The following is a 117,861-nucleotide window of genomic DNA, read 5'->3' on the forward strand; positions in this document are numbered from 1 at the left end:
TGTAGTCTCAGCTACTTGCTAGGCAGCTGAGGTGGGAGGATGGCTTGAGTCTGGGAAGTGGAGATTGCAGTGAGCCCAGATCACAATATTGCAGTCCAGCCTGGGCGATGGAGCCAGATCCTGTCTCAAAAAAAAAAAAAAAAAAAAAGACAGGGGTTTTGGCTGGGCGTGGTGGCTCACACCTGTAATCCCAGCACTTTGGGAGGCTGAGGAGGGTGGATCACCTGACGTCGGGAGTGCAAGACCAGCCTGACCAACATGGAGAAACCCCGTCTCTACTAAAAATACAAAATTAGCTGGGAGTGGTGGCGCATACCTGTAATCCCAGCTACTCAGGAGGCTGAGGCAAGAGAATAGCTTGACCTCGGGAGGCGGAGGTTGTGGTGAGCCGAGATCGTGCCATTGCACTCCAGTCTGGGTGACAACAATGAAACTCCATCTCAAAAAAAAAAAGGGTTTTAAGGAGGGGAGAAATAGGCCCAGCGCGCCAGCCACGGTGATTCACGCCTATAACCCCAGCACTTTGGGAGGCCGAGTTGGGCAGATCATCTGAGGTCAGGAGTTCAAGACCAGCCTGGCTAACATAATGAAATCCCGTCTCTACTAAAAATAGAAAAATTAGCCAGGCATGGTGGCAGGCACCTGTAATCCTAGCTACTCGGGAGGCTGAGGCAGGAGAATCGCTTGAACCCAGGAGGTGGAGGTTGCAGTGAGCCGAGATTGCACCACTGCACTCTAGCCTGGGCAACAAAAGCGAAACTCCGTCTCAAAAATAAAAATAAAAAAGGAGGGGAGAAACAGGATCATATTGTGTGTTTTAGGAAATGTGTTCTAGCTGCAGTGCAGACAGTGTGGAGACACAGCCGCCCAAGGGAATGACCCACAGGAGGCTAGTGCAGTTGTCTAGTGGCTGTAGGGTGGGGGGATGTGGAGGGGGATGGGGCTGGCCACATGGGGTGAAGGAAGAAGGAGCTGGTCCTCGGATCCTGGCCAGTGTGACTGTGTCAGCTGGTGGCTCTGCTAATGGCACAGAGAACACAGGAGTAGGCAAGCTGCTGCATGAGCAGAGCTTCAGATGACTTCCTGAAAGGCAGTTCTAGATTCTGATTTGTAGCTCAGGACAGTTTTAGGTTGGAGATAAAGATGGACAAGTCTTGAGCAAGGAGGCAGTCCAGAGAGTGAGGCTACCCGGCAAGAGCAGGCAGGTGGGAAAGAGGGTCCAGGACTGAGTCCTGGTATCCGGACATTTCAGGAAAAGCCAAGAAAAAGGAGCTGGCAGTGCCATAGCCCCAAAGAGAGTGTCCTGGCAGAGGCCCGAGCTTAGTATGTTGGACATTAGGACATCACTGCTTACCTTTGTCTGAGCTGTTAAAGAGAGTGATGAGGGCATTGGGAATAAATTCAAAGGAAGTAAACAGCAACTTGGAACGTTCCTTCAAGCTTAAAAGGAGGGAGTAATGGTGGTAGCTAATGACAGATGCTGGTCGGCTTTTGGTTGTCTTTTTTGTCTTTTGAGACAGGGTCTTTACTCTGTCGCCCAGACTGGAGTGCAACGGCGTCACCATGGCTCACTGTAGCCCCGACCTCCCAGGCTCAGGTGATCCTCCCACCTCAGCCTCCTGAGTAGCTGGACTACAGATATGTGCCACCATGCCCATTTATTTTTTTTTTTACATTTTTTGTAGAGTCAGGGTCTCCCTATGTTGCCCAGGCTGGTCTTCAACTCCTGAGCTCAAGTGATCCTCCTGCCTCAGCTTCCCAAAGTGCTAGGATTACAGGTGTCAGCCACTGTGCCCAGCCTGGTTGTCATTTAACAACAAAGCAAATAAAAGCCATTTAGGACTTGGAAGAAAAAGAGGAGGAAGGTTTCAGAGACAAGATAATTGGAACAAAAACCAAAGTGGAAAGGCTAGCATGGAAGAGGGGACCCATCTCCTCTGGGTGGGGGAAGGAGGTCAAAGTGGATTAAGTCTGTGGAGAACTTAATAGCTTTGATTTGTTTGGATGACTAGGAGGCAAGTACAAGTGTGGAGGATGGGATGGGAGGCTTGTCTGTGCCACCTGCCTGTAGGGTCCTAGCCTTACCTAAGGCCAAGTGGGAGAATTTCCAGGCATCAGCATCTTTGATCAGCTCCCCAGGGGTCCCACAGCACCTGCTGCTACACAGCGTCTAGTCTGGACCATGGAGTGAGCAACTCGGGCTCCTTCAAAGGAGCCTGAAAGGGAATGGGGAATGAGGGCTGGACTCAGGAGGGTGTTTGCTTCCCAGGCATCTTCCGTGGGCACTGGGGGAGCTCTTGGCACTCTCACCCCAGACCCAACTTTCTTCCTCCTGGAAGAGGAGCAGATTGGGGACTGGGCAGAAATAAACAAGACACGGGACAGGACAGGCCAGGCACAGTGGCTCACGCCTGTAATCCCAGCACTTTAGGAGGCCGAGGAGGGCAGATCACTTGAGGTCAGAGTTCGGGACCAGCCTGGCTAACATGGTGAAACCTCGTCTCTAATAAAAATATAAAAATTAGCCAGGCGTGGTGGTGGGCACCTGTAACCCCAGCTACTTGGGAGGCTGAGGCAGGAGAATCGCTTGAACCTGGGAGGCAGAGGTTGCAGTGAGCTGAGATCACGCCACTGGACTCCAGCCTGGGTGACAGAGCAAGACTCCTACTCAAAGAAAAAAAAAGTGTGTGGGGCAGTGATCTACCATGGGGCGAATGGGGGGAAGCAGGGCTAGGAGCGCCTGGACAAAGGGACAACCCCAGTGATGCAGCTCACCGGAGACCTGGCCTTACCTTCGGCTCTGCCTTTGACTCAGTAAAAGAAACACAGTCCATGAACAGGCAGAAACTCTTTAATCAGGCTTTTTTTCCAACTCTAAAACAAAATCCCATTTTTTCCTTAAATTTAGTTCCTCAGGAACAGAGAAGTTTGCAATGATGATCTCAACTCCGCATCATCTGGTGACCCCTGATTCTGCAGGACTAAGACATTTCCCAAGAGTTCTGCTGCATCAGCCAGTGAGGACAAGAGTTCTTCAGTGCGGTTTGGCTCAAGGACACCTAGGCTTCCCTGGCAAGGGGGCTTGCTTGCAGGTCTGACAAAGCACAGAGCATTGAGCAGATGGCCTGGGACTCTCAGGACTGGCAGAGGGTTTCATTAGGGCCTGCCTGGCCTGCACCGTTTCATCCAAGTACCCTGACCCAGCACTCATCTTCCCTGGCATTCTCTGTTATCCACCAGCTCCTCTGCACACCTCAGCGTCTACTTCCACGAACTTCTAAACATCAAAAGGTACAACGGCCAGGGGTGCGGCGGGAGAGTTGGGGCCAGGGCAGCCTTCAAATCCACACTATTGAATCCACAGGATTGAAAGAAGAGAAAGATGGAAATTCTCTGGAGATCATGAGATGCATCCAGGCAGTGTTCTCATGTGAGAGGATAGGGAGGCCAAAAACTAAAATTGCTATCAGCCCCTGCCGCTATCTGGTACGTGAGGAAACTTTCCGAGGACTTTACAAGCATAGTCGCAAAATGCTAGTAGGACTGGGACTCTTCAACTTTTTCTTCTAGGGCCAAGTAGACTCTGTGTAACTTATTTTGTAAGAAATGGGTGTGGGTGACAAGAGGGGCCACCTTCCACCCCTGCAGCAGAGTGGTAAGACTCCAGCGTGGGCCCCGTGCAAGGGACCAGCCCAGAGGCCGTGAGCCACAGAAACGCACAGCACCTGGTGGCCACACCCTGAAATGCACCGTTTGCTCCAAGCAGCCAGCGCCCTATCAACCTGGCATTTACCAAACATCTCGACAGCAGACTAGAACTAGAAAACACAGCTTCTGTGTAGTACACACTTATAGTCTGAGACCCAACTAAGGCTCCCCACATCCTTCAAAACTCAGACTCCACAGGCTGAATGTCCAGCTTTTTCCTCCAAGACAGAATTGCCCTCAGCCCATGAATTCTCTCTGGGACTATTTACAGAATCGAAGCGGAAATCCACGGAACCGAAAACCTTTTTACACAGGTGGGTTCAGGAAGAAAGCCACCAACAGAAGGCAACTCAGGAGGGAGAGGCCGAGGCTGGCAGAGCCCCTGGGCCTATTTCCAAGCAGCCACTCTTCCCAAGAAGAGCAGAGGTGCCCCTCACCTCAACCCTCAGCCCTTTAACTTCTGGCTGGGCCACTGATTCTCCTCCCTAGTCTGCAGCCCATCTGGAAACTGGCTGTGGTACTTTGGGGAGATAGGAAGGACAGGACAACAAGAGACAGGACACCAGTGAGCGACTGGGCCAGGCGGCCCCATTTCCTAAAACCAAGATGGCTGCTGCTGCTGCCCAAGCCCTCAAAGCAGACAGGCCTCATGCGCAGCACCAGCACACACACACACACAGGTAACAAGACCAGGGGAGGGGACCCTAAGTGTCCTCTCCACAGGGAGGGGCTATGTACAGGACAGGAGGGAGAGTCTGGCCAGGTGCACCCCCAACTGCATCTCATTCAACCAGGAGATCAAACTGCTCAGCAGCTTCAAACTCGGCATTCATGGCTGCAGCCCACTCATCCAGCTCCGTTTTCTGAGGGAAGAGAAATGGGGAGCAGGTGAGTGAGAAGGGAAGATGGTGGCTGGAGCATCTCACCACACCCTGCAGGTGCTGCCTATCCCCCAAAAGAGCCAGAGCCCCAGCCCTGCACGTCTCCCAGAGCACATGGCAGAGAAAAACCCCTGCCTCTCACTCACCAAGATCTCTGGCATCTTCTTCTTCTTACGTTTCTGTTTCTCGGGTGGTGGGGAGATTCCAGGGAGAGTCATGTCTGGGGCCCAGGGCTTTGCACAGACCCTGGGGACCTCAGTGAATTTGGAGGACACCACTGGCGAGACTCCGGACAATTCTTCTGCCCCCAGCAGCCCCTCGAAGCCAAAGCAGGACCGGCGGCCTGGGGTGGAGGTAGAGGCAGAGCCCAGGGTCTCCAGCCGGCTGTAGGAACGCCTGACTTTCTTAGACATTTCCAAGTCTCTGGCGTCCAGCTCTCCTTCCTTGGAGCTGGACTCGGCCTCAGGGTTCGGCACAGGAGTGCTGGTGGGGGTGGCAGGGACGCTGTGTGTCTTGAAAAGGTCCTCCTTAGTAAGCTCCCTGCCAGGGGGCTCGTTTTCTTTCTCCAAGAAAAAGGAAATCTGCACCAGGACAGAAGAGAGGATGCCCTCAATACTTAGCTGGACTGCTTACTTTCAGAAAAGCCCGAGAAGATTCAGGGTGGAAAGACCCAAAAGACACACACTTTTTTTTTTTTTTTTGACATGGAGTCTCGCTCTGTCACCCAGGCTGGAGTGCTCACTGCAAGCTCCGCCTCCCGGATTCACGCCATTCTCCTGCCTCAGCCTTCCGAGTAGCTGGGACTACAGGCGCCCACCACCACGCCCGGCTGATTTTTTATAGTTTTAGTAGAGGTGGGGTTTCACCGTGTTAGCCAGGATGGTCTTCGATCTCCTGACCTCGGGATCTGCCCGTCTCGGCCTCCCAAAGTGCTGGAATTACAGGCGTGAGCCACCGCGCCCGGCCCCAGGACACACACTTTTTTTTTTTTTTTTTTGAGACAGAGTTTCGCTCTGTCGCCCAGGCTGGAGTGCAGTGGCGCCATCTCGGCTCACTGCAGGCTCCGCCCCCCGGGGTTCAAGCCATTCTCCTGCCTCAGCCTCCCAAGTAGCTGGGACTACAGGTGCCGGCCACCTCGCCCGACTAATTTTTTTGTATTTTTAGTAGAGACGGGGTTTCACCATGTTAGCCAGGATGGTCTCAATCTCCTGACCTTGTGATCCGCCCGTCTCGGCCTCCCAAAGTGCTGGGATTACAGGCGTGAGCCACCGTGCCCGGCCGACACACACTTTTTTTAAGGAAGAGACAAATCAGACCCTGAAAGAGACATGGGGAGAAGAAAACAACCCACCATTGCTTCCGAGGAGTCTGCTTTTGTGACACAAGTGGACTTGCCCCCATCTGCTGGTGCTGTCGCTTGTTTCCAAAATGTGCCCAGCATCCAGCTTCCCCTCTGACCAGCTCAAGCCCTCACTAGGTGTTTTCTAGACCAGCTCAGCAACCTTTTTTATTTTGTTTTGTTTCTGGATATAGGGTCTCAACTCTGTTGCCCAGGCTGGAGTGCAGTGGCACGATCATGGCTCACTGAAGCCTCAGCCTCCAGGGCTCATGCAATCCTCCTACCTCAGCCTCTGAGTAGCCGGGACTACAGGCATGTGCCACTCTGGCTGGCTGATTTTTTTTTTAGTTTCTTTGTAGAGTAGGGGGGGTCTCCCTATGTTGCCCAGGCTGGTCCCAGCGACCTTCTGATTTCTCTCTCCGTTTCCGCCCTTGCCTGCTGTGGTCCATCTGCCACACAGCTGAAGAGGACTGTCCTAAATGTCCACTCAGTCCATAAGTATTTATCGGTCACCTGTCCTGTGCCAGGCACTGGGAATACAGCAGGGAATAAAACAGAGAAAACCCCTGCCCCATTCTAAGAGAAAAACAGATAAGAAAATTCAGTATTATGTCAGCAGTATCAAGCACTACAGGAAAACACAGAACAGGAGAGAGTGCTTGGGGCAGGTTAGAACTGCAAAAAGATAAAGGTCAATATATGCCTCACTGAGGTGACATTCAAGCTTCAACTTGAAGGAGGTGTGGGAGTGACTCATGGCCAAGTGTTCTAGGCAGTGGGAACAGAAGGTGCAAAAACCCTGAGGCCACAGCGTACTAGTCAGGGTCAAACAACAAGGAGGCCAGTATGGCTGAAGTGAAGGAAAGACGAAGAAACTGAAGATGAAGTTCAAGAGATAATGGGTGGCCAGACATGGTGGTTCACGCCTATAATCCCAGCACTTTGGGAGGCTGAGGTGGGTGGATCACCTGAGGTCAGGAGTTTGAGACCAGCCTGGCCAACATAGTGAAACCCCGTCTCTACTGAAAATACAAAAAAAATTAGCCAGGTGTGGTGGCAGGTGCCTGTAAGCCCAGCTACTCGGGAGACTGAGGCAGGAGAATCAGTTGAACCTGGGAGGCGGAGGTTGCAGTGAGCCGAGATTGCACCACCGCATCCAGCCTGGGTGACAGTGCGAGACTCCATCTCAAAAAAAACAAAAAACAGAAAACAAAAACACAGGGAAGCTGAACAAATTGGTGGTCACCGCTGACTACCACTTCCTCATCCTCTATAGCCAAGCAGTCACCCAGGTCCTGGCAACTTTATCCTGCTCGATGTACCATGAATCTCAGTCAATCAACAAGAATGAGTGGCTACTAGGAAAGGCAGAAGTCCCTACCCTCAAGGTGCTTATGTTCTTAGAGGGGAGAGAAAGACATCAAACATGCAAGAAAATACACTATAAGAACTGATAAGGACCAGGCATAGTGGCTCATGCCTGTAATCCCAACACTTTAGGAGGCCAAGGTGGGAGGATCACTTGAGCCCAGGAGTTCAAGACCAGCCTGGGCAACATAGTGAACCCTCATCTCTATAAAACAAATTAGAGAAAACATCAAAAAATTAGCCAGGCATGGTGGCATGCGACTGTAGTCCCAGCTACTTGAGAGGTTGAGGAGGGAGGATCTGCAGTGAGCCGAAATCTCGCCACCGCGCTCCAGCCTGCGTGGCAGAACAAGACCCTGTCTTTAGAACTGGTAAGGCCTAAGAGAATTACATAGAGAAATGTGACAGCAATAGGGTAAGGGTGGCCAGGGAAGACCTCTGGGGGGTGATTCCCTCTGAACCGAGTACTGTGTATCATCCTGGCTTTAGCTCACGCCCTTGGCTTCATGCTTCGGAATTCCTGGACTTCACGTCATTCCACTGGTCTTGGAGCCCCAGAGTAGCCCTTCTTAAAACCATTCTCCCGGCCAGGCGCGGTGGCTCAAGCCTGTAATCCCAGCACTTTGGGAGGCTGAGACGGGTGGATCATGAGGTCAGGAGATCGAGACCATCCTGGCTAACACGGTGAAACCCCGTCTCTACTAAAAATACAAAAAAATTAGCCGGGTGTGGTGGCGGGCGCCTGTAGTCCCAGCTACTTTGGAGGCTGAGGCAGGAGAATGGTGTGAACCCAGGAGGCGGAGCTTGCAGTGAGCCGAGATTGAGCCACTGCACTCCAGCCTGGGCGACAGAGCGAGACTCCGTCTCAAAAAAAAAAAAAAAAAACCATTCTCCCTACAGCCCCCAGAGGGGTCTTTCTTAAAACACTCAAACTTGACTCAGTCACTCCCTTACCCAGAACTCTCCAAAGGCTGCCCACAGACCCAAGAATGATGCCCAAGCCATGAGTGTGGCTTTTGTGCCTCATCAGGATCTGCTCTGCCTTAGGGTGCTCCCTCCCCTGCTGAGGTCTGCTGCAGACACTGAACAAATTGCTATTCCCCGAACCTTGTGATTTTTCTTTAAATTCCCAATCTCTGCAAACATGGCTTCTTTGGCCTGGAACACCCCCACTTGTCTTTTTTTTTTTTTTTTTTGAGATGGAGTCTTGCTTTGTCACCCAGGCTGGAGTGCAGGGGCGTGATCTTGGCCCACTGCAACCTCCGCCTCCTGGGTTTAAGCGATTCTCCTGCCTCAGCCTCCTGAGTAGCTGGGACTACAGGCATGTGCCACCATGCCTGGCTAATTTTTGTATTTTTAGTAGACACAGGGTTTCACCATGTTGGCCAGGCTGGTCTTAAACTCTTGACCTCAAGTGATCTGCCCGCCTCAGCCTCCCAAAATGCTAGGATTACAAGCGTGAGCCACTGCACCTGGCCTCTACTTGTCTTTAAAGACTCAGTTTAAATGTTTCTTCTTCCATGAAACATTCCCTGAGCCACATGGTCTGGGTTAGCTACCATCATAGCATCTAGTATTCCTTATCGCAGTCCCAGTACACAGCGTTGCCATCACTTGTCATTGGTCTTTCTCCCAATTGACTCTAAGCCCTATCAGCTCTTCAAAGGAGTTCACACTTCTCAGTCAGTATGTCCTCAGATTGTCTATTAATGAAACATCCTTTGATAATAACTTCTGCTAAAACTGTAAAAATGTCATACACATGACTCATCTCAGAACACCCATAAATGAAAGCTGAAAGCAAAATAGATTAGAAAGGCAGTACGTGGAGTTAAGACATAGCTCAGTTTTTAAAGGAAGTTCCAGGAAAATGGTAGAAATACACAAGGCATAAAAAGTTAAGTGTGTTAAGTCTTCAGGGAGTAATCAAGACTGGCAATTTATGCAGGTGCCCACTGGCAAACTGTTTTTGCAGTACTGCAAAACAGCTCCCTGGGCAGATGTGAGCAGCCAATGTGTGCTGTCCAGCTCTAGAGTGACCCAGATTCTACTTAATTAAGTAGATGAAAGTGAACTCACCCTAGGGCTCCTGCGAGGTGATTGGACAGCTGGGACCTGCGGGGGACAATACCAATTGATCACATAGCTGGTCCCCAGTTTTGCCCACCTACCCACCCACAACACTCTCCTTAGCCTTTACCTCTACAGCATGGGCCACGATCCTCTTTAAGACGACGGGCTTTCTGATTGCAGCTGCACTGGGTGTCTGGAGAACAGGGATGAACGTGAGCTCAACATTAGGTGAGGGGCCACAAGGGGAGGAAGTGAGAAATCTGGGGCTCACCTTCGGCCAGATTTCAGGGAGGATGCTCGGGAGTTCAGAGCCTGATTTCCGCTGGGACCTCCGCAGAGGCTTAGTAGGAGATGGGGCCCTTGGCCCTGGAAAGAGAAAAAAGTTAAGTGGTAGAGGAGGACTCTAGACCTTAAGAGTCCAGAGAACAGGTTCTACGGACAGCGAGAAGATTCCCAAACAAGCCCCTTTAAGGGCGCCTCGTCCGGCGGCGGCAGTGGGAGGGAAGGGTCATCTTTCACGGGACTGCGTCCCCCAAACGGCTCGACCTCACGTCTCCCGCGCGCCCTCCGCTCACCGGAGCGCTGAGCGGCTCCTCCGGACCGCGTTCGCCTCCCAGACATAACTAGGCTCCTTCTCGAGCTCCTCCAGTGCCGCCGCCCCGGGCGCGCGCCAACCGGGAAGGCCACTCACTGCAAAAACCGTTCGAATTACCCGCCCTGCAGGAAAGGAAGCGGAAGTGACGTAGCGCTAGAGGTCCGCGGCGCTCGGACCCCCAAGTCTTTTCCACCCGTCTTCCCGTCTGGCGGCAGCGAAGGCGTGGCCCAGGGGCGAGATGGCGTCATCAGCGCGCGCCGCACCCGGAAGAGACGTGGCAGCGGAGGGATAATCGGGGCGGCCGGGGCTGAAGTGAGTGGAGCAGGAGACCTGGGGAGCGTGGTCCCTGCCCTTCCGCGCCTCTAACCATCGCTACCGCTCTTCGGAACCGGTGCAGCGGCCGATCAGTAAACACAGAGACTGGGGTCTGTAGAGAAGGGGCGGGGCTTGGAGGGGGTGGGGCTCAGGAGAGGTCTTGGGGGCGGGGCCGGTGGTATCGGGGAGCCTCTGATGGAGGGGCCTGGCCGGGGGCGGGATCCAGAAGGATTGAGGGGTCGCCGGAGGCGGGATTTATGCAGGGGGTGTTTCTCCGCATAAGGAGGGACAGTGGGCAGGAATCTGGGATCGGGGCGAGTATGAGAGGTGTCTGAGGGAGTTAAGAGGGGAAACTGGGCTGGTGAGAGCGTAGTGGTGGCCACCAGAACCTGACTTCCTACCAACTCAGGCTCCTTTCCCAGGATCGATCATGGGGCTTTGTAAGTGCCCCAAGAGAAAGGTGACCAACCTGTTCTGCTTCGAACATCGGGTCAACGTCTGCGAGCACTGCCTGGTAGCCAATCACGCCAAGGTGGGGCCTTCAGGGGAGCGACTGAGCAGGGCACTGGGTGGGCAAGGCGGTATTGGCTTCCTCCAAATCCATGAGGGGCTCCGCGCTAGAATGTAAGCCCCACAAGGGCAAGGACTTGATTTGTTTTGTTCACTGATATATCCCCCGCCCCCAAGAGAGAGTCTGGCGCACAGTATGTGCTCAATAAATATTTATTGGTTGAACAAACGAAAGGATGAGTCTCCTCTGTGACTAGAGAAAAAGAGACAGTCGGACCTTGGGGTGATAGGCCGAGCAGCCCCAGCACCAGTTGTGACATCTCTCTCCCACTCCAGTGCATCGTCCAGTCCTACCTGCAATGGCTCCAAGATAGCGACTACAACCCCAATTGCCGCCTGTGCAACATACCCCTGGCCAGCCGAGAGACGACCCGCCTTGTCTGCTATGGTGAGGCCTTGGCACCTCGGGGGGATCAGGCCAGCCTCAGGGGCCAGCTTGTTGACTGGTTTCCAGGCCCTCCTCAAGCAGCAGGACAGTGAGTCCCCCGAGTCTCAGAGCCCAGATTCTAGTCCTGTTAAAGTTCCTTACCTGCTGTGTAAGTTCGGGCAAGTTATTCTTCCTTTCTAGGCCTCACTGTCTTTCCTAAAAATTAAAGCTGCTAGTTCCTCTTTCCTAAAAATTAAGCCCTGACAATCTGGAGGTTTGAGCGAGAACCAGTCAAGCTTACAGGTATGCTGGTGGCTGTAACTATTAGCTAGCCAGACCGGCATGTCGCTTTCAGATATTCAGGATCCACCACTGATTCCAAGGCTAAACAGAGAGGAAGTGAGTTTCCCACATTAAAGTTAGCTAAAAGAAGTCAGCAGACATATGTGTCATGACTTTGACCTGAATCTGGGGTAAGAGCCTTAGCTCCAGTTTTTGAAGGAGCTCATGCAAGAGGCAGCTCCCTATGTGTTTCTCCTTGTGAGTGCATGTGTGTACTTGCAGGCACTTAATGTACATTGTGTGTTTAAATGAGTGTTAGTGTGTTGATTAGTGCTTGGGGTGAATGAATGGGTAAATGTATGTACGTGAACATATGAACACAGGTGTGTTGTGGGAGTGCAAGAGAATGCATGGTTGAGGGTGCCTGTTAGCAAACCTGTGAGTGTATAGATGTGTATGTGTGAGGGCTTCTGTGCCCATAGTGTAGATATAGGGAATGCCACTTGTGTTTGATTATGTGCTTATAAGCACATGTACATTTGTGCCCAGGGATGTGTACATGCATATGTGTGCCTGTGTGTATATCGAGGAACCTTTTCTGAAACTGTTCATTATTAGCCATTAGCCCAAAGAGTATGATGAGTGCAGGCCCAGAGAGGACTCACTGAAAGGGGAGGTGGCGTTTTCTTCCTACCCAAAGTTACCCCTGTGAGCTGGACAGCTTGGTAGCACCTGCCTGGACTTAGATGGTGGTAGCCAAGAAGACTGACATTTTAGGGAACAGGACGGGGAGGAGAAGGCTCTGGCACACACATATGTGTCCATATGTCCTGCAATGGTCTGGGGGCTATTGTTAGGCTAGGAGCCCTAAGTGTCTTCTTCCTCATGTCTCTTCTCCCCTGTCTCATGGGCCCTAAGATCTCTTTCACTGGGCCTGCCTCAATGAACGTGCTGCCCAGCTACCCCGAAACACGGCACCTGCCGGCTACCAGTGCCCCAGCTGCAATGGTCCCATCTTCCCCCCAACTAACCTGGCTGGCCCCGTGGCCTCTGCACTGAGAGAGAAGCTGGCCACAGTCAACTGGGCCCGGGCAGGACTGGGCCTCCCTCTGGTGAGAGTCCCTCTGTCTGTCTGACCATCCATCTGCCCTGGGCCCCACCTGAGCCAGATGGGTGGGTGGGGACAGTACTAGGCAGCCTGGTGACCCAGATTCCTTCCTCCAGATCGATGAGGTGGTGAGCCCAGAGCCCGAGCCCCTCAACACGTCTGACTTCTCTGACTGGTCTAGCTTTAATGGTAAGTGGTGGCTTCCACCGACTATTTGGGCTTTAGCCTCCCTGCTCTGCTGACAGCTCCCTTGGTCTGCAGTCACATGCTCTACCCCTGAGCTCTACCCACTGCTTCTGCTGATGGCTGTCTTTCCGCCCACAGCCAGCAGTACCCCTGGACCAGAGGAGGTAGACAGCGCCTCTGCTGCCCCAGCCTTCTACAGCCAGGCCCCCCGGCCCCCGGCCTCCCCAGGCCGGCCCGAGCAGCACACAGTGATCCACATGGGCAATCCTGAGCCCTTGACTCACGGTGAGCCTGGGAGTTACCCAGGCCGCAGAAGGATAGAAAGAGGGTGGAGTGGTTTGTGTAGGGGGAGCTTGAGGATCCAGAGACCCACCTGGAGGAACCTTTCCTTAATCTAGGCACAGCCACTACCTCCTCACAATTCTGAGATGTTCTGTCAGAGTGAGGAGAGCAGGTGATCCCGCAGCCCTCCCCAAAGCGGCCAGTTTTCCTGAGTCTATTGATGCTAGTGGCTCCACTCTGTAGCCCCTAGGAAGGTGTATGATACGCGGGATGATGACCGGACACCAGGCCTCCATGGAGACTGTGACGATGACAAGTACCGACGTCGGCCTGCCTTGGGTTGGCTGGCCCAGCTGCTAAGGTACACAGGGTCAGGGAGGGCGGAATGCCAGGAAGGGGTGGAGAGGGAGTGGGAGCCAGAGGCCCTGGGAGGGACGGTTTCATGACAAAAGGGGCTTGTTGTGGGGAGTAACAATATCTGGTGCTGGGGCTGTGCGGAGAGGCCTTGGCTGTGCAGCAGAAGCTGTGTTTTGCTTCTCTCTGGGGCTGTCTCTGTGCCTCCTACACAGGAGGCTAGGACTTAGGTTCTTTGAGGCCCCTTCCCGATCTGACACCCCCTAATCTTTGTAACTCTCCCTGACGCCTGGCACACCGTGGTTTCCAGAATACAGTCGTGTGCCTCAGCTGGTTTGAGCTGCACAATAACGCCCTATGGTGGCAGGTGCAGGAGTGATCATCCCTGAGGCACAGACGAGGAGATGGAGGCTCAGGAATGGGTGGTGACCAGGGCTTCTCTCCAGCCGTGGGGGCCACCAGGGACTGGGGCCTGACCTGACTTTCCCCTCATCCCCCCAGGAGCCGGGCCGGGTCTCGGAAGCGGCCGCTGACCCTGCTCCAGCGGGCGGGGCTGCTGCTACTCTTGGGACTGCTGGGCTTCCTGGCCCTCCTTGCCCTCATGTCTCGCCTAGGCCGGGCCGCAGCTGACAGCGATCCCAACCTGGACCCACTCATGAACCCTCACATCCGCGTGGGCCCCTCCTGAGCCCCCTTGCTTGTGGCTAGGCCAGCCTAGGACTTGGGTCCTGTGGAGGAGAGGCGGGGTAATGGGGAGGCTGAGGGCACTTCTTCACTGCCCCTCTCCCTCAAGCCTAAGACACTAAGACCCCAGACCCAAAGCCAAGTCCACCAGAGTGGCTGCAGGCCAGGCCTGGAGTCCCTGTGGGTCAAGCATTTGTCTTGACTTGCCTTCCTCCCGGGTCTCCAGCCTCCGACCCCTCGCCCCATGAAGGAGCTGGCAGGTGGAAATAAACAACAACTTTATTAAAACACCCGAGGCAGCCTTTTCCTCCCCCCTCCTCAGCCCTGTTCCAACTCCCCAGGCCTCAGTGGTGCTCCTCCCGGTACTCGATGGCCAGAAACTCCAAGGACAGGCGGTTGAAGAACATGGCTCCGTTGAGCACTGGGCGGGGGAGAGAGCCCCCCATGAGCCCCAGTACCCTTCCCTGGCTACTCCTTGCCACATATCAGGGTTCCAAAGCTCCCTGCTCCCTCTTGCTCCCTCCCCCTCCCACCACTCACTCAGGATGGTCATGGCAGAGCAGCGGATGTACTTGTTTTCTGCCATCTCAGCGTAGAGTGACCCCATGGCGGCCCAGCAGATGCTGATCACCTGGGAGAACTGTAGGCCCATCCAGTGGGAGAGTGGCCCCCTCGCACAACAGTGGGGTTTCCATCAGCCCCTCGGGTCTCCCGCGGCCAGCCCTTGCGTCCCTGCCCTGAGCCTACCATCAGGACGACCGTGTAGTGAAAGCTCATGTGGTCATAGTGGCAGGTGATGCAGAAGTTGTGCACGTCGCTGATGAAGATGCCCAGGTGTAAGAAGAAGAGCATCAGCGCAGCCGTGGTGAGCATCATGCCTTTTGGGAAGAAGAACATGGCGATGCGGTCTCGCAGCCGCATCTTGCCCACAGCGTAGATGCAAGTCAGACTTGAGAGGTGGAGCAAGCAGGCCCTGCCCAGGAAAAGCAGCAGAGTCTCTGGTTCTAGAGTGCCTGGTATGGAATAGCAGTGGGATTCTAGAACCAGGAGGACAGTGGAGGGGACAAGATTCTAGAACACAGGCTGATTCCAGCCAACACAGGAGTGCCTCACGGGTGGTAGGGGTGCTTTGAATTGTGAGATCAGTTGGGGCCCATGGCAATGGCGAAGGGGCAGCAGCCCTGGTTATCCCGTACTCACTCTAGACGCTTTTGTGCACATCTCAATTTTCCCACAACGGAGGCAGTGTGAACACAGTCTACAGATGAAGAACTGGGGCTCAGAAAAGTTGAGGGGCATGGTCTAGATTTACAGCAAGTCTTAGGCAGATGAGAGATTAGGACCCAGCTGCATAGCTGAAAGGCATTCTCAGGTGAGGGGAGGCCTGGGGTGGATCCCAGGTTCCAAGTATTTGCTCTACCCTCTGGTGGAGAGGAATTACGAGAAGGGAAGGATCAACAGATTCTTCAGAGCTGTCCCGGGACCTTCCCTGTGCCCTTCCCAGGTGTGGCCCAGAGGGCACCTGGCTTTTCCATTCTCTGCCCAGATGTTCCTACAGGACCTGATGCTGGTCAGCTTTCCGCTCCGCCACCTTCAGGTGCTTGGAGCATTTTCACCTCCGTCAGTCCAAGAGTCCCATGAGACAGCTGCGGCTGGTGGCATAAGTCCTATTTGACGCTTGAGTCTGAGGCAGAGGGAGGATGGTCTTCCTCAAGCTGTTATAGCCAATGAGGGAGGGAGTCAGTACTGAAACGAAGATCCGATGCTACCTGAGGCTGTGCTGAGTGAGCAGGGTCAGATGCAAGCCAGGAGGAAGAAATTTCCTCCATGCATGTGAGAGATGAGGACTAGGCTGGGTGCCGTAGCTCACACCTGCAACCCAGCACTTTCAGAGGCCCAGGTGGGAGGATTGTCTTGGGCCAGGAGTTCAAGACCAGCTTGGGAGACAGCAAGACCCCATCTCTCTCTTTTTTTGAGATGGAGTTTCCCTCTTGTTGCCCAGGCTGGAGTGCGATGGCGTGATCTCTGCTCACCGCAACCTCCGCCGCCTGGATTCAAGCGATTCTCCTGCCTCAGCCTCCCAAGTAGGATTACAGGCATGTGCCACCGTGCCCAGCTAATTTTGTATTTTTAGTAGAGACAGGGTTTCTCCATGTTGGTCAGGCTGGTCTTGAACTCCCAACCTCAGGTGATCCGCCTGCCTTGGCCTCCCAAAGTGCTGGGATTACAGGCGTGAGCCACTGCTCCTGGCCAGCAAGACCCCATCTCTAAAAAAAAAAAAAGAAAAATTGCTGAGTGTGGTGGTGTGTGCCTTTAGTCCCAGCTACTCAGGAGGCTGAGATAGGAGGATTGCTGGATCCCAGGAGTCCCAGGCTGCAGTGAACTATGGTCATGCCACTGTACTCCAACCTGGGTGACAGAGAAAAAAAGAAAAGAAAAAAAAAAAGGTGAGAACTCCAGGGCCGTCAACAAAATATGCCAATAAAACAGCCAGAAATGGTGTGGAGTGACATGAAAGCTCCCAGGGACTGAAGCAGGAGAAGAGGACAGAGGAGGAGAGGACTTGTTTTCAAACTCAGCCACCCCACTGCCTCCTGCCCAACTGTTTGCCCCAAAAGTTAGGTCCCAGGTCAGCCCAAGACCCACAGGCTGCCTCCCAGCAGTGGGATTAGAGCCTGCACCCACCATCTGTGCTTGCTGCCCAGTCTCCAGACAAGCACAATAGTGCTTCAGAGCCCCATCCTACCCACATGAAAGGGGTGATGCCCCAAGGCCCAGCTGTGGTCCCACTGTTGAAACAATTGTTTGGACCTCAGTCCTCATTTGAATGCAAATGAACTTTTATACATTAAAGTTCTTAGCTCCTAATTTTATTTTATTTTTGAGAAAGAGTCTCACTCTATCGCGCAGACTGGAGTGCAGTGGCATGATCTTGGCTCACTGCAACCTCAGCCTCCCGAGTTCAAGTGATTCTCATGCCTCAGTCTCCCAAGTAGCCGGGATTACAGGCTCCCGCCACCACACCCAGCTAATTTTTGTATTTTCAGTAGAGACGGTATTTCACTATGTTGGCCAGGCTGCTCTTGAACTCCTGACCTCAGGTGATCCACTCTCTTTGGCCTCCTAAAGTACTGGGATTAGAGGTGTGAGCCACTGTGCCCACCCCTAGCTCCTAATTTAAAAAAATTATATACATGTAATATATGAATATGGGCTGGGCGCGGTGGCTCACACCTGTAATCCCAGCACTTTGGGAGGCTGAGGCGGGCAAATGACCCGAGGACAGGAGTTTGAGACCAGTCTGAACAACATGGAGAAACCCTGTCTCTACTAAAAATACAAAATTAAGCTGGGCGCAGTGGCTCACACCTGTAATCCCAGCACTTTGGCAGGCTGAGGCAGGCGGATCACGAGGTTGGGAGTTTGAGACCAGCCTGACCAACATGGTGAAACCCCGTCTCTACTAAAATACAAAAATTAGCTGGGTATGGTGGTGCATGCCTGTAATCCCAGCTACTCGGGAGGCTGAGGCAGGAGAATCGCTTGAACCTAGGAGGTGGAGGTTGTGGTGAGCCGAGATTGCGCCATTGCACTCCAGCCTGGGCAATAAGAGCAAAACTCCATCTCAAGAAAAAAAAAAAAAAAATATATATATATATATACACACACACATATGTATGTATGTATATATGAATGTGTTCTTGTAAAATATTTTCACAATACACAAGCATACAGTGGAAAATGTAACAGGCTCCCTGCTGCATCCCCACCACTGAAGTACCCCCTTCCCCAGTTTGGTGACTTGGCATCTTTTAGGTCACTTCTTTGTGTAACGGTAACTTCATACATCTAGATGTACATATACATGCATAAGTTTAAAGCATTTTTAAAAATCATATGTTTTGTCAAAGTGTACTTTTCAAAAAGTTAAAACCTACGTCTAAATATAGAATCAACACATAACTAAGATTTATTAGGCCGGGTGCAGTGGCTCACGCCTGTAATCTCAGCACTTTGGGAGGCTGAAGTGAGAGGATCACTTGAGCTCAGGAGTTTGAGACCAGCCTGGGCAACATAGGGAGACCTCCTCTTTACTAAAAATTAAAAAAAATGAAATTAGCTGGTTGTGGTGGCCCATGCCTGTAGTACCCCCTACTTGGGTGGTTGAGGTGGGAGGGTCATTTGAGCCCAGGAATTCGAGCCCTGCTTGCATCATTGCAGTCCAGCCTGGGGGCATAGTGAGACCTTGTCTCAGAAAAAAAAAAAGATCTTTAACTCATCAGTGAGGGGATTCCCACCTGGTAAGGTGGTAATGCACATGAGGAGCTGGACAGGACAAGCATTTAAAGAGGAACGTTAGGCCAGGCGCAGTGGCTCATGCCTGTAATCCTAGCACTTTGGGAGGCCGAGGTGGGCGGATCACCTGAGGTCAGGAGTTTGAGACCAGCCTGGCTAACATAGTGAAACCCTGTCTCTACTAAAAATACAAAAAAACTAGCTGGGCATGGTGGTGTGCACCTGTAATCTCAGCTACTCGGGAGGCTGAGGCAGGAGAATCACTTGAACCTGGGAGGCAGAGGTTGCAGTGAGCTGAGATCGCGCCATTGTACTTCAGCCTGGGTGACAGAGCAAGTCTCAAATAAAATAAAATAAAGAAGAATGTTAGCATATGATTACTAGGTTAGATGCAAAATGCAATGGATGTCCTACATGACAAAAATTGTACCCTTTGAGGTTAGTTTTTCTACTGGATATACATGTTTTTCATCTCTCCTGGACAATATCTCCTTGTAATTTCAGTCTATTTACCTTACTAGTGAATAGCAAAATCAAACAACTGTGTATTCTTGTGGGTAAATAATCCTTGGGAGGGCTTCTGAAACGATGCCCCAGTGTGACAATGAAAGGACCCACTACACTCTTGGACTTCCAATTTTTGAATTTTTCCTTTTTTTTTTTTTTTTGAGACGGAGTTTTGCTCTTGTTGCCCAGACTGGAGTGCAGTGGTGCAATCTCAGTTCACCGCAACCTCGGCCTCCCAGGTTCAAGCGATTCTCCTGCCTCAGCCTCCTGAGTAGCTGGGATTACAGGCACGCACCACCAAGCCCAGCTAATCTTGTATTTTTAGTAGAGATGGGGTTTCTCCATGTTGGTCAGGCTGGTCTTGAACTCCTGACCTCAGGTGATCCGCCCACCTTGGCTTCCCAAAGTGCTGGGATTACAGGCGTGAGCCACTGCACCCAGCCTAATTTTGTATTTTTAGTAGAGACTGGGTTTCTCCATGTTGGTCAGACTGGTCTCAAACTCCCAACCTCAGGTGATATGCCCACCTCGGCCTCCCAAATTGCTGAGATGATAGGCATGAGCCACCACGCCCTGCCTGGATGATTTTTCTTAACACTCTTCTCCAACTTTTAAAAATGTTCATAGACTTCTTGGAGTAGACCTCAATCTATACCCTTTTTCATTTTCTTAAGATTATAGCTTCATAGGCTGAAATCAAGTATTTTAAATGGTTTCTAGACATCCTATTGATTCAGAAGTCAGCAAACTTTTTCTGTAAAATAGTAAATATTTTAGGTTTGGAGGACCATGCAGTCTCTGTGGTAGCTACTCAACTCTGCTCTGTGTTTTTTTTTGTTGTTGTTTGGGGGCTTTTTTATGTTTTTTTTTTAGATGGAGTTTTGCTCTTGTCACCCAGGCTGGAGTGCAATGGCGTGATCTCGACTCACTGCAACCTCTGCCTCCTGGGTTCAAGCGATTCTCCCACCTCAGCCTCCCAAGTAGCTGGGACTACAGGCACCCGCCACCACGCCCGGCTAAGTTTTTGTATTTTTAGTAGAGATGGGGTTTCACCATCTTAGCCAGGCTGGTCTCGAACTCCTGACCTCAGGTGATCTGCCTGCTTTGGCCTCCCAAAGTGCTGGGATTACAGGCATGAGCCACCGTGCCTAGCCTCAACTCTGCTCTTATAGAGCAAAAGCAGCCATAGATCATATGTTAAAAAAAATGGGTGTCACTGTGTTCCAATAAGAGTTACAGGAAATGGGATAAGCATTGCATATGATTTTCAGGTGTCATGAAATGTTATTTTTTTTCCCAACCATTTACAAATAAGAAAAGCATTCTAGCTCACAGACCATATGAAAACAGGTGGTGAGCTGTGTTTGGCCTACAGGATCCCTGGCAAAGAACAAGTAAACCAGTGAGTTTTTCCATTCCAACCTTCCTCCAACAGCCCTTCATAAGTAATGTTTCAAGGGCCACTTTGATGAAGAAAGTCTTTTTGTCTTTTTCCTCCATTCCACCTCTGTGTCCTAATCTGAACTCCAGATCGTTCCCTGTCTTCATGAGCTCTTCACCTTTGTGCACAGCTGCACTTTTGTTCAAGTCAGAACCCTGGGAGAGCAGCTCAAGAGGCTGAGGTGGGAGGGGAGGTCAAGGCTGGAGTGAGCCAAAGATAGCACCACTGCACTCCAGCCTGGATGACAGAGCAAAACCCCGTCTCAAAAATAAAAAATTAAAAAAAAAAAAAAAGGAAACGAGAACTCTGAGAGTTATCCTTCACATTTCCACCCAACCCTTCACTCAGCACATTACATCAGTCACTTAAGCTCTGCTGAGTCTGTCCTTTTTTTTTTTTTTCCAATAATAGAGAGGGGGCGGGTCTCACTACGTTGTCCAGGCCGGTATTGACCTCCTGGGCTCAATCAAGTCTCCCACCTCCGCCTTCCAAAGTGCTGGGATTACTGGCGTGAGCCACTGTGCCTGGCCTTAGGGGTTATTAAATGTGAGTGTGTATCAGAACTACTTGGGAACTTTCTAAAAAGAAGCTAGATCTGGGAGAATCCCAGAGTCCTTTTTTTTTTTTTTCTTGCTGTCGCCCAGGCTGAAGTGCAGTGTGGCACCATCACAGCTCAAGCAATTCCCCCACCTCAGCCTCCCAAGTAGCTGGGACCACAGGCGTGCGCCATCATCCTGGCTAATTTTTGTTTTGTTTTTTTGAGACAGAGTCTCGCTCTGTCACCCAGGCTGGAGTGCAGTGGCGAGATCTAGGCTCACTGCAACCTCTGCCTACCGGGTTCAAGCGATTCTTCTGCCTCAGTGTCCGAGTAGCTGGGATTACAGGCGCGCACCACCACTCCCGGCTAATTTTTGTATTTTTAATAGGGGGGTTTCACCATATTGGCCAGGCTGGTCTCAAACTCCTGACCTTGTGATCCGCCCACCTCGGCCTCCCTAAGTGCTGGGATTACAGGCATGTGCCACCGCGCCCGGCCTGTATTTTTTTTTTTTTTTTAAATAGAGACGGAGTTTCGCCATTTTGCCCAGGCTGATCTCGAACTCCTGGGCTCAAGCGATCCACCCGCCTCGGCCTCCCCAAGTGCTGGGATTACGGGAGTGCCTGGCGCAGCTCAGCGCAGAGACTTATAATGCGCCACAGATAGTCCTGAAGGCAATTCTGATGCACGTCAGAGGACCAGGCCCTAAGAATAACTGCGTTAGAGGCATGGTACAGAATAGTGTACATGCATTTAATCCTCATAGCCCCCCTGTGAAGTATGTACCCCAATTTTAGGAATGGGATAAACTGAGCCACTGCCCAGGTCTCGAGACAGTGGCAGGATCCCAGGAACACTCTACTCTGGCCTCACGTCCCGCATACGTCCATTGCATCTGGGCACATATTCCGTGGGCCGCTTGCCTGCGGGAGTGCAGGTTGGGGAGCCACTACCCATCCCCCTTCTGGGACAGCAGCAACCCCAGGCAGTTCCACAAAATGCTTCCACCCAGGAAACTGGGGGAATTCAGGGCTCTCCCGGAACCTTTGCACCCGGGGAAGATAGGTGCGGGGGAAGTCTAGTCTCGAAAGGACCTAGGGCTGCAGGGGGACGTTTCATCTGAAGGACTGCCTCGTTTCAACAACAACTTTATGGCTCCCGGAAGTGCCTCCTCCCCGCCCCCTTCCTTCCCAGCCTCACGCCCGTGGGCTGCAGTTGGAACGATGGCGGCGGCAGCTGCCGCTGGGCCAAGCCCGGGGTCTGGACCTGGGGACTCCCCAGAAGGGCCTGACGGGGAGGCTCCGGAGCGTCGGCGGAAGGCGCATGGGATGCTGAAGCTTTACTACGGCCTCTCGGAAGGGGAGGCAGCGGGACGCCCCGCGGGGCCCGACCCCCTGGACCCGATTGATCTGAACGGGGCGCACTTCGACCCGGAAGTTTACCTAGACAAGGTGTGTGTGCGGGGGGTGGGGGGTGCGGTGAGGGGGGAAGGGAACCAGGCCCCTGCTATATTGCTCCCCCAGATCATGCCTCCGACTTTTTGTGAGGTTGAGGGGAGCAGGGGTTCATAAGAGGACGAGCCTCGGCCAGGGAGTACGAGCAGCTCAGGCGTCTGAGGGGATGTGAGTAGGACTGGACTGGCCTAAGGTGATGCGGCATCTGAGGTCTCCTGGGCTGATGTGATAGGCCCGGGATTGGGGGCGTGGCCCAAGCGTTGACAGGCGCGGGGCTGGGCATAGGCCGAGCCCCAGGATTTCAAATGCTGACAAACACTAAACAGGGTTGAACCTAGTAACCCCTGAGCTAGGCCACTTAGGGCCCCATGCCTGGGATTCCTGACAGCCGGCGGGGATTTGCGGGGTGGGTGGGGATCAGAGATGTCTTTCACTGAAAGCCTATCAGCTGCAGGCAAGGCTGGGGGACATGAATGCCTCCTGACCGGAACACTAACCACCCAACTTCTTCAGCTGCGTAGAGAGTGCCCTCTGGCCCAGCTGATGGACAGTGAGACGGACATGGTGCGGCAGATCCGGGCTCTAGACAGCGACATGCAGACCCTGGTCTATGAGAACTACAACAAGTTCATCTCAGCCACAGGTGATCCCCACGGGGACACACCCTCCAAAGTCTCACAGCCCCCATTCTCCCACCTGTGTTGGGAAAACCAGCAAGGGATTTAGAGGGGGGAGACTCAGATTCCAGTCTTGCCCTGACATTATTCCATTCTCACCTCCTTTCCTTTGAGCCTTCATTGTCAGACTACTATAGAGATAATAGCTGCCCTCAGAGGGTTGTCTTAAGTACCAAAGGAGAGAAAAGACAAAAGAAGATTATTTGTTTATTTTTTAGAGGCAATGTCTTGTTCTGTCTCCCAGGCTGGAGGGCAGTAGCATGATCATGGCTCACTGCAGCCTCGACATCCCAGGCTCATGTGATCCTTCTGGATCCTCCCAGAGCACTGGGATTACGGGTGTGAGTCCCTGGCCCAGCCCAAAATGAAATTTTAAAATGAAATGTATTTATCTGAAGCACTTAAAAGGCCAGGTATGGTGGCTCATGCCTGTAATCCCAGCACTTTGGGAGGCTGAAGTGGGAGGATCACTTGAGCCTAAGAGTTTAAGATAGACCTGGGAAATATAGTGGGACTCCATCTCTACAAAAAAATAAAAAATAAAAATTAGCCGGACATGATGGCATATGCCTGTAGTCCCAGCTACTCAGGAGACTGAGGAGGGAGGATCACATGAGCCTGGGAGGTGGAGGCTGCAGTGAGCTGTGCTTGTACCACTCCACTTCAACTTGGGCAACAGAGCAAGACAAGACCCTGTCTCAAAAAAAAGAAAGTATCTGTCTGAAGAATAATCTCTGACAGTAGGCTGGGCGCAGTGGCTCATGCCTGTAATCCCAGCACTTTGGGAGGCCGAGGCAGGTGGATCACCTGAGGTCAGGAGTTTGAGACCAGCCTGGCCAATATGGTGAAACCCTCTGTCTACTAAAAATAAAAAAATTAGCTGGGTGTGATGGCAGGCACCTGTAATCCCAGCTACTCGGGAGGCTGAGGTGGGAGAATCGCTTGAACCTGGGAGGCGGAGGCTGCGGTGAGCCAAGATCACATCACTGCACTCCAGCCTAGGCAGCAGAGCAAGACTGTCTGAAAAAAAAAAAATAATAATAATAATAAGAATCCCTGACACCAAGGAAACCTCAGTAAGGTGTAGTTTCTCTTATTATTGATAGCTTTCTTTTCTGCTCCAGAGAAGAAAAGGTGGTCTTGTCCCTCCCTTTCTTTCTCCCTTCCCTCCTTAACTAAGCAAAGAGAGAAGATGTATGATATTAAGGGGCACAAAGATCATGTCGAGGCTTTTTTTTTCTTCTGTCCTCTTTATTTTCCAGTGCCAGGCAGTGTTCCGCTGTTTTCCACACTAGCTTCTGTGCTGTTCTGAGGAGATGTACTACTCAGACTTTTGTAGTAATTGTACACCCATGTGTAGTAAGTCCAGGAGCCAGATCCAAAGGGTTTACCTGCAGCCTGTGGAATGTTCTGGGAGCATATGTGGGGTTGCATTCTGATGTCTGTTACTCTCATGTCACAGTGGTGGGTGTGGTAACCTATACACATTGTTCTTTTATCTGATTTGAAGCAGATTCCATGAGTAGGCACCCTTCTGTTAGCTAATACGAGCATCAAAATGGCAAGAAATCATAGTTTCTCTGCTGGGATATTTCTCACAGGAATTTAGTAAGATTACATTTTCCATTTGTTGGAATGTGTATAATAATATTTTGAGACTTAGCTCTTTTTGTACATCTCACAAAAGGAACAAACATTTGGAAAAGTGCGAGGATAACCATGAGCATTGATGTCTTAGAAGCTTAAGTGATGGGCCAGGCATGGGGTTCTCACCCGTGATCCCAGCACTTTGGGAGGCTGAGGCGGGTGGATCACTTGAGGCTAGGAGTTCAAGACCAGCCTGGCCAACATGGTGAAACCCTGTCTCTACTAAAAATACAAAAATTAGCTGGGCAAGGTGGCGCGTGCCTGTAGTCCAAGCTACTTGTGAGGCTGAGGCAGGAGAATCGCTTGAACCCAGGAGGTGGAGGTTGCGTGAGGAAGGCGGTTCAAGACATGGATTTGATAGACTTGGGCGAGACACTCAGGAAAGTAATGTAGCATGGAGTGTGTGTTGACTGGGCAAGAGAGAGAGAGAAAAATGAGAAAGGAACTAGGTCCTCAGGAAGGAGGGGGGAGGGTGGAACAGAGCAGGGATGGAGGCATCGGCCTCAGCAAAGGGCCGGGAGCTCATCTGTGGTAGCAGGAGGGGAAGCAGGATGTGGGCAGAGCCAGGCAGGTAGTAGATGTGCAGTTTAACTAGAAACCTTCCAGAACGTGTTAGGGATTTGGCTTTTATCCACAGAGAGCTAAAACAAATGAGTGATGTGCTCAGATTTCTGGTTTGAATAGATTCCTCCAGCTGCACTGGCAGGAATGGATGGGGCTGAACCCAGTGGCTCATGCCTGTAATCCCTGCAGTTTGGAAGGCTGAGGTGGGAGGATCACTTGAGCCCAGGAGTTTGAGACTAGCCTGGGCAACATAGTGAGACCCGATATCTAGAAAAAAGAAAATAGCTGGGTATGGTGGCACACACTTGTTAGATTAAACCCAGCTACTTGGGGAGGCTAAAGTGGGTGGATCACATGAGCCCAGGAGTTGGAGATTGCAGTGAGCTATAATCTCACCATTGCACTCTAGCCTGGGTGACAGAGCAAGACCTGGTCTCAAAAGAAAAAAAAAATAAAGGCCAGGTGTGTGGCTCATGCCTATAATCCTAGCACTCTGGGAGGCCGAGATGGGTGGATCACCTAAAGTCAGGCGTTTGAGACAGGGCTGGCCAACATGGTGAAACCCCATCTCTACTAAAAATACAACAAATTAGCCAGGTGTAGTGGCAGACACCTGTAATCCCAGCTACTTGGGAGGCTGAGGCAGGAGAATTGCTTGAACCCAGGAGGCGGAGGTTGCAGTGAGCCGAGATTGTGACATTGCACTCCAGCCCGGGCAACAAGAGTGAAATTCCATCTCAAAAAAAAAAAAAAGGGCGGGGGGGCCGGGCACGGTGGCTCACGCCTGTAATCCCAGCACTTTGGGAGGCCGAGGCGGGTGGATCACGAGGTCAGGAGATCGAGACCATCCTGGCTAACATGGTAAAACCTTGTCTCTACTAAAAATACAAAAAATTAGCTGGGCGTGGTGGCGGGCGCCTGTAGTCCCAGCTACCCAGGAGGCTGAGGCAGGAGAATGGCGTGAAACTGGGAGGCGGAGCTTGCAGTGAGCCGAGATCGGGCCACTGCACTCCAACCTGGGTGACACAGCGAGACACTGTCTCAAAAAAAAAAAAGGAATGCGTTGGAGAGGTGGCAGGAGCGAGGCTATCATATCAATAGTTGGGCCAGAGATTCTGAGATTTGACACCAAGATGGTAATGGTGAAATTGGACAGTGATAAGCAGACTGGGATATGGACACCTCTGGTATTGAGGAACTCTGGATGTAAAGAATGACCCCTGGCTTTCAGCTTAAGCACTGAATGGTGGATATGGCAGCAAACAAGACAACATTAAGCTGTCACAGAACATACATTCTAGAGAAAGAGACGGTTAATAAACAGACTCATGAAACAACCTATGCCGAGGCCCTGGGAAAGCTCTCCTGTGCAGGAAGAACAGGAACGTTGGGAATGAAGTGAGCGGGGCTAGACCATAAACCAAGGGTTGTCAAACTTTTTTTCTGAAAAGGACAAAAAAGTATTTTAGGCTTTATGGACTATCTGGTCTCTTGCAGCTACTCGCCTCTGCCATTGTAGCCTGAAAGCATCATAGCCAGTATGCAAATGAAAGAGATGGGTTTTCACCTTGTTGGCCAGGCTGGTCTTGAACTCCTGACCTCAGGTGATCCACCGCCTCGGCCTCCCAAAGTGCTAGGATTACAGGTGTGAGCCACTGCCCCCAGCCTAATTTTTTTCATTGCTTTTATGGAGGATAAAAATATTTAATGTATTTACTCCAGCATTTTTGCTGATGTCACTCCAGAACCTCACCGCCCTTATTCCAGTAAGATTTCATTTACAAATGTGGGCGGTGAGGTTCTGGAGTGACATCAGCAAAAATGCTGGAGTAAATACATTAAATATTTTTATCCTCCATAAAAGCAATGAAAAAAATTAGGCTGGGGGCAGTGGCTCACACCTGTAATCCTAGCACTTTGGGAGGCCGAGGCGGTGGATCACCTGAGGTCAGGAGTTCAAGACCAGCCTGGCCAACAAGGTGAAAACCCATCTCTACTAAAAATACAAAAATTAGCCAGGCATGGTGGCGGGTGCCTGTAGTCCCAGGTACTCAGGGAGGCTGAGGCAGGAGAATTGCTTGAACCTGGGAAGCAGAGGTTACAGTGAGCCAAGATCGAGCCACTACACTCCAGCCTGGGTGACAGAGGGAGACTCCATCTCAAAAACAAAAGACAAACAAAAAAATAGCCGGTTGTGGTGGTGGGCACCTGTAATCCCGGCTACTCGGGAGACTGAGGCAGGAGAGAATCGCTTGAACCTGGGAGGTGGAGATTGCAGTGAACTAAGATCACACCATTGTACTCCAGCCTGGGTGACAGAGTGAGACTCATTCTCAAAAGAAAAAAAAAAAAGCCATGAAAAATCTAGTCAGAAACAACTTTTTCCGAACTCCAGAAATTAACCAAGGTTTGCAGCAAGCAATCCAGGGAACATTTATTTAAGAAAAACTGCTGAATCTTGGTAAGAATAGTGAACCCTGTGGTGTTTGAACTTGCCCTAGCCCCACTGCTTGCTCTCCAACTCAGCTGTAGCCTTAAAAAATAACAGGTCAGGCCAGGTGTGGTGGCTCATGCCTGTAATCCCAGCACTTTGGGAGGCCAAGGTGGGCAGATCATGAGGTCAGCAGTTCGAGACCAGCCTGACCAACATTGTGAAACCCCGTCTCTACTAAAAATACAAAAATTAGTTGGGCGTGGTGGCAGGTGCCTGTAACCCCAGCTCCTCAGGAGGCCAAGGCAGGATAATTGCTTGAACCCAAGAGGCAGAGGTTGCAGTGAGCCGAGATCACACCACTGCCCTCCAGCCTGGGCGACAGAGCGAGACTCCGTCTCAGTAAAGAAAATAAATAAATAAAGAAAATACAGCTCATGGCTGGGTGCGGTGGCTCACGCCTTGTAATCCCAGCACTTTGGGAGGCCGAGTCGGGCAGATCACTTGAGGTCAGGAGTTCGAGACTGGCCTGGCCAATATGGTGAAACCCTGTCTCTACTAAAAATGCAAAAATTAGTCGGGCGTGGTGATGGATGCCTGTAATCCCAGCTACTCGGGAGGCTGAGGCAAAGAATTGCTTGAACCCAGGAGGCGAAGGTTGCAGTAAGCTGAGATCGCGCCACTGCACTCCAGCCTGGGCGACAGAGCGAGACTCCATCTCAAAAAACAAACAAACACAGCACATATTGCTGGTACTGGGTGGAATAGAGCAGAGCAAGGGCTCTTTCAAAGACTCATGCCCAAAGATGTTCATCATTTGACCTGTCCAGTGGTTTTTTGAGATATTCCACACCACAGACTTGTCTTTATTTGACTGACTTAGAGGATACCCTATGCTAAAAGCCTTTCACGGGGGCTTTTTGTTTGTTTTTGAGACAGGGTCTTGGTCTGTCACCCAGGCTGGAGTGCAGTGCTGCGATCATGGGTCACTGCAGGCTCAACCTTCTGGGCTGAAGCCATCCCCCCACCTCAGCCTCCTGAGTAGCTGGGACCACAGGGCACGCCACTACGCCCGGCTAATTTCGTTTGTTTATTTTTAGAGAAGAAGTCTCACTATGTTGCTCAGGCTGGTCTTGAACTCCTGGGCTCAAGCAGTTCTCCCACCTCAGCCTCCCAAAGTGCTGGGATTATAGGTGTGAGCCACCATGCCTGGCCACCAGGGCTTTTTAATTGTCAAAATAATCATAGGCCAATGTTGTGACTGCCCCAGTTGCTGGACAATAGTTGGTACAGACGTAGACTAACCAAAAAGCCTTAATGGAAAGCCGAGGAATGAGATACCCACAGTGGCTCTGACAAGCTCTGACGTATTCCCGGGAATCTTGAAGGCCACATGCATTTGTAGGGCTGTATGTTTGCTCAGGAAAGACCTGAGAATGCCCTAAGCTCTCATGCCTGGCTCATCTTGAGGCATTTCTGCACAAGCAGGTAGTGAAGGCTAAGGCCAAGTTAGAAACTGTCTGGCTGAGTGTTTTAGGTGTACCAAAACACGCACACAGAGCTCCTCAGCAAAGACAGAATTATTGGTTCCAGGCATTTAATTTTTAATTTTAATTAATTAATTTATTTTTGAGACGGAGTTTTGCTCTTGTCTTCCAGGCTGGAGTGCAGTGGTGCGATCTCGGCTCGCTGCAACCTCTGCCCTCTGGGTTCAAGTGATTCTCCTGCCTCAGCCTCCCAAGTAGCCAGGATTACAGTGCACACCACCATACCTGGCCGGTTCCAGGCATTTAAGGAAATTGCTGCTCAATTATTAGCTGACCACCAAGCTGGCCAAGTAAAGATTTTAGTGACTATATACAACAAAGAGCACAAACTATAGCCAGGCGCGGTGGCTTATGCCTGTAATCCCAGCACTTTGGGAGGCTGAGTCGGGCGGATCACGAGGTCAGGAGATCGAGACCATCCTGGCTAACACGGTGAAACCCTGTCTCTACTAAAAATACAAAAAATTAGCCGGGCGTAGTGGTGGACACCTGTAGTCCCAGATACTTGGGTGGCTGAGGCAGGAGAATGGCCTGAACGAGGGAGGCGGAGCTTGCAGTAAGGGGAAATCGCACTACTGCACTCCAGCCTGGACGACAGAACGAGACTCTGTCTCAAAAAAAAAGAACACAAACTATATAGTATTTGCTCAGCAACTAATTAGTTCAGGCTTAGTAACTCAGAAAACTCAATAAACAAACAGCAACTACAACAAGCAGCAACAATGAACCCGAGGAGGGAAGATAATCTGATTTCCAGAGTTTCCATAATATATTTTATTTTATTTTGTTATTTTATGTTATTTTATTTTATTTATTTTTTTGAGATGAAGTCTTGCACTGTTGCCCGGGCTGGTGTGCAGTGGCACGATCTTGGCCCACTGCAACCTCCACCTCCCAGGTTCAAGCGATTTTCCTGCCTCAGCCTCCCAAGTAGCTAGGATTATAGGCACCCACCACCACGCCTGGCTAATTTTTTTTTTATTTTTTTATTTTTAGTAGAGATGGGGTTTTACTATGTTGGCCAGGCTGGTCTCAAACTGCTGACCTTGTGATCCGCCTGCCTCAGCCTCCCAAAGTGGTGGGATTACAGGTGTGAGCCACCGCACCCAGCCAGTATATTTTATATGGTTAGTTTTGAACAAAAATTGATGAGACATGCAAAGAGACAAGAAAGCATGGTCCATTCACAGGAAAAATACCCCAGTAATCAATAGAATTGGGTTTACTGCTCAAAGGCTTAAATCTGTTATTTTAAGTATGTTCACAGAGCTAAAGGAAACGATGTCTAAAGAACTAAATGAGGCCAGGCACAGTGGCTCATGCGTGTAATCCCAGCACTTTGAGAGGCTAAGGTGGGAGGACTGCTTGAGCCCAGGAGTTCAAGACCAGCCTGGGTAACATAATAAGACCCCCATCTCTACAAAAAATCTTTTTTTTTTTTTTTTTTTGAGACAGGGTCTTGCTCTGTTGCCCAGGCGCGATCTCTGCACACTGCAACATCTGCCTCCCGGGCTCAAGTGATTCTCCTGGCTCAGCCTCCTGAGTAGCTGAGACTAAAGGCATGTGCTACCAGGACCAGCTAATTTTTGTATTTTTAGTAGAGATGGGATTTCACCACGTTTGGCCAGGCTGGTCTTGAACTCCTGACCTCAAGTGATCTGCCCACCTTAGCCTCCCAAAGTGCTGGGATTATAGATGTGAGCCATTGCGCCTGGCCTCTACAAAAAAAAAATCTTTAAAAATTAGCTTGTGTGGTGGCATGCACCTGTGGTCCTAGCTACCTAGGAGTCTGAGGTGGGAGGATTGCTTGCTTGAGTCCAGGAGGTTAGATTGCCGTGAGATGTGATCATGCCACTGCACTCCAGCCTGGGGTGACAGAGTGAGACCCTGTCTCAAAAAAAAAAAAAAAAAAAAAGAAACTAAGAAAACAGTTCCATTTACAGTAATATCAAGAATAAAATATTTAGGAATATATTTAATAAAAGAAGTAAAGGTATTTTCGGTATTTTGTATACTGAAAGCTATAAAACATTACTGAAAGAAGTTAAAGGAAGCTGGGCGTGGTGGCTCACACCTGTAATCCCAGCACTTTGGGAGGCCGAGGCAGATGGATCACGAGGTCAGGAGATCGAGACCATCCTGGCTAACATGGTGAAAACCAGTCTCTACTAAAAATACAAAAAATTAGCCAGGTGTCGTGGTGGGCACCTGTAGTCCCAGCTACTCAGGAGGCTGAGGCAGGAGAATGGCGTGAACCCAGGAGGCAGAGCTTGCAATGAGCTAAGATCGCGCCACTGCAGTCCAGCTTGGGCGACACAGCAAGACTCCATCTCAAAAAAAAAAAAAAAAAAAAGAAGTTAAAGGAGACCTAAATAAATGAAGACATTCCATGTTCATTGATCAGAGAACTTTATGTTTTAACTTACTATTTAAGATGGCAGTATTTCCCAAATTGATTCAATGTCTTCCCTATCACTTTTCCAACTGACTTTTTTTTTTTTTTTTTTGCAGAAATTGACAAACAGCATAAAATTGTATGAGGAATTGCAGGAGACCCAGAATTTCCCAAATAACCTTGTAAAAGAAAAACAAAGTTGGAAGACTCACACTTCCAAGTTTTTTGTTTTTTTGTGTTTTTTTTGGAGATGGAGTCTGTTCTCATTTTGTGGCCCAGGCTAGAATGCAGTGGCATGATCACAGTTCACTGTAATCTTGGCCTTCCAGGCTCATGATCCTCCCACCTCAGCCTCCTGAATAGCTGGGACCACAGGTGTGTGTCACTGCACCTGACTAATTAAAAAAAATTTTTTTGGGCTAGGCATGGTGGCTCATTCCTGTAATCCCAGCACTTTGGGAGGCTGAGGTGGGTGGATCACTTGAGGTCAGGAGTTCGGGACCAGCCTTGCCAACATGGTGAAACCTCATCTCTACTAAAAATACAAAAATTAGCTGGGTGTGATGGCACACGCCTGTAATTCCAGCTACTTGGGAGGCTGAGGCATGAGAATCGCTTGAACCAGGGAGGCAGAGTTTGCAGTTAGCTGAGATTGTGCCACTGCACTCCAGCCTGGGTAATGGAGTGAGACTCTGTCTCAAAAAAAAAAAAAAAAAAAAAAAAAATTTGTAGAGACAGGATCTCCCTTTGTTGCCCGGGTTGGTCTTGAACTCCTGGGCTCAAGTGATCCTCCTGCTTTGGTTTCCCAAAGTGCTGGGATTATAGGTGTGAGCCACTGTACCTAGCCACACTTCCAAGCTTTAAAACTTAGTATAAATCTACAATAACTAAAGTGGTGTAATATTGGCATAGGATAGATATCTAGATCAACTGAATAGAATTGAGAGTCCAGAACAAACCCATGTATATGTAGTCAACTGATTTTTTTCCTGCAAGCTCATCCTTAAGGTCAACTGATTTTTAATAAGGATGCCAAGGTCATTGAATGGGGAGAATAATCTTTTCAACACATGGTGGAGTGCTGGGACAACTGGATATCCCCAGGCAAAAGAATGAAGTTGAAGGCGGGGTACAGCGGCTCATGCTTGTAATCCCAGTGCTTTGGGAGGCCGAGGTGAGAGGATCACTTGAGTTCAGGGAGTTCACGACCAGCCTGGGCAACATAGTGAATCCTCAATCTCTACAAACAATTTTTAAAAAAAGTTAGCCCTATAGTCCCATCTACTCGAGTGGCTGAGGTGGGAGGATTGCTTGAACCCGAGAGGTTAAGGCTGCAGCTGCATTACAGCCTGGGTGAGAGAGCAAAACTCTGTCTCAAGCAAACCACAAAAACAAAAAAATAAGAGTGAAGTTGGATCCCTACCTCACATCACATACAAAAATTAATTCAAAATGAATCATAGACCTACACATAAGAGCTAAAATTATAAAACTTTTTTTTTTTTTTGAGATGGAGTTTTGCTCTTGTTGCCCAGGCTTAAGTGCAATGGCGCGATCTCTGCTCACCGTAACCTCCGCCTCCTGGGTTCAAGCAATTCTCCTGCCTTAGCCTCCCAAGTAGCTAGGATTATAGGTATGCACCACCATGCCCGGCTAATTTTGTATTTTTAGTAGAGACAGAATTTCTCCATGTTGGTCAGGCTGGTCTCGAACTCCAGACCTTAAGTGATCTGCCCACCTTGGCCTCCCAAAGTGCTGGGATTACAGGCATGAGCCACCACGCCTGGCCTATACAACTCTTAGAAGAAAACATAGGTGTAAATTTTTATGACCTTGGATTATGCAGCAGTTTCTTAGGGATGACACCCAAAGTACAAATAACCAAAGATAAAAATAGATATATTGGACTTCAACAAAATTTAAGTCTTGTTCTGTAAGGACCCTATCAAGAAAGTAAAAGGATCCTGGGCAACATGGCAAAACCTCATCTCTACCAAAAATACAAAAAATAGCCAGGGATGGTGGTGTACACCTGTAGTCCCAGCTACTTGGGAGGCTGAGGTGGGAAGATTACTTGAGCCCAGGAGGTTGATGCTGCAGTGAACTGAGATTGTGCCACTGCACTCCAGCCTTAGTGGCAGAGCGAGACCCTATTTCAAAAAATAACAATAAAAAAAATAAGGCCAGGCCCGGTGGCTCCTGCCTATAATCCCAGCACTTTGGGAGCCTGAGGCAGGCAGATCACCTGAGGTCAGGAGTTCAAGACCAGCCTGGCCAATATGGTGAAACCCCATCTCTACTAAAAATACAAAAATTAGTCAGGCGTGGTGGCAGGCATCTGTAGTCCCAGCTACTCAGGAGGCTGAGGCAGGAGAATCACTTGAACCCAGGAGGCAGAGGTTGCAGTGAGTCGAGATCATGCCACTGCACTCCAGCCTGGGCAACAGAGCGAGACTCCGTCTCAAAAATAATAATAATAAAATAAAAAATAATAAAAGGACAGCCCACAGAATGGGAGAAAATATTTGCAAGTTATTTATCTAATAAAAATCTAGTGTTCAGAACACATAAAGAGCGTTTTTTAGCTCAGGGCTAAAAAGACAACCTTAATTTAAAATGGGCAAAGGATTTGAATAGACACTTCTCCAGAGAATACAAGTGGCCAAAAAGCACATATAAATATGCTCAACATCATTAGGTCTTAGGGAAATGCAAATCCAAACCACAAAATGCTGCACCCAGTGTGGAAGACAGTTTGACCATTCTTGAAAACCACATACAAGGTTACCATATGATCTGGCAATTTTACTCCTAGGAATATACCAAAGAGAATTGAAAACATGTTCACACAAAAACATGTACACAAGTGTTCATAGCAGCGTTTTTTTTTTGTTGTTGTTTTTTTTTGAGATGGAGTCTAGCTCTGTCACCCAGGCTAGAGTGCAGTGGTGCCATCTTGGCTCACTGTAACCTCTGCCTCCCCAGTTCAAGCCATTCTCCTGCGTCAGCCTCCTGAGTAGCTGGGATTATAGGTGTGCACCACCACACTCACCTAATTTTTTTTTTTTTTGGTATATTTACTAGAGATGGGATTTCACCTGTTGCCCAGGCTGATCTTTGAACTCCTCACCTCAAGTGATCCGCTTGCCTCGGCCTCCCAAAATACTGGGATTACAGGCATGAGCCACCATGCCTGGCCAATAGCAGCACTTTTTATAATAGCCACAAAGTGGAAGCAATCCAAATGGCCATCAATTGATGAATGAATATAAATAAATAACCACACAGTGGAATATTATTCAGCCATAAAAATAGATATGACATACTGACACAGGCTACAACATAGATTAACCTTGGAAACATGCTAATGTTTCGTGTGCCTATGATTCCATTTCTGTTAAATGTATTCTGTAGAGAATAGACAAATCCATACAGACAGAAACTAGATTAATGGTTGCCAAGTTCTAGGAGTGGGGGAATAAGGAATGACTGCCAAGGGTTACAGGGTTTCTTTAGGGGATGATGAAATGTTCTGGAATTACATAGTGAGGTTGTTTGTACAACCTTGTGAATATATTAAACAAAAACCACTAAATTGGTATGTCAATTATATCCCAATTAAAAAGAAAACCAGGCATTGAGCCAGATTTGGCCCGCAGGCTGTAGTTTGCCAACCTCTCACCTAGACCTTGAGTTTCATTATGTAATAATGCATTTACTTGTGTCAAAATTAGAAAGATCTCAAACATTATACAGGGAAAAGCCTCTTCTAATTCTTTTCTCCAGGCAAAGACAAAGCAGTCTTTGACAGTACATTTCACTGAAAATTAACAGAGGCCAGGTGTGGTGGCTCATGCCTGTAATCCCAGTGCTTGTGAGGCAGAGGCAGGCAGATTGCTTGAGCTCGGGAGTTCGAGACCATCCTGGCCAACAGGTTATATCTGTCTCTACAAAAAATACAAACATTAGCTGGGTGTGGTATCGTGTCCCTGTAGTCCCAGCTGCTCAGGAAGCTGAGGTGGAAGGCTTGTACCTGGGAGGCAGAGGTTGCAGTGAGCCAAGATTGTGTCACTGCACTCCAGCCTGGGTGACAGAGCCAGACCCTGTCTCAAAAAAAAAAAAAAAAAAATTATCAGACATACAGAAAAGTGCACATAAGTGGACAGCTCCATGGATTTCACAAAGGGAACACAGTCACATAATCAGCATCCAGGTCGGGAAACAGCATAACCAGCAAAGCCCCCTGAGCCTCCTACCAGTTACCACCCAGTCTGCTCCCAAGGTAGCCAACATCCTCGCATCCAGATGGTTTTCACTCTCCCTGGTTGCAAACTGCTTTTCTTAACAAGCTTTTTTTTTTTTTTTTTTTTTTTTTTTTTTTTTTGAGACACAGTCTTGCTCTGTCACCCAGGCTGGAGTGCGGTGGCCCAATCTCAGCTCACTGCAACCTCCGCCTCCAGGGTTCAAGTGATTCGCCTAAGGGCGCCCAAGTACCTGGGATTACAGGCACCTGCCACCACACTTGGCTAATTATTGTATTTTTAGTAGAGACGGGATTTCACCATGTTGGCCAGGCTGGTGACCTCAGGTGAGCCACCTGCCTTGGCCTCCCAAAGTGCTGGGGTTACAGGCGTGAGCCGCCGTGCCCAGTCTGCTTTTCTTAACAAGCTTGAAATGCAAACATAAACAGTGTAGTCTTTATGACTGAATGGTATGGATGCTTTTCACTGTTGTTTTTAGATACGGTACAACTTTTATCTCCAGATTAATGGCTCCATGGCTAGGAAGGCAGCGACAATGACGGCACACAGCAGTGTTGGGTTTTCTTTTACTCTATTTTCCTAACAACTTAGTGTCTGGATTTTACCCTTTAGAAATTGCATTCAAGCTTCCTTCTTGAGGTAGCCCCTAAGTGTCATGGGCTCAAACACCCACTACCAAAAGAGTCTGCTCTTTTCATGGTAGCTTTTGGCAGACCTGGAAGGAGATTTTGTCATATGGCCTGTAAACAAAACCAGTAATTCACTGGGTGAAAACCAAATGCCTCATCAACTGCCAAGCCTCTGTCTGTCTCCTTTAGATCAATAGCCCATGATCCCTTTACAAACCTCAGCCTCGGCTCTGCTTTTATTGTTTTTCACTGCATAGCGCTGCCTTTGCTATGTGTCCTTTAGTTCACCATCTATGAATTGGCAAGAAAAATTTTCCTGTCAGGCACAGTGGCTCACTCCTGTGCTCCCAGCACTTTGGGAGGCTGAAGTGGGAGCATTGCATGAGCCCAGAAGTTTGAGACCAGCCTGGGCAACATAGAGAGACCCCATCTCTACACAAAATTTAAACAAAAATTAAAAAATTAGCCGGGTGTGATGGCACTTGTGTGTAGTCCCAGCTACTTCAGAAGCTAAGGTACGAGGATCGCGTGAGCCCCAGAGTTCAAGGCTGCAGTAAACTGTTTGCACCACTACATGCCATCTTGGCTCACTGTAACCGCCTCCCCAGTTCAGGTGATTCTCCTGCCTTAGCCTCCTGAGTAGCTGGGATTATAAGTGTGCACCACCATGCCTGTAGACAGAGCAAGACCCTATCTCAAGCAAAGGAACCCCAAAAAATTATGATTTCCCAACAAAATGCAGGCAATGGTCCCTATGGTCCCAAAAGTAATATAGATGTTTCATATCATGTGATTTTATTCCTTAGTAACCTTCCTTTCTATGAAATCGTCTCTAAGAGGGCTAAATGATCCTTTCTTGTGGACTGTGTTGTTAAAATGAAAAGTCCATTTTGCTGATACATGATCTACTTTCCCATGCAATTTTTAAAACAATCCCTTAATAGCTCTACAGATGTGAGCCCTGTAGATTCTTTGTCTCAGGCAGTTCTTTCTCTTGGATTTTCTCTAGTATTTTTTTCCTGCATTTTTTGTGTCTGTTTGTTCCTTGTCAAATTGACATCAATGCTTTTCTCCTTACTCACCCTTCCAGCTGTCTCCCCAAGTGGGGTAGATTCCCAGTGTTGCTTGGAGAACATTCCCACAATCCCAGAGCCACACACAGACCAGGTGTGGGTGTGTGAAGGCTCACAAGTGATTGTAGTTAGATATTTCCAGATTCTTCTTTATAAATGCTGATCAGTTTGCATAACCACCAGCAAAGAAGAGAATACCTCTTTCAATCTTTGACAATCTGAGAAGTGAAAAGTGGTATCTCTTATTGTTTATAGTAACGTTTACAGGTGGTTTTTTTTTTAGGGCTTTCTATTTATTCAATTATTATTATTTGAGACAGAGTCTTGCTCTATCACCCAGGTTAGAGTGCAGTGGCACAATCTCAGCTCACTGGAACTTCTGCCTCCAGGGTTCAAGTGATTCTCCTGCCTCAGCCTTCCCAGTGGCTAGGATTACAGGCACCTGCCACCATGCCCAACTACTTTTTGTATTTTTAGTAGAGATGCGGTTTTACCATGTTGGCCAGGCTGGTCTCAAACTCCTGACCTCAAGTGATCTGCCTGCCTCGGCCTCCCAAAGTGCTGAGATAACAAGCATGAGCCACCGCGGCCGGCCTATTTATTTGATTATGTCATCTGCAATTAGTGATACTTTTCCCTCCTTTCCAATTTGTATATCTCCATAATACATCTCGTGACTCTAGCTGAGTTGGCTAATGCCCCAGAACAATGCAGATAACATTGGCAATCAAGGTTGTCCTTGCTATGTTTTGACTTTAATTGGAGTGCTTCTAGCACTGCCTCGGTAAACATGATACTGAGTTTTGGAGCTTAGGGAAATATTTAGCTGCTCATATGTTATTGAGAGTTTTTTAAAAATCAAGAATAGATGTTGAAATATCTCATCTATTTTTTTTTTTTTTGAGACGGAGTCTTTCTCTGTCCCCCAGGCTGGAGTGCAGTGGCGCGACCTCGGCTCACTGCACGCTCCGCCTCCCAGGTTCACGCCATTCTCCTGCCTCAGCCTCCTGAGTAGCTGGGACTACAGGCACCTGCCACCACGCCCGGCTAACTTTTTGTATTTTTAGTAGAGACGGGGTTTCACCGTGTTAGCCAGGATGGTCTTGATCTCCTGACCTCGTGATCCACCTGCCTTGGCCTCCCAAAGTGCTGGGATTACAGGCTTGAGCCACCGCGCCCGGCCGAAATATCTCATCTGTTAACATGGCAAATTATTATGAGATCCTCTAATTTTGAGTCATCCTGGCATTCATGAAACAAAAATCCCTTTGTGTTTATCAATTATTATTTTAATATGCTGCTGGATTTTGTTTGCTTATTTATCTTTGCATCTCCATTTGTTTATTTAATTCATCCTTGCATCTCCATTCATAAGAGATGAATGTGTATATGTGAGGTATTTCTGTTATGTTTTCATAACAGTGTTACGTATGTTCCATCAAGTTTGTGTAAGAGCTGTTCTCGTTTCTCTGCTGGGGAAGTGTTTACACAGAGAATTGGAAGGCGCTGTCCTTCAAGGCGCTGCAACACCCCTGGACATCTGGGCCAGATGCCTTTGTGTGGAGGGGAAAGGGGAGGAGGACCTTTCTTTCACAACATTCTCTATTTTTTCTGTTTCTGTTTTCTTGTTTTTTGCAATCTATTTTGGTAAATCCTATTTTTGTAGCAAATTATCCATTTCTTCCATAGAATTCACCAAGCCCTTACCAATTTAGTGTTTTCTTGGTATTTTACCCATGCTGCAATTTCAGTTTTGATTTCCTTTTCTGACCTCATAATTGGTTAACAACAAGGTTTTTTCGGCTGGGCACGGTGGCTCGCGCCTGTAATCCCAGCACTTTGGGAGGCTGAGGCGGGTGGATCACTTGAGGTCAGAGACCAGTCTGGCCAACACGGTGAAACCCTCTCTAAAAGTACAAAAATTAGCTGGGCATGGTGGCGTGCGCCTGTAATCCCAGCTACTCGGGCTGAGGCAGGAGAATCGCTTGAACCCAGGAGGTGGAGGTTGCAGTGAGCTGAGATCATGCCACTGCACTGCAGCCTGGGCGACAGAGGGAGACCCTGTCTCAAAAAAAAAGAATGAGGTTTTTTTCTTTGTGACCTACCACATGGAAAGGTTTGTATATATTTTATGGCATTGTTTGGGAAAAATGCAAACTGTGTGCTTCCTATGCTCTCACATCACCACAATCATGACCTCAGGAAGTTCTGTGACCAAATGTGTTGGGTTTCTTCCCCACACACCAAGCAGCAGACACCTGCTGGGTGTCCTCTGATTTAACGCCAACACTATTTACCCAGAGATAGCATCAGATTCCATGAGTTGAGGGCTCAGTCCCCAAGTCTGCCTCCCCGCTTTCAGGCACTAGCTGCAGGTCAGGGCCTCAGGCCTCCAGAATTTCTGACCAACTGGCTCCAGGTAGGGGTTTCCGTAACTCCCTCTTTGGGCTCAGTTTGCTGGAGCGGCTCACAGAGCTCAGGATAACACATTTACCAGTTTATTACAAAGGATGTTACAAAGGGTACAGATGAAGAGGTGCATAGGGCGAGGCGTAGGAGAAGGAGCATGGAGTTTCCATGCCCTCCCCGGGCATGCCACCCTCCAGGAGCCTCCAGAGCTGAGATCGTGCCACTGCACTCCAGCCTGGGCGGCAGAGTGAGACTCTTTCTCAAATAAAACAAAACAAAAATATCTCCTGTTACAGATACACATTTCTGTCTTATCCTCTTCACCTTTCTTTATGAACATTGTTGGTATGTTCAATGGAATTAGGGAAATTAGTTGGGAAATGTTGGCAGTTGTTGGACAAGAGATGATAGTGGCTTAGAAAGAAAATGTTGCAGGTAGACTTTCCATGACTTGGTAATGGATTGATTACTAGGTATATTAATCCGGGTTCATACTGCTATAAAGAACTGCCCGAGACTGGGTAACTTATAAAGGAAAGAGGTTTAATTGACTCACAGTTCACAGCATGGCTGGGGAGGCCTCGGGAAACTTACAATCATAGCAGAAGGTGAAAGAGAAGCAAGGCGTCTTCTTCACAAGGCAGCAGGAAGGAGAAGTGCCAAGCGAAGCAGGGAGAGCCCCTTATAAAACCATCAGATCTCGCCAGGCGCGGTGGCTCACGCCTGTAATCCCAGCACTTTGTGAGGCCAAGGTGGGCGGATCATGAGGTCAGGAGATTGAGACCATCTTGTCTAACACGGTGAAACCCCGTCTCTACTGAAAATACAAAAAATTAGCTGGGTGTGGTGGCGGGTGCCTGTAGTCGCAGCTACTCAGGAGGCTGAGGCAGGAGAATGGTGTGAACCTGGGAGGCGGAGCTTGCAGTGAGCAGAGATTGCGCCACTGCACTCCAGCCTGGGCGACAAAGCGAGACTCTGTCTCAAAAAAAAATAAAAAAAAAAAAACATCAGATCTCGTGAGAACTCACTATCATGAGAACAGCATGGGGGAACCGCCCCCGTAATTCAATTACCTGGTCTCTCCCTTGACACATGGGGATTATGGGGATTACAATTCAAGATGAAATTTGGTTGGGGACACAAAGCTTAACCATATCACTAGGTGAAAGATGGATAAGAATCAAAGATGACTTCCGAAAGGCCAAGAGTTTTGTTTTGGAGGTGTTACATGTAAGCTCTTTGTGCACTGTCCCCATCAAGGTGTTAAATAGGTCATTAGGCAGCGCTGTGGTCAGGACAGGAGTCAGAAGTGTCTCAGTCACCACAGCTGCAGGATTGGATGAGACTTCTCAGGAGAGGGAGAGCAGAAGTCATAGACTGTGCACAGAAGTCTGTTTGCTTTGCAGATTTAGAGGGAGTTGATGTTTGCTTTTATTTTCTCCATGAAGTACGTGTATGAAGCAGGGTCCCAGTTGAGAGTTAGTGAGCATGTATTGGAAGTTTTGTTGGTTTTTGTTTGTTTTTGAGATAGAGTCTTGCTCTGTTATCCAGGCTGGAGTGCAGTGGGACGATCTCAGCTCACTGCAACCTCCGCCTCCCAGGTTCAAGTGATTCTCCTGCTTCAGCCACCCGAGTAGCTGGGATTACAGGCACACCATGACGCCTGGCTAATTTTTTATTTTTAGTAGAGTTGGGGTTTCACCATGTTGGCCAGGCTGGTCTCAAACTCCTGACCTCAAGTGATCCACCTGCCTCAGCCTCCCAAAGTGCTGGGATTACAGGCATGAGCCACCGAGCCCAGCCTTGTATTGGAGTTTTGAGGGCTGAGGAGAAAATGTTACTTTGGAAAATGGGAAAATAGACCCACTAGAAGGTTTGGAAGGATGGCTGAGCAGTGTGGAGTGCCACTTTGGGACTTGAGGTCATAAAGTTTAAAGGGATACCAGTTGGGGTGATTGGTTCAGGTGCCAGGGGTAAGTGGCTCATTGGGCTTAACCTCCACTAGGGTTTTGTCTGACAAGTAATGGAGGTGGGTGGGGCAGGAGAGGCAAGGGGGCTTGCAAACGTGTGATGATGCTGATGGAGGACCCCAAATTCTGAGAGGAGTGAGGAGGGAAGGAAATGAAGCCAGGAGGGGCATTGTGAACAGGGACCAAGTGCTGGGGTCAGTGTGTCCAGACTTCCTGCAGAGGCCAACGGATTGTCAGAGAGGGCAGAAAGGGTGAGTGTCCCGAATTACAAAGGCAGCGTGGCTTGAGGCTGGGATTTTAGAGGGGGCAGTTCTTGGTGATGGCAAGGAGAGGGTGGATCAGAAAAGGCAAACGCAAGAATAGGTGGAATTGGCCGGGCACGGTAGCTCATGCCTGTAATCCCAGCACTTTGGGAGGCCAAGGCAGGCGGACTACAAGGTCAGGAGATCGAGACCATCCTGGCTAACACGGTGAAATCCCGTCTCTACTAAAAATACAAAAAATTAGCCGGGCGTGGTGGCGGGTGCCTGTAGTCCTAGCTACTCGAGAGGCTGAGGCAGGAGAATGGCGTGAACCCGGGAGGCGGAGCTTGCAGTGAGCCGAGATGGCGCCATTGCACTCTAGCCTGGGTGACAGAGCCATACTCAGTCTCAAAAAAAAAAAAAAAAAAAAAAGAATAGGTGGAATTGAGGCGGTCACTGAACAGTCAGGAACGTTGGAAGGCTCATCCACGTGGATGTGCACAAGGAGGTGACAGGAGGAGGACAAGAGGCAGTGATCAGGAACTGAGAGGAGTGTCAGAGGACAGTAGAGACAGCAAAGAGGAGTGTTGTGGCTTTGATGGCATGGTCTTCCGAGAAGCCGGGGTTTTGAAGAGAGGAGGTCTAGGCATGATTTAGAAGCATGAAGGGACCAGGCTCCCAGGCACCTGGTGTGTGAAAGGAAGAACAGCCTCCCTAGGCAGGATTCTATCAGGACCAAAGGGAAAGGGCCCTTTAGAGAAGACGGCCCATGTTCCGGAAAGCACGTGAAAGGCTTTGGGAGGTCTGGAAAGGAGATGAGGGTGAACAAGAATGTATTGCCTCCTCCGGGCAGTGCTCTGGGCACGCAGATGCGCCTGGGAGCCAGCAGTCCCTGCCTTGGCTGCTTGTGGTCTGATGGAGCAATTGAGGCACAGTGGTGGCAGCTGGCTAAGCACCTGCGGCTTGCTTCAGATCTGGACTAATTCTGAGGGCCGGCTCTCCTGGGCACCAGGGCTAGGGGGTCACGGGGGGGTATGTGAGTGACGCCTGCTTTGGGAACATAAACCCCCACCCCCGCCCCCATGTGCACTGTGACCCGCGCCCTCGCAGTCCTTTCTCTCGAATCATCTATGCGCCCCTGGAGCAAGCTGGGGCGTCTGTGAAGGGGTGGGTGAGAACGAGCTGAGGTAGCGCCTGCCCTGCAGTCACCTGCTCTCCCGTTTTCCCCGCCCCTGCCCTCCTAGACACCATCCGGAAGATGAAGAACGATTTCCGGAAGATGGAGGATGAGATGGACCGGCTGGCCACCAACATGGCAGTGATCACTGACTTCAGCGCGCGCATCAGCGCCACGCTGCAGGACCGCCACGAGCGCATCACCAAGCTGGCAGGTGGGCGCCGCCGGGCAGGGCCTGCAGTGGGCCTTTCCTGGAGCTCTGGGGCTAACGTCACCCTCCGTCCCCCAGGGGTCCACGCGCTGCTGCGGAAGCTGCAGTTCCTCTTTGAGCTGCCCTCGCGCCTCACCAAGTGTGTGGAACTGGGCGCCTACGGGCAGGCGGTGCGCTACCAGGGCCGCGCGCAGGCCGTGCTGCAGCAGTACCAACACCTGCCCTCGTTCCGCGCCATCCAGGACGACTGCCAGGTCATCACGGCCCGTCTGGCCCAGCAGCTGCGGCAGCGCTTCAGGTGTGGCCCCTCTGCCCTGACCCCAGCGCTCCCGCCAGCCCCGAGCCCCATTTGTGCCCAGCTCCTGGGCCCTCCTGGAGCTGTCGCCCTGCCCTGTGTGTGCTTTGCTTTCCTGCTCCTGCCCCATCCACCGGCAGACCCGGCCCTGCCCTTCACTACCTCTCCCTCGTGCAGGGAGGGCAGCTCAGGCGCCCCGGAGCAGGCAGAGTGCGTGGAGCTGCTGCTGGCCCTGGGCGAGCCTGCGGAGGAGCTGTGCGAGGAGTTCCTGGCGCACGCCCGCGGCCGGCTGGAGAAGGAGCTGAGAAGCCTGGAGGCCGAGCTGGGGCCCTCGCCTCCGGCTCCCGACGTGTTAGAGTTCACCGACCATGGAGGCAGTGGCTTCGTGGGCGGCCTCTGCCAGGTGGCGGCGGCCTACCAGGAGCTGTTTGCGGCCCAGGGCCCAGCAGGTGCCGAGAAGCTGGCGGCCTTCGCCCGGGAGCTGGGTAGCCGCTATTTTGCGCTGGTGGAGCGGCGGCTGGCGCAGGAGCAGGGTGGTGGTGACAACTCACTGCTGGTGCGGGCGCTGGACCGCTTCCACCGGCGCTTGCGGGCTCCCGGGGCCCTGCTGGCCTCTGCCGGGCTCGCAGACGCTGCCACGGAGATCGTGGAACGAGTGGCCCGCGAGCGCCTGGGCCACCACCTGCAGGGTCTCCGGGCGGCCTTCCTGGGCTGCCTGACTGACGTCCGCCAGGCGCTGGCAGCGCCTCGCGTGGCTGGGAAGGAGGGCCCTGGCCTGGCCGAGTTGCTGGCCAATGTGGCCAGCTCCATCCTGAGCCACATTAAGGCCTCTCTGGCAGCAGTGCACCTTTTCACCGCCAAAGAGGTGTCCTTCTCCAACAAGCCCTACTTCCGGGTACGCCTCCTCTTGGGTGTTCCTTGTTCAACCTGCTGGTTGACCCTCCAAAACCTTTTATACTAGTGCTTGGGAAACTGGGGAAACCAGGCACTCTGGGTGTGGTTTCAGGTTCTTATGCACGGTCTGGGGGGTGGGGAAGGCTTGGGGCATCTGCAGCTGGGCTGAGAAGCAGGGCATGGTGGGGTCCCCAGTGTTGGCTTTCTCTGCCCCCACTCAGGGAAGCTGCTCCGGGGTACTTAGAATGCAGGATGATGCTGTCCCTTGCAGAGGGGGCTGGGGCACTTAGAGCCCCAGCAGAGGGTCATTAACAGCCCTACCTGGAAGAGGGGACCTGCTGTGGACCTGGGCACCTTCTCCTTGCAGGGTGAGTTCTGCAGTCAGGGTGTCCGTGAGGGCCTCATCGTGGGCTTCATCCGCTCTATGTGCCAGACGGCTCAGAGCTTCTGCGACAGCCCTGGGGAGAAGGGGGGTGCCACACCACCTGCCCTGCTCCTGCTGCTCTCCCGCCTCTGCCTGGACTACGAGACGGCCACCATCTCCTACATTCTTACTCTCACTGATGAACAGTTTCTGGTGCAGGTGAAGCACTGGCTCCTAGCGGGGCAGGGAATGGTGTTGCTGGGAATGCAGGTGGCTGGACAGTGCCCTCATGGCCAGACCCCAGACCAGCTGCCTGTGTGTACCCCAGCCTCCACCTTGCCCAATCTGTGCCCAGCTCCTGGTTGGCAGTGGCCCCTGAGCTGCCCCCCCATACCCACTCCCTCTGTCCTCTGCCTCGGCTCAGGATCAGTTCCCAGTGACGCCCGTGAGCACACTGTGTGCAGAGGCCAGGGAAACGGCGCGGCGGCTGCTGACCCACTACGTGAAGGTGCAGGGCCTGGTCATATCACAGATGCTGCGCAAGAGCGTGGAGACTCGCGACTGGCTCAGCACTCTGGAGCCCCGGAATGTGCGGGCCGTCATGAAGCGGGTGGTGGAGGATACCACCGCCATCGACGTGCAGGTGCTGCCCAGGCTGGCCGGGGGAGCCCTGACGCAGGCTGGGGGTGCTGTCCCTTCAAGAGGGGCTGGGCAGCAGAGGATCACTAGCAGTCCCTACCTGGAGGAGGGGACGTGCGTATCTGGGCTTCTCAGGGGGCCAGTTCTGTAGCCAGGGCGTCCGTGAGGGAACCCCAGGGGAACAAGTCTCCAAGGATGAAGACGAAAGGGGCTGGGCAGTGCCTGTGTCCACGGTCTTGTTCCTCCTCAGCCCAGGATTATGACATCTTCGCCCCTATTTTACCTGTGGAGAAGCAGAGGCTCAGGGTTACCCAGGAAGTCAGGGCAGGGTTGGTGCTGGTGCTGAAGATTAGGCCTCAGACCAACTCTTGTATCCTGCCTTTGCCCCACTCCACTGGTTCTATAAATAGCGACCATGTACCTACTAAATAGCAGGCCCCGCGGTGATTACTCTGTGATCCTTGTAATGCTTGAGTAGCTGACTTAGGGCATCCTCAGCACCGATGGGCTTGGTGGTTTCCCCTGACTCGGGCCTCCTTGCAGTACCCCTTTTTACCACCAGGTGGGGCTCCTGTACGAAGAGGGTGTTCGCAAGGCCCAGAGCAGCGACTCCAGCAAGAGGACCTTCTCCGTGTACAGCAGCTCTCGGCAGCAGGGCCGCTACGCCCCCAGCTATACCCCCAGGTCTGGCTGGTCAGGGGAGCCCTAGGGGGAAGGGACAAAAGAGGGCGAAGGTGCAGGGCGGGCTCTGATTCCTTGTCTTCCCCAATCCAGTGCCCCGATGGACACCAACCTCTTGAGCAATATCCAGAAGCTATTCTCTGAACGTATTGATGTGTTCAGCCCTGTGGAGTTCAACAAGGTCCGACTTCCAACGTGACTCAGACTTCCAGGGAGCCCGGGGAGGGTTGGCTGGAGCAGCCCCACACCTGCCCAGGGAGCCCCAGGACTCTGTGACCAACTGGGGGTGACCCTGACCCTCCGGTCTCTGTCTCTAGGGCTGTTTTTAGGTAGTACAGAGTGCCCTGCCCCCAAATCCCACAGCTCTTGTCCCAATCTTGGTGTGTGCCCAGCCTGAGTCTGGGTGCTGACCTGGGATTACTCTTTGCCCTTGTCCTTATCCCCACAGTAGTCTTGGGTCCTCCCCAGGGTTTTCTGTTCACCCATGGTCCCTGCCCCACCTCACCCCAAGCTCAGGGATGCCTCTGATTGCTGGGCCCTACCGGTCCCCTGCCCTCCAGATGACGGCGCCAACATTGTATCCCTCCTCCCCTCTTATCTGGCCCCGGAGACTTTCTGCCTCATCCCAGCTACTTCCATCCTATGTCTCCCGGGCCCCTGCTTGGAACTTGGGTGCCCCCCCCCAACACCTGCTGTCCCCAAGCTGCCTCCCTGTGTCCCTGCCTGCAGGTGTCGGTGCTGACTGGCATCATCAAGATCAGCCTGAAGACGCTGCTGGAGTGTGTGCGGCTGCGCACCTTTGGGCGCTTCGGGCTGCAGCAGGTGCAAGTGGACTGCCACTTTCTGCAGCTCTACCTGTGGCGTTTTGTGGCCGACGAAGAACTCGTGCACCTGCTGCTAGACGAAGTGGTGGCCTCGGCTGCCCTGCGCTGCCCAGACCCTGTGCCCATGGAGCCCAGTGTGGTCGAGGTCATCTGCGAGCGCGGCTAGGCGCAGCCGCTGCCATGCACCGGCCTGTCCCGGGACCCTATGGCACCCAGGCTCTGGTCTCGGTGGTCCTTCCCCGCAGGCAGGTGTCAGGACCCGCCTAATAAAAACATGTGTGGCCTCCTCCTCTCGCTTGCTGGGCGGGCCTTTCCGGGGGCGGGGTTTTGAAGCTGAGGCTTCTAAGGCGCCCGCGTCGGGTCCGCCTCCGAGCGCCGATTGGCTGGTGTGCTGGGCTCAGCATGGGCAGGGGGCGGTTCCACTTAAAAACCTTGGGACAAGAGCGGTCCTTGTCTGCGTTGGATGTCCAGGCAGGTGCAGGCGCCGCAGGGCCGGATCCTCCGCGCGGCCGAGTCCATCTCCTGGGAAATGGGGCGGACTGTGTTTCCTTGACCGACTATTGTGAGCGCCCTCTCTCTCCGGCGGAGCCAAGACCATGGCCCCCACTCAGGGCCCCCGGGCCCCGCTGGAATTCGGAGGGCCCCTGGGTAATGGGGCAGAGAGAGGGGACCTGGGGCAAAGGCTGAGCGAAGGAGAGCTGGAGCGGGTGAACTAAGAGCGGGGGCGAGATCTGAGAATAGGAGGCTTTGGGGGTGTCGGAGGCAGAGGGACCCGGGGGTTTGCAGCGAAGGGTGTCTGGAGAGGGAGAGCTGAGGAGGGGCCGGTTCTGGGGGCTGCAGAACGGGGATTTATGGTGTCGACTGAGAGCAGGAGGAGGGTCTTCGAGGGGACCTGGGGGCGGGGGACCAAGATGGACGCCTGGGAAGGGAACTGGGAGGCAGCGGGGTGCTTGGGGGCCGAGGGCTGAGGACGGGGTGCGGAGGCGCACTCTGGGAATGCCGAGAGTGTCCCGCAGAGACGTCAGGGCGCCCGTGGGGGCCGGCGGGGAGCTGGGGGGCTAGGGGCGGACGCCCGACGTGATGGCCCTTCCGGCAGGCGCCGCGGCTCTGCTGCTGCTGCTGCCGGCCACCATGTTCCACCTGCTCCTGGCAGCCCGTTCGGGCCCCGCGCGCCTGCTAGGTCCACCCGCGTCCCTGCCCGGATTGGAGGCGCTGTGGAGCCCACGGGCGCTGCTGCTGTGGCTCGCCTGGCTCGGCCTGCAGGCGGCGCTGTACCTACTGCCGGCGCGCAAGGTGCGGGCCCCGCTCGCGGACGCTCGGGGGAGGGAGGCGAAGGGGCTCGGCGAGGGAGAGGACGCCCCGGGCCTTATCAGAGCCCCCTTGGACCCGCAGGTGGCCGAGGGGCAGGAATTGAAGGACAAGAGTCGCCTGCGCTATCCTATTAATGGTGCCTAGGGGACGGGCCCTCGCGCTGGAGTTAAGCGGCCGGGGGTGGAGCTCCAGGCCTAGCGGGGAGGTCCACGGAGATTGGCCTCCACCCCAGGCTCCTTTGTGTGCCTCTGTTACGCCCAGGACAGACGCCGGGGGCTCTCCCTAAGCCCCTCGTCCCCACACCCTTACCCCATTTACTGCTACTCTGTGCACCGCAGCAGTGGCTGGGGTGATCCTCTGAAGGCCAGGGTGGCAACCTAATGCTTGGGGCAGGGTCTGTGGCCCCCCAGAGTTTTGGGCTCTGTGTGTGTTTGCGGGGTGGGGATGTGGAGGCGCGCAGCCCCAGGGCTCACTTTGCGCTGTGGTTCAGGCTTCCAGGCCCTGGTGCTGACAGCCCTGTTGGTAGGGCTGGGGATGTCAGCGGGGTTGCCTCTGGGGGCGCTCCCGGAAATGCTCCTGCCCTTGGCGTTTGTCGCCACCCTCACCGCTTTCATCTTCAGCCTCTTTCTCTACATGAAGGCGCAGGTAGCCCCAGTTTCGGCCCTGGCACCTGGGGGGAACTCAGGTGAGAGGGGTCCTGGGGTGGAGATGGAGGCAGATCGGGGCGTCTGCCTGTACATTCACTCTCCAATATTCTCCAGGCAATCCGATTTATGACTTTTTTCTGGGACGGGAGCTCAACCCTCGTATCTGTTTCTTCGACTTCAAATATTTCTGTGAACTGCGACCTGGCCTCATCGGCTGGGTATGTTGGGCTTGACTGAGCTGGCCTCAGGCCAGGGGGAGGGTTAGGGTGGGTGAGCAGCGCTTGGGCAGGGCAGGGCCAAAACTGTGCAGATGGGAATCATTAATCATTCATATTCCACAAACATTTGTTAAATCCACCTGTGCCCTAGGCACTGCTCTGGGTACTGGGAGACAAAAATAAAGTTAGAGGCAAGAAAAACATCTTTGCCGCAGACAGCCTACATTCTGGTGGGAAAGACAGACAAAAAATAAGTAAAATATATACAGCATGTCAGGGATGACGTTAGGAGAGCACGTGCAATTCTCAAAAGCAGTCAAGCACAGAATCTATTTCCAGGGAGTGACTGCATGCTGCTTGATGGTCAGGGCAGTGCAGAACCTGAAATTGATCGCTGGGTTTAGCAACCTACCCGTCACTAGTGGCCTTGACAACATTCCAACTGTAATCTCTGGTTCTGTGGCCAAGATTACCCGAAGAAACTCTTGGGCAAGGCCTCTCCTGTCGCCCTGGAAATTATCTTACCTGAGGCAGGAGTGCCAGGTGCCCACCCTGGATCTGGGTCCTGGCCTGATGACGGGCACATCTGAGGCCACTTCCCCATCTGTGAAATGGGATAAAATTAAAGCTTTCTCCTAAGATTACTGGGAAGATTAGAAAAGGTAATCTTTATGATAGAACAGAGCGCAGTGTCAAATGCAGGCACCCATCTCAGGCTTGCTCCGGCTAGCCACCACTGAGCACGTACCACTTGCCACGGACGCCATGGAGGGCTTCAAACACGATGATGCCATTGAGTCATGACAGGCCCATGATTATCCCCATTTTTCACACGGGTGGGGGAAAGTAGGCTGTGGAGAGCGCAAGCAACCTGCCCAAGTGATGACGCTGAGATTTGAAAACAGGTCTGTTTGAGCTCTGAAGCTTCAGCCCGCAAGGGCTTAGGACACACAAGGCAAGAAGAAACAGGCTGCGGGCACCTCCCTGTCCACAGTCTCTGTCCTTGGGTCCAGAGCCTGGATCCACTTAACAAAGAGCTGGAGTGTAACTGACAGCTGAGAAGGGCAGAGGCTGGCCACTGCTCTGCCCAGGGCTGCCACTTCTGTGGAGATGATTGCCTTGTTCCCCCTCCCCCAGGTCCTCATCAACCTGGCCCTGTTGATGAAGGAGGCAGAGCTTCGGGGCAGTCCCTCACTGGCCATGTGGCTGGTCAATGGCTTCCAGTTACTCTACGTGGGTGATGCCCTCTGGCACGAGGTGAGGCTGGACTGGACGAGGGTAGGTGTCTGAGGGCCGCATGGGGACTAAGCCAGTGTGTCTGGGTCTTGTCCCTGCAGGAGGCCATCCTCACCACCATGGATATCACACATGACGGTTTTGGCTTCATGCTGGCGTTTGGGGACATAGCCTGGGTGCCCTTCACCTACAGCCTGCAGGCCCAGTTCCTGCTGCACCACCCGCAGCCCCTGGAGTTGCCCATGGCCTCCGTCATCTGCCTCATCAATGGTCAGTCAGGAAGGGGCAGCAGGCTGGGCCCATCTTCCCCCTCTCCCTTTGATTCATGTTCTGTTTACATGTACCACCACATAGGTGCTAACCCCCAGGGTTCTCTAAAGCCAGGGCAGGGTCCTGGGTGTCCAGGCAGAGTCTGGGCTGCAGACAAGTTGGGCAGATGGTCGGGGTCAGGCAGGAGGTTGCAACCCTTGACCTTGACCACCGGTTCACACTCTCTCACCAGCTATTGGTTACTACATCTTCCGTGGGGCGAATTCCCAGAAAAACACTTTCCGAAAGAATCCTTCTGACCCCAGAGTGGCTGGTGAGCTGGGTCTCTAGGGCCATGGGTGAGGTGGGCCAGCTGGGCTTCCTGGGAACTCCCCACCCTGCTATCTTTCCCCAGGGCTTGAGACCATCTCTACAGCCACAGGGCGGAAACTGCTGGTGTCTGGGTGGTGGGGTATGGTCCGCCATCCCAACTACCTTGGAGACCTCATCATGGCTCTGGCTTGGTCCTTGCCCTGCGGTGAGTGGCCCATGTGGATATGGGTAGGGACTTGTGAGGGGAAGAGGTGGCTCAGCGACCACAGGATGCCTACTTTGGGTATGCACCAGTGAGAGTAGTCAGAGAGCTGAGGATGGACCCAGTGTGTGGCTGGGGGACACCTCTGTGCCAACCTAGTACCGCGTGCTTTGCTGCAGACCCTGGAGCTTTTGCTGCTGAGCCCTGATGCCCACATGAGCCATGAGGTGTGGAAACGTTTGTGAACTGAGGGGTGGAAGGGGCTGGCAGGGTGGTCACAGAGCCTCCTTCTCTACAGGGGTGTCACACCTGCTGCCCTACTTCTACCTCCTCTACTTCACCGCGCTGCTGGTGCACCGTGAGGCCCGGGATGAGCGGCAGTGCCTGCAGAAGTACGGCCTGGCCTGGCAGGAGTACTGCCGGCGTGTGCCTTACCGCATCATGCCCTACATCTACTGAAGCGGCTCCACCACCCCAGGTGGGGGCATGTGCCCACTCACCCACCAGCACACCCAGGACTAGGAGCCTGGACACACTTGGGACTCAAGGGCTTGCACCCCACCCAGCCCTGATGATGAACAGCCTCAGAGAAGAGGTGGTTTAGAGCAAGAAAAAAAATGAAACCAGTGACCAAAATCGGAGATGGTGTTCCTCCTTTGGATAAACATTGGGAACCCTTGGTGCACTTCTCTCCCCTAGGACTGGCTGGGTCAGCACTGATCAGGGAGAAGCTAAGCAGTGGCTTGTGGGCCCAGGAATCTGGGGTGTGGTGGGACAATAGCTATCTTTCAGAAACAGGCAACAGGGCTACCAGTCACAGCTTTATTAACGACCAGGGTAACCTGTTCAGCCAGGGAGCTCCTCAATGAGAGTTCTTGGGGCAGGTGGCACGGGGCCTCCCCAAAGCCGCTCCAGCTCCCCAGTGAGGGCGGCCACCTCCTCGGCTGCCACAGCATGGGCTTGGTGAGCCCTGAAGCAGTCTAGAGCCAGGGGTGTGAGGGCCGCCTCATTTTCATTGGTCCAGGCCAGGAGGAACTGGCACTTTTTCCGGGCCCGGTAAAGATGATCTCGCTCTTCTCTAGCCACGGCCTGTTTCCGGGCACGGCCCAGGGTCTGTGCCAGGTCCCCCAGTGCTGCCAGCGTGTAGCCTTTCTGGTTGGTCGGGCCCTCGCCCAGCAGGATGCGGGCGACCTCGTGCACAGCCCCTCGTGTGCCCAGGGGCCCCGGCGGGTGCTCGCCTGCTTCCAGCACGTGGGCTGCGGCCTGCAAGGCTTCTTCCGCAGAGGCGAAGACTTGCTGGGCACCCAGGGCTCCGGAAACGCCGAGCAGTGTGGCACAGAAGTCAGAGAGCAGCGCGTCGTCACCGCCATGATACAGGGTGAGAGTATGCGCGTAGGCGAACAGCACATTGGGCAGCTGGAAGCGCACAAGCGGTGAGACTGGGCCGCGGCTCAGGCTGACTAGCGCGGGGATGCGGGTGGGTACGACGGGCGTGCAGGCCCCCGGGACATCTCCAAGAACCCGCTCGGCGGCCGCGGGCTCCGTGGCGGAGGCATCTTTCACAGCTTCCGACGGGATCCTCGCAGGGGTAGGCTCCAGCTCCGCGGCGTCACTACCCGGGGCATTATCCAGCTCCTCCAGAAGCCGCGGTCCGGCTCCGCGGTTCCACCACCACGGCCGCCATGGAGGCAGCAGCCGCCCGGCCTCACCGCGGCTCAGCAGCCGCTCGAAGGCAGCTTTTTCGCCCGGCGCCAGCCGCTCCCAGAGTCCCGACAGGCCGCCGGACGCCGGGCCGGGGCTGAGGCCTGCTTCCCCAGGCTCGTCCTCGGTCTCGCGTTGCTGACGCAGCCGGCGTAGGGCGCTTGCTAGGCGGCTGGGCGAGGCGCTGCGGCCGCGGAGCTCTCCCAGCACCTGGTCACGGTAGAAATTTTCTGCGCAGGTGCCATGCGTCCGGTAGCAGCGCAGCGAGCAGTAGGGCGCATTACAGCGAGGGCAGGTGTAATGCGCTGGCTGGGCCTCCCCCGCCGGGCAGAAGCCACAGGGCCCGACCGGCTCCATGACAACCGGCACTGCGATCTACCTGCGAGCGCACGCCGGCGGTAGTTCGAAACTTCCGGGGCTTCTTCGATTACTTCCGGTTCGCCGCGGGGCCGACGGCGCGCTGTCTTTTCGCAAAGCTCCCGAGGGTTCTCGGCAATTTCCGCCCACGCCCGAAAGCCGAGCGCCACCCCTTTCCTTAGTAGGGCGAGAGCAGGCCCAGAAGCCGGGCGTCAGGTACGAGCCCCGCCCTGTGCGATGACGCAAGGAGCGGAAAAATGGGTCTGGTGAGCGCTCCGCCGGTGCCACGTCTCCCCCTAGTGGTCACACCAAAACGTGGCCCGATCATCTAAAGAGAAAAAAAACCCTCTCTTTTTAGCACTATAATGTGCTGTGGCAGAAATCCATCTTTACTAGGCACCTACCCTGGGCCACTAATTGTGCCAAGCCTACGGGAGGCAATGCATCCCTGCGCTGGACACAGACAAATAAAATGACAGTTGGGGCCAGGTACGGTGGCTCACGCCGGTAATCCCAGCACTTTGGGAGGCCGAGGCGGGCAGATTACCTGAGGTCAGGAGTTTTGAGACCAGCCTGACCAACATGGAGAAACCCCGTCTCTACTAAGAATACAAAATTAGCCGGGCGTGGGGGACGGGTGCTTGTAGTCCCAGCTACTCTGGAGGCTGAGGCAGGCGAATCGCTTGAACCCGGGAGGTGGAGGTTGCAGTGAGCCGAGATCGCGCCACCGCTCTCCAGCCTGGGAGCCTGGGCCACAGAGAGAAACTCCACCTCAAAAAGATAAATAAAAAGCAGTATATAAGAAATATCTGAGCTCCTATTTGATTTTTTTCCTCCAAAACTGCCTCTTCTTAAGTATCTTCTCATTAAATACCACTATTCATCCATCTTATTAAGTGCAGGCCCCATTCTAGGTGCCAAGAACACAATGCATATCAAAGGGAGCCGGGGGTCCCTGTTCTAATAGAGCTCACTCTTGTGGTGGAGTGGGGGGGTGTGATGAACCAAACTGTGAGTGTTCTTTGCATCCCTACTACTACTGGTGGTCTAAGCTTCCTGACCCCTCATGTGGATGACAACACAAAGTTTTTCCTAACTTTCTTGCCAGCCCTCCAGAAAAACCTGCCAGGGAAATTAGATCACAAGTCAGATGAGATCCATCTCTTACTCAAAACCCTTCTGCAACCCTTCACTGCACTTGGACTCAAACCCAAACTCCTCTCCATGGCTGACAAGGCCTTGCAGCATCTGCCCCTATCCCTAGACATCACCTCTTCCCCATCTTCATACAGTCCTCTTGGCTTGAAATATTCCCCTACCTGATCACTTGACTGGTTCATCTCAGGTCTCACACATGTCATTTAAACAGGCCCTCTCGGCTGGGCACAGTGGCTGACGCCTGTAATCTCAGCACTTTGGGAGGCCAAGGTGGGCGGATCACTTGAGCCCAGTTCAAGACCAGCCTGGACAACACAGCAAAACCCTGTCTCTACAAAAAAGTACAAAAAATTAGTCAGGTGTGGTGGTGCATGCCTGTAGTCCTTAGCTACTTGGGAGGCTGAGTAGGAACACCTGGGCCCAGGAGTTGGCGGCTGCAGTGAGCCATGACTGTGTAACTGCACTCCAGCCTGGATGACAGAGAGACCTTGTCTGAAAAAGAAAGAAGAAAAGGCCGGGCACTGTGGCTCACGCCTGTAATCCCAGCACTTTGGGAGGCAGAGGTGGGCGATCACGAGGTCAAGAGATCCAGACCATCCTGGCCAACATGGGGAAACCCCATGTCTACTAAAAATACAAAAATTAGTTGGGCGTGGTGGCACATGCCTGTAGTCCCAGTTACTCAGGGGGCTAAGGCAGAATGGTGTGAACCCGGGAGGCTGAGATTGCAGTGAGCTGGGATTGTGCCACTGCACTCCAGCCTGGCGACAGTGCGAGACTCTGTCTCAATAAAATAAAATAAAGAAAAAAGACAAAAAAAGAGGCCCTCTCTGGGATGCTATTGTATCTGTCCACATCCTCCCCCTTTCTAAACTGCTAGAAGGCACAAAGCATGTCTTTAACACCACAGAGACAAAAATAGCCAAGATTCACACTTACTGTAAGCCAGATGTTGATCTACATCCTTTAACACTCACAGCAGCTCTGGAGATAGCAGAGATTAAATTAGTAGTTAGTTCAAAGGCCAGCCACCCAGTAATTGGAGTACAAAGAAAAAGAAGGTCCAAACTCAGGCAGTCAAAGTCCACAGCCCAGGGGCTTTACCCTGTTGGATGCTATTTCTCAAGAACTGGCAGGTCCAGAAACTTTAGCTGAATGAGTAAGTGGGGTTCAGAAGTGCTGGCAGGCTCAGCTGCTAGAAGGGAACCCTGTATCAGCCCCAGAGGTAATCCAACTTTTGGGAACACCGAAACCTCACTATATCCAATCACAGATGTGATTAGGTTACCAAGTCCAGCCAGACAATCACAGAGGTACAAACGAGGCCATGCTCCCAACATAGTATTTATTCCTAAAGCCGAGGCAGACCAGATGCCTGCCCTGGTCTCTAAGGCCACAGCTGGTACCAAGTTCAGGGAATGGCCAGGTTCACCTTCTCTACAAACTTCTTCCCCCACCCATCCCTTCCATTGCTGCCTCCGTAACAAACCTCTCACCACAATGATTCCTGCTACCTTCTCTGTTTAGAAGATGAAAAAGAATGACTTGGGGGGACTGATCAAGTTACTTAGGATAGGGAATAACCCCAATTTTACATCTGGAGCCCTAGGATCTGTACCTACTGTTTCTTCACAGGAAATTTCTCTTGTAGTTTACCATTTCTTCCTCCCATACCAAGGGCTTCTGCCTTTTCTGCCTCACTGTTCTCCTAGGGGACATACACCAACCCGAGAAGCCACACCTCTCCCTGAGGCCTTGCAAATAAAGATGGAACAATGAGATAACTGAACTAAGTGGCTTTTTTTATTAGAGAAAGCCAGAATTACAAAGGACTTAAGAGTTGGCATTGGGGCCCTTCTTCTTGCCAAAGGTGGGCACAACGTTGACAAAGCGCCGGTTGTACTGCATTCGCCGCTTAGCCCGACCTGTCTTCTTCTTCTTCTTCTCCTGTTTGGCCACCTGGAGAAGGGAGGGTTAATCAGGCCCTGGTTCCTGTCTTCCACACCTAGCATCCCTTCCCTCAGGTTCATCTCCAGGGAGGGAGAAGGCAAACCGGGTAAGAGCCCAGGGACTTGGTTTAGCTGTGACAGGAAAAGACAAAGTCCAAACACCATGACCACTAATATCTCACTCACCTTAGGAGTCTGACCTCTCACTTTTCCAGCACGGGCCAGGGAACCATGGACTTTACCTGTAGTGGGAAAGGAAGGCACCAGCAGGTAAGAGCAAGAAGGTGCCACCCAGCAGAACCCCTTTTCTCAATTCAAGCCTTTAAAGAGAAGCTGGGTCCAATAGGTAACTGGAAGCCCAATAGGTAATAGAAGCTGGCCCAATAGGTAATAGAACAAAGTTGCAGATATTTGACCTTGAAATCTTAAAAGTTTCATTTCAGGATCTTCCAGCTTCTAACTTTATAGAGCACTTTGGGGGCCCCGGTCTGACCTAATTTTAGTGTGGAAGCTGATAACCAGACTAGGATCTCGTGATGTGACCGAAATACAACTACACTCTGGCTCAGTCTCCCATGGATGTCTGTGTTCAACATGAGGGATGTAAACAGGAAGAATCACTCTGAACTGAGGACAGTGAGAAGTACTCTATTACCATAGGTGTTAACACTCAGCTGTCAGGACTATGCACCCCACACCCACCAGACGCTTACCGGTAGTTCAAAGAACATTCCTCTCTCACTCACCTCCAAGCATGCGGCCTGCGACTTCCAGGGTAGTCAGGGCCTCCACTCCGCACTGGCCCAGAGTGGCCTCATCCTCCAGGGGCGCGCCTGCCAGGAGCACGACTTGATCTTCCGGGGCAATGCCCTCCAGTGAGGCTACATGAGCCTACAGGGAAAGATAAGGCTCGTAAGGGTTCCCTCGGGCCGCGAGAGTGAAGAGCACAAGAAAATGGAACCCAGGGCGCACCAAGCAGCCTTACCTTGATCTGGGCGACCGTTTCCTGGCCGGTCACCTCAAGGGTGTGTAGCTCCTGGGCGCGGACAAAGAGCTGCATATTGGCGACTGAGTAAAGAAAAGACGGCTTGTAAGAGAAGCCAAGAAATGCTCTGGGATAAAGGAGGTTTGGGAATGGAAAGCGGTCCAGAAACGATCGCGACGGGATGGAGGTGGTCGCGGTGGCTCACGTGGGGAAGGCCAGGCCTCCCAAGGAGTTCGGATAGGGACTGGAGCAGGGCCACAGAGCAGGCCCCGTTCTTCAGTTCCCCCCGCGCCTTCTGACCCCGCAGCCAACCTGCTACAAGCCCTTCGGATCCAACCAAGGCCCCATTCTTACCTGAACCGCGGTCCCAGCTGCCGCTACCACGAAGATGGAGTCGAGAAAGAGGAAGATGCGAGGGCACGTCCGTCCAGACCGCGGGCTGCGTGTCACGTCACTGTTGAGCGACCGCGCGGGTCCCTGATATTTGTACCGCCCAAGGCAGTCCTAGCTCCGCCCCTTTACGCTCGCACTGGCGAACCTGCCTGGGCAGGCAGCTCGCGCAGGAGGGGGCGGGACCAGACAGTTGCGCGCACAGAAGGCTGGCGTAGCAGGTAAAGATGGCAGCTACCATGTTCCGGGCTACGCTGCGGGGATGGAGAACCGGTGTCCAGCGGGGCTGCGGGCTACGGCTGTTGGTGAGAGCGCTGAGCGAGGAGCTGAGGGCATCGCGTGGGTGTGAGGCTCAGTGTTAATCATTGTTAACCCTCATTGTTAACCCCGAAAACTAAGGCATTCCTACTTGGGGCCTTGGTTTTGCCGTTTTCGATCAGGAGAACTTGTCTCGAGTGTAGATACAGAATCGAGAGGGAAAATGGTAGACTGGGGTGGTTTTGGGAGCACTTAACACAGTGCCTGACAGTGTCTATATTAGCCACAACGTTTCAGATAAGGGCGGGGTCCTAGCATATGAGTGTGCGTGGGGAATTATGATTGCCTTAATTCTTTTTTTTTTTTTTTGAGATGGAGTCTGGCTCTGTCGCCCAGGCTGGAGTGCAGTAGTGGCGCGATCTCGGCTCACTGCAAGCTCCGCCTCCCGGATTCACGCCATCCTCCTGCCTCAGCCTCCCGAGTAGCTGGGACTACAGGCGCCCGCCACCACGCCCGGATAATTTTTTGTATTTTTAATAGAGATGGGGTTTCACCTTGTTAGCCAGGATGGTCTCGATCTCCTGACCTTGTGATCCGCCCACCTCGGCCTCCCAAAAGTGCTGGGATTACGGGCGTGAGCCACCGCGCCCGGCTGATTGCCTTAATTATTAAGGCAATCATAAGATTAAACACCACTATATCCCATCACAGATGTGATTAGGTTAGCAAGGCCAGCCAGGCAATCATGGAGGTACAAACAGGGCCACGCTGCCGATGTAATAATAATATCTATTTCTAAAACCGAGACAGAAAGTTAAGCCTTAAGTTTCTAAAGGCTTAACTGACTTTTCAGAAGCGTACACATACTCTTTTGAATCACACAGAAATCGTAAGAGAGGCCGACCATTCAGAGTACCTGAGCTTCCTTTCCATCCCATCTGTACCCTGCACCATGGAAAACCAAAGACTGGTGTTATCTTATGTCAACCTAAATAACAAACTCTAAAAGAAAAGGATATTTATTCGGGAATGGGTATAGACTATGTGCTTATCAGGGAGGTAAAAGAAGACAAAGGTTTTTAACAGAAAAATGGGCCAGGCACGGTGGCTCACGCCTGTAATCCCAGCACTTTGGGAGGCCAAGGCACGTATTTCACCTGGAGTCAGGAGTTTGAGACCAGCCTGGCCAACATGGTGAAACCCGTATCTACAAAAAAGACAAAAATTAGCCGGGTGTGATGGCGTGTGTCTGTAGTCCCAGCTACTTGGGAGGCTGAGGCAGGAGACTTGCTTGAATTTCGGAGGTGGAGGTTGCAGTGAGCTGAGATCACACCACTGCGCTCCAGCCTAGGTGACAGAGTGAGACTACATCTCAAAAAAAAAATAATAATAAAAATAAAGGAAAGGAAAAATGAGTATTACATAATTGTTTTGAGATAGTTATCCTTGGCTACAAGGATGAATAACATGAGTGGTGCCAGTTCGAGATTGGACAGGCAGTTGGACAGATGGCCTTGCAGAATTTTTTTTTTTTTTTGAGTGAGTCTCGTCACCCAGGCTGGAGTGCAACGGCGCGATCTCAGCTCACTGCAACCTCCACTCCCTGGGTTCAAGCAATTCTCCTGCCTCAGCCTCCCAAGTAGCTGGGATTACAGGCATGCACTACCATGCCCGGCTAATTTTTGTATTTTCAGTAGAGACGGGGTTTCGCCATGTTGGCCAGGCTGGTGTTGAACTCCTGACCTCAGGTGATCCTCCTGCCTCAGCCGTCCAAAGTGCTGGGATTACAGGCATGAGCCACCTTGCCCAGCCAGAAATATTTTTTTGTGTAAGGTTGCAGTGGCCTTTGTGCAAGGCTGTGGTTTTTGCAGTCTTTTGTGATAGTTCTTATTATTAAGTATTTGTGCACAAGAACTCTCTCTTCATGGCCCTCCCTAACTCTGTTTGTTGGGATTTTTAACCCAAGTGACTCACTCCATTTTGATTCTGATAGCTTTCACACCGTCGCCCAGCCTTTATGTCATTCTCTCTGCCTGTAATGTTTCCATTCTCTACTTACTGAAGTTATGCCATCCTGTGTTGGGTAGGCTAATGGAGAAATGGGATTTTTGTTTTGCTTCAGAGCCAGACCCAGGGCCCTCCAGATTACCCCAGCTTTGTGGAGTCTGTGGATGAATATCAGTTTGTGGAGCGCCTGTTACCGGCTACCAGGATCCCAGATCCCCCAAAGCATGAACATCATCCTACCCCTAGTGGCTGGCAGCCTCCCAGAGGTGAGCTGGGTGGTTAGGGATGATTTGAAAGTTTCATGGAGCATCACCTCCTCCCCTGAGGTTGGCTTCCCCCATAAGGCTCCGGACTCTCCAGTGGGTTCAGAACTTGTTTTGCAATCCCTCTGGGTTACATCTGTCTCATGCCCAAGGAAGAGCCGAGGAGTGGAGCCCTCTGTTGTTCACTGGTACTCATCCATCTGCACTGTTGGGATCAGGTCTTCCCCATGTGGGGGAAAGTAAACAACAGAGAGAAAACCCAAGAGCTTGGACCTTCTTTTCCCCCAGCAGACTATGTACTGTAATTAAGAATACAGCTTGAAGTCAGGCAGTTCTGGGTTTGAATTTGGCTTTATTTACTGTTGATGTGATCTTGAATTAGTCACTTAGCTTGACCCAACCTGTTTTAGTAAATTAGAGATAATGTGCTCAGTACATAGAGCCCTTAGTGCAGAGCCCAGCATATGGTAAGTGCTCAGTGCTTGTAAATCCCCATCTCTTTGTTCCAGAGATTGATTTCAGCCTCCCTGACCCAGTGGAGGAGGGCAAGGGTTGGCCTAGAGGGGGACCCAAAGATCCAGGGAGGCATGTCCCTGACTTCATTTTTACTTGAGCACCTACTTAGTGCCAGGCCTTGTGTGGGGCCTTAGGGTACCAGGGTGAACAATTTGGTCCTGACTCCAAGCTGAAGGAAAGAGGAGACCCCCTGACCTAAAGTCTAGAGGTGGCCTGGTCCAGCTGGGTGCACTGGCCCTCTGCAGACTGAGAGGAAGGGCCTTGGCTGAGGTGGGATGGCACGTAGGAAGAGTTGATTTAACAGTGTCTTTCCCTGTTGCAGACCCCCCACCCAACCTGCCCTACTTTGTACGACGCTCTCGGATGCACAGCATCCCTGTCTACAAGGACATCACGCATGGCAACCGGCAGATGACTGTGATCCGGAAAGTGGAAGGGGACATCTGGGTAAGTGGGTGGGTGGGTCTGGGGCTTGGCCTGACCCTTTCAGGGCTGAAGGGAGAGGAGTCTTTTCAAGGGAAGGGACTCTTGGCCTGACCTGATGTGTCATCTTTCCCCAGGCCTTGCAGAAAGATGTGGAAGATTTTCTGAGCCCGCTGCTGGGGAAGACACCCGTCACCCAGGTCAATGAGGTGACAGGTACCCTACGGATCAAGGGCTACTTTGACCAGGAGCTTAAAGCCTGGCTCTTGGAGAAAGGCTTCTGAGGCCCAGCTGAGCAGCCTGCATGTCAGCGTGCCCTGTGGATCAAGTCTAGGGGGCCTCAGGAGGAGGGAGGTGGGTGTTGGAGCCCCTCAGACAGGGGATACAGAAACTCAGGCTAAAGGACCTTGGGGTCAGGCCTTGCTTGCATGAAGGAGAAAACGACCCTATGTACATGCTGGGGGAGAGTGCCTAATGTGGGAGACCAAATAGGAATAACCAGGCTAATGGGGGGCGTCAGCAGCTTTCTCTCCCTCCTATCTTGGCCTGTTCTTTTTTGTTTTTTTGAGACGGAGTCTCACTCTGTTGCCCAGTGTGGAGTGCAGTGGCATGATCTTGGCTCACTGCAACTTCCCACCTCTGGGATCAAGCGATTCTCCTGCCTCAGCCTCCTGAGTAGCTGGGATTACAGGCGCCCACCACCACAGCCTGCTAATTTTTTTATTTTTAGTAGAGATGGGGTTTCACCATGTTGGTCAGGCTGGTCTCAAACTCCTGACTCGGAAGTGATCCGCCCACCTTGGCCTCCCAAAGTACTGGGATTATAGGCATGAGCCATGTGCCTGGTCCACCTTGGCCTGGTTTGTTTTCCTTTCCTTGGGCTCAGCAATTCAAATTCTAGTTGTTATTTGGTGGAAGCAGTAGCCCAACCCCAGTTTAGGGGAAGGTAGCACAGGGCAGAGCCACTGGGCACTTTGTTTCCTTGGCCCTCCAAAGCTCACTGTTGCAAACATCCCCAAGCCTTTGCTCTAGGCCAGATCTTGTTTGGTGCAGGTTATGGAGAACACAGATGACTCGGGCATGGGTCTTGGAGACCTTCTGTTCAAAGTACAGTGCTGGCACTGGGGCACAGAGTGCCCACGTTAGCCCCGGGCTCTGATAGAGAGGTAGGAGGCCCATTCTTGGTCACTGTTCCATTGCAGACCAGACTTGCTGGCCTGACCACAAGGGAGTGGCTGGGAACTCAACAGCCAGCATAGGGCCATCCCCACCAGCCTCCTGACCTGGAATCAAGGCTAGGGAAGGGTTTGCAGGCAGGAATATGCTGACCTTTCAGCCTGCCATCCCATCCCAACCCCAGCTCACTAGCCTTCATATATGCCTCATACTTGGAGTCACAGGGGCCAAAGGCCTGAGACCCCACCCTACCCCCAAACTGGCTAAGACAGCTTTCAGTTCCTGGCTCCCCAACTTGGTCTCTGCCCTGAGGCAGGGCACTGAACTCTGGGCTGCTTCTCTATGTGTAAAATGGGCACATCTTCCTAATCTGTTAATGGTCAATGGTGTCCCCAAGGATAGTGCTGGCTTCCATGGAAACCCTCACTCCTGGAGATTCCATTCCATTCTCAAGTGTACAGCCACAGCAAGGAGCCCAACACTGATTTGATTGATTCTGTGACACAAACCCCACCAATTGTTAATGCAAGTTTTTATTTGGCTGTATATACAATTTAAGCTATTAAAATTTGTACAATATTTACAAATTAAATAATCATCTGAAACTGTCTCCAACTCTTGTAACACAAAACCAAGGGGAAAAGACCGGGGCAGGCAGGTCCCAGCTCCTGTGGTCCCTCCTTGGCACAGAGCCTTTTCTAAACTGGAAAGACCAGGAGTCTGGCACTCCTGTTCCTCTTTCCCAGGATTAAGCATTCAACTTCAAAAGACAAAATTTAAGCCAAAAGACACTAGTAAGGAAGCAATTCCAATTCTAAACTTCAGAAGTTCTGCCAGTTGAGAAGTGGCCTTCCTTGGGCGCTGGGATTGCAGTGGTCAGGAGCAGGCGCACTGGCCCTTGCCTGGAGTGCAGCTGGGCAGTGGCTGCTGGGTGAGACAGGTCAGTCTCACTTGAGAAGCTGCAGGGGAAAGGGGCCTGGGGGGAGGGGCGGGGCAGGGTCCCTCAGTGCTGCCCGCCTCCCCCCCCATTCCCAGGCATTCCTTTCCCTGAGTTGTGTGGTTGCCAGTAAGACACAGAAATGCCACAGGGCATAGGGGGCACAGCCACCACCACAAGAGGCTTCCGGGGAGATCAGGGTAAGAAAAGGAAATGGGTACCAGTCTTAGGGGTGGGCCAGGGAGCAAGTTCATAGCTTGCCTTCAGCCCCTCTGGAGTCCACACTTGGGAATGGGAGCTAATACTGTTCGGCACTGCAGTGTGACTCCGCACATACAAGTAGGGCTTGGAGGGGCTGCCCCTTCTCCCGGAAAGGGGTGGGGGAAGAAGAGGGCTTCTCAGAGGCTGCACCTTCTGCCTTCATGGCCCCAGCAGAACACAGGGCTGAAGAATTGGAGAGGAAGGCTGGAACTGACCCGAGATCCCCATGGCTGCCTGGGACTGGAGTCAAATGGGAACCCCAGCCTCTTTCCACTTGGCCTAGGGGATGCCGCCTCTTTCTCAGAGCTGGGGGTACTACTCCCTGGTGCAGACAGAGAGGGAGCTGGCACTTGGTGGCAGGACATGTTCCAGCGAGGGCTGCTCAAGAGAGCAGGGGCTGGGGCTGGGCTGGGGAAGTGTCAGTGGGCAACAGGAGACTCCAGCTTCTGCAGGCGACGCCGGCGGAGCTCTGCTGCGTCAGGCTCTCCATCCTCGGGCATCTCCTCTGTGCCCACTGACTCAGGAGCTGGGGACAGAGAGACTGGAAGTGGAACCTAGAGAAGTTCCCTGCTCCCCCGGCTGGAGGCCAATCACACCTACCTGGTGGCCTTTCCGTTTCAGGGGCTGGTGGGGAGGCTCCTGGGGTTGGGGTCGTGGCCTCTGAGCTAGGGATGCTGGTGGAGGAGGCAGCAGCAACAACTGTAGTGGCAGTCTCCTCAGTGGAGCTGACTGAAGTGGCAGGCCGGGGGGGCCTGGGAAGAGAAGGGACGAGAGGCGGGCCTGGCCTTGGCATCCTAGTTTGGGCAGATTCTCCTGCCCTTGGTGAGCCTTGCAGAACAGAGTATAGAATGATGTGCCCTTGTGGCCCCAGTGCCTGGCAAACACAAGTGAACATGCTGAATGAACTCAGACAGGGTGACTTGACTCAAGGGCCAAGTGATTCTATCCCTTAGCTGTAAGGTGCTTGCAGGCAGGGACTGTTGACCTGTTCACTCTTACCCTGCAGTCTCCACCCTGGGGAGTCAGGCACCTTAGAGGGGACTCACTCAATAAGCCACAGTGCTCAAGCCTTGGACTCAAGTTCCTCTCTAAGCCTTTGTGCTGTCACTGCTAGATGCCAGGCATTATGTACATGTCACTTTTTTAAAAGACAGGGTCTCGGCTCTGTCACCAAAGCTGGAATTTAGTGGCACAATCATAGCCCACTGTACCCTGAAACTCCTAGGCTCAAACAATCCTCCTGTCTCAGCCTTCCAAAGTGCTGATTATAGGTGTGTATCTGGCAGTACACATCACTTATGAATATGAATTAAGACCCCTTTATTCAAATAACGAGAGGTCAAAAACGAGTGATGGGACCAGTGCTTGAACTTGGGCCAGGATGGCTCCAAGTGACTTCCTATTATTCGCTCCCTCAGTTTGGGGGCAGCAATTGCCAATCTAAGTGTCACCACATCTCAGGAGAAAATCATGTTAAAGCACTGTAAATTCTGAATAATTTGACTTTGGAAAAATAAAAAGGAGTAAGATCTAAAGTCAGCTCTCGAATAAACATCACTCCTACTTAGATCCAGACGTGCTTTCTGGAGTGGGAAATACAGGCACCAGGAGTTACCAAGAACTCCTGGAGACCCTTGGTGGGCCTGTAGGTAGGTAGCCTGAATTGGCATTGTGTCAAAGGCCAAGAACCACTGCTGGGGACCTCTTGGCAGCTCCACTCCTGACCCACCAAACCCACTCTGCTTCCCCTGTACAGACACACCCCAAGGAGGCCAGCACAGTGAGGTACTGGTTGATCTGCAGCATGGCGGCGTCCAGCAGTGTGTGGATGTTACGCAGGCTCTGCAGCCGGGCCTCCAGGTGCTGCCGCTCATGGCCCTCCAGAGCTCGTAGCTCCTCTGGCGTCAGCCCAGCAAAGCCCGCAGGGGGCACGGGCATTGGGGGGAAGGCTGGAGAGAGAGAGGCTCAGTCTGGGCTGCGGGGGCCAGACACCAACCTCACCCCCAAGAAGAACCCAGAGAGTGGCCCAGCTTACCAAAGGGCGGAGGCAGGGGCATACCCATCCAGGGAGGAGGGAAGGGGAAACCAGGGGCAGGGCCAGCCTCTGGGGCAGAGCCAGAGCCTGGGCCAGATGCTGTGGCAGAAGCAGCAGCAGCACTGGTGCCAGCAGCTGTGGTTGTAGCTGCTCCACTGGGCCGAGAAAGGGCTGCTGAAGAGCAGGAACAAGAAGTCAGTGAGTGTTCCATCCCTGCCACCCCCTGGCTGTCACAGTACCCAAAGGCTCACCTGCACTGGTGGATGGAGGGGCCACAGCCTCTCCTGAGCTGGGGGGAGGCGGGACAGGTGGAAAGGGGCCCATAGGAGGCCACAGTGGGAACATGCCTGGAGGAAAAGGAGGCAGGAGGCCCTGGGGGACTGCAGAGAGAAGACAGGGAGGTAAGAAAAGGGCCAAATGGACACAGACCCAACTCCCAGGCAGGGGGCCTGGCTATTGAGAGCCCTGTCCTATTCCCACAGGCCCTCAGCCCAGCACTGGTCACACTGACTGCAAGCATCTATTTCTCATCTTTTCATCCCTCCCTGGCCCAGACTGAGATTCTGGAGGGCAGGGCCTCTCCAATTTCCCAGCATCTTCCACACCCAGCCCAGGGCAAGTATCCAGTGGTATGCTGGGTGGCCAGACAAGGGGATACTCACAGTTGGGAGGCTGAGGCAAGAGTGGTGGGGGGTGAGGGGCAGGGGGTGGCCCCTGATCCGCAGGCTCCGGGGGTGGTGGTGACTGGGCTGGCAGCGATGCACGAAGGACATCCATACGGCAGGTGGGGCAGGTCTGCTGCCGCTGGAACCAGGAGCGCAGGCAGCTGTGGGTCAAGGCCAGGCAGAGGTCAGCAGGTCCCTAGGGGCCTGCCTTCTGGGGCCTGTGCCCTGCTGTGCAGACTCCCCAGGGCCCCTCCCACCTGGTATGGAAAATGTGGTTGCAGGGTAGTCTCTTGGCACCAGTCACCATCTCTTCTCGGCAGATGATGCAGACATTGTCCATTGCCTGGAGCTCCTCTGGGGTAGCATCTGGATACCTGGTTAGGATGACAGGGGCTGTATCAGGTCCAGAGCTGGAAGCAGAGGGACCCAGGACAGAGCTTGGGACAGCAGCCATGACAAGCCTACTTACAGGGTGTTCATGTTGCGGATGGCTCGGCGAGACATGATGGCATCTGTCACAGCTTTCTTGAACTGTCTGAAAGGACAGTCAGTGAAAGCAGGAGAAGGGACGGGATCAGGTCAGGAGGATTGGGGGACAGGGCCGGGCTCACCTCATGGCCAGGTACATGGGCCGGATGGCAAAGAGTGGGAAGGTGTGCACCTTGATCATGATGGTCATGAAGGCCATGTACAGCAGAACCTTGATGAAGCCTGAGGGGAGGGGATGCAGAAAGCAGCAGGTCACAGGGCCAGGAGGCAGAGTGGAGGATGCTGGTCCAGATCAGGAGAGGCCCAGGCCCCCTCACCTGTAAACAGCTCTGTGTAGAGCATGTACACAGCCTTGTTGTCCCAGGGGTTCTCACTCTGGAGGTCCACGGAGTGCAGCACATACTTGATGAAGATGGTGAGCACCATCGTCATCAGGATGGCATACTGAAGGGAGAGGGGGACGAGGGGGATGTAAACACACAGCTCCCCCTTGCTGCACCCACACTGCTCCCCCAGGCCTCTGCACAGCAGGTGAAGTGGTACAATCACAGGCTCTAGACACACCCGGGGTCCTCCTAGCCCCTCCACTTACTAGCTGTGACTTTTGGCAACTCAGTGAACCTCGGTTTACTTATCTATAAAATGACAGAATTAACTGTTCCTTTATAACAGTATTGTCTTGCTGAATAAGATGCAGGTCAGGAGCTCAGCACAGGGCCTGGTGTGAAATTCGCACTCAACAAATATGAGCTGTTGTCACTGAACACATTCTCCCTCTGCCAGGGACATGCCTCCAATTGTCCATCGAACTAATCCTCTCCTGTCCATTACCAGCTAGTTGAGGCTCCTCCTCTGTCCTAGCCTCTTTGTGCTCCTCCCCAATCACCCAGGAGTGAGGGTGTGGAGGGCAGGAGCCATATCTGATCACTGCCCCTTGGTGGCCAGCACAGGTTGGCCACATAGCAGGTGCTGAGGAAGGGTCTGTTGGGTTATTCAAGGCACATGTGGGGTCACCTTGGGCTTGTCCTCTCAACCTCCCAAGCCAGTTTTACCTCAAAGCCAAACACCAGCTGCACAGAAGCCCCACGGGTCAGGATGCTGTGATAGGCGTGGCTGACGAAGAGGAAGTCCAGGATGCCCAGGAGGAACATAAGAGCTGTGGGGACCCCGACACATGCAGGGTAGGGGGGGTCAGCCCAGGGCCCAACAGCTGTTTAATGCTCTAGGACAGCCCCACCCTCAAGCCCACCATGGCCCCAGTAATCTAGTCAGGTGGGCACACTCCACTGAACCTGGCCCTCTGGGAACTTCCTGGGGGAGGGGGAGTCGTTGGGGCTGCCCAGGCTGCAGGTGAGAAGGCAAAGGGCTCAGGGCCCAGGCAGTTGAGAAGCCCTGGAGTGGAACAGGACAGAGACTATGCAAATTAACTTCCTAAATTATCTTTCCTGTACAGCTGTCAGGGGTAGCCTGTGCTCTGGAGTACAGGTCCACGGTTCACGTTCCAGTCCTCCCCTCCCCTCCCCTGAATCTCACTCACAGACAATGCGGCAGTGAAAGAGCCAGGAGATGTTGGGGCTGCGTTCCATCTGAGACAGAGCACAGAAGAGGCCTGTCAGGAAGCCTGGGGCTCACCCCACATCCTCAACCCAGCCCTCCCTGCTCCTTAAGCCTGCCCGCTGGCCACTCCCTGGCTTCCACCTGCTCCAGAACTCCCTGCCTTGACTCACAAAGTCCACACGGTCCTCAGCCAGCCAGTGGAAGCATTTGAGGAAGAGAAGAAGAGTGAAGAGTGCAACAAAGCGGGGGCTGAAGTCATCCCGAAAAACGGTGAAGGCCAGACAAGTCTCTGTGACGGCGTACCAGGAACGTTCCAGAAGGTGCTGGGGGCCAGGCAGGGAATAATGTGGATCCCAAACATTCTTTCCCAGCACCCTGCCCTCACCTTTGGGGCAGCCGACATCTTACCTCCATCTCTGCTGCCCTCAGTTGCCCAAAGAACACCTTGCCCATCACCTTGCCCAGAAGGAAAACAAGGACAAAGGCCTGGATATACAGGACCTAGGGGTGGGGAGAGGCTGTGGTTTGAGGTCACTTTCCGCTTTCCTCTGCTTGGAACTCATCATGCAGGATCCTCCACATCCTCATCACAGTTTATTCAAAGTTAAGCAGCTGGCGGCTACTTCCCTACTTACCTGACCTCTAGCCCCACCCCTGGCCCAGGCAGACTCCTCCTTCCCTCCCAGGGAGTTCCTCCCTCCCTGAGCCCTGAACTCACAGCCATGCTGGGGCTGGACTTGGTCAGGTACACCACAGTGGGGTAGAACTGGTGTTTGAGGTAGTAAGCGTGAGCCACCACAGCCCCGGTCAGCGCCAGGCTGGCCGCCATCATCACTGCCGTGCGGAACATTGCCCTGGCCCGGAGACCTGCATGGGGCAAGAAAATAACTTACGTGATGCTCGTGCTGTGCAAAATAGCCCGGTGCCTGGCACAGCCTCAATTAATAGGATAAAGTGAGGGGAAAATCACATTTCGCCCTCGAAATCATCAAAGAATAGCTTACGCTACCCCATTTTACAAATAAGACTCGAAGGGGTTCAGTGATCACACTGACGCAAGGCCTGGAACCTGGGTCAGTCTTGCTTCGAATCTAGGGCTCTTTCCACGCTGCCTGCCAAGCCGCCTCCTCTAGGGAGGCGATGAGGAAAAGCTGCAGTGTTGGAGGAGGGGGAGCTGCACCGCTGACCCTCGGGTGGAGGAGATGGGGTGGGAGGCAACAGCAGAAATCTGCTCCAGGGGCGGGAACGCGCAGCCAGGGCTGAGAGCAGCCAAGGCACAGAGGGTAGCAGACTGGGCAGGCGACAGCGCCGGTGACAGCTGTGTTAGGGTGGGCAGTTCGGACGCGCGCCCTGCGGGAGCGGGCGGGGAACGTCAGCCTGGAATCCTGGGGTCCCCTGACCCCCGGAGTAGTGTCAACTCAGGGCACCACAAGAACGGCCGACCGGCAGAGAGCAGCAGCGGGACGGGAGGAGCCGGGTCGCCCTCGCGGCCGCGCACCTGTGAGCACCAGGAGTTGCGGGTGTCGCAGGCAGGGCCCAGGCTTGAGCAGAGCGGCCGCACCGGCGTCTGAGGTCTCCGGCCAGCTGACAGGCCGAAAGCGTGCGGCGGGGCTGAGGGGCGCGCCGACTCCGGAGACCTCAAAGGGAAGGTTCGGGTCCCGACCCCAACCACAACTCGGGCTAGACTTCGCCCCACTCACCAGGAGCCCAACGCCGCGAGCCCGCTCAATCCGCGCGACTGCGGCTGCAGCTCCGGTTAACAACACTCCCCACCCCCTGCGAACCGGAACTTCGGGGGTCAGACACCTCACTTCCGGCGGCGCGGGGCGCGGCGTGGGTCGTACCAAGTGCGTCCTGCCCTGGCTCGCACTGCGCCCTACGTGGGTCCATAGCAATGGTGTCACCACCGTATCTGGGGCCATGTCTACGGGGAAGGGCTGGGCAAGAGGTCCGAGAGGTGGTCAGAAGGTAATAGGGCAACAGGGGGGAGTCGGAGGTCCCCCTATTATTTATTTGTCACAGATGGTATGGCCCCTGCGCTGAGTGGCCTCAGCCGACTGGGGGACTCGGCCCCGCGAGCAGCTGGGAGGTGGAGCCGCTTGCGGGCTGTACCACCTGGAGGGGGTGTAGGCCAGGGACAGACTGTACAAACCTCAGGGGAATGAAATGTTTTCTTAAACATTTAGGGAGAGTCACAACAGGTTGACAAATACGGTGCTCTCTGAGAGAACTGGATGCGGAAAACAAAAATTTGTCTTCTCCATGATCACCCCCACAAGTTGTGTGGGAGTGAGTTGGGTCCCGTGGCTGCCACTGATTGGTTGCGATAAGTTACGCGGCCCAATAAGAAAAAGAAAGTTCCTTTGCTGGCCTATAGAAAGGGGAAAGCAGGTGAGTGGTTGTTAGGGGCGGGCAGCTGCGTTGCCTAGGCCGTGGTCCTGCTCCAGTTGGCTGAGAGTAGGGAAAGCTCAGTCCTTGGGCGGGTGATCCCTGGCTGGCCTCCGGGGACGTTTGCCGCGCCAGGACAGGGAGGGACAACCAGGTGTACCCGAGACTGGGAGATTAATTCCTGCTAATCTTGGGACGGAAGTGTAGTGTTTGTTCAAAGGAATTGACTTCAGCGTCGCAGGCCTGCCCGCATCTCAGTGTCTGGTTTTGCTATCCATGTGTTGTTCAGCTCTGAGCCATAAGCAAGACTCCCACTGGTCCTGGGCTGCACTGTATTTTAGTTCATGTCTGGGTCGCAGCCAACTAAGGCTGCTGATTAACAAAATGAAGCTAATGCATCTACTTTGTGCCTTACGTTTTCCTCCGTCATCTCATTTAATCATCAATCACTAAAGTTTATGAGCTAGGGGGTGCTACCCCCTCCCCCGAAACGTGGGGCAATTGACATTCAAAGGCTTATCAAAACCTGTCCTAGGATTGGCGCCAGGTCTGTCTGCCTCTAAATCTCTGTGCTGTTGGTCTCAGCCATCTTCCCTGCCACCTGTTGACCTGACAGTTTCAGCTTATAACCAGTCAGAGTTGGCTTCCCCGTAAGGCCACATATAACTTTTTTTCCCCTTTTTCTTTTTATTTATTTGCTTATTAATTTTTGCGACAGGGTCTCGCTCTGTCGCCCAGGCTGGAGTGCACTGGCGCCATCAGGGCTCATTGCAGCCTCGACCTCCCGGGCTCAAGCGATCCTCCCACCTCAGCCCCACAAAGTGTTGGGATTACAGGCGTGAGCCACAACACCTCGCCTATCTGTAACTTTCTAGTAACTGCATCCAATGGTTGGCTTTCAGCCCTTGCTTGACTCAACCTCTCTCCCCTTCTTGAAAGTCTCTTCCCTAAGCTTCTGTGATCCACATGCCTCTGCTCCTCTTTTCTCTCTGGCTATGCATGTGTCCTTTTCTCCTTACCTGATGGCCTTCTCTTTACTTTTCCTGCATGATTTCCTCTGCTCCATTCCACCCCCTGACCCAGGTGCTGATGATTTCCATGTCTCCAGCCGGGATCTATCCTGCTTTTAAAACAGTTCAGTGTCCCTAGACACTGTCTGCACCCCAGCTCCGGAAACGGGCATCATGCTCACTATCTGCCCCCACATCCAAACTGGTAATTAAGTCATTTATTCAGTTAGTCTACAAATATGGATCAAGTGTCTCCTGTTCTAGGGACTTAGGATGTCAGTGAACAAAATAAAGATCTCTGCCTTTGTGGAGCTTATCCTAGTAGATGTGACAGCAAACCATAGACATAAGTGAAAAATCGAATATGCTGGAAGATGATCAGTGCTATAGGAAAAAAGTAGAACAGAATAAAGGGGATCAGGATGTGGTGGGGTACTTGAAGCTGGTTGCAGTATCAGCGAGGATAATCGGGTAAGCTTCCTTGAGAAGGTGGGATTTGAGCAAAGACTTAAAGGAAGTGAGGTTATGAGCCAAGTGGATGTCTGGGTAAAGAGTTACAGCTCAATAAAGGTGGAGCGGTGCTGCTTTGTTGAAGGATATGAGTGTGGCTATAGTGGAACTAGTGAAGGGTGTGTAGGAGGAGAGAGGCCAGGGCAAGATGGCATTGGCCATCACAGGGACCTTGGCTTTTCCTCTGAGTGATGTGAGAAGTCATTGGAGGGTGCTGAGCAGAGGTGTGACATGCCCTGACTTAGGTGTAATAAAGTCACTCCAGGCCAGGCATGGTGGCCCACCCTGTAATCCCAGCACTTTGGGATGCCGAAGTGGTCGGATCACGAGGTGACGAGATCGAGACCATCGTGGCTAACACGGTGAAACCCTGTCTCTAATAAAAAATACAAAAATTGGCTGAGCGTGGTGGCAGGCGCCTGTAGTCCCAGCTACTCAGGAGGCTGAGGCAGGAGAATGGCGTGAACCCAGGAGGCACAGCTTGCAGCAAGCAGAGATTATGCCACTGCACTCCAGCCTGGGCAACAGAGCAAGACTCAGTCTCAAAAAAACCTAAAAATAAAAAAAATAAAGTCACTCCAGCTCCTGTGTTGGAATAATCTGTAGTGGGGAGGAAGGCAAGTGTGGGAGCAGGGAAACCAGTTAGGAGGCTCTGGTGGTGCATTAGGCAAGAGAGGACATCGTGTTGGTTCTACCTCCTGAGTGTCTCTAGAATTCATTCTTTCCTTGCCATTTTCACTGCCACTGTCCTAGTCCAGACCATCATCATCTCATGCCTGGGAAAATGCAACAGTCCCCTTTCCTGTGCTTTCCTCCTCATCTGTTATCCATACAACGGCCAGAGAGATCTCCTGACACCTGAGCTCACATCTTGCCTTCCCTCCCACACTCTGCCCTTCAGGCATAATGCCCAGTTTGTGGGGCCTCAGGTGTACCATTCCTACCGTGCCCCAGGCGGGCCCATCACCTTTTGCATATGTCTTTCCTTCTTCCAGGAACGTCTTTCTCCTCAAATATCACAAAAAGCATTGCCTACTTCCTCAGGCTGGGTGGAGTGCATGCCATCATGGCTGGCTAATTAAAAAAAATTTTTTTGTAGTGACAAGGTCTTGCTATCAGGTCCAGGCTGCTTTTGAACTCCTGAGCTCAAGCAATCCTCCCGACTTGGCCTCCCAAAGTATTGGGATTACAGGCATGAGCCACCATGCCTCGAAAAAAAGCAGTTGTACTTCTAAGTATTAACAATAAGCAATCAGAAATTGAAAATTTCAAAATACTACTTACATAGCTTCAAAAAATCAAATGTTTGGCCAGGCACGGTGGCTCACGCCTGTAATCCCAGCACTTTGGGAGGCTGAGGCAGGCAGATCACTTGAGGTCAGGAGTTCGAGACCAGCCTGGCCAACACCGGTGAAACCCCGTCTCTACTAAAAATACAAAAACTAGCCAGGCGTGGCTGGGTGCGGTGGCTCATGCCTGTAATCCCAGCACTTTGGGAGGCCGAGGCGGGCAGATCATGCGGTCAAGAGATTGAGACCATCCTGGCTAACACGGTGAAACCCCGTCTCTACTAAAAATACAAAAAAAAATTTAGCCAGGCATGGTGGCAGATGCCTGTAGTCCCAGCTACTTGGGAGGCTGAGGCAGGAGAATGGTGTGAATCCAGGAGGCAGAGCTGGCAGTGAGCCGAGACCGCGCCACTACACTCCAGCCTCGGTGACAGAGCGAGACTCCATCTCAAAAAACAAAACGAAACAAAACAAAAAACTAGCCAGGCGTGGTGGCACGCGCCTGTAATCCCAGCTACTCTGGAGGCTGAGGCAGGAGAATCACTTGAAACCGGAAGACAGAGGTTGCAGCGAGCTGAGATTGCGCCACTGCACTCCAGCCTGGGTGAAAGAATGAAACTCCATCTCAAAAAAAAAAAAACAAATGTTTAATAATAAAATATAATCAAAAATGTGCAAGACCTGTGCACTGAAAAGTATAAAACATTGCTGAAAGTAAAGATCCAATAAATGGAGAGATATACTATATCCATGGATCAGAGCACTCCATACTCCTATGATGTCAATTTCTCCCAAATTGATTTATAGGGTTAATGCCATTCCAATCAAAATCTCAGTAGGCATTTTTAAAAAATTGATGCTGATTCTAAAATATATGAAAATTCAAAAGACCTATAATTTCCAAGACAACCTTGCAAAGTATAAACAAAGTTGGAGAACTTATACTACCTGATTTTAAGACTTATTATAGGCTGGGCGTGGTGGCTCATGCCTGTAATCCCAGCACTTTGGGAGGCTGATGTGGGCGGATCACCTGAGGTCAGGAGTTTGAGACCAGCCTGGCCAACATGGTAAAACCCTGTCTCTACTAAAAATACAAAAATAAGCTGGGCGTGTTCGTGCGCGCCTGTAATGCCAGCCACGAACCTCATCCCAGCTACTCGGGAGGGTGAGGCAGGAGAATCACTTGAACCCGGGGGCAGAGGTTGCAGTGAACCAAGATCCCACCGTTGCACTCCAGCCTGGGTGACAAAATGAGACTCTGTCTCAAAAAAAAAAAAAAAAAAAAGACTACTATAAAGCTACAGTGATTAAGACAGTGTGGTTTTTGGTGTAAAGACAGACATGTAGGTTAGTGAAACAGAATGCAGTCCAGAAATAGAATAACATTTATATTGATTTTTTTTTTGAGACAGAATCTCGCTCTGTCGCCCCGGCTGGAGTGCGGTGGCGCCATCTCCGTTCACTGCAAGCTCCGCCTCCCGGGTTCTCGCCATTCTCCTGCCTGAGCCTCCTGAGTAGCTGGGACTACAGGCGCCCACCACCACGCCTGGCAAATTTTTTGTATTTTTAGTAGAGACGGAGTTTCACCGTATTAGCCAGGATGGTCTCGATCTCCTGACCTCGTGATCCGCCTGCCTCGGCCTCCCAAAGTGCTGGCATTACAGGTGTGAGCTACCGCGCCCCGCAATATATTGATTTTCAATATAGGTAACAAGGCAATTCGATGGTGAAAGATGATTTTTCTTTCTTTCTTTTTTTTTTTTTTTTGGAGACAGAGTCTTGCTCTGTCACCCGGGCTGGAGTGCAGTTGGTGTGATTTTTGTGATTTTGGCTCACTGAAACCTCCACCTCCTCTGAAACCTCCACCTCCTGGGGTTCAAGCATTTCTCCTGCCTCAGCCTCCCAAGTAGCTGGGATTACAGGCACGCGTCACCACACCCGGCTAATTTTTGTATTTTTAGTAGAAACGGAGTTTCACCATGTTCGTCGGGCTGGTCTGGAACTCCTGACCTCAGGTGATTCGCCTGCCTCAGTCTCCCAAAGTGCTGGGATTACAGGCATGAGCCACCGTGCCTGGCTAAAAGATGATTTTTCAACAGAAGTGCTGAAATAATTGGATATCCATACGAAAACAAAAAACCTCATTCCCTACCTTGCATCATATACAACACTTAACTTGAAATGAACCATAGGTCTAAATGTAAAATCTAAAACTATAATATCTCTAGAAGAAGATAAAAAAATCTTAGTAATGTTGGATTAGGCAAAAATGTCTTAAATAGGATACAAATAGCATAAACTATCAAAGAAACAAATTGATAAATTGGATTTAATCCCAACTAAACACTTTAGCTGTTCAAATGACAGTTAAAAGGAGAAAAGTTGGGAGAAAATATTTGCCAAGCGTATATCTGACAAAGGACTCATGTTGCGAATACATAAAGTATTCTTATAACTTAATAATAAAAAAATGAAAAGCTAATACAAAATGGGCCAACATTTTGAGCAGACATTTAATCAAAGATATTCAGATGAGAATAATCCCATAAAAATGTGCCCAACACCATCAATTATTAGATAAATTCATTGAAAGCAATGCCATACTATTACTACTAGAATAGTTAAATTAAAAAGATGTCATACAAAGTGGTGGTAATGATGTGGAACACCTAGAACTCTCTTAGATTGCTGGTGGGAATACAAAACGGTATAGCCATGTTGAAAAAAGGTTTGGTAATTTCTTACAAAGTTAAATATACATTTACCATATGACCCAGCAATTCCATTCTTAAGTTACCCAAGATAAATGCAAATATATGTTCATACAACTAGTGACAGAGAGCATCTCAAGTAGTTGCCAGGGACAGAGGCTGGGGGAGAGGACAGATTGCTCTATGGCACAAGCAAACTTTCTGGATAGTGGAAACATTCTATATATCATGATAGTGGTGGTAATTACCTGACTTATACACGTTTGTTAAAGCACACCAAATTGTGTAAGTGGCTAATCTTATTGTATGTTAAAACTGGCAAATCTTATTGTATTAACATACAATTATACCTCAGTTAAGTTGACATAAAAGTTGTTGAAAGCAAACTTACATTTTGACCTAGATTTTTCCCTTTCAGGAATCTATTTTGTTGAAGAGCTTGTACATGACCCCAAAGATTTTAAGTCCAAGGATGATTGCCACAGCATTGTTTGAAATAGTAAAACAAGACAATGGAACCACATATCCATTAGGGAGAGAATGGTTAGGTCTGTCTTTTAAATTTTTATTTGTTTGTTTGTTTATTGTATTTTTTGTAGAAAGACAAAGTCTTGCCGTGGTTGCCCAGGCTGGTCTCCAACTCCTGAGCTCAAGCAATCCTCTGAGCCTTGGCAACATAGTGAGACCCCCCTCCTACAAAAAATAAATTATCCAGGTGTGGTGGCAGGTGGCTGTAGTCTCAGCTACTCAAGAGGCTGTGGTGGGAGGATTGCTCAAGCCCAGGAGTTCGAGGCTGCAGTGAGCTATGATCCTAAGATAATGCCACTGCACTCCAGCCAGAGTGATAGAGAGATACCCTATCTCTAAAAGAAAGAAAAAGAAAATGGTTAATAAGCACAAAAAATATGTTAAACTCACTGTTCATTAGGGAGATGTAAATCAAAACCATAGAGAGATGATTTCATACCCACTAAAATCATTGTGATAAAAAAAAGACCAACAATAACAAGTGTTGGCAAGATGTGGAGAAATTGGCACCCTTATGTATTTCTGGTGGGAATGTAAAATAGTGTAAATGCTTTGGAAAACAGTTTGGCAGTTCTTCAGTAAATTAAACATAAAATTACCATATGACCCAGAAATTCTACTTCTAGGTATATGTTCAAGAGAGCTGAAAACAACTGGTCATACAAACACTTGTACAAGAACATTCGTAGCAGCATTATTCATAATAGCCAAAAAGTACAAACAACCCAAATGTCCATGAATGGCTAAACAAAACGTAATGTATCCACACAATGGAGTATTATTTAGCCATAAACAGGAATGAAGTACTGCTTCATGCTACAACATTGATGAACCTTGAAAACCCTGTGCTCAGTGAAAAAAGCATTCATATCACTGCACTTATGTTACATGTCCAGAATAGACAAGTCCACACAGACAGAAGTAGTTAGTGGTTGTCAAGGGCTGGTGGCGTGGGGAATGGGGCCTGACTGCTAATTGGTATGGGGTTTATTATTTGAGGAGTGATAAAAATGTTCTTGAGGAGATAGTGGCTATGCTTGCACAATTTTGTGAGTATACTAAAAACGACTGAATTGTATACTTTATTTATTTTGAGACACAGTCTCGCTCTGTTGCGAAAGTTGGAGTGCAGTGGCGCGGTCATGGCTCACTGCAGCCTGGAATTCCTGGTCTCAAGTGATCCTGCCACCTCAGCCTCCCAAGTGGCTGACACTACAGGCACATGCCACCATGCCTGGCTAATTTTTTTTTATTTTTAGTAGAGACAGAGTCTCACTGTGTTGCCCAGGCTGGTCTTGAACTCCTGACCTCAAGTGATCCTTCCACCTCAACCTCCCAAAATGCTGGGATTCAGATATGAGCCACCACACCTGGCTGAATTGTAGACTTTAAAATAAGGAATTGTGGTATGTTAATTACATCAATAAAAAAGGTAAGGAAATAACAAAGACAAAATAGAAATTAAGAAAATAGAGGACAGGCGCAGTGGCTCACGCCTGTAATCCCAGCACTTTAGGAGCCTGAGGCAGGCGAATCATGAGGTCAGGAGTTTGAGAACAGCCTGGCCAACATAGTGAAACCCCATCTCTACTAAAAATACAAAAAATTAGCTGGGCGTGGTGGCGGGCACCTTTAATCCCAGCTACTTGGGAGGCTGAGGTAGGAGAATCGCTTGAATCCAGGAGGCAGAGGTTGCAGTGACCTGAGATCTTGCCATTGTACTCCAGCCCAAGCAACAGTGCAAGACTCTGTCTAAAAAAAAAAAAAAAAAAAAAAAAAAAAAAAAAAAAAAAAAAAAATAGATAAAGTTAAAATAGAATACAACAAAGTTGAAAGCTGGCTCTTTGAATAAGCTAATAAGATAGACAAATCTCCAGAGAGACTGGTCAAGAAAATAAGGTTTGCACAAGCAAATAATATAATGAATGAAAACAGCAATAAACAGACACAGACACAGCAGAAATTTAAAAATAATGAGAATGCAGTAGGTGCAATTTTATGGCAATACATTTGAAAATTTAGGAGAAATAGACAATTTCCTAGAAAATAAAAGATGCACTAAAACTGACCTAAGACACAACAGAAAACATGAATTGATAAGTTTTTTTTTATTTTATTTTATTTTTGAGATGGAGTCTTCCTCTGTCGCCCAGGCTGGAGTGTAGTGGCGTGATCTCGGCTCACTGTAACCTCCGCCTCCTGGGTTCAAGCGATTCTCCTGCCTCAGCCTCCCAAGTAGCTGCGACTACAGGCGCCCGCCACCACACCCAGCTAATTTTTTGTATTTTTAGTAGAGACAGGGTTTCACCATGTTGGCCAGTATGGTCTCCATCTCTTGACCTTGTGATCCACCTGCCTCGGCCTCCCAAAGTGCTGGGATTACAGGTGTGAGCCACCACACCAGGCTTTTTGAGACAGTGTCTTGCTCTATCACCCAGGCTGCTGGAGTGCAGTGGCATGATCAGGGCTCACTGCAGCCTCAAACTCCTGGGTTCAAGTGATCTTCCCACCTCAGCCCTGCAGAGTAGCTGGGACTACAGGCACGCGCCACCGTGCCTGGCTAATTTTTGTACTTTTTGTAGATACGGGCTTTTGCCATGTTACCCTGGCTGGTCTCAAACTCCTTGGCTCACGCAATCCACCTACCTTGGCCTTCCAAAGTGTTGAGATTACAGTCATGAGCTGCTGCGTTCGACTTAAAGTTTTTCAACATTTTTGACAACAACATCTGGATTCTCACATTCTCCCTCCATGAAAGAGAAAATGAGGAACTATTCTCTCTCTTCCATGGTGGAACACTCCAGGTACTTCCAGCCTGGGAGGCCAGACCCTCCAACTTTCCCTGAATGACCCCCCACCAAGAAGTGTGCATTGGATGTGGGACTGACCACACATGAGGTCAGTTTGTCTGTCTGTTGGTCTGTCTAGAATGCCTTTGGACGTCCCTTGCCTCTGATCTCATTCCTTCAATTAACAAACATTTACTGAGGGCCTACTGTGTTCAGGCCCCAGGCCAGGTTCTGAGGACATTGTGGAGAACAAAATACATTCCCTGACCTTATGGAGCTTTCAGTCTCATGGTAGAGAGATCCACAAGCTAATTGCAGGGTATTTGACTATCTGCTGAATGAATGCATTAGTGGAAGAATGAATAAGTAAAAGCTACATTGTCCAAATTCCTGTCCTGTCAGAATTGATGTTGACATTCTTTTTGTTTTTGAGATGGTCACTTACTTTAACAACAGTACTTATACCATGTTATCACCATGAAATGTAAATTCAGGTTAGACAAGAGAATTTCACAAATGTAATAACATTCTATAGTTTATAAAAGTTTGGGTATACTGTCTGGCCAAACCAGCTTGCTCATAAGTCATTAATCAATTCCATTATAGGTAATTTGATTAGTTTAATGTTTGTAATTCTTATGGAAAAAATAAGCAATGCACACATTTAAAAAGTGTTCATTGGGCTGGGCACAGTGGCTCATGCCTGTAATCCCAGCACTTTGAGAGGCTGAGGCCGGCGGATCACGAGGTCAAAATCGAGACCATCCTGGCCAACATGGCGAAACCCCGTCTTTACTAAAAATATAAAAATTAGCCAGGCATGGTGATGTGCACCTGTAGTCCCAGCTACTCAGGAGGCTGAGACAGGAGAATCGCTTGAACCCATGTGGTGGAGGTTGCAGTAAGCCGAGATCACACCACTGCACTCCAGCCTGGTGACAGAGCGTGACTCCGTCTCAAAAATAAATAAATAAATAAAAAGTGTTCATTTACCTTTGCATGAGTGCTTAAATACATATTTCTATCTCAAGATGACATTTAAAAATTATTCAGCTATAACAGCAGCAAAAATATAATTCTGCAATTACAAAATAACTAAACTCGAATCCAGAAGTTATTCTCATGTTTACAACTGTGATTCTTTAATAAATACCACTACTATGCAGCTATAATGTAAGCTTTCTAGATTTGGTTTAAACACACACACATAGATACTGTCAGTTGTGGGAAGCTTTACAAGTTATATTCCATACACTTTTTGGACGGAGTTCTGAAAGAGCCAGCCAGTCCACAAGACAGGCAGAAAAAAGTTAAATTAACTGGGGCAAATAGGACTCTTATATAACATCCAAAACATGTGAGATCCTGCAGCAAACTGGGAGTACTTCAGGGTTGGCCTGTTATCTCCTTTAGAACTAAGTTCATCTTCACGATTGAAGAAGGTGGACATTTCAACACCATTTAGTGCATTTAGGTGACATGTTTCTTTTATGCTAACTTGATTTCCTTGAATGACCTAGTTAGTAAACTAGTCACTAGTAATTCAGTCACCAGGCAAATCAAGCCTGCAAGAAAGGAAGCCAATATTCAAAATGCCATGTTACCATCTAAACCCACTCAAATAGTTTATTTTCCACAATAACACATAACTTCAATAATGAGACGTCTAACTAAAGCAAACTCCTCCAACAAGACCAAGACAGCATCTCTTCTTCTAAGGCTTAGGTTTTGCCCAGAATTCTTGATACATGGAATAGCCCATACCGACAGTCATTGCTCCTACAACAAAGCCTTGGGCTGCCACACGCATGTGGATCAGATGAAGGGACATTTGAGTATTTCCCCTGCTCTTCAATTTGTGTAATCCATATGTAACAAGTGCTGCAAAACCTGCTATTCCAACGGGTACCAATAGTGCCTCTTTAGCTTTATGATGAGGTTTGGATCCCTGAGCTTCATCGTATGAAGAAAGGGAAACATCTGTGTCTGTTGATATAGTGACTGCTTGAAGAATCTCGCAGCCGGGAGCCGTGGCTCACGCCTGTAATCCCAGCACTTTGGGAGGCTGAAACGGGTGGATCACGAGGTCAGGAGATCGAGACCACCCTGGCCAACATGGTGAAACCCCGTCTCCACTAAAAATACAAAAATTAGCTGGGCATGGTGGCGCGGGCCTGTAGTCCCAGCTACTTGGCAGGCTGAGGCAGGAGAATAGCTTGAACCCGGGAGGCAGACGTTGCAGTGAGCCAAGATCGCACCATCGCACTCCAGCCTGGGCGACAGAGCGAGACTCCATCTCAAAAAAAAAAAAAAAAAAAAAAAAAAAAGAAGAAGAAAACCTCTCACACCTGATGTCAACATTCTTTTAGTTAACATTTAACATGTTTTTATTGAGCGCCAAGTATGTGACAGATTTAGAGCAAGGGTTTTTACAGGGCATACAACATAACACCCTGTCCTTCCCTGCCCAAGTTTAGTACCATCTGAAAAACAGACATATATGATAGAGATAAAAATGTTACTTCTGTAACCAATAGAGTTGTTGAGAAAATGCCATTTGAAGTCCCTGTACCCATTCCAGAGTTGCACAGACTTACCCACTCTGCTCCCAAAGGTTTCTCCTTCTTTTGATGTAGGGTAGGCAAGCCCCCAAATAGGGGCTTAGCCTGGGAGGGTTCTTGGCTTTGTCCAGGAAACACTTCCAGGGTGAGCCAGTGCTGTTACACAGACACTTTTAGTGAAGTGGCAGTGCACAGCATCAGCAGATGTGCTGTTCCTTGTACACCAGGGCTACCCCGAGTAGCAGCTCAGAGGCAGTTCTGCAGTCATATTTATACCCACTTTTAATTATATGCAAATTAAGGAGCAGATTATGCAGAAATTTCTAAAAATAGGGTGGTAACTTCTGAATCATTTGGTCATTAACACAGAAAGAGGCAGTAACTTCCAGGTATTACCATGGCAATGGTAAACTGACATGGCACACTGGTGGATGTGTCTTACGGAAAGCTGCCTCCACCCCATCCCTGTTTTAGCAAGTCCTCAATTTGTTCTGGTGTCCCAGCCCCACCTCCAGAATCAAGAGCTGCCTCCTACCTCACTTTGGGTCCCATACATAGTTGCTTCTAACAACTTCACCAAGAAAAGTCTCTTCTCTACTTCTTGGGAGGGGTGAGTGAGAGAAAGTGGGACAAGGCCACTTTTCTGCAGTGTTAGTTACTCCAGAAAAGGCCCACCATGCGGAAACAGATATAATGAGAAATAATCCTTAGTTTGTGTTAATCAAACCCAGTCAGTTATCCAACCAATCAGTCAATTCCTCAATCCAAGCAGCATGAAACTGCACTCCTAGTTAGGTTTGTGGATTATAAATGCTCATAAATTCCTTATCCCTTCCCTCATGGAAAGGTGGGGTTTACTTCTCCATCCCCTTAATTCTGGACTTGGCCTATGACTTGCTTTGAACCAGTAGAATATGGTGGAAATGATGCTGTGTGCAATTCTGGGCTTACCCTTTAAGACAGAACTGGCAGCGTCTGTTTTCTTGGTGGAATTCATGGTGGAATTCAGCCACCATGCTGTGAGGAAGCCCAAGCAGTCCTGTGGGGAGGCCCATGTAGAGGAGAATCAAAGCTCCATTCTCAGCCTTTTGGGTAGGATCAAGTGTAGTATCTGTTTTATCAGTTTAATATCTGATATGTCCTCTATTCGAGGACACAATCTATATTAAATAGATTTTTGGAACTAAGAGATGGAATAGGAGCTTGCCCCACCCACTCCACACATTTACCTAGCATTGCAGTACTTCCAGGAACAGTGTACCCCTAAGGGGAGATAAAGTTTAAAAATGAAAAAAATAGGGAATGAAAAGCTCTAGTCCTACCATCCAATTGGCTTGGGGAATTTAAATAAATAAATAAATAAATAAATAAATAAATAAATAAATAGCTCTAGCCAACATCAACTTGCCAGCCATTGGAGCGCACCATCTTTGAAGGGTCCTCCAGCTCCAAGGATGGAGCTGGAGGCACAAGAAGAGCTGTCTCAACCAGGCCTTGCCCAAATTGCATAATGGTAAGAAAATAAATGATTGTTATTGTCATAAGCCTCTAGGTTTGAGAGTGGCTTGTTTCACAGCCCTAATCTAATTTGACTCTCTGTTCTCGGCCCCAGACCCAGGGCCTGCTACAGAATAAGAACTCAGGGAGTGTTGAAGAAGTGAGTCAACAAATGATTGGGCTGAACGTGGTGGCTCACACCTATAATCCCAGCACTTTGGGAGGCCGAGGCAGGTGGATCACCTGAGTGAGGTCAGAAGTTCAAGACCAGCCTGGCCAACAGGATGAAACCCCATCTCTACTAGAAATATAAAAATTAGCCAGGTATGGTGATGCGCACCTGTAATCCCAGCTACTCAGGAGGCTGAAGCAGAAGAATCGCTTGAACCCAGGAAGTCGAGGTTGCAGTGAGCCAAGATAGCGCCACTGCACTCCAGCCTGGCCAACAGAGTTAGACTCTGTCTCAAAAAAAAAAAAAAAAAAAAAAAAGATTGGATTGTCTAAGTGGGTGATGGATGATTGAATGGTTGGATAAGTGAATTGTGTTAAGCCTGACAGGTCTAGAGTGATGAGCTGTGGCAGAATCAGGGACTCAGAGTCCAGCAGCTTCAAGGAGGATGAGAAGCCATCTCTGCTGGAATTGTTATAAATAATTTCCTGGGAAGGGTCCCTGGCAGATCTACTTGGAGTGGCATGTCACAGGCAGTGCATACTCAGCTGCTCAAGTGAGACACTAGCTGCAAGCCCAGAATCTGGAAAGTTCCACAGTGCAGTGGGCCCAGGCTTACTATCCCTGCTGGAACCACACGAGCAGAAGGAGTGCCCGAGGGCTGCTACCTGTCTCCCTTACATTGGTTCCAAATGTAAGTCTCACATGATTGAAACCGTGGAAGGAGGCTGGGCACGGTGGCTCTCACCTATAATCCCTGCACTTTGGGAGGCCAAGGGGGCGGATCACCTGAAGTCAGGAGTTCAAGACCAGCCTGACCAACACGAAGAAACCCCATCTTTACTAAAAATAAAAAATTAGCCAGGCATAGTGGCACATGCCTGTAATCCCAGCTACTTGGGAGGCTGAGGCAGGAGAATCACTTGAACCCAGGAGGCGGAGATTGTGGTGAGCGAGATCACACCACTGCACTCCAGCCTGGGTAATAAGAGTGACACTCAGTCTGAAAAAAAAAACTAGAAGGAATATCTGGAACTCATGCGTTTTTTTGTTTGTTTGTTTTTTTGTTTTTTTGTTTTTACCGTTCCAGCCTCTCTGGTCCAGGCAGCCAGCTGGGAGGAGGCTCAGTGATAAGTGTGAGCTTGCTAATCTGACAAGGGCCTTTCTAAGGGGGCATTTGGATTTCTGCATTATCTGCCTCCAGCCTGCCTCCTAACCCCACCAAATCCTCATCATGCACTTCGTTATTTATTTATTTATTTATTTATTTTTGAGACGGAGTCTCACTCTTGTCGACCAGGCTAGAATGCAATGGCATGATCTCGACTCACTACAACTTCCACCTCCCGGTTTAAGCAATTTTCCTGCCTCAGCCTCCTGAGTAGCTGGGATTACAGGCACCTGCCACCATGCCCAGTTAATTTTTGTATTTTTAGTAGAGATGGGATTTCATATGTTGGCCAGGCTGGTCTCGAACTCCTGACCTCAGCTGATCCACCCATCTCGGCCTCCCAAAGTGCTGGGACTACAGGCATGAGCCACTGTGCCCGGCCCTCATCATGCACTTTGTATTGTGGTCAAACTTAACTTGTCTCATTCCCCAAACTCTGCTTGCCTCTTCAGCCTAGCTATCTTCACTTTTGCTCAAACCTATATAAAGTAGCATGCTTTTCCCTTTCTTCTTTGTCTGGAAAATTCTTAGTGCACACCCTTAGACATTTCCAGCATTAGCCATGAACCTGAGTGAGTCTCTCCCCACCACATGGTGCCTACAGCATTTGTCCCTATGTGAACACAGCCCCTATGACCCTGCATTGTAATCACTTCTGTGGCTGTGACATCCTTCAGGGCAGGGCTGACAATAATAAAAATAACTACCACTTACACGCTGTGATAGTTTGAATAACTCACACACCCCTTATGTTGGGCAGTTACAGTTTTAACCTTTATGTCAATTCTGAGTCAGGTACTATTATCATATTGGTTTCATAGATGAAGAAACTGAGGCTCAGAGAGATTAAGTAACTTGCCTGAGGTTTGCCCAACTAATAGGGAAAGACAAAGTCAAGATTTAAGCCCAGGTCGGGTGCGGTGCCTCACGCCTGTAATCCCAGCACTTTGAGAGGGCAAGGGGGTGGATCACCTGAGGTCAGGAGTTCGAGACCAGCCTGGCCAACATGGTGAAATCCCATCTCTACTAAAAATACAAAAATTAGCCGGGCATTGGGGGTGGATGCCTGTAGCCCCAGCTACTCGGAAGGCTGAGGCATGAGAATTGCTTGAACCCAGGAGGCAGAGGTTGCAGTGAGCCAAAATTGCGCTACTGCACTCCAGCCGGGGTGACAGAGCGAGATTCCTTCTCAAAAAAAAAAAAAGACTTAAGCCCAGACAGGGTGGCCTCATGGCCCTTCTCTCAACCCCCACGCTTTGTAACAGGTCCATTTTCTCATCCCCATGGCAACTAGCCATTTTATTACTGAGAAAACAGATATTCTTGAGGTTACAGAAAGGAAGAAAAATAAGAAAAGAAAACAGATGTTCGGAGAGGCTAAGAAAGTCAGCCAGAGTCACCCTGCTGGCGTGTGGCCGGGAGGCACTCTGTCTACTTCCCTGACACTGCGCTGCACCTCCAGTGAGGGCCTGTGGTGACTTCTTCCTCCTATCGAAGCAGTGTCTCGGGGCTGAGTCATTCCCAACAGTTTCTGTGCAAAGCCAGGGAACAGCCACCTCAGGCCCCTTGGCAGGCTGCCACCCTAGGCAGTTGTCTCGAGTCTGGGTGTCCTCGGAGGGCAGAGCAGGGACTGGAGGCTGATGTCTCTTCCCTCTGCCAGGGCGTGGGCAGCCAGGTAGTGAGGCCACATTAGGACTCAATTCAGGCTGGCCTGAGCATCTGAGAAAGGGAAGTAGGATAGAGGGGCAGGCTGGGGACAGATCCATGGGCAACATAGATCACCCAAGACTAGTACAAAGAAAGGGGCTGGGGCACTAAGGTACAGGTTGGGCAATCAGCACACAGTATGTGCCAGGTGCAGGGCTGGGTGCTGGGATTCCGGGGTGAGCAAAAAGACACCTGCTCTCATGAGACTCTTGCCCAGTGCAGGAAATTCAGAGCACATACCTTTTCTCCTACCGCTCACACTTGCTCCTCCTGCCTTTTCATTTTTCCTTCCAGCTAGAATGGGTGGAGTTTCCCTCTTCCCATTCATTCACTCAATTATTCACCCAAGTATTTATCCAGTGCCCACCTTGAACCAGGTCTTGTTCTAAATGTTGTGAATGTATTAGCAAATGAAATAGAAAAATCCCTCCCTTATGAAGCTTACAGAATATTAAAGACAAAAAATAAACCAGGAAGCACGTAGAGAAGTGATGACTTTGAGAAATCAAGAAGGGAGAGGAGGCGAGCAGAAGAGGAGGACCCAGAAGCTTTGAAAGGAAGAGAGAGGTTGGGCGTGGTGGCTCATGCCTATAATTCTAGCACTTTGGGAGGCTGAGGCAGGAGGATCACTTGATCCCAGGAGTTTGAGACCAGCCTGGGCAACATAGTGAGACTCTGTCTGTATAAAAAAATATAAATAAAAAAGAAAGGACGAGAAAGATGGCCGCTCCATTCTAGTAGGAGAGGAGGCAGAGAAAGTGTGTACAGGTGCAGATTCAGGTAAAATAGAGGAGAAGAAAAAGGGAAAGAGGCTAGGCGCAGTGGCTCACACCTTAATCCCAGCATTTTGGGAGGCCAAGCGGGGTAGATTGCTTGAGCCCAGGAGTTCAAGACCAGCCTGGGCAACATGGTGAAACCCTGTCTCTACAAAAAATTAGCTGGGCTTGGTGGCACGCACCTGTGGTCCAAGTTATTCAGGAGGCTGAGGTGGGAGGATGGCTTGAGCCCAGGAGGCAGAGTTTGCAGTGAGCAGAGATCGAGCCACTGCACTAAACAGCCTTGGTGACAGTGAAACCCTGTCTCAAAGCAAAGAAAGAAAAAGAAAAAGGGAAAGAAGGCATGTTGGAGCTTTGCAGAGAGAGGAGAGGGTGTGATTAGTTACCTCAGAAAGTGGAAATGTGATTCTGAATGACATTTTTGTAAGAAAAAAAGTGGAAATGCGAAGTTTCTAGACATCTGCAGTGCGATTGCCAGGAAACATGAATGGCCAAGGAGTTTTGTAGCTGAGTTGAAAGTGAAACAATCCTCTGGCTATCTGATTTCCTCTTCTTCCAGTACACGCATCAAGTAGGATGGTTCAACCAGGACTTGAGACTCCCAGGTGAGGTGGTTTTAGGAATGCCCATGCATTCTAGATGCTCCTCCTTTCTTTCTTTCTTTTTTTTTTTAGACAGAGTCTCGCTCTGTCGCCCAGGCTGGAGTGCAGTGGCGCAATCTCGGCTCACTGCAACCTCTGCCTCCCGGATTCAAGTGATTCTCCTGCCTCAGCCTCCTGAGTAGCTAGGATTACAGGTGCGTGCCACCACGCTTGGCTGATTTTTGTATTTTTAGTAGAGATGGGGTTTCACCATGTTGGTCAGGCTGGTCTTGAACTCCTGACCTCATGATCTGCCTGCCTTGGCCTCCCAAAGTGCTGGGATTACAGGTGTGAGCCACCGTGCCCTGCCTGATACTCCTCCTTTCAAGACACGGAGCCTCGCTCCCCTCCCCCGAATGTAAACTGGACTTAGTGACTCACTTCTAAAGAATAGAATCAATGAAAGTGATGGTGAGAGACCTAGGAGAGCTGGCACAGACACACTTTGGATTCCTGTCTGCACTGTCTCTTGGATCTCTTGCTCTGGAGGAAGCCAGCTGCCATGTCATGAGACACTCAGCAGCCCTGTAGACAGGTTCGCATGGTGAGGAACTGAGGCCCCCCAGCCAACAGCCATGTAAGTGAGCTACCTGGGAAAGCGATCCTCCAGCCCCACACAAACCCTCAGAAGATGGTAGCCCTGGCCAGAATCTTGACTGCAAACCTCATGAGAGACTGTGAGGCAGAACCTCCAAGTTAATGCTCCCACATTTCTGATCTACAGAAACTGTGAGATAGTAAATTGTTTTTTTCATTTAAACCACAAAGTGTGGGGTAATTTTTATTTATTTAGAGCAAAGCTGACACATTCCAGATAAGGCTCCCAAACTCTAGATGCTGTCTCAACAACTGGCCCAAAAGACTTTCTGCGCCGCCACTGCCTCTCCTGCTGCTCCTTGCCTCAAGCCCCCTACTACATGGTGTGATATGCACTTGTGGGGTCCAGTTCACTGCACATGGCAGGATGTACTCTCTGCAATCCTTGAGATTGTTCAATTTTCTCCTGTAATCTGTTAAGGGGGCAAATCAGATTCATCAATTTTCTCATCTCTAACCTTATATTTTTAGAATAAATCCAGCTTGGGCACACTGTGTTCTCTTCCTATATATTACCAGATTCATTTTGCTAATAATTTGCTTAGGATTTTTCCATCTGTGTTTATGAGCCTGCAGTATTTCTTTCTCATGCAGTCTCCATAACGTTTTCATGTCAAGAACACTACCCTTATGACATGTGGAGGGGAGGTCCTTCTTTTTTTCAATACTCTGGAAGAATTTATACAAGATAGAATTATTTGTTTTTTCAATGTTTGGTTAATCTTACTGGTGGAGCCATATAAGCCTGGAGTTTTCTTTGTGGTAAGACTTTGTCTACTTATTCAATTTGTTTAATGTTATAGGACTAATCAGGGTTTCTATTTCTATTTGTTTTAGTTTTGGTACACTATATTTTTCTATAAGGTCTTATTCATTTTTATATACATCTAAATATAAAAGGGCTCTTCAAAAAGTTCATGGAAAATGCATCTTATGAAAAAACAATGCATGAATTTCAAAATTTTTTGGTACCAAAATAAACTCATACTGACTTGTTATAACATGTCTGGGGCTGGGTGTGGTGGCTCATGCCTGTAATCCCAACAGTTTGAGAGGCCAAGGTGGAAGGATCACTTAAGCCCAGGAGTTCAAGACCAGCCTGGTGGACAAAGTGAGATCCTGTCTCTATTACAAATTACATTTTTTTTTTTCTTTTTGAGATGGAGTCTCACTCTGTCACCCAGGCTGGAGTGCAGTGGTGTGATCTCGGCCCACTGCAAGCTCCGCCTTCCGGATTCTCCTGCCTCAGCCTCCCGAGTAGCTGGGACTACAGGCCCCGCCACCATGTCTGGCTAATTTTTTATATTTTTAGTAGAGACGGGGTTTCACCATGTTAGCCAGGATGGTCTCGATCTCCTGACCTCGTGATCCACCTGCCTCGGCCTCCCAAAGTGCTGAGATTACAGGCGTGAGCCACCACGCCTGGCCAAAAAAATTTTTTTTAATGCCTGGGTCAGGTGCAGTGGCTCATGCCTGTAATCCCAGCAGTTTGGGGGGCCAAGGTGGGTGGATCACCTGAGGTCTGGAGTTTGAGACCAGCCTAGCCAACATGGTGACACCCTATCTCTACTAAAAATACAAAAATTAACCAGATACGGTGGCTCACGACTGTAATCCCAGCTACTCAGGAGGCTGAGGCAGAAGAATCACTTGAACATGGGAGGCAGAAGTTGTGAGCTGAGATTGTGCCATTGCACTCCAGCCTGGGCAACAAGGGTGAAACTCTGTCTTAAAAAAAAAAAAAAAAAAAAAAAAAAAGAAACTGTGGAAGGAATATCTGGAACTCATGCTGCTTTTTTTTTTTTTTTTTTTTTTTTTAAACCGTTCCAGCCTCTATTGTCCAGGCAGCCAGCTGGGAGGAGGCTGGGACAGATGCTCAGTGACCAGTGTGGGCTTGCTAATCTGACAAAGGCCTTTCTAAGGGGACATTTGGTTTCTGTATGATCTGCTTCTAGCCTGCCCACTAACCCTGCCAAATCCTCATCATGCACTTTGTTATTTGGTTTTTGTTTTTTGAGTTAGAGTCTCAATCTTGTCGACCAGGCTATAGTGAGTCGAGATCGCACGCACTACTGCACTCCAGCCTGGGCAACAGAGTGAGACTCCATCTCAAAAAAAAGAAGGGCTAGGCGCAGTGGCTCATGCCTGTAATCCCAGCACTTTGGTAGGCCGAGGCAGGCAGATCATGAGATCAAGAGATCAAGACCATCCTGGCCAACATGGTGAAACCCCGTCTCTACTAAAAATACAAAAATTAGCTGGGCATGGTGGCACACATCTGTAGTCTCAGCTACTCAGAAGGCTGAGGCAGGAGAATCGCTTGAACTTGGGAGGCGGAGGTTGCAGCGAGCCGAGATCGCGCCATTGCACTCCAGCCTGGCGACAGAGCAAGACTCAGTGTCAAAAAAAAAAAAAAAAAAAAAAAGATAGAGAAATATAAAAAATAAAAAAAAATTTTTTTAATGTCTGAACAGGATCTAGTTTGAGACACTAAGAAGGATAAGACATCAGTTTTAAAATAGTCCCTATGGAAGGAACATGAATTATGTTAAAACTGAAGCAAGAACAAAGATGAAATTTATGGTGAAGCATGGGTGGAAGGATGAAGAGATCGCTGATGCTTTATGAAGTTTATGGAGATAATGCTCCAAAGACATCAACAGTTTACAAGTAGGCAACTTATTTTAAGAAGGGCTAAGATGATGTTGAAGATGAAGTGTGCAGCAACAGATCATCCGCAACAATTTGTGAGGAAAAAATCTTATTGGTGCCCTAATTGAAGAGGACCAATGATTAACAGCAGAAATGATAGCCAACACTAAGCCACCTTAATTATACAATTCTGACTGAAAAATTTAAGTGAAGCAAATTTTCCACTCAATGGATGCCAAAACCATTGCATCCAAATCAGTTGCAGGCAAGAGCAGAGCTTTGAATGGAAATTTTAAACAAGCGGGATCAAGATCCTGAAACATTTCTTTGAAGAATTGTAACAGATGAAACATGGCTTTCGCAGTAGGATCCTGAAGACAAGGCACAATTAAAGGAATGGCTACCAAGAGATGGAAGTGGTCCATTCAACTCAAAAGCAGACCAGTCAAGAGCAAAGGTGATGGCATCAGTTTATGGGGATGCTCAAAACATTCTGCTTGTTGACTTTCTGGGTGGACAAAGAATGACAACATCTGCTTATTATGAGAGTGTTTGGAGTAGCCAAAGCTTTCTCAGAGAAACCCCCAGGAAAGCTTCACCAGAGAGTCCTCCACCGTGACAGTGCTCCTGATTATTCCTCTCACCAAATAAGGTAAATTTTGTGAGAGTTTCAATAGGAAATCATTAGGCATCTGCCCTACAGTCTGGATTTGGCTCCTTATGACTTATTTTTTTTTCTTTTTCTTTCTTTTTTTTTTTTTTTGGAGACGGAGTCTCGCTCTGTCACCCAGGCTGGAGTGCAGTGGCATGATCTCGGCTCACTGCAACCTCCACCTCCTGAGTTCACGCCATTCTCCTGCCTCAGCCTCCCGAGTAGCTGGGACTACAGTCGTCTGCCACCACGCCCGGCTAATTTTTTGTATTTTTTAGTAGAGACAGGGTTTCACCATGTTAGTCATGATGGTCTGGATCTCCTGACCTAGTGATCTGCCCGCCTTGGCCTCCTAAAGTGCTGGGATCACAGGCGTGAGCCACCGCTCCTGGCTCAGAAAAAAAAAAATCTTTAAAGGGCACCTATTTTTCTTTTTTTTTCTGAGATGGAGTCTCGCTGCGTCACCCATGCTGGAATGCAGTGGCACAATCTTGGCTCACTGCAACCTCTGCCTCCCCAATTCAGGTGATTCTCCTGCCTCAGCCTCCTGAATAGCTGGGACTACAGGCACACGCCACCACACCCAGCTAATATTTTGTATTTTTAGTAGAGATAGGGTTTCACCATGTTGGCCAGGCTGGTCTTGAACTCCTGACCTCAAGTGATCCTCCCCCTTGGCCTTCCAAAGTGCTGGGATTACAGGTGTGACCCACCATGCCCAGCCGAGGGCACCCATTTTTCTTTAGTTAATATAAAAAAAACTGTGTTGACATGGTTAAATTCCCAGGATCCTCATTTCTAAAGAGATGGACCCAATGATACCATTGCTTACAAAAGTGTCTTAATCTTGTTGGAGGTTATGTTGAGAATCAAAGTTTATATTTTTTTATTTTTATTTTTATTTATTTATTTATTTATTTATTTATTTGAGGTGGAATCTCACTCTGTCACCCAGGCTGGAGTGCAGTGGCGTGATCTCAGCTCACTGTAACCTCTGTCCTCTGAGTTCAAGCGATTTCCCTGCCTCAGCCTCCTGAGTAGCTGGGATTACAGGCGCCTGCCACTGTGCCCAGCTAATTTTTATATTTTTAGTAGACATGGGGTTTCACCATCTTGGCCAGGCTGGTCTTGAACTCCTGACCTTGTGATCCACCCGCCTCGGCTTCTCAAAGTGCTGGGATTACAGGCATGAGCCACCGCGCCCGGCCTATATTTTTTTATTTTTATCTTTCAATTCAATTTTTCTACAAACTTTTTGAATATACAGGTTGAGTATCCCTCATCTGAAATGCTTGGGATCAGATATGTTTCAGACTTTTTTTTTGAATACTTGCATATATAATGAGATTTCTTGGGAACGAACCCAAGTCTAAACACAAAATTCATTTATGTTTCATATACACCTTATACACATAGCCTGAAGGTAATTTTTTTTTTTTTTTTTTTTTTGAGACAGCATCTCGCTCTGTCACCCGGGCTGGAGTGCAGTGGCACGATCTCGGCTCACTGCAAACTCCACCTCCCAGGTTCACGCCATTCTTCTGCCTCAGCCTCCCGCGTAGCTGGGACTACAGGCGCCTGCCACCACGCCTGGCTATTTTTTTGTATTTTTAGTAGAGACAGGGTTTCACCGTGTTATCCAGGATGGTCTCGATCTCCTGACCTCGTGATCCGCCCGCCTTGGCCTCCCAAAGTGCTGGGATTACAGGCGTGAGCCACTGCGCCCGGCCTGCCTGAATGTAATTTTATATATGTCATATCAGTGCTTAAAAAGTTTGGATTTTGGAGCAGTTTAGATTTTAGATTTTCAGATTAGGGGTGTTTGACTTGTATTAAATTAATATGTATTCCTTACATAAAATATAACTATAAAAGTTGGCAGGCCGGGCATGGTGGCTCACCCTTGTAATCCCAGCACTTTGGGAGGCTGAGGTGGGCGGATCATGAGATCAGGAGATCCAGACCATCCTGGCTAACACAGTGAAACCCCGTCTCTACTAAAAATAAAATACAAAAAAATGCCGGGTGTAGTGGTGTGCGCCTGTAGTCCCAGCTACTCGGGAGGCTGAGGCAGGAGAATGGCTGGAACCCGGGAGGCGGAGCTTGCAGTGAGCCGAGATTGCGCCACTGCACTCCAGCCTGGGCAACAGAGCAAGACTCCGTCTCAAAAAAAAAAAAAAAAAAAAAAGTTGGCATAAAGTTGTTCATGATATCCTCATATTTTTATTATCTAACATCTAAAAAGGAGTTATATATCCTTTTTCATTCTTGTTACTATTAATTTGTGCTTTCTCTTTTAAAAATTATTTGGAATCAATCTTGCCAGAGGTTTGTCAGTTTTATTGGTTTTATCAAAGAACCAAATTTTGACTTTTCTAATTCCATTGTGTTTTCAATTTTGTTAATTTCTGTTCTCATCTTTATTATTTAATTCCTTCTACTTTCATTAGGTATATTTTGCCATTCTTTTTTTAAAAGCTATTTATTTTGAAATAAGTTTAGGCTTAATAAAAAGTTGCAAAAACAGTGCAGAGAGTTCCTGTATAGTTTCCACCACACTTCTCTTAATGCTAACATCTTACACAACCATAGGACAGTTATTGAAGCCAGGAAATTAAGAATTGATATAATATTATTAGCTAACGTTACAGACCTTATTTATTTATTTATTTATTTATTCACTTATTTATTTATTTTGAGACAGATTCCTGCTCTGTTGCCCAGGCTGGAGTGCAGTGGCGTGATCTCGGCTCACTGCAACCTCCGCCTCCTGGGTTCAAGGAATTCTCCTGTCTCAGCCTCCCAAGTTGCTGGGACTACAGGCGCATGCCACCACACCAGCTAATTTTTTTGTATGCTTAGTAGAGATGGGGTTTCACCATATTGGTCAGGCTGGTCTCGAACTCCTGACCTCAGGTAATCCACCCGCCTCAGCCTCCCAAAGTGCTGGGATTACAGGCGTGAGCCACTGTGCCTGGCCCAGACCTTATTTTAATTGTGTCAGTGGTCCCACTAATGTCCTTTTCCTGGTCTAGATTCCAATCCAAGATTCTGGATTTTGTGTAATTGCTCTATTGGTCATTCATTCTGGTGTAACAATTACCCCAAAATGTAGTAGCTTCAAACAACAAACATTTCTTATCTCCTGGTTTCTGTGGGTCGGGAATTTGGGAGCTGCTTAGCTGGGTCTGTCAGGGTCTCTGACTAGGTAGCAGTCATGAGGCCAGCCCAGCTGGGGTCATCTGAAGGCTTCACTAGGACTAGGTCCGCTTTCAAGATGGTGCCCCAAGGCTGGGCGCAGTGGTTCACGCCTGAAATTCCAGCACTTCTGGAGGCCTAAGTGGGCAGATCACTTGAGGCCAGGAGTTTGAGATCAGCCCGGCCAACATTGTGAAACCCTGTCTCTGCTAAAAATACAAAAGTTATCCAGGCATGGTGGTGCACACCTGTAATCCCAGCTACTGAGGAGGCTGAGGCAGGAGAATTGCTTGCACCTGGGAGGTGGAGGTTACAGTGGGCTGAGATTGTGCCACTGCACTCCAGCCAGGGCAGCAGAGACTCTGTCTCAAAAAAAAAAGAAAAAATGCAAAATGGTGCCCCACACAGCAGCAGGAGCTTCAGTGTCTTGCCAGGCGGGCTTCTCCACAGTGTTGCCTAAATGGCCTTATGACAGGAAGCTGGCTTTTCCCAGAGAACGTAACAGATTTCTCAGAGAAAGTAAGGAAGCTGCAAAGTTTTTGATGGCCTAGCCTGAGAAACCACACTGCAGTGTTTCCACCATATCCTATTGGTGTACAGGTCAACCCAATTACATGAACCCCAGGCTGATTCAGGGGCCACCTTGGAGGCTGTCTGCCACAGGCATCGTGTCTCCTTAGTCTCTTCCACTCTGGGACAACTTCTCAGGTTTCTTTCTTTCTTTTTTCTGAGACAGGGTCTCACTCTGTCGCCCAGCCTGGAGTGCAGTGGCCTGATCACAGCTCACTGCAGCCTCAACCTCCCTGGGCTCAGGCGATCCTCCTACCTCAGCCTCCCAAGTAACTGGAACTACAGGCACGTGCCACCACACTTGGCTAATTTTTTAATTTTTTGTAGAGATGGGGTTTCGCCATGTTGTCCAGGAGTCCAGGCTGGTCTCAAACTCCTGAGTTCAAGCGATCCGCCTGCCTTGCCCTCCCAAACTCCTGGGATTAGAGGCGTGAGCCCCTGCACCCAGCCTCTGGTTTCTTCTTCTTCCATGAATTTGACACTTTTGAAGAGTACCAGCCAATTATTTCATGGAACATCCCTGAATTATTTTGTGTTTATGTGAGGTTTGTAATGTTCAGTCTGAAGTTATTCATTTTCGACAAGCATACTAGAGCAGTGAATTGTGCCCTTCTCAGAGCCTCATAGTACATGGCACATGATGTTGACATGCCTTATAATACTGGTGATACTAACTTTGATCATGTGGTGTCTCCCAGGCTTCTCCACTGTCAATTTACTCTTTTCCCCTTTATTTTGGTCTGTTTCTGCTGCTATAACAAAATACCCAAGGTTGGGTCATTTATAAACAACAGAAGCTTTTTTTTTTTGAGATGGAGTTTTGCTCCTGTTGCCCAGGCTGGAGTGCAATGGCACAATCTCAGCTCACTGCAATCTCCACCTCCCGGGTTCAAGCGATTCTCCTGCCTCAGCCTCCCAAGTAGCTGGGATTACAGGCACGTGCCACCACACCTGGCTAATTTTTGTATTTTTAGTAGAGACGGGGTTTCACCATGTTGGCCAGTCTGCTCTTGAACTCCTGACCTCATAAACCGCCCCCCTCAGCCTCCCAAAGTGCTGGGATTACAGGCGTGAGCCACTGCTCCCAGCAGCAATAGAAACCTATTTGTCATAGTTCTGGAGGCTGGAGGTCCATGATCAAGGTGCTGGCATGTTTGGTTTCTGGTGAGGGCTGCTCTCTGCTTCTACGATGGCACCTTGTTGCTGCAACCTCCAAAGGGGACAAATTCTGTGTCCTCACAAAGCAGAGGAACAGAAGGGCAAAAAAAGGGGCAGAACAATGCATGAAGCCTCTTTTATAAGAGGTTTATCCCATTAGCCGTGCATGGTGGCACGAGCCTGTAGTCCTAGCTACTTGGGAGGCTGAGATGGGAGGATCTCTTGATCCCGGAATGCGGAGGTTGCAGTAAGCCGAGATTGCTCCACTTCACTCCAGCCTGGATGACAGAGCAAGACCCTGTCTCAAAAAAAAAAAAAAAAAAAAAGGCCCCATATCTTGATACTATCACATTGGCAATTAATTCCAACATGAATTTTGGAGGGGACAGAAACATAAACATTCAAACTATAGCACCCTTTGTGATTAGTAAACGTTGTGAGGTGCACCTTGAGTATATGCAAATAGCTTCTTTCGCATCATACTTTCACCCACTAATTTTAGCATCCACCAAGGAATGATTGGCGCCTTCAACAATTATTACTGCGGTGTTTGTCTAGTGGTGATTTTCTATTTCCATCACTTCTCCTACATTTATTTATTGGAATTCTACTGTACAGAGGAGTTATCACTTCTCTCTCAGTTATTTACGTATATCAGTATAAACTCATGGATAGTTATTTTATCCTATGGGTAATAATTTATTGCTATCCTTACTTATTTTGTTGCTCAAATTATCCCAGATTTGGCCCTTGGGAGCTCCTTCAAGTTGACTCTTGTGTCCTTTTGAAGTGTCCCCATGACTTTGTGAGTACTTCCTTACTTTCTGTCACTGCATGATGTTCCAGACTCATCTTGTATTATCTCTGCCCCAGCCCTGAACTGAACTATTTCTCCAAAGAGTCTGGATTCCTTTTATTACAGAATGGAATTTTTTTTTTTTTTGACTGAGTCTCGCTCTGTTACCCAGGCTGGGGTGCAGTGGTGCAATCTCGGCTCACTGCAACCTCCGCCTCCCAGGTTCAAGCAATTCTCATGCCTCAGCTTCCCCAGTAGCTAGGATTACAGGCGAGCACCACCACGCCTGGCTAATTTTTTGTTTGTTTGTTTGTTTGTTTGTTTTGAGACGGAGTTTCGCTCTTGTTGCCCAGGCTGCAGTGCGACGGCGTGATCTCAGCTCACCACAACCTCCGCCTCCCGGGTTCAAGTGATTCTCCTGCTTCAGCCTCCCGAGTAGCAGGGCTTACAGGCATGCGCCACCATGCCCGTCTAATTTTTGTATTTTTAGTAGAGATGGGGTTTTGCCATGTTGGCCAGGCTAGTCTCGAACTCCTGACCTCAGGTGATCCACCTGCCTCAGCTTCCTAAAATGCTAGGATTACACGTGTGAGCCACTGTGCCCAGCTGGTAGGTAACTTCTTGAACATAATCCTTTCCTGAGATCACCAAAACTTCTCCAAATTTATTATTCAGTTTAGTTGCTTTCCACTCAGCCAGTCTCTGCTGTCTGTACATTTCAATGGCATGTTCATCCTCCTCATTAAATTCGTCTACATGATCCTCCAGCTCTTCCAAATTTATATCTTCATATGTTTTCACTCCACACAACAGTAAGGGTATGAATGAGAATTTTCCCGATTTACAAAACAAGAGTTTTATCTGTCTGACGTCACCTGGTCCAGCCTTCAGGTAAACTCCTGGGCTGGATGTTATCAACAGTTCCAATATCATCCAAGGAGACACACGATCAATCTTCCAGGGTGTTTGCCTTTTGTCTCTGGCCAGGGCTACCGTCTTCTGAGGGCTTGTGTGGGGCTGGAAGATCCCCTTCCCAGGCAGCTCATTTACGTGGCTGTTGGCTGTTGGAGTAACAGAAGGTATGAAGAGAGAGAGGAAGGCAGAGAAGTATTTGGAGAAATATGAAATAAAAATGAGAAAGCATATGAAAAGATGCTCAATGTCATATGCCATTAGGGAATTGCAAATTAAAGCAACAGTGAGGTACCACTGCACATCTATCAAAACAGTTAAAATGCAAAATACTGGCAACACCAAGGGCTGGTGAGGATGTGGAGCAACAGCAACCTTCATTCATTGCTGGTGAAAATGCAAAATTGTATAATCACTTTGCAAGACGGTTTGGCAGCTTCATACGAAGTGAAATAGATTATAACCATATGATCTAGCAATTACTAGATCGTAGATATTTACCCAATTGAGTTGAAAATTCATAGGTATTTATCTAACTGAGTTGAAAACTTACGTCTACCTCCAAACCCCTGCACAAATATGTATAATAGCTTTTTCATACTCTCCCCAAACAGGAAGCAACCAAAATCCCCTTCAATAGAAGAATGGATAATAAAACTATGGTGTATCCATACAATAGGATATTATTCAGTGGTGAAAATCATAAGTTATTTTGATGATTAATTTTATGAGTTTATTTGGCTGGGCCACAGTGCCCACATTTGTGGTCAAACATTATTCTGGATGCTTTGGTGATGGCGGTTTTGGATAAGAGTGACATTTAAATTGGTCAACTTTAAGTAAAGCAGATTGCCTTCCATAATGTTGGAGGACCCTGTTCAATCAATTGAGGTTCTGAATAGAACAAAAGACTGACCACAGCCGGGCGCGGTGGATCACGCCTGTAATCCCAGCACTTTGGGAGGCCAAGGCGGGCAGATCATGAGGTCAGGAGATCCAGACCATCCTGGCCAACACAGTGAAACCCCGTCTCTACTAAAAAAATACAAAAATTAGCTGGGCATGGTGGCGCGTACCTGTAATCCCAGCTACTCCGGAAGCTGAAGCAGGAGAACCGCTTGAACCTGGGAGTCGAAGGTTGCAGTGAGCCGAGATTGCACCACTGCACTCCAGCCTGGCGACAGAGCGAGACTCCGTGTCAAAAAAGAAAAGAAAAAAAAAAAAAGACCTCCTCCAAGCAAGAGAGAATTCTGCTAGCAGAGGCCTTTGAACTTGAACTGTAACATCATCAGGGTCTTCAGTCTGACAGCCTTCACATTTCCTTATTTTATTTATTTATTTTTTCTTTATTTGAGATAGAGCCTCACTCTGTCACCCAGGCTGGAGTGCAGTGGCGTGATCTCCGTTCACTGCAGCCTCTGCCTCCTGGGTTCAAGAGATTCTCCTGCTCAAATGCCTGACCTCAAGTCCTGCCTCAGCCTCCTAAAGTGCTGGAATTACAGGTGTGAACCACCACGCGTGGCCTCCAATTTTAAACTTACTACAAAGCTACAATAATTAAGACTATGTGCTACTGGCATGATAGACAAACAGATGAATAGAATAGAATTGAGAGTCCAGAAATAAACCTATACATTTCTTTTTTTCTTTTCTTTTTTTTTTTTTTTTTTTGAGACGGAGTCTTGCTCTGTTGCTCAGGCTGGAGTGCAGTGCCGCTATCTCCGCTCACTGGAAGCTCCGCCTCCTGGGTTCATGCCATTCTCCTGCCTCAGCCTCCCGAGTAGCTGGGACTACAGGTGCCCGCCACCGCCCCCCCGTCGCCCGCCACCATGCCTGGCTAATTTTTTGTATTTTTTAGTAGAGACGGGGGTTTCACCTGGTGTTAGCCCAGGGATGGCCTCGATCTCCTGACCTCGTGATCTGCCCGCCTCGGCCTCCCAAAGTGCTGGGATTACAGGCATGAGCCACCGCGCCCGGCCAAACCTATACATTTCTGGTTAACTGATTTTCTGTAAGGGTGCCAAGACCTTTTAATGGGGAAAGAATAGTAGGACAACTGGATATCCACAGGCAAAAGAATGAAGTTAACCACCTACCTCACACTATGCAAAAAACACAACCCAACCAATCTCAAAATAGACCATAGACCTAAAATGTAAGAACTAAAACTATAAAACTCTTAGAATAATGTATTTATTTTTTTACTTATTTCCTCTTGTCACTTTTCTGTGAACATATTTATAATGGCTGCTGTGAAGGCATTGTGTGCTAAGTCCAATATCTGGGCCTGTTCGAAAGCAATGTCTATGGCTGCTTTTTCTTTTCCTGTGGATGGACCAGACTTTCCTTTTTGTTTGCATGTCATAATTTTTGTTGAAAAAATGTACTTTTAGGCCGGGCGCGGTGGCACACGCCTGTAATCACAGCACTTTGGGAGGCCGAGGCAGGCAGATCACCTGAGGTCAGGAGTTCGAGACCAGCCTGGTCAATATGGTGAAACCCTGTTTCTAGTAAAAATACAAAAAAATTAGCCAGGTGTGGTGGCACATGCCTGTAATCCCAGCTACTCAGGAGGCTGAGGCAGGAGAATCGCTTGAACCTGGGAGGCGGAGGTTGCAGTGAGCTGAGATCGTGCCACTGCACTCCAGCCTGGGCAACAGAATGAGACCCCCCTCTCAAAAAATAAATAAATAAATAAACAAATAATATGTACTTTTATCCAGTTTCATCCATGTTGTTGAGAATGACAGAATTTTGTTCCTTTTATGGCTGAACAATATTCCATTGTGTATATGTACCACATTTTCTTTGCCCATTTATCCATTGATGGACACTTAGGTTGATTTCATATTTTGGCTATTGTGAATAGTAGTGCAATAAACATGGGAGTGCATTTAAAATATATACTTAAATGAATCTAATGTTTTTATTACAATATGCTTTTTTTGTTTGTTTTTTGAGACAGAGTCTCTCTGTCACCAGGCTAGAGTGCTGTAGCATGATCTTGGCTCACTGCAACCTCTGCCTCCCGGGGTCAAGGGACTGTCCTGCCTCAGCCTCCCAAGTAGCTGGGATTACAGGCGTGCACCACCACGCCCAGCTAATTGTTGTATTTTTAGTAGAGACAGAGTTTCACCATATTGGCCAGGCTGGTCTCAAACTCCTGACCTTAGGTGATCTGCCTCCCTTGGCCTCTCAAAGTGCTGGGATTACAGGCGAGAGCCACCGCTCCGGGCCAAAATGTACATTTTAGATAATACACTGTAGAAACTCTGGATGCCAGCCCTCTCTTAGGAGTCAGTGTTGTTACTGTTTGGTTGGCCGTTTCTTTTTTTGTTTAGTGACTTGACTGAATTAACTTTGTGAAGTGTATTTTCCTTGCTGTGTGTAGCCTAGAATGTCTGTTTTCTGATTTTTTTTCTTTTAAAAAAAATCTAGCAACTGGGCCTGGTGGCTCATGTTTGTAATCCCAGCACTTTTGGGGTTGAAGCAGGAGGATAGCTTGAGCCCAAGAGTTCAAGGTAGCAGAGAGCTATAATCATGTCATTGCACTCCAGCCTGGGTGACATAGCAATACCCTGTCTCAAAAAAAAAAAAAAAATTTTTTTTAGCTTGGCTCTCTAGGGGTCACCTCCGGTCAGCACAACTCACTTATGGTCAAAGTGACCATAAACCACTTATTGGTCAAAGTTTGTGCTTAAGTTCCAGATTTTTCTCTTTACTAGTAGATACGTGTGTGGCCTGCAGACTGGCTACTGCACTTCAGTGAGTTTATGTTTTTGCTCATGTTCAGTCAGAGAATATGCTTCCCCATTTGCTGTATGCGCCTTTAGGATAATTTACAGATTTGAAATGATTGGGTTCTTAAAATAAATTTTTCGGGCCGGGCGCGGGGTGGCTCACACCTGTAATCCCAGCACTTTGGGAGGCCAAGGCAGGCGGATCACGAGGTCAGGAGTTCGAGACCAGCCTGGCCAGTATGGTGAAACCCTGTCTCTACTAAAAAAATACAAAAATTAGCTGGGTGTGGTGGCACATGCCTGTATTCCCAGCCACTCCGGAGGCTGAGGCAGGAGACTCGATTGAACGTGGGAGTCGGAGGTTGCAGTGAGCCGAGATTGCGCCACTGCACTCCAGCCTGGCGACAGAGCGAGACTCCGTCTCAAGCATAAATAAACAAATAAAATTTTCCAGTTAAATGCTTGTTTTGTTGGGGAACAGGTCTGCTGAGCTCCTTACACCACCATTCTGGAAACTGGTATTAAAATTTTTTTAAATATCTTGTTCCTATGGTTCCCTCCCCTTTGTCATGTATTTGTTATATTTGTCTTTCTCCTTTTTTTTTCCCCCTGAAACAAGGTAACTAGTGGTTTGTCTTTTTTTTAAGACAGATTCGTGCTCTGTTGCCCAGGCTGGAGTGCAGTGTCCCAAACGTGGCTCACTGCAACCTCTGCCTCTCAGGCTCAAGTGATCCACCATGCCCAGCTAGGTTTTTTGGGGTGTGTGTATGTGTGTGTGTGTGTGTGTGTGTGTTTTGTTTTGTTTTATAGAGACAGGGTCTCTCTATGTTGCCTGGGCTGGTCTTGAACTTCTGGGCTCAAGCAATTCTCCGACCTTGGCATCTCAAAGTGCTGGGATTGCAGGTGTGAGCTACTGTGCCAGGCTGTGTTTGTCTTTGTTAATAATAATAATTTTCGCCAGGCATGGTGGCTCATGCTTGTAAAGCCAGCACTTTGGGAGGCCGAGGCAGGTGGATCACAAGATCAAGAGATCGAGACCATCCTGGCCAACATGGTGAAACCCCATCTCTACGAAAAATACAAAAAATTAGCTGGGCGTGGTGGCACGCGCCTGTAGTCCCAGCTACTCAGGAGGCTGAGGCAGGAGGATCACTTGAATCCCGGAGGTGGATGTTGTAGTGAGCCAAGATTGCACCACTGCACTCCAGCCTGGCGACAGAGAGACTCTGTCTCAAAAATAATAATAATGATGATGTCTCATTTTATTATACTGTGCTCAGAGAATATTGTTTGTATATTTCTACTTTTTTTTAATGTACTGATGATTTCTTTGTGACCTAAGATATGGTCATTTTTTGTAAATATTTTGTTTCTTTGGAAATATGGTTTTTTTTTTTTTCCAGGGGAATTTTTCTTAGTTGATGTATGTTGAATTTTGTTTTCAGATTTTTTAAAATATCAGCTCCATACAGATCTATTCATCTTCTTTCTATTCGTTTTTGTGGTATTGGATGGTTTACAAGATTCCTAGCTAAACAGCACACTGTTAGGTCAATATAGCAAAGTTCAGATGCTTTAGAAGCTTTTTATTTATTTGTTTCGGTGTGGGGGTGGGTAGGGTTTTGTGTTCTCCGATTGCTTGGTTCTCTTCGGACCCTCAATTTCTCCCTTCTGCATTTTCCTACTTCACTTACTCAATTGCCCACGTATGCTTCTGGCCCGTTTTAGCCCTTTTTTTTTTTTTTTAACCCCTCCCGCGGAATCAATGGACTTCAGCGACCTCCCCTTCCTATCGCACATACTCGCAAGCCCCTTCCCTGAGATCTGAGCTCTGACTTCCCAGGATGTCTTCATGGTATTTCCAGATTTTAGAATGTTGCAGTCTTCCTGATGGTAGCTCTTGACCAACCCCAGCTCGGACACTCCTTTCTCCCCTCCTTTCCCAGCTTTTCTTGGCACAAAGCCTCGTGCCTGGGAGAGGCGGCAGCGCACGACGGCGTGCGGGGATTTGGTCGCTTTCTTTTTATTTACAGTTATCTTGAAGTTTGGACCTTCTCTGCTTTCAAGTTATGCCGACGCTGTGGTTTTGGCAGCGTTTTATTTTTCCTTTCTTGTTGCCTGGGGCTGTGTGGAGAGCAAAAGTTGGCGGATGGGGACCCAGGCAGCCCCTTGGGCCTCAGGACCCGGAAGTCCCCCTGGCTCGCTTGTGACTTTTTAAGACGGAGTTCAGTTCGTCACCGTTACAGCTTTTCTTATTTTCTAAAACGCGCGTTTGAGGTCATAAATTCCTCTCTAAGAATTACTAGTTGTGTCCTCCAACTTTGGCAGACAATATTTTCTTTCTTTCTCTTTTTCTTTTTTTTTTTCTGAGACGGAGTCTTGCTCTATTACCCAGGCTGGAGCAGTGGCGCGACCTCGGCTCACTGCAACCTCCATCTCCCGGGTTCGCGCCATTCTCCTGCCTCAGCCACCTGAGTAGTTGGGACTACAGGCGCCCGCCACCACGCCTGGCTTTTTGTATTTTTAGTAGAAACGGGGTTTCACTATGTTGGCCAGACTGGTCGCTAACTCCTGACCTTGTGATCCGCCTGCCTCGGCCTCCCAAAGTGCTGGGATTATGCGCGTGAACCACCTCGCCCGGGTACATTTGATTAATTTTTAGGAAGATGTTCTGTGCGTGCTTTTCTGCCTTTGTTGGGTGCAGTGCTATCTTATTTGTCCACTAGGTCAAATTTGTTCATCATATTCTTCATATCTTTTACTGCTTTGCTAACTTTTTTGCCTTGCATGTGCCATCAGATCTACAGTTATGATTGTGATTTGTTTTTCCGTGTGGTTCTGTTGATTTTACACACACACACAGACACACACAAACGCGGTTTCTTGCTTATTGACTTTATTTTTAGGAGTAAACAAATTACTGTATATATTTTTTTCTTTACTTGGATTCTGGTTAGGTAATTATATACATTTTTTTTCTTCCTTCCTTCCCTCCCTCCCTTCTTTCTTCTCCTTCCTTTTTCCTTTTATTTTTCTTTTCCTTCCTCTTTCCTTTCCTTTATTTTCCCTCCCCTCCTTCCCCTCTTCTTCTTTCCGACAGGGTCTCCCTGTGTTGTCCAGGCCGGCACTACTGGTGCACACCACCACATCCGGCTATATATTTTTAAAATCACTACGTAAACTCTCTTTCTCTCTAGTTATGCTTTTTGCCCAAAGTTGTGGGGTTTTTTTGTTTTGTTTTGTTTGTTTTTTGTTTTTTTTGAGACAAGGTCTCACTTGTCACCCAGGCTGGAGTGCAGTGGTGAAATCTTGGCTCACCGCAACCTCTGCCTTCCAGGCTCAAGTGATTCTCCTGCCACAGCCTCCCAAGTAGCTGGGATTACAGGCATTCGCCACTACCACCCACCTAATTTTTGTATTTTTAGTAGAAATGGGATTTCACCATGTTGGCCAGGCTGGTCTTGAACTCCTGACCTCAAATGATCTACCTGCCTCAGCCTCCCAACGTGCTGGGATTACAGGTGTAAGCCACCGCGCCCGGCCTAAAGTTGTTTTAATATATTAGTGTAGTTATCCCAGCTTTCTTTTAGTAATTGCATATTATTTTTTCTATCTTTATATTTTCGAAATTTTAATATTCTTATTTATTTACTCATGTTTTAGAGACAGGGTCTTGCTGTGTCACCCAGGCTGGGTAGAGTGGCATGATAATATAGCTCACTGCAGCCTTGAACTCCTGGGCTCAAGTGATCCTCCCACCTCAGCCTCTTGAGTAGTTAGGACTGCAGGCACGTGCCACCAAGCCAGGCTAGTTTATTTTTGGTAGAGATGGGGCCTTGATGTATTGCCCAGGTTAGTCTCTAACTCCTGAACTCAAATGATCCTCCTGTCTCGGCCTCCAAAAAGTGCTGAGATTATAGGCATGAGCCAATGGACCTGGCCATATATATTTTTTTTGAGCTGGCAGTATGTTATTATGTTTTATGTGTATTCTTTTATATCCTTTTATGTGTATCCTTTATAGCATGCAATGTTAATATATGATTTTATAAATTATATATACATTTACATGAATATAAATTTTATAAATAATATATTAGTTAGCATAAGTTTTGCTGTGATAATTGTAGCAGGCAGAATAATGGACTCCCAAAGATGGCTACATTTCACTTCCCAGACCCGAGAATATGTTATCTCACATAGCAAAAAAGACTTTGCAGACGTGATTAAGTTAAGGATCTTTTTTGAGACCTAGTCTTGCTCTATCGCACAGACTGGAGTGCAATGGCATGATCTCAGCTCACTGCAACCTCCACCCCCCAGGCTCAAGCAATTCTCCTGCCTCAGCCTCCCGAGTAGTTAGGATTACAGGCATGCGCCACCATGCCCCGCTAATTTTTGTATTTTTAGTAGAGGAGGGGTTTTGCCATGTTTACCAGGCTGGTCTTGAACTCCTGACCTCAGGTGATCTGCTCGCCTCTGCCTCCCACAATGCTGGGATTACAGGGGTGAGCCACCTCTCCCAGCCAGGTTAAGGATCTTGAGATGGGGAGATTATCTGGGCAGATTGAAGAGCCCAGTGAATCACAGGATTCTTAAAAGTGAAAGAGAGAGGCTGGGCATGGTGGCTCATGCCTGTAAGGCCAAGGTGGGTGGATCACGAGGTCAGGAGAACAAAACAAAGCAAAAAAATAGCCAGGCATGGCGGCACATGCCTGTAGTCCCAGCTACTAGGGAGGCTGAGGCAGGAGAATTGCTTGAATCCTGGAGGCGGAAGTTGCAGGGAGCCAGGATTGTGCCACTGCACTCCAGCCTGGACAACAGAGCGAGACTCCGTCTCAAAAAAAAAAAAAAAATTAAAAATAGATATTCTCCCCAGTGTGGGAGAGTGGTGTCAGATCTCCAGGGGTGGCACTGAAGGAAATGAGCCTGAACACCCTCCCAAGGTTAAAGTGAAGAGCCCGCTCCCAGGCTTCTTTTTGGTACCCCTTCCTGATCTCTAACCTTAATTATTGGGGGGAGAGGAGAACAGTTGAAAACACAGCTGGTCTAGGAGATTCATTCGGTTTCATGGAACACCTTCTCTGTGCAGGCTGTGTCCAGGAGCAGCCGTAGACTACACAGCCAGGCTACCCAGCGTGGGGGCCCAGCAGCCAGGCTGGAACTCTATCTCCACTTACCAGCTGAGTGGCTGGCAGGAAGTTACTCAGCCTGTCGGTGAGCAACCCAAACTCTGTGTGTTAGTTGTTTGTTCGCTGATAAAATGAGGCTTCTCATCATTCTCATTAACTTCATGGGCTTGCTGATGTGAGCTGATTCCATCACAGACTCCTCAGTAGGCAGCAGTAGGTGTTTAGGGAACCGGCTTTGGAGGCTGCCCCGCTCCCTACTTCCTTTCTAGGGGAGGCCGACTTCAAATGCGTGCACACACACAAACAGGGTGGCCTGATGCAGACCAGCTGGTCTAGAAAGGCCTTCACGGCCTCAGGGAGCCTGGGAGGCGGTCTGGGGGAGACCAGGAAACGCAGATAGACCAGAGACCCAGAGATCAGAGAGAACAAAGGACCCAGAGATCCACAGACATCCAGACACCAGAGGCAACAAGAAACTCAGAGATTCAGAGGCCCGCTGAGACCCTGGCAGCTTGTTTTGTGTTACGAGGGGAAAAATAAAATAAGAAACAAAAGAGAGACTCAGGGGGCCTCAGTGAAACCTAGAGACTCAGGGAGGCCAGGAGATTCTGAGACACCCATAGAGAGCCAGAGACCCTGCCCTAGCAAGGCACAATCAGTGAAAAAAACTCGCCCACCAGGCCCTCGCAGTCCAGGCCTCATATCCCGGCTCAGCACCTTGGCGCTGCATTTGTCAAGAGGGGAACAGGGATCCTAGCTCCCTGCCCGTCCTATGGGGCCTCAGGCCCTGGGGTCCAGCTGGCCTGCCTTCACCCCTCTTGTAGTTGATGAAGCTTTGGAGAAGCTTTCACCCTGGGGAGCCACAGCTGGGTGCCGACTGGGCTCACAGGCAGAGAGGCAGGCGGTGAAGGCCAAGCCCCGCCCCCCAGGAAGGCCCTGATTGGTGGACGGGCTGCGTTGGGCAGGGCAGCCCTCAGGCTATATAACCACACTCGCCGCTGCGTGGGCGTTATGCTCTGGGCTATTTCTGAGCTCCGGTAAGGCTCTTTTCAGGAGGAGGCTGGGTTGCTTGTGGGCGCCTAGATGGAGGGACCCAGATTGGCCCCGGGGTGGTCGACCGCACGTTCTCCTCAGCCCCGTGGTTGGCTTCTCTCTCGGGGATGAGGGTGGGTTTAGGACAGGAGCTTGAAATGTTTGCAGTGGCCCCATCAACTTGCTCTAAATCCAGGTATTTCTCTAATTTCATTCCTCCCTGAGGGCCTCAGTTTCCCCTCGGTGTAAGGGATCAGTGGCCCTTTCAACTCTGCTTTGGTGAGGGGTCGGGAGTGGTTGTGAGTTGGGGCCTGGAGGAGCAGTTAAATTCTTGGGGTTTTTTTCTTTTTTTTTGGCCAGGCGCAGTGGCTCACGCCTGCCATCCTAGCACTTTGGGAGGTCAGGAGTGTGAGACCAGCCTGGTCAACACGGTGAAACCCCGTCTGTACCAAAAAATACAAAAAATTAGCCGGGCGTGGTGGCATGGCGCATGCCTGTAATCCCAGCTACTCGAGAGGCTCAGGCTGGAGAATCACTTGAACCCGGGAGGCGGAGGTTGCAGTGCCTGGGCGAGAGAGAGAGACTCTGTCTCAAAACAAACAAACAAAAACCAAAAAACTTCTTGGGGTTTTGGAGACCAAGGGCTTTATTTTTAATCGGCTGTTAGGCCTCAGCTTCAGTTTCCTCGGTTGAAAATGGGTCCGAGTTAAACTTACCTCCTTACCAGGATGGAATAAGATAAGGCCCTTAAGCACAGCCCGAGGCACTTAGGAAGCCCTCAGCGGTGTTTGTTGCTGCTGTTACTCTGGCCTGTCCTGGGGTGCCAGGAGGAGGGTGAGGGTGCCGCAGCCTATAGGAACTCTTTGCTTCTTTTCTGGCCTCCCCACTCTTGTTGCATCCTGGCTGCCTTCTGTTCTGAGCCCCCAAGTCTCTGCACCCACCCCTCCACTGTCCTGGCCCCTGTCACCACCCTCTTGATTTGTGGGCGTCACGGGGGTACATGCTAAGTCCTGAGCCTCCTTTCTCTACAGGTCACCCTGCCCCATCTCCATCTCCTATGAGATGAGTGACTCCCAAGACCCCACCACTTCCCCTGTAGTTACCACCCAGGTAGAGCTGGGGGGCTGCAGCCGGCAACGTGGGGGCAATGGGTTACTCCGTTTTCACCAGCACCAGGAGGTCCAGGCCTTCCTCAGCCTTCTGGGTGAGTTTGGAGGGCTGGCACGGGAAGGGCTGTGAGGCCAAGTGGGAAAGCAGATGTGAAGTGTGGGGTCTCACCTGCCTGTACAGACATCTGAGGCCTCTGACCCTCTCCCTCTCAGGTATCCCAGCTTAGGCAGGTGGGATTGGGGGTCTTCTCAGAAACTGGATTCAGGGCCAGGCGCTGTGACTCCTACCTATAATCCCAACACTTTGGGAGGCTGAGATGGGAGTATCACTTCAGGCCAGGAGTTCAAGACCAGCCTGGTCAACATAGTGAGACTCCATCTCTATATTAAGAAAGAGAGAGAGAAAGAGAAAAAGAGAGAGAAAGAGAAAGAAAGAGAGAGAGGGTTCAGTGGTGGCTTGGGCTTTGGAGCTTCTGATGCCACTCTTCTCCATGGAGGCGGTGGTAACCTGCATCCTGTCTTCTCTTCTCTACCCTCAGAGGACAGTTTTGTCCAGGAATTCCTCTCCAAAGACCCCTGCTTCCAGATTTCAGATAAGGTGAGGGAGCACAGGCTGGGGGTCTCTTGAGGGTCAGGTTGAGTTGGTGGGAATTGAGTGCCCTGGTCTGGTAGGGAGAGCCACTCACCTTCCACCCTTACCCCCTTATCTTTGTACACCCCTTCCCACCATTTTACTGACTTTCTTTCCCTGCAGCAAAACCTCCCTGGGTGCAAATGAACCTGGGTACAAGCCCCTCCTTCTCAGAGAATAACTAACCGCCCACCCCGATCTGTCTCTGCAGTATCTCCTGGCCATGGTGCTGGTCTACTTCCAGCGCGCCCACCTGAAGCTCAGCGAGTACACCCACAGCAGCCTGTTCTTGGCCCTGTGAGTGGTGGGGGCAGGCAGTGGAGGCATTTGCTGGAGGTGTCAGATGGGACAGGGCAGATGTGTGGCCTCTGCTCCCTGACCCTGTGCCTCTGTGGCTAGGTACCTTGCAAACGACATGGAGGAGGACCTGGAGGGCCCCAAATGTGAGATTTTTCCATGGGCCCTGGGAAAAGATTGGTGTTTACGAGTGGGGAAATTCCTGCACCAGAGGGATAAGCTTTGGGCACGGATGGGTTTCCGGGCTGTTGTGAGCCGCCAGTGCTGTGAGGAGGTAAGGCTGGGAGGCAACCTGGGCTGTGGGGAAGACTGGGGTTCCCACCCCATTTACTGTCCACTCTGTTCCTCCCAGGTCATGGCAAAGGAACCATTCCACTGGGCTTGGACTCGGGACCGGCGTCCCCACCATGGTGGGGTTCAGAGGGTCTGTCCACAGGTCCCTGTTCGCCTTCCCCGGGGCCCTGGCCTCTCGCCGCCCCACTGTTCCCCCTGTGGCTTGCCCCAGCACTGCAGCAGCCACCTGCTTAAGCCTGTGTCATCCAAGTGCGCTTCTCTGACCTCAGAGTGTCACCGCTCTCCCTCCCAAAATTATCTCTCAAGGGTCAAAAACGCCTGGGGTGGGGACTTTCTCATCGTCTTGCCTCCCCAGATGCAACTGGAACCAGGCACCTACTCCCTCCGCAGTGAGTGCAGGACGGGACAGGAGCTGCGGGGCTGGTGTGGGAGCTTGGGAGGCAGGAGTGCGGACCAACAATATGAGAGAGAGGGCCATGGGCCTGGGATCAACGTGCTGCCCCTCCGGTGTGAGCTTGGCAGGTTTCCTCTCTCAGCCTCACTCTTTCCTCTCCCCAGTCTTCCCAAAGCCTCCGGCACGCCCTGGGCACTGAAACTCTGCAGGGTGAAGAACAGCACGCCTGCTGGCCCACTGACTGACACACCATTGGCTGTGCTCCCACTCTTGCCCCTTCCTCCCAGCCTGCAGCTTGTGCCCACTCTGGTCCCGGTCCCCTCTAATAAATTCATGTCCACAGGACACCAACTGTGCTTAGGTCCTGGCCTGGTTCCTTGACCCAGGGTTGGGGTGGGGAGGCGGTATCTACCAGGATTACAACATGTGAGCATAGGCTCTGTAACAGCTTGGCCCCTTCCCATTGGTGGCCAGTTATTCTGAGCCTCCGTTTCCTCTCTGTGCTATCCATGCCTATGGGTGATGAGATCTACACAGTCTAGATGGGATTAAATGAGATGAGGTATCTGCAGCCCTTAGAAGAGGGCCAGGGAGCCGAACGTGGTGGTTCACACCTGTAATCCCAGCACTTTGGGGGGCTGAGCCGGGTGGATCACTTGAGGTCAGGAGTTCAAAAACAGCCTGGCCAACATGGTGAAACCCCTTTGCTACTAAAAATACAGAAATTAGCCAGGCATGATGGCAGGTGCCTATAATCCCAGCTACTCGGGACGCCAAGGTGGGAGAATTGCTTGAACTGCGGAGGCAGAAGTTATAGCGAGTTGAGATCATGCCACTGCACTCCAGCCTGGACGACAGAGTGAGACTCCGTCTCAAAAAAAAAAAAAAAAAAAAAAGGCCAGGAACATATTGGGAAACAAAACTTGAATGGAAAACAGTTCTTTATTTAGTCTAGAAATGCCTTCAGGGCCAGGTTTACTTAGGAATAAGACTTGATCCCTTCCTTGAGCTGCAGTCAAATATAATATTGTAATTATAATAACCCCCTCTCACCCAAGAGACATGAGGACTCAAAAGGGTTAATTTCTTTTTTTCTTTCTTTTTTTTTTTTTTCACATCACTCCTTTTATTATACTGATCTGGAAAAAGGATTTATTACAATTATGCTCAGATGAACATTGGACCCATGTGGCAGGGCCAAGCAAGTAGAACATGATTCAGAAATCAGTGAAAGACACACTTGGACAGGACCAAGAGGCATTTCACTGCCACGAAACAAGGCAGGAAGGGATTCTAATAAACACACCAGGAAGCACTCCCTCCCCTCAGAGGTCAAGGAGCTGATCTTGCTATATTGGTATGAGGAATGGCTTATTTTCTGATGACCACATGTGGGACTATTTCAACCGCCACAAGAAACCCCAGAAGGGTTATTGTTTTGTATTATTTATATATACTATACTTTTTAAATTAAATGTAACACATAACTAAATTCAGGATTGATCCCAACCTTCTAGAGCCAGCTCCTCTGGGGTCAGGGAGGAAACAGTTGTCACATCACCATGCAGGTTACATTCATCTTCCACTGGAATGACTAGAGCCCCCAGGCAGTGGCCTGACTGCAGAAGAGCAGAGGACTGGCTCTTGGGGACAGACAAACTCTGTTGCTTCTCCTCATTGGTCATGGCTTAGCATGGTTCCTCCCCACAAGTCCTTAGTAAACAAAGCAACTCACAAAAATCCAAGTCACTACTTTTAAACTCTGTTGGATAAGGGGAGCTTTTCCACAGCTTGGACTGAGAATCTGTGCTCTAGAAGTGCTATTCTGACTAGATTGTATGAAGGGAGTGGGTGCAGGAGACAAAATGGCTAAAATGAAAATGGGAGTCACTGGTCCCCATCTGCAGCTACAACTCAAGATGTCTACAGATGTGGTCAGTGTGACATGTGCAGATGGGAGGGGCAGAGGGACAAGACACGCAGGGAGGGTGCTCCTGGGGACACTATCCTCCCCGCTGGCATTCACTTCTTGGCCTTGCCCTGGGCAGCCACAGCTTCTATGGCTTTGCGCACCATCTCTTCATCCCCCAAAAACTGCATGGGCTTGATAGGCTTCAAGTTCTTGTCCAATTCATAGACAATACCAGTCGGCAGGTTCAGCTCCATGATAGCCTCTTCAGAGAGACCCTCCAGATGCTTGACAATGCCCCGGAGGCTGTTGCTATGGGCTGCAATCAGTACACGTTTCCCCTCCTTGATCTGGGGAACTATTTCTTCATTCCAGAAGGGCAGAGCTCTGACAAGAGTGTCCTTCAGACTCTCACAAGAGGGTAGCTGATCTTCTGTGAGGTCTGCATACCTGCGATCCTTACTGATGTTGCTGTAGAAAGGATGGTCGGACTCCATCGGAGGTGGTGGGACATCATAGGAGCGCCTCCAGATCTTCACCTGGGCCTCACCATGCTTTGCAGCAACCTCCGCCTCCCTGGTTCAAGCGATTCTCCTGCCTCAGCCTCCTGAGTAGCTGGGATTACAGATGCGCATCACCACATCCGGCTAATTTTTTTGTGTGTTTTTAGTAGAGACGGGGTTTCATCATGTTGGTCAGGCTGATCTCAACCTCCTGACCTTGTGATCTACCTGCCTTGGCCTCCCAAAGTGCTGGGATTACAGGCGTGAGCCACTACGCCCGGCCGTGAGGTGCCAGATTTTTATCTTTGCCAAACTGCTAAGTGGGAAACAGTCACTTGGTGAAATTTTAATTCATATTTGCTTTTCAGTGAGCTCAACATCTTGTCACATGTTTAAGAGCTATTTGTCTTCTTTTATTTGTGAACTTTTTTTTTTTGAGACAGGGTCTTGCTTTGTCATCCAAGCTGGAATACAGTGGCGCGATCACAGCTCACTGCAGCCTCAACCTCTGGGATAGCTGGGACTACAGGCCACCATGCCCAGCTAACTTTTTGTATTTTTGGTACAGACAAGGTCTCACCATATTGTCCAGGCTGATCTTGAACTCCTGGGCTTAAGCGATCCACCCACTTTGGCCTCTCAAAGTGCTGGGATTTACTTTTATTTTATTCTTAGAGACAGCGTCTTGCTGTGTTGCCCAGGCTGGAGGGAAGTGGCACAATCATAGCTCACTGCAGCCTCCAACTCCTGGGCTCAAGCCACCCTCCCATCTCAGCCTCTGGAGTAGCTGGGATGACAGGCATGCACCACCACGCCTGGCTAATTTTCTAATTTTTTTATAGATGGGGTCTCATTATGTTGCCCAGGCTAGTCTCAAACTCCTAGCCTCAATCAATCCTCCTGTCTAGGCCTCCCAAAGTGTTAGGATTATAGGAATGAGCGACCACACCCAGACCATGACTTTTTGTATATGTATATGGAGAAAAATACTCCTTTAAGATGTTAATTGTAAATGTTTTCTTCAGTCCATCATTTTGACATAACTGTATGGATTTTTAATGTAGTAAAAAGTGCAATTTTACGAGTTTTGGGTTTTGTGTCATAGTTAAAAAGACTGTTTCCACACTGAGATGATACAAAAAGTTTCTCCTTTAGCTCCTGGCTGTATTTATTTTATTTTTTTTGAGATGGAGTTTTGCTCTTGTTGCCCAGGCTAGAGTGCAATGGTGCGATCTCCGCCCACCGCATCCCCCGCCTCCATCTCCCAGGTTCAAGCAATTCTCATGCCTCAGTCTCCCAAGTAGCTGGGATTGCTGGCGTGTGCCACCATGCCCAGCTGATTTTTGTATTTTTAATAGAAACAGGGTTTCACGATGTTGGCCAGGCTGGTCTTGAACACCTGACCTCAAGTGATCCACCCACCTCAGCCTCCCAAAGTGCCAGGATTACAGGCATGAGCCACCGTGCCCAGCCAGCTTCTGGCTATAGTTTTGTTTTCATTTTTGTACGTTTAAATATTGAGGGTTAACATTTATTTTTTATTTATTATTATTATTATTTTTTTGAGATGGAGTCTCGCTCTGTGGCCCAGGCTGGAGTGCAGTGGTGCAATCTTGGCTCACTGCAAGCTCCGCCTCCTGGGTTCATGCCATTCTCCTGCCTCAGCCTCCCAAGTAGCTGGGACTACAGGCGCCCGCCACCACGCCCGGCTAATTATTTTTGTATTTTTAGTAGAGATGGAGTTTCACCGTGTTAGCCAGGGTGGTCTCGATCTCCTGACCTCATGATCCGCCCGCCTTGGCCTCCCAAAGTGCTGAGATTACAAGCATGAGCCACCGTGCCTGGCCTATTTTTTATTGTTTTTTTTAGAGATGGAGTCTTGCTTTGTTGCCCAGGCTAGAGTGCAGTGGTGCAAGCATAGCTCACTGAGGCCTTGAACCCCTAGGCTCAAGAGAGCCTCCCACCTCAGGGTCCCAAAATGCTGGGATTATAGGTGGTGTGAGGTACCACACCAGACCTTGAGTTTTAATTTTTTTTTAATTTTTATTTATTTATTTTTTTGAGACAGAGTCTCACTCTTTTGCTCAGGCTGGAGTGAAGTGGTGCAATCTTGGCTCACTGCAACCTCCGCCCCCCGGGTTCAAACAATTCTCCTGCCTCAGCCTCCCGAGTAGTTGGGATTACAAACGCCTGCCACCCACCATGCCCGGCTATTTTTTTTTTTTTTTGTATTTTTAGTGGAGACGGGGTTTCACCATATTGGCCAGGCTGGTCGTGAACTCCTGACCTCAGGTGATCCATCTACCTTGGCCTCCCAAAGTGCTAGGATTACAGGTGTGAGCCACCACACCCAGGCTTTTTAAATGTTTTTTTCATTAGGAACAACATATTCCAAACCTATAAATTTAGTTCATCTGTAATTTTTTCTAAGATACAAATTATGAATCCAACTTACTTTTTTTCCAGATTGCTCCCTTTTCTTCTTAATGTCTTTTATTAACTCATCTTTTCTCAACAGATTAGAAATGGCACTTTTATCATGTACTACATTCCTGCCTGTATTTGAATGTTTCTAAATTTCTGTCTTCCATTGATCTCTATGTGTCAGTAACCCTCTTTAATTATTACCTCTTAATCATAGATTTGTTGTGTTTTAATATCTGGTAGGATTAGTCTATACTCATTGTGTCTTTTGTTTTCAGAAGTTTCCTACTTGTTTAATTTGCTATATGACCTTTAAATCAGCTTTTCTAGTCCCTCCTTATCTCTCACCAGAAAACTCTTATTTTTCATTGTGATACACTTAAGAGATTAATTTAAGGAGAATTGACATCTATATGAAGCATCTTCATATGCAGACCAAGGTGTCAGCCCCCTTGCCTCTGCTTTTTGGTGGCCAGTGACCCCCAAATTTGTACCTCTATTTGGAGCACAAGGTCTGTTCCTCACCCCTAGGAATCTCCTCTTGGATAGGGGGATCCCAAAGATACCCCATACCCTGATCCCATACTGTCCCCCCAGCTTAGTGCATTCCCCCTTCTTTTTAATCTACTCAGGTGCTCAAGCCAGATCCAGGGTCTGAAGTTGTCTTTGGTCTCTCCTGGTGTCCAAGAGCCGTATCTAACCAGTGACTAAGTTCTATTTTTTTTTTTTTTTTTTTTTTGAGACAGAGTTTTGTTCTTGTCGCCTAGGCTGGAGTGCCATGGTGTGATCTTGGCTCACTGCAACCTCCACCTCCTGGGTTCAAGTGATTCTCCTACCTCAGCCTCCCTAGTAGTGGGGACTACAGGAGCCCACCACCACGCCCAGCTAATTTTTGTATTTTTTAGTAGAGACGGGGTTTCGCCATGTTGGCCAGGCTCATCTCTCGAACTCCTGACCTTATGTGATCCGCCCACCTCAGCCTCCTAAAGTGCTGGGATTACAGGGGTGAGCCACTGCGCTCAGCCTGTGGTATATTTGTAATCACTGATGAACCAATATTGACACAATATTATTAATTCAAGTCCATAGTTTACATTAAGGTTCACTCTTAGTGTTGTACATTCTGCAGGTTTGGATAAATGCATGTCATGCATCCGTCATTACAGTATCATACAGAATAGTTTCGCTATGCTAAAAATGCCCTGTGCTCCATCCCTCTCCTAGCCCTCTGAATCCCTAGCAACTGCTGATCTTTTTACTAGTGCTAGTTTTGCCTTTTCTAGAATGTCATATAGAGTTATTGGAATCATACAGTATGTGGCTTTTTATTTTTATATTTTATTTTTTTGTTTGTTTTTTTTTTTTTGAGACGGAGTCTTGCTCTGTCACCCAGGCTGGAGTGCAGTGGCGCGATCTCGGCTCACTGCAAGCTCCGCCTCCCGGGTTCAGGCCGTTCTCCTGCCTCAGCCTCTCCGAGTTGCTGGGACTACAGGCGCCCGCCACCACGGC

General features: G+C 49.9%; 10 protein-coding genes, 1 non-coding gene and 2 pseudogenes across 22 annotated transcripts; 6 read left to right on the forward strand and 7 right to left on the reverse strand.

The window, feature by feature from the left end:
• Nucleotides 1–2,835: 2,835 nt before the first annotated feature.
• On the reverse strand, nt 2,836–10,079 carry CDCA5 (cell division cycle associated 5). Its single transcript, XM_003274179.4, has 6 exons — nt 9,945–10,079; nt 9,641–9,735; nt 9,497–9,562; nt 9,376–9,411; nt 4,736–5,170; nt 2,836–4,571 (listed from the first exon to the last, which is right to left on the reverse strand). The coding sequence occupies exons 1-6, from the start codon at nt 9,988–9,990 to the stop codon at nt 4,491–4,493; spliced, it is 759 nt and encodes a 252-aa protein (XP_003274227.2). The 5' UTR covers nt 9,991–10,079; the 3' UTR covers nt 2,836–4,490.
• Nucleotides 10,080–10,180: 101 nt separating this feature from the next.
• ZFPL1 (zinc finger protein like 1) lies at nt 10,181–14,402 on the forward strand. Of its 3 annotated transcripts, none has more exons than XM_030811161.1 (8): nt 10,181–10,276; nt 10,702–10,811; nt 11,126–11,237; nt 12,417–12,610; nt 12,723–12,795; nt 12,931–13,077; nt 13,318–13,435; nt 13,930–14,402. In XM_030811161.1, exons 2-8 carry the CDS (start codon nt 10,710–10,712, stop codon nt 14,114–14,116), a joined length of 933 nt encoding a protein of 310 aa, XP_030667021.1. In that variant the 5' UTR covers nt 10,181–10,276; nt 10,702–10,709; the 3' UTR covers nt 14,117–14,402. The 3 variants fall into 3 exon arrangements, with proteins under 3 accessions (XP_030667021.1, XP_030667020.1, XP_003274228.1); XM_030811160.1 differs by having other exon boundaries at nt 10,193–10,389; nt 10,689–10,811; XM_003274180.4 differs by having other exon boundaries at nt 10,193–10,389.
• Nucleotides 14,374–15,105, reverse strand: TMEM262 (transmembrane protein 262). Of its 2 annotated transcripts, none has more exons than XM_004087837.3 (3): nt 14,860–15,105; nt 14,685–14,752; nt 14,374–14,533 (listed from the first exon to the last, which is right to left on the reverse strand). In XM_004087837.3, exons 1-3 carry the CDS (start codon nt 15,031–15,033, stop codon nt 14,431–14,433), a joined length of 345 nt encoding a protein of 114 aa, XP_004087885.2. In that variant the 5' UTR covers nt 15,034–15,105; the 3' UTR covers nt 14,374–14,430. The 2 variants fall into 2 exon arrangements, with proteins under 2 accessions (XP_004087885.2, XP_012352181.2); XM_012496727.2 differs by having other exon boundaries at nt 14,653–14,752.
• Nucleotides 15,106–21,993: 6,888 nt separating this feature from the next.
• On the forward strand, nt 21,994–47,568 carry VPS51 (VPS51 subunit of GARP complex). Of its 2 annotated transcripts, XM_030811163.1 has the most exons (10): nt 22,032–22,345; nt 22,862–22,991; nt 43,439–43,585; nt 43,661–43,880; nt 44,055–44,772; nt 45,139–45,354; nt 45,560–45,778; nt 46,337–46,458; nt 46,549–46,636; nt 47,185–47,568. In XM_030811163.1, exons 1-10 carry the CDS (start codon nt 22,046–22,048, stop codon nt 47,443–47,445), a joined length of 2,421 nt encoding a protein of 806 aa, XP_030667023.1. In that variant the 5' UTR covers nt 22,032–22,045; the 3' UTR covers nt 47,446–47,568. The 2 variants fall into 2 exon arrangements, with proteins under 2 accessions (XP_030667022.1, XP_030667023.1); XM_030811162.1 differs by having other exon boundaries at nt 21,994–22,345; nt 43,439–43,880.
• Nucleotides 47,569–47,713: 145 nt separating this feature from the next.
• TM7SF2 (transmembrane 7 superfamily member 2) lies at nt 47,714–52,116 on the forward strand. 5 transcript variants are annotated; one of them, XM_030811166.1, is made up of 10 exons: nt 47,714–47,927; nt 48,376–48,572; nt 48,672–48,726; nt 49,081–49,275; nt 49,352–49,455; nt 50,593–50,712; nt 50,793–50,961; nt 51,194–51,274; nt 51,356–51,478; nt 51,774–52,116. In XM_030811166.1, exons 1-10 carry the CDS (start codon nt 47,876–47,878, stop codon nt 51,932–51,934), a joined length of 1,257 nt encoding a protein of 418 aa, XP_030667026.1. In that variant the 5' UTR covers nt 47,714–47,875; the 3' UTR covers nt 51,935–52,116. The 5 variants fall into 5 exon arrangements, with proteins under 5 accessions (XP_030667026.1, XP_030667028.1, XP_030667024.1 ...); XM_030811167.1 differs by having other exon boundaries at nt 47,738–47,841; XM_030811168.1 differs by lacking the exon at nt 49,081–49,275 and having other exon boundaries at nt 47,725–47,927.
• Nucleotides 52,117–52,284: 168 nt separating this feature from the next.
• Nucleotides 52,285–54,058, reverse strand: ZNHIT2 (zinc finger HIT-type containing 2). The gene has a single exon (XM_004093067.3). It carries the CDS (start codon nt 53,531–53,533, stop codon nt 52,322–52,324), a length of 1,212 nt encoding a protein of 403 aa, XP_004093115.2. The 5' UTR covers nt 53,534–54,058; the 3' UTR covers nt 52,285–52,321.
• A 2,414-nt stretch (nt 54,059–56,472) lies between these two features.
• Nucleotides 56,473–58,066, reverse strand: FAU (FAU ubiquitin like and ribosomal protein S30 fusion). Its single transcript, XM_003274184.4, has 5 exons — nt 57,980–58,066; nt 57,626–57,708; nt 57,387–57,531; nt 56,827–56,882; nt 56,473–56,650 (listed from the first exon to the last, which is right to left on the reverse strand). The coding sequence occupies exons 2-5, from the start codon at nt 57,698–57,700 to the stop codon at nt 56,525–56,527; spliced, it is 402 nt and encodes a 133-aa protein (XP_003274232.1). The 5' UTR covers nt 57,701–57,708; nt 57,980–58,066; the 3' UTR covers nt 56,473–56,524.
• A 78-nt stretch (nt 58,067–58,144) lies between these two features.
• MRPL49 (mitochondrial ribosomal protein L49) lies at nt 58,145–63,268 on the forward strand. The gene is made up of 4 exons (XM_030811171.1): nt 58,145–58,320; nt 60,396–60,546; nt 61,382–61,506; nt 61,620–63,268. Exons 1-4 carry the CDS (start codon nt 58,243–58,245, stop codon nt 61,764–61,766), a joined length of 501 nt encoding a protein of 166 aa, XP_030667031.1. The 5' UTR covers nt 58,145–58,242; the 3' UTR covers nt 61,767–63,268.
• On the reverse strand, nt 63,176–70,417 carry SYVN1 (synoviolin 1). Of its 3 annotated transcripts, none has more exons than XM_030811170.1 (16): nt 70,303–70,417; nt 69,321–69,469; nt 69,011–69,103; nt 68,773–68,925; nt 68,583–68,631; nt 68,098–68,201; nt 67,363–67,489; nt 67,168–67,267; nt 67,026–67,091; nt 66,814–66,930; nt 66,554–66,717; nt 66,143–66,271; nt 65,892–66,062; nt 65,619–65,805; nt 64,457–64,608; nt 63,176–64,382 (listed from the first exon to the last, which is right to left on the reverse strand). In XM_030811170.1, exons 2-16 carry the CDS (start codon nt 69,450–69,452, stop codon nt 64,276–64,278), a joined length of 1,851 nt encoding a protein of 616 aa, XP_030667030.1. In that variant the 5' UTR covers nt 69,453–69,469; nt 70,303–70,417; the 3' UTR covers nt 63,176–64,275. The 3 variants fall into 3 exon arrangements, with proteins under 3 accessions (XP_030667030.1, XP_030667029.1, XP_012352091.2); XM_030811169.1 differs by having other exon boundaries at nt 65,892–66,065; XM_012496637.2 differs by having other exon boundaries at nt 65,892–66,065; nt 70,101–70,367.
• Nucleotides 70,418–81,544: 11,127 nt separating this feature from the next.
• On the reverse strand, nt 81,545–82,947 carry LOC100603697 (annotated as a pseudogene).
• A 516-nt stretch (nt 82,948–83,463) lies between these two features.
• LOC115835011 lies at nt 83,464–83,657 on the forward strand. The gene has a single exon (XR_004029979.1). It is a non-coding gene; the product is annotated as a U2 spliceosomal RNA (small nuclear RNA).
• A 25,037-nt stretch (nt 83,658–108,694) lies between these two features.
• Nucleotides 108,695–111,830, forward strand: SPDYC (speedy/RINGO cell cycle regulator family member C). Its single transcript, XM_030811172.1, has 7 exons — nt 108,695–108,796; nt 109,823–109,995; nt 110,440–110,498; nt 110,743–110,828; nt 110,931–111,102; nt 111,181–111,511; nt 111,681–111,830. The coding sequence occupies exons 1-7, from the start codon at nt 108,771–108,773 to the stop codon at nt 111,713–111,715; spliced, it is 882 nt and encodes a 293-aa protein (XP_030667032.1). The 5' UTR covers nt 108,695–108,770; the 3' UTR covers nt 111,716–111,830.
• A 796-nt stretch (nt 111,831–112,626) lies between these two features.
• On the reverse strand, nt 112,627–113,997 carry LOC100604363 (annotated as a pseudogene). Its single transcript, XR_001113758.2, has one exon. The product of XR_001113758.2 is annotated as a phosphoglycerate mutase 1 pseudogene (transcript).
• Nucleotides 113,998–117,861: the final 3,864 nt, after the last annotated feature.

The sequence above is a fragment of the Nomascus leucogenys genome, chromosome 4, assembly GCF_006542625.1.
Source record: "Nomascus leucogenys isolate Asia chromosome 4, Asia_NLE_v1, whole genome shotgun sequence".
NCBI lineage: Eukaryota > Metazoa > Chordata > Mammalia > Primates > Hylobatidae > Nomascus > Nomascus leucogenys.

Excerpts from the sequence above, each read along its gene's own strand:
- TM7SF2 (XM_030811164.1), top strand. The coding sequence starts at position 47,876 with ATGGCCCCCACTCAGGGCCCCCGGGCCCCGCTGGAATTCGGAGGGCCC. Across the intron at positions 47,928-48,375 it reads GGAATTCGGAGGGCCCCTGG|GCGCCGCGGCTCTGCTGCTG; the intron begins GTAATGGGGCAG and ends CCCTTCCGGCAG. Across the intron at positions 50,713-50,792 it reads GTGATGCCCTCTGGCACGAG|GAGGCCATCCTCACCACCAT; the intron begins GTGAGGCTGGAC and ends TTGTCCCTGCAG.
- FAU (XM_003274184.4), bottom strand. The coding sequence starts at position 57,700 with ATGCAGCTCTTTGTCCGCGCCCAGGAGCTACACACCCTTGAGGTGACC. Across the intron at positions 57,532-57,625 it reads AAACGGTCGCCCAGATCAAG|GCTCATGTAGCCTCACTGGA; the intron begins GTAAGGCTGCTT and ends CTTTCCCTGTAG. Across the intron at positions 56,651-56,826 it reads TGAGAGGTCAGACTCCTAAG|GTGGCCAAACAGGAGAAGAA; the intron begins GTGAGTGAGATA and ends TCCCTTCTCCAG.
- SPDYC (XM_030811172.1), top strand. The coding sequence starts at position 108,771 with ATGCTCTGGGCTATTTCTGAGCTCCG. Across the intron at positions 109,996-110,439 it reads GGCCTTCCTCAGCCTTCTGG|AGGACAGTTTTGTCCAGGAA; the intron begins GTGAGTTTGGAG and ends CTCTACCCTCAG. Across the intron at positions 111,512-111,680 it reads AGGCACCTACTCCCTCCGCA|TCTTCCCAAAGCCTCCGGCA; the intron begins GTGAGTGCAGGA and ends TCCTCTCCCCAG.
- ZNHIT2 (XM_004093067.3), bottom strand. The coding sequence starts at position 53,533 with ATGGAGCCGGTCGGGCCCTGTGGCTTCTGCCCGGCGGGGGAGGCCCAG.
- MRPL49 (XM_030811171.1), top strand. The coding sequence starts at position 58,243 with ATGGCAGCTACCATGTTCCGGGCTACGCTGCGGGGATGGAGAACCGGT. Across the intron at positions 60,547-61,381 it reads TGGCTGGCAGCCTCCCAGAG|ACCCCCCACCCAACCTGCCC; the intron begins GTGAGCTGGGTG and ends TCCCTGTTGCAG. Across the intron at positions 61,507-61,619 it reads AAGTGGAAGGGGACATCTGG|GCCTTGCAGAAAGATGTGGA; the intron begins GTAAGTGGGTGG and ends ATCTTTCCCCAG.
- CDCA5 (XM_003274179.4), bottom strand. The coding sequence starts at position 9,990 with ATGTCTGGGAGGCGAACGCGGTCCGGAGGAGCCGCTCAGCGCTCCG. Across the intron at positions 9,563-9,640 it reads TCCCTGAAATCTGGCCGAAG|ACACCCAGTGCAGCTGCAAT; the intron begins GTGAGCCCCAGA and ends CCTGTTCTCCAG. Across the intron at positions 9,412-9,496 it reads TCGTGGCCCATGCTGTAGAG|GTCCCAGCTGTCCAATCACC; the intron begins GTAAAGGCTAAG and ends TGTCCCCCGCAG.
- SYVN1 (XM_030811169.1), bottom strand. The coding sequence starts at position 69,452 with ATGTTCCGCACGGCAGTGATGATGGCGGCCAGCCTGGCGCTGACCGGG. Across the intron at positions 68,926-69,010 it reads TGAGGGCAGCAGAGATGGAG|CACCTTCTGGAACGTTCCTG; the intron begins GTAAGATGTCGG and ends CCTGGCCCCCAG. Across the intron at positions 64,609-65,618 it reads ACTGTGCTGGCCTCCTTGGG|GCCCCCCCGGCCTGCCACTT; the intron begins GTGTGTCTGTAC and ends TTCTCTTCCCAG.
- VPS51 (XM_030811162.1), top strand. The coding sequence starts at position 22,046 with ATGGCTCCCGGAAGTGCCTCCTCCCCGCCCCCTTCCTTCCCAGCCTCA. Across the intron at positions 22,346-22,861 it reads CGGAAGTTTACCTAGACAAG|CTGCGTAGAGAGTGCCCTCT; the intron begins GTGTGTGTGCGG and ends CAACTTCTTCAG. Across the intron at positions 46,459-46,548 it reads GCCCCCAGCTATACCCCCAG|TGCCCCGATGGACACCAACC; the intron begins GTCTGGCTGGTC and ends TCCCCAATCCAG.
- TMEM262 (XM_012496727.2), bottom strand. The coding sequence starts at position 15,033 with ATGCGGCTGCGAGACCGCATCGCCATGTTCTTCTTCCCAAAAGGCATG. Across the intron at positions 14,753-14,859 it reads ACTACACGGTCGTCCTGATG|TTCTCCCAGGTGATCAGCAT; the intron begins GTAGGCTCAGGG and ends ATGGGCCTACAG. Across the intron at positions 14,534-14,652 it reads CTCTGCCATGACCATCCTGA|TGCTCAACGGAGCCATGTTC; the intron begins GTGAGTGGTGGG and ends TCCCCCGCCCAG.
- ZFPL1 (XM_030811161.1), top strand. The coding sequence starts at position 10,710 with ATGGGGCTTTGTAAGTGCCCCAAGAGAAAGGTGACCAACCTGTTCTGC. Across the intron at positions 13,078-13,317 it reads TCCTGAGCCCTTGACTCACG|CCCCTAGGAAGGTGTATGAT; the intron begins GTGAGCCTGGGA and ends TCCACTCTGTAG. Across the intron at positions 13,436-13,929 it reads TGGCTGGCCCAGCTGCTAAG|GAGCCGGGCCGGGTCTCGGA; the intron begins GTACACAGGGTC and ends TCATCCCCCCAG.